At 37.8% G+C, this 116771-nt stretch overlaps 2 protein-coding genes across 2 annotated transcripts in view; one reads left to right on the forward strand and one right to left on the reverse strand.

Annotated features, from left to right (window-relative positions):
- Positions 1–36117: 36117 nt before the first annotated feature.
- On the forward strand, positions 36118–98782 carry WASL (WASP like actin nucleation promoting factor). Its single transcript, XM_058724432.1, has 11 exons — positions 36118–36387; positions 67882–68016; positions 69823–69909; positions 71167–71263; positions 74578–74601; positions 81135–81303; positions 82574–82616; positions 83629–83782; positions 89314–89834; positions 93567–93675; positions 96127–98782. Exons 1-11 carry the CDS (start codon positions 36271–36273, stop codon positions 96186–96188), a joined length of 1518 nt encoding a protein of 505 aa, XP_058580415.1. The 5' UTR covers positions 36118–36270; the 3' UTR covers positions 96189–98782.
- Positions 98783–116250: 17468 nt separating this feature from the next.
- Positions 116251–116771, reverse strand: part of LMOD2 (leiomodin 2) — an 8274-nt gene continuing 7753 nt past the window's right edge. Inside the window, 1 exon segment of the mRNA XM_058724433.1 lies at positions 116251–116614. Within this exon segment, the coding sequence (XP_058580416.1) occupies positions 116588–116614 (27 nt within the window). The 3' untranslated portion in view covers positions 116251–116587.

Consider the following 116771-nt stretch of genomic DNA (forward strand, 5'->3'; position numbering starts at 1 on the left):
CTCCTTTGAACTCCGTTCCTCTTTTAGTATTCATCACACTATGTCCTGAATTATAGTCATTTGTGTTTCTGTTGTTCCCACCTCTAGAAATAACGATCTTCTTGAGGGTCACTAATAAATCATGGTTTTCATCAGAGCCTGCTCTAGATCCTTGCCTAAAGTGTCTTGATAAATACATGCTGCATAAATAAAACTTTGTGGATCATTTTGGTCTCTGGACTTGAAGTTATTCTCTCCAATTTGTGCAATAACAAGTCCTATAAGAAACTTCTATCAGAGTGACTATAATCTTTTATGTATGGTTAGTGGTCTGGTGCTGAGAATTCCCTTGGTAGTAAAGGAATGAGCAGTAGCTGCATGGAGATTTAGGTACAAGCTTGAAAGTTGGCTTAAAATGACATTTTAAATGAGGGAATTTTATGAGCAGAGGTAGTAAAGTCACTCGGGCTTTAAAGGGTACTCCAGTGACTGTACAGTAACCAAGGTACTTCCTTGTTCTCCCATGGCATGTTCCTGTCACTGATATGAACTCCCTGCTAAATATGTAACGAAAGCAAAGTACAAGTGTCTGTGTGCCCATCAAATATTTCACTTTCAAAGATACTTCTGTGCCCTCAGTGAACAGTGTGTACTTTCCATCCAAATTTGGAACACTTTACTAACTTGACACTGTGTCACTACACACAGTGGCACAAAGATACAGTGACTTCTTAGGGGGGAAAAGCAGAGCTGAAATCTGTTTTGACTTATTTATTTAAGTATTTTTTTATTTTTAATTAATCTCTACACCCAACATGAGGCTTGAACTCACAACCCCAACCCCAATTCGCATGCTCCACTGAATGAGCCACCCAGGTGCCCTGAGCTGAAATCAATTTTAGAGCCACAAATTTTAAAATTGCAATTTAGTGTGTTTGACATTCAAAATTCCTTGTACTTCTGGAGGGAAATTCATCAAAATGGTATGACTGGAGGACAGAGCCTTGTTCTTGAGTTCTATTCAACTAGTTTTACATTTTAATGCAGCTAAAAGTTCCTAAAACCAGAATTACTCTAGAAGACAAGAATTCACACACTATTCTCATTTCATTGATTCTCACACTACACGCAGTTCATCGATCCAATATTGACTGATAACATATGGTAGCACTATGTGGAATGCTAGAGACCCATCCATGAAGAAAACATAGCTCCTACCCTCCAAATGACCACTGTTTATTGGGAGGTGATGGAGGTACACACCGAACCTACTGGTTAATCTTGACTGTTGTTTAATATCACTTTTAGTGTACTCTCCTGTCATTTCACCATGGTAAAATAAATGGTCTCCTTTCCTAACTCGCAAAAGGTAAGGTCTATTCTCTCTTTATATGGCACTTGCCCCTCCCCAACCCAATAAACACAAAGAGAACTGTTCAGAAAGTTCAGTTGTTTGGGATTCAAGCCAATTGAAGACGATTATAATGGGTTATCTCAGAAGGGGAGTGGATAGAGGAATTGAATTATTGTTTGGAACTGAATTCCTGAGGTGGGTAGAGACAAGGGTCCTATTCCCATTCAGAATCCCAGTAGGTGTCAGGATCACTGATAAGGAATGCACATAGTGACTGGTGGTTCAGTCTCTACAGCTGTGGCCTTGCAGGCCTTGGGTCTGAGTTGAGCATGGAGAAAGGCTACTACCCAAGCCACAGAGTAGCCTACCTTCAGGTAGGTCACATGGGCTTGAGCAGTGGCCAAGACAACCCGGTAACTAGAATGAACTCAAGTCAAGAATCCTTTCCACCATGGGGCACCTGCGTGGCTCATTTGGTTAAGTGCCCGACTCTTGATGTCAGCTCAGGTCTTGATCTGAGGGTCATGAGCTCAAGCCCCCTGTTGGGCTACACACTGGGTATGAAGCCTACTTAAAAAAAAAAAAAAAAGAAAGAAAGAAAGGAAAAAAATACTTTCTTCTATGATGATGTAGAATGATCTATATAATATCCCCAGGAATCATGAACAATTTCGAAGAAGGGCTCTGTAGTCATTATATAAAAGGAGTTGAGAAGAGACTTCAGAGCAAGATTTATTTTGATTTTTTAAAATAAGGTAATACAACTTTTGTTTTACCCAAGTCTCACGTGGCAAATTTACATCCCTTATAATATATATGGTGTGAGAAGTACTAAAATACTTCTATGTGCTAGAGATACTCGTAGGAATAAGCAACTACTGTATTTTCTAGATGTTAAAATTTGTTTGACCACCTTAGCATTTTTCTGATGGAACATGTCTTTAACTGATGCATATCTTTAATATTCTATTGGTTTTGTTTTGATTTACCCAAAAAAAGTTGATGTCTTAGAATTACGAAAATATCACAATTCCCTCTAGGGAACTAAGGGGGAAAGGAAGGTATCATATAGGAATTGATTTTTTAATTGACTCAAAAGGTGAGTAGTGAACAAAGTGGTATAAAGACAGCATGCACGTAGATGGAAATATGTGGAAAAGTATAGCGAGTGCAAGAAAACCCAAACAATGTTGGCAGGCGAATTGGCACCCCTTTTAACTAATATACAAAAACTTCTTGTTGAGCATCTATTTAGAGAGTATGGAGAGTTATAAAGATTTTACATAGAAACAAATTTCTTCACCAATTGACTTCTACTGGTCAAAGCATAGCCAATATTCTGAAAATAAGTGACAACTTAGTGGGATACATATCCATAGATTAATTTTTTTTTTAAGATGAATTATGTCCCCATTAAGCAGCATTGTGACCTGCATTTTAGTCCTTGGAATTGTAGCTGATTTGTAACTGCTTGTTTGAAAGAAAGCTCAGCATAGATAGCTAATTCTAGCAAGGGGAGTTTTGTATTTTTATTTCTGCTCAAAGGCATGCCTCTTTTGGCAGAAAGGAAACCAGAAATTTACACTTTGCCAAGGATGACAGGTCAAAGCCTGCATTATCTGGCAATATACTTCCAATGTAATCCAGGGCTGTGCAGCAATTTTATAGGTTGGCACTCAGCTTAATCTGTCCATGCCATGCCTTAATCTAACTCTGAGTTCAAGGAACTATGAGAAGTTAAGATGTGTTTATGGGAAGGTGGAGAATTGAGGCAACATAGCAAATTATTGCTTTAATGAGCTACTTTGGGATACATAATCTCTCTTGATCCCCACATCATTATGATATGTCATCATCACCTCCATATTAAAGATGATGAGGCTGGGGCACCAGGGTAGCTCTGTCAGTTAAGCATCCGACTTGGGCTCAAGTCATGATCTCACGATTCGTGAGTTCAAACCTCACATCGGGCTGTCTGCTGTCAGCAGATTGCCAGCCTTGGATCCTCTGTCCCCATCACCCCACCCCACCCCCACCCCTTTCCTGCTCTGTCTCCCAAAAATAAGCATTAAAAATAATAATAATAAACAAATATGATGAAGCTGGTACTGAGGACATTAGCCTTAGACAAGGGTAATCAAATAGTAAATGAGTAGAAAATGGAGCATAGGCCCCCTGAATCTCATCTGATGTACCGCCCACTACCCCACATTACAGGCATCTGGTTATCCAACCCAAGTGAGAGATTCTTTTGTTTGTTCAAAGAAATCATTATATTAAATTTTTCAATAATTATTTATTCCACAAGTATTAAAGCAAAAGATAGGATGAAAATAAACTGTCTAACTGGTGTAGGCTAGAAAAACACCATATTTCCTTTTGTCACACTCATCATAAGGGCCCTCTACACAATTAACAGGGTCCTACTTGCTAATGGTGGGCGCTGGGGCTCATTATCTGACTTCTTCTAAGATATGAACCATAACAAAAGGGACAGCCACCTAATTGGACCCTGTGACTGCCAGGGTCCCTCCCACATCCTGAAAGCCTCTTGGTTTTCAATGGAGTTGGTAGCAGTTGTGAAAGCTAGCAAATTCAGATCCAACCAATTGTGGTTTATAAAGCTCTTTATGGAGTTAAGGTAAGCAAATTTATTTGTAGCAAAATACATGCAATGAAAGTCCTCTGGGATAAACATTCCTAAATAAAGTTGCTGAAACACTGTGGATTTTTAACCACAAAGTAATTCCCTTGTAATCAGTTTTGAATGCTGACAGGCTTGTTTTCTTCCTGGTTTCTTATTTCTGACCTCTTTAGTTTCCTTCTTTAGCAACAGTAAGAATATTCCAAAATAATTCTTTCCATGGACTCTGTCAGCAGCTGTGAAACCTCTAAACTTCTGTTTTTATTTGGCTAGTCATTAAGTGAGGTCAGCGTTGGGTTTATGTCACACTTTCTAGTTGAATTAAGCAGTTTCTCTGTTGGCGAAAAATGTAAGATTCTCAATTACCAACACGCCAAGAGTCTCTAAAACCTCCTATGATATTGCCGTTATGTAGTGCACAACTCTGCTAAGTTTCTGACTAATATGTTGGACTCATGCATCTGGCAACACTTTAATTTTATTTTTTTCATTGTGTGTGTGCTTTCTTTGAGTTTTTCTTTGCTGTCTTGTTTTAAGAAATAGACTGAAATTAAACAATTTGAAAAAAATCAAAACTGGACATACTTTAAAAAAAAACAGCATAATTACATAGTTTATGACAAGTATTTTATTGAAAGATAGTGGCCGAATGTTATTGTGCGCAGTAGTGATTTAGCATATTTTATCTCTTTGGTAGAACTTTAACACACGCATGAAAGTTCCTCTTCAGGATCTTAAAGATTTGGCCTTCTGACACTGAAGTGTCCTCACCCATGTCATAAAGTCATACTTATGAGAATCACAGGTAATTTCCTCAAAATCCTTAAATAATATTTAAAGAGCCTTCGTATTTTGTTCCCAATTATGTTTTTATATTTCTATTTGTTTGCCTGACACCCTTACCTACTCCTATTGGTGTGAAACGTGGACTTTTCTGGCATTACTTCTTTGTACAATTCTCTTTGCCTAGAAATACTTCTGTCTCTTGTGTCTGTCAGCATTTTAATTTTCTCCACTCACGTAACACATCCTCAATAAAATCCTTTTCAGTGACATTGGGTAAAGTTGAGCAGTTACTCTGACTTTTAATGACACTTTATTTATACCTGTTTTGTGAACCAGACTAACACCATCTTGGACAAATCCACTGTGATAATGACTGCTCTATGACCTGAAGCCTTCCGAGCACAGCACCGCCCCCACCCCATTCTTTTCTTCTGTTTAACCACACCCTTAAGTACACACTTAAAGCATAATGTCCTTGATCTACTCTGCAGATATGACTATGACACACATGACTATGACCTATTCTCAAACATTCCCCTCTAAGGTGGTCCCCCCAGTATGTACTCACTAGGGCTATAAAAGTATGTCTTATGGGAGGTGGGGTTGTGGAGATCTCATCTTGTGGCCACGAAAGACACGCTTCTGTCTGTAAGTCTTCTTAATAAACTATTTCTTATCAAGTGGGACTTCTCAGCCTTTGTCTTTGGTCTTACAGCTCCTTCCACCTTTGGAAATCACTTTACATATACCTCCCTTTCGAGGGAGCACCGATGCATTATGTGTTATAGCACCTAATGCAATCATCTGTGCTCTACCACTAGATTAACTCCACTAACATTTATACACTTTTGGAAATGTGGCAAGAACTAACCAAAAATACGAGAGAGAGAGAGAGAGAGAGAGAGAGAGAGAAAGCAGGAGAGGGGCAGAGGGAGAGAATCTTAAGCAGGCTCCACACCTGGCACAGAGCCCGATACAGGGCTCGATCTCACGACCTCTTACCACCGTGAGATGATGACCTGAGCTGAAATCAAGAGTTGGTCGCTCAACCGACTAACCCGCCCAGGCACCCCCAGAAATACTATTTAAAGAAACAACCAATCAAACAACAATAGAGGAACATGCCTGTATAGAGGAGGCAAATCAATCCATATATTTATGTGCAATGTGAAGATAACTATCACGTCCAATTCATCTTCGGATTATCAGCATTAGGCCAGCACTTGATGTATAAAAGACATACAAAAGGGATACCTGGGTGGTTCAGTTGGTTAAGCATCCGACTCTTGGTTTCAGCTCAGATCATGATCTCAAGGTTCATGGGATCGAGCCCCTTGTCTGGCTCAGAGCCTGCCTGGGATTCTCTTTCTCTCTCTCTCTGGCCCTGCCCTGCTCGCACATGTGCACAATCTCTCTCTCTCTATCTCTCTCTCTCAAGGCAAATAAACATTTTTTTTAAAGTTTTAAAAAAAGGACATATGATAAATATTTATTGAATTGAATCAGAATTTCAGAACTGAAACTCAGATTTTCTAATCATGAATAAAAGAAAAATATTTCTTTAACAGGTATCTGCTCATGTCACTTACACTCCAGAAAAAGGCAAATAAGTTTATTACATAAAACTTTTGTGTTTGTTTATTTAAATATGATAAAAATAACTGCAGCAATTAGTCAAAAATCTAGCTTTGAAAAATTCTGCATATAGTTTAATTTTAAGTGTGTTCTGTGGGATGTTAGAATGTGTTACAGGAGCAAAGAAACTCCATAATGAAGTAAACTTAGCAAACATTGAGTTAAACAAAATTAACCAACTTTCTTTCTTACATGACTTCTCAAGTGCTAGTATACATTACAAATTTCTAAGAGGGGGTTAGAGTACAATTGTATGTTATCTGTTTATCTGATGTAATCCTTGTGCCTGTGAGGTAGTTACTATTTGTATGCCTATTTTATAAAAGAGGAAAATAAGGCTGAGGTCAGATAACTTACCCAAGACAGTTAGCTGGTAAGATAGGACAACTTAACGCAGTGGATTGAAGAGATGCTGTTTGGTGCCCTAGCTTCCAATTTTTGCTCTTCTCCTTAGCAAATATGTACTGGCAGGTTATTTGCTAAACAAAAGTAACCTAAAGTGGGGTTCCTGGCTGGCTCAGTCAGAAGAACACGCGACTCTTGGCTCAGGGATGGTGAGTTCGAGCCCCATGTTGTGTGTAGAGATCGCTAAAAAAAAAAAAAAAAAAAAATTTAAAGTAACTTACAGTATTGTTGTAAGGATTCAATGAATAAACTAATGTAAGGATTTAGCACAAAACCAGTCACATATTAAGATCAGTAAATTTTGGCTTTGTTTATATATTATGTCTATTATTGTTAATGTCATGATAACTAGTATAAAGTGGCAGAACCAAGAACCAAACTGAAATCTATCTCATTTTAAGAGGAGAACAATACAATCTTCATGCAAGCAGCATTTATCTTATTGCAGCTAATTCCAGACATACAAAACTACTTATGGAACAACAGTGTTCGATGTGTACTCAACGTGTTTGTTCTTACTTTGCAAACTTCCCTAAGATGTTCAAAATGTCAAAGAAATAGATAATGAGTATTCATGTTTCAAAAACCAGCCAAAGTTAATCAGCTTGAACCCTTCAGAAGAAAGGTATTACATAAATCTATGAAACTATAATTAACATGTTTTAAATAATTATGACATTTCAGGCAATTAAGCTTGATTCTCTCCAAATTCATAGCATTAAAAAGCTTATCCAGAGATGAAACCTTTAAAAACAACTTTTGTTTTGAAAATCTTCAAGCCTGGTCAAAATAAGACTTTATCATGAACCTCCGTGTAGCAATCACACAGCTTCAACAGTTAACAGCACAGTTTCATTTCATCTATACCCTCCTCACCACCGCTGCTGGAACTGTCCACATCACTACGACACCTACCATTATCGTCATGGTATTATTTTCAAGCAAATTTCAGACATCGAATTATTTTACCTCTCAATATTACATTACATACCTCTAAAAGATAAGGATTTTCTGTGAAAAAACTTTGACTGATACTGAAGACACCCTTCCCCAAAAGATAGACTAGATTTGTTCTCAAGGCCCCTTTACACTCTCAGACTTGTAGAGGATCTCCTAGACCTTTGGTTTATGAGGTATATTTATGTTTACTACGTCACAAATTAATAGCAAGAAATTTAGAAATATGTTATTTCTTTTTTTTTAAATCTTTTAAAAAATATTTATTTATTTTTTAGAGAGAGGCAGAGACAGAGTATGAGCAGGGGAGGGGCAGAGAGAGAGGGAAACACAGAATTTGAAGCAGGCTCCGGGCTCCGAGCTCTCAGCACAGAACCCAACACAGGGCTCCAACTCACTAACATGAGATCATGACCTGAGCTGAAGTGGGATGCTTAACTGACTGAGCTACCCAGGTACCCCTTCCAATTCATTTTTATTTTTTATTTTATTTTATTTTTAAAATATAATTTATTGTCAAATTAGCTAACATACAGTGTGTACGCTGTGCTCTTGGTTTTGGAGGTAGATTCCCGTGATTCATTGCTTACATGCAACACCCAGTGCTCATCCCAGCAAGTGAGGGCCCTCCTCAATGCCCATCACCCATTTTCCCCTCTCCCCCTCCCCACCCCTATGTCTATCCTGAGTTTGTTCTCTGTACTTACAAGTCTCTTCTGGTTTGCCTCCCTCCCTCTCTGTTTGTAACTATTTTTCCCCATTCCCTTCCCCCATGGTCTTCTTCTGTTAAGTTTCTCCAGTTCCACATATGAGTGAAAACATATGATATCTGTCTTTCTCTGACTGACTTATTTCACTTAGCATAATACCTTCCAGTTCCATCCACATTGCTGCAAATGGCATGAATCCATTCTTTCTCATTGCCAAGTAGTATTCCATTGTATATATAAACCACATCTTCTTTATCCATTCACCAGTAGGTGGACATTTGGGCTCTTTCCATAATTTGGCTATTGTTGAAAGTGCTTCTGTAAACAGTGGGGTACATGTGCCCCTATGTATCAGCATTCCTGTATCCTTTGTTTCAATCCATTTTTAAATAACAGTAAAGTTTAGTTGAAATGTGGAATCATAAACCCATAACTTGTTAATGTGAATAACATATTTGGATGGAAATAGCCTTATTTTTCTAACCACAAATAAACTAGTGAGAAGGGTGGCATGATTGTACACTTTTACAAATCTCTTAGTGTCTGCTAGATAGAATTCATCTAGATCCTCATTATCTTCTTCTGCATTAAATTAGTCGTGATATGCTGTTTTGGTTGAATTTGAAGTATAGTTAGTTCAGGTAAGAATCATCAATGTAGACTAAAAATTGGGTGACTATTTGAAGAAGAACAAGATATATAGATGAAGTATCTCTGTCTTCATTATTTATGAATTGCAAATTAATTTTAAAAGCTGTAACTTTTTTTACAATTGCATTTGCAATTTTACAGTGGAGAAACCTAGAGGACACCACATTTACCAGACTAATATCACCAAAGTGGGACATTGCCACGTTCTCCTGATGTGGTGCCTGAGAAAATCACAGCATCATTTATGCTGTACTACTGTCCGAAGACTCATATAACCTGCTTCGAATCACTTGGAAACTCACATCGAAGGACACAGTATAAAACAATTGGCTCAGACCCTTAAAAATATCATTGCCTTGAAAGAAGAAAAAAAGACATGGGAACTGTTCCCAATTAAAGGCAACTAAAAAACACATGGCAATTGAATGCAATGCATGTTCTTGAATCAGACCCTAAACTGGGGTGGGGCAGGGAGGAATAACAGAAAGATGACTGGTGAAATTTAAATATGCATTGTATGATAGATAATTGCATTGAATTATGTTAAATTTCATGGCTTTGGTCATTGTGCTATGATTTTATAGGAGAATATTTTTTTTCTTAGGAAATACTAACTGAAGTATTTGGGGGGGGAGGGATAGAGAAATACAATAATATGGGGCGCGTGGGTGGCTCAGTCGATTGAGCATCCCGACTTCGGCTCAGGTCATGATCTCGCAGTTCATGAGTTTGAGCCCCATCGGGCTCTGTGCTGACAGCTCAGAGCCTGGAGCCTGCTTCAGATTCTGTGTCTCACTCTCTCTCTCTGCCCCTCCCCTGCTCATGCTCTGTTTCTCTCTCTCTCTCTGTGTCAAAAATAAATAAACATTAACAAAAAAATTTAAAAAAAAAGAAATACAATAATATAATGTGGCAAATATAAATGATGAGTCTGATGGAAGGGTATGTTCTTACAAGTCTTCTGCAGGAAAATTATTTTCAAATTAGTTAAAAATAAAAATCATAATTTGGAATTTTAGAAATTCAACTAACATTCCTCCCACTTAAACTAAATTATCAAAGCTTATGGAAATAAATACATTAATGAAGAAAATTGTCCTAATTTCTTTTTTGAAATTCCATTTAAAAAATATAAAACAAGAAATGGAAAAATGAGCTCATGATGGAATTAAAATAATTCTGTTATTCATTAGCACATTTTCTGAACTGAATACTTTTTATAATACAGTTCTGTTTATAATCAAAATGCACTTATCTAGGGCACAATCTGAAAGTAGTTCACAGATTTATGGAAATAAACAGTCTTCTTAAATCAATTTAAATCAACAAGTATAAAGTAAAAACTATCACATGCTACCAGTGTTTTAAGTATCTGGAAAAATACAAATTAGAAACTTAGAACCTATCCTCCCAGGACCTTATAATGTTATCAAGCTAAACATTTTTGCATGAATGAATTAAAAAGTGAAATAAATGGCATATGATTTAGTGTCCAAATGTGAATTATTGGGCAGCCTTATCCAATGGAAATATAATGCAAACCATATATGTGATTTTTAATTTTCTAGTAGCTACATTTTAAAAAGTAAAAAGAAACATACTAAGTCTCAGAAATCAGTGTGTATTTTGCATTTATAGCACGTTTCAATTTAGATCAGCCACATTTCAAATACTCAACAGACCATTTTGGCCTGTGGCTACACTTTTGCACAGAGCATGCATAGGAGATGGGAGAATGATGGGTAAGTTTCTTCCATAAAAATAGCACAATAGCAGCGTATGGCTTAGAAACTGCATCCACGTGACCCTTTTGTAAATTTAATCCAAGTTTTCCTTGGTCTCATCATCCTGGGGATACAAAGGAGTTTTTATTAATAACAATTAATCAAATTTAATGAGCTTGTTGTTTTCCTTTGTACGTCATGCGACAATGGTCTGTTGCAAAATTCTTCACCACAGTATTTTTTCAGTCTCTAGGGGTGTCTTGCCCGTGTTCACACCAGTCCCCTTTCCAATCTCCCTTGAGAAGCCCTTTGAAGGGCCATGTTTTCACTGTTAAGAGCTGTATCTCTCAGTGTGTCCTAAATCTTCAGTTTAGGGATCAGAAATGGTACCACATTCCGGTAACAACTCATTGTGCCTGTGTGGCAATGTGTCCCGCCACGAATTGTAGAAAATGTTCTTCTCCCAAACCTTGTCTTCTCTTATGAAAATGCTTCTTCAGCTTCCACCCAAAGCACATCTCCCCCAAGAGGCTCTGATTTAATAAGAGGTCAGGAAAGAGACATGTTGCCCACCATAACATTTATTTCTAGCTCCCAAGCACCCAGGCACAAAACTTCCTCGACTTCTGATAGTGCAAAACAAAAATCCTCATGACAATCTATCCATAAAAATCAGGATCTTCTTACACTTATCCCACTAGCTTTCAAAAATGTCCAATTATGCCTAAATTCCTGCAGTGGATCCAGTCCAGTTTAAAGCAGAGATTCCTGTCATAGAAGGATTTACATGCAACCTAAGGTAATTCAAATGCAGAGGCATATAGAAATATACTTTACTTTATGAAGTCGGTATTTTAGTGCAACTTTTATAGAAGTTGAAAATTTGGAAATTAACTCCTATTTAAAATGTATTATAGAACGCCAAGTGCTAGGTGATCCAACACCTCTAATTTTCTAGATCAATAAAGTGGCTTGACTAGTATGCACCTGAACTTGAGGTAAATGTGGTCCCCTCTATTTTCAGATTCTACACCCCTGGTTTAGTGGCTTTCCATTTATTTCAGTTCCCTAGGGAAGTATGCTATTTTAAAGACTGGTGTGGAGAATGATTTTTAAAAGGGGGGAGAGAGATTGCTTTTGTGGGTCATTTAATGGGGAGAAAAAAGAAAATGAAATCCAGAGATTCGAGTTAAGAAGTCTAAATCTAAGTCCGTGCCGCAAATCGGCTGCACTCGGCATTTTATACATGACACAAAGCATAGTGACTCCGCTCCCACATTTACTTTTTCTCTTATTCCAGATGTGAGAACTAACAACCAAGTCAGTGGTTATTTTCTATTTATTGTCCTAGTATGGAGTATAAAAAATGGGCTCTAATGGCATTTTTAAAAATATTTATAAGTATTTCCTTTTTGTAAAAGATTTAAAAAATTTTTTTAAGTAATCTATACCCAACCTGGAGCTCAGACTCACAAAGCTGAGATTGAGTTGCACGCTCCACTGACTGAGCCAGCCAAATGCCCCTATAAGTATTTTCTTAAAACACTTGAAATATTTGATGGGGTGTCCTCTTGTTCAATCATCCACTCATTCAACAAGCACTTAGCGCATATGATGTAGCAAGCACTTAAGCTAGTTTCCAGGTATGTGGAGTGGTATAGACATTTCCCTGTCTCTTATAAAGACAAGAAGAGACATAAAAACAAGAAGACAGGGGAGCACCTGGGTGGCTCAGTCTGTTAAACATCAGACTTTGGCTTAGGTCATGATCTCAGGGTTTGTGAGTTTGAGCCCCGCATTGGGCTCTGTGCTGACAGAGCAGAGCCTTCGTCAGATCCCCAGTCTCCCTCTTTCTCTGCCACTCCCCTGCTCTCTCTCTCTTTCAAAAATAAATAAACATAAAAAAAAAAAACCCAACAAGATGACAGGGATATAAATGGCAACAGAAAAAGATGAGAAGCAGTTTCAGTGCCATGGCAAAGGTACACATAGAAGAGATACCTAACCCAGAAGTAGGTGATACCAAAGCTGAGACATTAAGTATGTGTTGGAATTAGCCAGGAAAAGGGTGGTGAAGGAAGTGGGGAGATGAAGAATGTCGAGGTGAAGAGTTAGAAGGGAAAGCTCATCAGAAGACCCAAAGGTAGAAGAGCACATGTTCAAGTTACTGCAGAGTTTCAGGGAGGAAGTGCCAAGGGATGAGGCAGGTGCTTGAGCCAGATCCGGAAAAGAACAGTAATGATCTGGACGTCACTGTAAGGGGACTGGAAGCTACTGAAGGGATTTTGAGTAGCTTGTGACAAGATCTGACTTGCATTTCAGGAAGATCTTCTGACTGCAGAGTTGAATATGAATCGGAAGAGAGTTCAAGTAATTAGCAATTGCAGTTATCCCAAAGACAGAATAGACATCTGATCTAAGGTGATGTTAATGGAGACTGGTAGGAGCAGCAAGGAACAGATTTGGCAGGAAAAGTGTCATAATTGGTAGAGTTCGCTCACTGGTTGAAGGGCAAGCCACAGAGTGAGCAAAGCATAGAGGCAAGAATCAGCTTATGCGGCCAAGTCTCATTCACCTTTGATTCTCCTCTGCTTGGCCAACTGCTATACATGGCATGGTCTGAAACAAGTGTCTGATGAATGAACAGATGGATATAGATTTATTGATTGACTGACTAAATGAATTGACTAATAAAGAGCAGAGAACTTGAGGAGAGAGGTTAAAACAAAGAATGAACATTGCTAAAGAAGAAGAAAGCTCAATCTGAACAATTAAAAACTCTCATCTAGACTGAGATTTTGGTGAGCTCTGAATCACAAGCTTGGGAGATTTAAGTAAAGCAAACAGTAAAGATCCGACTCAAACAACGAGTTGGTTGATGTAAAAGAACACACACACAGGTAAAACTGAGTTGCTGAAAGCTAATTGCATGTGAAAAGTACATGCTAAGTAAAAGCATTCTATGTGATGAAATTTACCCCCAGGGCATACAAATCCCACTGTAGTTGTCTTTTTTTTTTTTTTTTGCACTAGTATAATATTGAACTAGTACAACTTAATATGAAATTTACAAACCAATAATGGAATTTCACATAGTAATCATGTTATATTTATCTTAATTTTCCGTTAAAAGAGGGAAAGAATTAAAAAGAATAACAAAGCAAACTTATTATTCTTACAATTTTTTTTTACATTTATTTATTTTAAAAAAATTTTTTTTTCAACGTTTTTTATTTATTTTTGGGACAGAGAGAGACAGAGCATGAACGGGGGAGGGGCAGAGAGAGAGGGAGACACAGAATCGGAAACAGGCTCCAGGCTCCGAGCCATCAGCTCAGAGCCTGACGCGGGGCTCGAACTCACAGACCACGAGATCGTGACCTGGCTGAAGTCGGACGCTTAACCGACTGCGCCACCCAGGCGCCCCTACATTTATTTATTTTTGAGAAACAGAGTGAGACAAAGCGTGAGTGGGGGAGAGGAAGAGAGAGGAGACACAGAATCCGAAGCAGGCTCCAAGTCCAAGCAAACGGTCAGCACAGAGCCTGATGCGGGGCTTGAACCCACAAACTGAGATCATGACCTGAGCCAAAGTCAGACGCTCAACCGACTGAACCACCCAGGTGCCCCACAAACTTATTATTCTTAAATACAATTACTAAGAAACTGAAATAGTAGATACCTAGTCTTTAAAATGTAAAACTAGGGGCGCCTGGGTGGCTGGGTCGGTTAAGCGTTTGACCTCAGCTCAGGTCATGATCTCACGGCCCATGAATTCAAGCTCCGTGTCGGGTTCTGTGCTGACAGCTCAGAGCCTGGATCCTGCTTCAGATTCTGTATCTCCCTCTCTCTCTGCCCCGCCCCCACTCATGCTCTGTCTCTCAAAAATAAATGTTAAAAATTTTTAAAATAAAAAATGAAATGTAAAACCAGACTCAAATCTGATAAAGCACAGTTTGTGTAATTTCTTTCCTGTGCAAGTTAACAAACTGAAATTCATCCAAGGAGAGCACATGGACCATTTGTTCTATTAACAGCAAAAACTTCTTAATTGATTGTACAATCAAGAAAGCAAAGAACAAGTCTGAGCAAGAATCATGAGAAAGACTAAAGACTTCCAGTAGCGTCCGTAATCAAGAATAGACTTAGACCATCATAAAAATATTTTACTGAGAGAATATAGGCTCTAATGACATAGAAAAGAAGAAAGCCAAATCAAGACAACCAATGAATCTGAGGGATGTCATGGCATGTCATCAGTAGTTGGTGTTAATTCTTTTTCACAGATGTTGTATAGCCTGCCATCAAATCTAGTTCTTAAACTGTGACATCGGCTATCAGCTTCCATCAGGCCATCACATGGCAGGTCATCCTCTAGGCCCTTCGATCTGCCCACCCCATGGCACTTCCTTTTGACTGCAGGCAGTAAGTACCCAAGCAGCTTTCATTAGGCAAAGCCTGGTTTTAGGCCAATTTTCTATGATTTTGTTCCAAAGATACCACACCACTGGTTTCATTTACTATTCCGTAAGTCACAATGTTTACACCACATAATTCAAATAATTGGACCTCTGTGTTGTCCTGAATCCTTAGCTTCAGTCCCAATGTTTTGCCTAGTTGCCCATTCCTAACACTCAAGCCTCTGGGTTTGAAATTTTGTCCCAGAAACATCACTGTCATTGTTGGAAGGCCTATGATTTGTGCACCAGCCTCTCAGATGGCAACTGCGTCTAGATGTCAGATATCACATGTCTCATTATGCTCTTGCCACCCACCGATATGCCCCACTTTTACATGTTGGTGCCCACTGTTGCCTTCACTCTGACTGGATGTTGCTGTTACCGTGGCTCCTACCCACTAACCCACTCTGCTTCTGGTCTCAGTGACTTCTCTCTAAATCCAGGTAGTTGGTATTACGTACAAAGTACCCATAACAAAAACGCCAAAATACTATAACAACCAAAAGTTTCCAAACTACAACTACTATACTAATGGAAAGGTGAAACATGATAGCATAACTTTACCTCTGGAATTCATATAGAGGAAAAATACAGCATTACAAACATCTGTGAATGATGAGGCAAACTTAGGTAGACTGAAATCAAATACAGTTTCAAATATAAGTAATGGCTATAGAATTATGTGTGAGGGCAGCAGGTGACAGAGTCCCCTGCTATTCGGCCACTTTGGTTTCTCTCCTTTTTAGAGCAAAGTAACTAGGAATCTATGAGGTAATGACACAGATGCACAAGCAATAAATTCAATACATTTCATCAGTGGTCATGAAACATCAACTGGGCAATTTGCCAATAATCACAACATGGATTAAAAATAAGGAGGCCCAGGGCACCTGGGTGGCTCAGTCGGTTGAGCGTCTCGTTTCCAGCTCCGGTCATGATCTTGCGGTTCGTGAGTTTCAGCTCCACATCGGGCTCACTGCTGTCAGCCTGTCAGTGCAGCACCCGCTTTGGATCCTCTGTCCACTTCTCTCTTTGCCCCTCCCCCGCTTGCACACTCTCAAAAAATAAATAAAACGTTAGAAAAAATAGGGAGGCTCACCTATGTGCAGGGAGCTCTCACTTTGCATGGTACCGTGTTGACGGAGATTCAATCTCAGTGAGCAGTGAGGAAGCAGTTCTGATTTGCACAAGATGCGGTTAACATGCAAAGCAAAGGCTGCTTTCATTTATCGTTGGTTGACACTGAACAATTCACAATATGATAGCATGAAAGAAGAAGCATTTTTTTAGAAATAGACTTTCTCTCCAGCCGTCTCTTAGCCGTCTCTAAACACAGAATATTTAGATTTATGATGCCTGCAACTGATCTTTTTATCTTTTTTCAAAGTCTCTCTCTTGCTCACTCTCTTTCTCTATTAATGAAACTACCACTATCCTTCTCCTCCTTCTCCTTAAGCTCTCATATTCCATACATTGCCAAATCTTGTTGATTCTATTCCTACCGTATTTGCCACATCCATTTCCTCCTTAATATTCTCAAGGCCAAATTCCTAATCTGCTTCTTCCTCTTACTTTTCACAGACTACAACAACAGTCTTGTAACAAGACACAAACTCTCTACCATATGGTCTGCTTTAAGTATATTTCATAAGTAAAGCCTATTTACTAATAAGTTATTTTTCCTAAAGCATAAACCTAATCACGTAAATTCCTAGCTCAAAAACCTCTAATATATCTGACTGCTTACTGAATAATCAAGTCCCAACATACTTCAGTTTCATTGCTCAACCCTATTCTATATGACTAATGTCCCTCCTGAGCAGGATGACTACATTTCATTATGTGATTGCGCCCTACTCTTTGTCTTTGCCCACATTCTTCACTTAACCTGAAACCTCTCCCCTGACTCACCCTGCTACCTGGCTTTCCAGAAGTGTCCAGATTTAATGTGACCTTTCCTACAAAGTTTTCCCGGATGTGCTACCAAGGAACCTCCATAGTAGGTTGTTTGGGTTTGTTTGTTTTTTGTTGGTTTTAATCTCACATATGATAATGATTCCTAAATACCAGTCCACAATCATACAGCTGGTGACATACTTCTCTCCTGTCCATGATGAATTAGATACATAACAATGTAGTGCATTTTTATGAAGGTATATTAATTTAAACATAAGTTGTCCTTTATTCTGATGTTGGTTCCATCCTAACTTTTAGTTTCAAATAACTTATCTCTTTAATGACTGTGTGAAAAAAAAATTCCTACTTGGTAAATATAGAAGGTGGTAAGCTTATGTTTGTCATCTCGATTTTTAAGGACAATTTCATTGGTCTATGAAATCCAAAAATCTGCCTATCACATTTTACCTTATTTTAGTAAATGGTCACTTTTTTTTTTCCTTCAGATCTCTTCCCCTTTTAAGGTTTTGAGGTAACTATAATACTCCATGAGATTCTTTGCAAAAGGACTGTATAAGCTATGAAGTAGATAGATATTTGTATATTTGTATCTTGTGACCTTCTGCATGAGACAGTTAAGTGCGGTGGGGACAGTGGGGACATTGTGACAAGTCACTCAGATCCTCCTCCCAGGAGGACTTGTGACCCCAGCCCCTAGGAGGGCTATTGGCAGACAGCTTTCAGCTGCCAGCCTCTCCAGGGATTGCTCCCACTATAGAGAGCAATCCTACCCAATGGCATGTCCCTTCTGTGGTAGTTTATATCCAGTGACTAATTGATGTCATTGTGGGAATACTCTAAATGGCCATTTTATTTTATTTTATTTTAAGGTTTATTTATTTATTTTGAGAGAGAGAGAGAGCACGTGCAAGCAAGCAGGGGAGGAGCAGAGAGAGAGGGAGAGAAAGAGAATTCCAAGCGGACTCCACACTGTCAGTGCAGAGCCCGACACGGGACTCAAACTCATGAACCGTGAGATCATGACCTGAGCCAAAATCGAGTGTTGGATGCTTAACCAACTGAGCCACCCAGATGCCCCTAAAGAGCCATTTTAACTCCAGAAGTCTTCCTGGGATGAGCCAATACAAACACTGAGTTCATATCAGCTCTTTTACCACACCTCTCTTTTACCTCAGAAACTATCTACCTTTCTATAAGAATATATGGTGTGGGTAGAACTGACCCATCTCCCCTGGGTGCCTGGTCCAAACTTTACCAGTTAGAACACTGCACCCTCCATGCCACAGTGATTGGTTAAGTAATGAGCACATGAACCTGGGGGCAATGAGAGTCAGACTGAAGACTTCTGCTCAGATTGTAGGAACAAAGCAGTTGAGTTTTTCTTGAAATTGCTAAACTGGTAGGTGCTAAGTGTTGGAGCTGCAGGGAGCCAGCTCATGGATAGAACCTGCCTGTGAACTGTAGCTACACAGAATAAAGTTGAACCGTGGATAACAAAGGGCTGGGACCCACTGACGTCAATGAGCCCTAGATCCAGCTAAGCTTTAAGAAGTCTATCTTGGTGCACCTGGGTGGCTCAGTAGGTTAAGTGTCTGACTTCAGCTCAGATCATGATCTCACAGTTCATGAGTTCAAGCCCTGCATCGTGCTGTCTGCTGTCAGTGCAAAGCCTGCTTCGGATCCTCTCTCTTTCTCTCTCTGCCCCTTCTCCATGCGCGCTCTCTCTCTCTCTCTCTCTCAAAAATAAACATTCAGGAAAAAAAAAAAAAGAAGTCCATCTTAGACTTTTCAACTATGAGAACCAAAAACCCAATCCTCCTCCTCCTTCTTCTTCGCCTTCTACTTTGCCTTCTTCTTCTACTTGTCTTGTTTTGTTTTGTTTTGTTTTGCATAAACTTATTGCACTTAGAATTCTACCATCTGTGGTCAAGTCCCTTTTAGCAAGTTACTTTGAGGCAACGAAAGACATCTACAATAAAGTTGTTAAATAGAAAATCAGAACCAAAATAAGTCAATCCTAGAACTTAACACAGTTTGATGTTTTCCAATATATGATAATTATACCACTGATAGCATGTGAGATGATTTGTTAGCATGAGGCATATAATAACTTTTTATCCTAATAGCTTACTATTTATTTGAATATGAATTAAAAATGTACCTACCACACCAAACTCAATCGTTCTTTTAAAATACATTTGTTAAAGCAAAAAAAGATGATCTGATTAAAGTGAGAATATAAATTTTTCTGGGAGGGCGAGGAAGCAAACGGCAAACATCATGAAGGTATCATACACATGTCAGAAATTTTAAAGACATTGATAGTGCATATGACTGAGTACCAAGTTTTCCCCTGAGTATCCTACTAGCCTGCGGTGGGGCAGATGGGGACTTTGAGGGTGGGGTACAAATACATTACAGCTATTATCAGAAAAGAGAAATTGTGTCCACATTTCCCAAGAGCCTATTCCCTGCAACTAAATTCCAAAAGAAATTTCTCAGTAAGCACTTTTATAGAGAGGCTACGAACTCCTATTACTTGAGAAAAATACCCCAAACAACAATTCTATAATCAATATAAAAGTGGATTCATAATATTTTTTCTTATAACAATCTTCTGTTGAAGTCAAGAGTTTTTAAACTGTAACTTAATGCATTTGAAACTGTAACTTAGTGTATTCTGATCTCATAAGAGGTTTAAGTTAATATGGTACAACTATGTAGCCTCCCGGGAATTGAATTTACTGCAAAAAATAAAAGTTAGGTTCCCTAGGGACTTCAATGGGGAGCAGTTCCAGTGAAAACTTTTCTAAATCTCACATGTCTTACTGGGTTTTGAGAGTAGCTGAATATAGCAAAAAATTATGGTTTGTGCTGCCTGAGGTGGTTTTGGAGTACTGATGTTCTATATTTTTAATTGAGGACAGACTCCTATGCTTTGAAAATCAAAAGAACGGAAGGCAAGTATTGTTGATAAGAAAGAGAAAAGTCTTTTTGTAATTCAAAGAGTTCTGCAGCAACTACAATGAGGAACCCTTTCATAATAGGTAAGATATCAACATAACCTCCCTCAGGACAGAATAAAAGTTATTAGTAATCCAAACTATACTTGCAGTCGGGAACTATAGGAACAGAAGCTGGAGAGTGGGAAACTTAATCTGTCGAAGGAAGAATAAGTAATGTCATGGAACCACAGCAACAGGCAAATGAGAGAAATATCAGGAGTTGGCCTTGGAAAGCGTATCTCCGGAAGGAAATGAAAATAGCTAAAGGAAGAGTAGAATGATAAAAAAGAAAAAGAAAGAAAAGAAGAAAAAAAGAAGCCTGACCTTACAGGAGAGAGTGAGAGAGCATGTCCAGAGAATAAACCTCCTTGGGACAATGTTTTGTTACACTAAGGAAACAGGAAGAGAATATTGTTTGTTTCAGTCATAGTCTTGGTTTAAATAAATATGAAGACTAAGATAAAGACCTGCTCTATTTTGGTAGTGAATTAGCTGAAGGAAAGCTGACCACAGAAAGAGGGACTGCAAAAGCAATTGTTCCCTTAAGTCTTAGTTTTTGGTCGTTTAAATATTGAAAAGTTACATTTTCGTCTACTTACATAAATATTTGCTATCTCATGGGCTAATTTTGAAAAGACAAACTATTTCATTAGCAGATACTACTTTTGAGAAATGTGTGAAAACTAGCAAGGGAATTAAGTGCAAAATATTAGAGGAAGAGACTGTGATCTCCTTTCTGACCGTATTTCCCATCGAGTTAACGGATTCCCAGTACTGTCGTATGTTAAGAGCAGTGATTTCTCCACCTAGTGATTACGTTTTAACCCCTTGACTTGCAAAACTGCCTAACACATTGCATCCTTGACAACTGTATACTGTCAATTTCTCTCTTTACCTATACAGACGTGGTCTGTCTTCCCTACCCCTACCCCAACGTGCCAAAGATTGTTTTACATGGGCAACATCACCACTTGGTTATCGTCTCCATTCACCCTCAGAGTGACGACTCACTTTATTTATCACATATAGCTTTGTTAATTCAAAGGAAACAAAATGGGGGGTGTCTGGGTGGCTCAGTCGGTTGAGCGACCGACTTCGGGTCAGGTCATGATCTCGTGGTTTGTGGGTTCAGGCCCCGTGTCGGGCTCTGTGCTGACAGCTCAGAGCCTGGAGTCTGCTTCGGATTCTGTGTCTCCCTCTCTCTCTGCCCCTCCACCGCTCACGCTCTGTGTCTCTGTGTCTCTCAATAATAAATAAACGTTAAAAAAAATTGAAAGGAAACAAAATGCCAAAATTTCCGTGAGAAATCGACAAGTTTTTGTATTAATGTATATTTTGAATGATGAATAAATTGTTCAGAATGGTTAGTTTCTAAGTCTTTGATGTTGTGTTTTTACGCAGTAGAGATATATTCAGACAAATTATTTAAATATAATACATGATTCCTGGTCAGTCTGGTGCTATTACTGAGTCATTGCCACTTTCAAACGAAAACGTTGCTTTCTTTGTTTATGAAATTGTTATGTAATCAGGAGTGTTGAGAAAAAGAAGTAAGATTGGAGAAGAAGCTGGTAGCTGGCAAAAGATCTTCCAAATAAGGAGGAAAATTTAGAAGGAGACTACCTGGCTGTAGAGGGTGGCTTCAGTATTTACATCCAAATGGGTGAGAACAGAAGTCTTAGTCATGATTCAGATACTTAACACTGGGAGGGCCAAAATTATTTAAACTTTTTTTTAAGTGTATTTATTTTTGAGAGAGAGAGAGACAGAGAGAGAGAGAGAGAGTGCTGGTGGAGGAAAGGCAGAGAGAGAGAGAGAGAGAGCGAGAAGGAGAGAGAGAGACACAGAATCTGAAGCAGGCTCCAGGCTCTGTCAGCAAAGAGCCTGACTCAGGGTTCCAACTCAGAAGCCCTGAGATCATGACCTGAGCCAAAGTCAGCAGCTTAACCGACTGAGCCACCCAAACACTCCAGGGCCAAGATTACTTAAAAGGAAAGGCGATAGAGAATTACAAGGAATCTGGAGTCTTTTCTTACAACTCTGAAGGGTCCTCCTTTTGTTTCTCTTTTCCTTCCTTTCTTTCCTCCCTTCCCTTTTATGTTTCTTTAATCATTAATCAACAAATATTTGTTAAGGATCTGTGCCAGGCAATAGGGGATCGTGCATATAAAAAAATCTACATATGCATGTAAAAATACAGGATCCACGTTGTTCGAATCAACTGAGGAAACAAGTACAAGCACATTTAATTCATTGTAGGCTGTACTGGCATTGCATGCAAGTTGCAATGTGGGCACAGAGGAGAAAGGGGCACCTCCCCTTGGGAAATTCAGGAAAGGCTTCACTCGACCTGGTTGTTGAAGGAAAGCTTGCCACGCAGACCAACAAGGAAACAGGAGAGAGGACATTCCAAGCGGAGGGAATAGGGTGTAAGAAACGCGGCCTGTTTAGGCAGCTGTGAGCACTGAGCATGCGGTGTGAGGGGTGGGGGAGGGGGAGCCACCGGAGCATGACGCTGGATAGGTGGGAAGGGAGAGACGCTAAAGGGTCTTTTGTATCTCAGTGAGGGAACTTAAATCTTACCCTGCGAGCGATGAGGAACCCCTGCGGAATTTTAGTAGGGAGGGGAACATGGTCAGCTTCTCTCGCTGGCTTGCTAGCAATACCTTGCAGGACGAATTGGGGGCAGGGCAGAAGACTGAAAAACAGGGATATTCGTAAGGCTGTCAAGAATGGCCTGATGGGGGACCCAGACAGAAGAGGTCGAAAAGGGGTAATGGATAGAGAGCTAAAAGAAGGTAAAATTGACGCGCTACAGTGACTGGAGTGTAGAGGACAGGGACAGGGACAGGGTGAGGGACAGAACAGGGTGGTTTTGAAGTTTCTGACTGGAAGAGTAGATGACAGTTGCTGTTCACTAAGATAGGGAACACCCGAAGAGGAAAGATTTGGAACAAAGATCATGAGTTCAGATTTGCACATGATGACTTGGAGGAGGTTATCAGTTGAAGCTACCGATCTAGGCCTCAGGAGAGAAGTCTGGAGAGATATATGGGAATCACAAAGATGATGTAGTGAAAAGCCGTGGACATGCATAGTGTCACTGTTAAGGGCATAGGCCATCTGTCAAAATAGCCAGCTTTGAGTCAGCTTTTACTCTCACTGACTCATGCAAGTCGTCTAAATGTGAAAAGAGATGTTAAAAATATTTCCCATAAGCCAGGAATGAATTAAATTAAATCAAATGGGAATGTATCTAAAGCACTCAATAAGGTGCCTGGCATGTAATAAATGCTCAATATGTGCCTGCTTATATGATTCAGGTGAATAGGGTTAACAAAATCTATTCACCAGGTCTTGTTTGGATTCCCACAATATTCAAGGCCAAAGAAAAGAAGCAAAATGATAGAATTCTGGGTGGATCAATATATTTATTTTTGAGAGAGAGAGAGAGAGAGAGAGAGAGAGAGAGCAAGCAGGGTAGTGGCAGAGAGAGAGGGGAGAGAGAGAATCCCAAGCAGGCTCTGCACCGTCAGCACAGAACCCGACGCAGGGCTTGAACTCACAAACTGGGAGATCATGACCTGAGCAGAAATCAAGAGTCGGACGCCTAACCGACTGGGCCACCCAGGCATCCCCTGGGTAGATCAATATTTTTAAGACACAGAGCCCATAGAGAATATAGAGTGATTGCACAAATAGGAGAAAGAAATAACATACTAGCTGATGGTAGAGAGCCTGCAAAGCAGAGAAAATGTCAAATTCTACCAACGTGTCACATAACTAAAGAATGTTTGGGGGGATTTAGTAGTTACTAAGATATTGGTGAATTTAGTCACTGGCATGTTAGGGGTGGCAACAAGCTCACATTGCTTGATGAGTGAAGGAGAAAGGAAGAAATGGAGGCAATGAATGTGTATCACTCTTTTTAGAAGGTTGACTGTGAAGAGGAGAGATACAGGTTAGTAACTAAACAATCCAAGTCATCTTAATTTTAATTTGAGAGATGTTTGAGCCTATTTATACATTCATTGGAGAAAGCCAATGGAGAAGAAAATATTTAAAATACAGGAAGGAGGGTAAATCACTGATGGAGTAAGCTTACAGAGAAGTATAGAGTGTGACAAAGCAGAAGGTTTTAGGAAGAAAATGCTGTGCTTCACTGAGCGTACAGATGCCAGACATAATGCGTATTGAGTTACCTCTGTCGTCATTTGAAGGATAGAATTTGAGCTATGTTGTAAAAAAGAAAAAAAAAGGGGGGTAACATCCTAAGTTCAATGATTCTTATAAGAAATGTAGAATAGGGGCGCCTGGGTGGCTCAGTCGGTTAAGCGTCCGACTTCAGCTCAGGTCACGATCTCGCGGTCTGTGAGTTCGAGCCCCGCGTCGGGCTCTGGGCTGATGGCTCAGAGCCTGGAGCTTGCTTCCGATTCTGTGTCTCCCTCTCTCTCTGCCCCTCCCCCGTTCATGCTGTGTCTCTCTCTGTCTCAAAAATAAATAAACGTTAAAAAAAATTTTTTTAAAAGAAAAAAAAAAGAAATGTAGAATAGAATAACCAGTGAGTTTCTTTGTCATAAGTAATTTTAATGGTCATCCCTATCTTAATACAAAGTATTTAAGATAGTCTAATCCATAAGTCAGTTCAGCAACCTGGATGAAATTATGAACTTCACTTCTGCTTAACTCAGTCCTATAATGATCCAAGATAGATTCCCCCCCCCCCCCCCCCAGAATTATCACAGAATGTTCCCAAGTATCAGGCTGTGCTCTGAGGCAGGAATTTATAGACTAGAGTTTGTCATTCTCTTTGGTTAATTTATTCAATGCTATCTCACAGTTATTGAATTCTTCATACCTCTATTATTTGATGGCAAAAAATATACATATTTAATTACCCAGAGCAAGGGTTGACAAACTTTTTTTTTGTCCATGGCCAGATAGTAAATATTTGAGGATTTGTGGGTTATGCAGGTTTCTTTTGCAACTACTCAGCTCTGCTTTTATAGCATGAAAGCAGTCATAGATAATACTTAAAAGAATGAGCATGGTTATGTTCCAATAAAGCCTTATTTGCAAAAACAGGTAGCAGGCCAGATTGAGCCCTGGCCATAGTTTTCTGACCCCTGCTGTAAAGCTTTCTAAAATCACAATAGATTCTAGATTGTAGTAACCATAGGCAATAAGGTAGGGCTGTTTCACTGCTAGTTTCCCAATTTAGAATATGAATGGCAGTCTCTCTGCCTCTTGCCTCATCCTGCGAGTGCTAGTTCACTGCATAAAATAACATGACACTGAAACTGACCTGTAGATTGGGAGTTTTCAAGTATTCCAGGTGCCTCGGTCAGATTAATGAATGTGATGGGGAAATGAATACCACCAAATACAGAAGCCTGATGCCTCCGGGACATCTCAGGAGGACATGTAAAAATATCTCCTTCAGAATAAAGAACACGTTGCCATTCCTAACGCGTCTTTCCAGTAGAAAACGAGGCTTGGTGGACCTCTTTGGATGGTTATGCCAATAGATATAATTGAGCGTCTCGTTTCGATTTATTTATCCAGTGGTTGCAAACTGCTATCTTGGAGTGGAGCCAAGAGTAACAGAAGGCTCACCAGTAAGTTTAGCCTGAGGTGGTCTGCCAATGGTCTCTTCTAACGCAGTACATCCAATGGTGCTTGGAAAGCCTGGGGAAGATGTGGGATGCTGTGTGGACCTTCATTAAAACAGGAAATTATGACAGGGAGGCACACTCTCGTGTGTGTCAGAACATTATAATGTGCATGCATATAGATACCGTCATTATGTAGGAACTGAATCAACACACTGAGTCACTTTTGATGCTTATTAGAGCTTTCCTCTTTCACTGGTTCAAAGCCCCAGTTTAACTGAATATAAATACAATAGCTTCAGTGTGAAGCGTACCAGGTGAAAAAAAAGTACCAGTATTCCATGTGCATATCTTCCTAAGTACCTTAAAGGAGAAGCAAAGGAAACATGAAAAAGAAAAGATGTAACAATTTTTAAACTCCTTGTTTAAATTAGTTAAAATGTTAATTTAGGCCATCTTTTAGTCGCAAGAAATAGAACCCCCCACTCCCTCCCCCTACCCCGCACCCCCGAATAAGGCAAAAAAGAGTTATTTATATAGGATAATGGCCGATCTCTCAGTATCCAAGAGCAGGAAGCCATCCTGGGCCTCAACTAGGAACTGGATGACTAACAGAGAAGCAGGCTACTCTTCCTTGGATCTCCCTCTCTGGGGGTCTTACGAGCTCCCATGTGTGCTTCTTTCTGTAAGTCGGCTTCATTCTGATTTCTCCCTGCAAATTGCTTTCTCTTCTTTCATGTACACAGTAGAAAACGACCTCCCCGCATTCCTTGCATTTATATGCCCTAAGTTGATGCAATCCGCACATACTAACATCTAGAACATATGATTCCCAGATCTCAGGAAACAAATTCGATTGGCCCAGCTGAGATTAGGTGTTCTGCTGTGATCCAATTGTCTATGTTCAGAAGGGTCTTAGACCTTAGACGTGACCTTTTAAGGGCAAGGTCACAAAATATAAAAAATAGCTACCACTACTTAGCAGTATGGACATTAGCTTTTGAAGAAGAACAGTTACCTATTACTGGAAAATATAGAAGAATAAAGATAGTATGTGGAATCTGATTATCAGTAAATTATGTAAAAGCTAGTAACGAGCAGAAACTCTGAGTGAGAAAAGTCCAGTCGGGAGAAAATGAATTTAGAAATATGTATATCGTGCTATCTCTGAAGGAGACCCAGAGACTGGGAACTTAGAAGTCTACATGCAACCTTCTAAGGTTATTTTAGCAAATAACATCATACCTGTTCTTGAGAATTTGCTGTCAAACAATTTCTCAGCCTTCCTCTGTTCTGTTCTGTTCTGTACTGTGAGGGGGTGACTCCTACAAAGGTACAATTCCTGGCTTCCAACCCAGCCGATTTTCAGCTTGGTTTGGCTACTGAAAGGCACTTGCAGGACTGGAGGACTGGAGAAAGAGAGAAGTCAGGAAATTTCTCCCTTCTCTTTCCTGAGAGGGCCTGTCTGACAGTAGAGAGCTTCCACTGAATAGGCCAGCTGAAGAGCCAGCTCCCTCTGGATATCTCTGCTTCTTCCCTCTCCCTTAGTCCCTCCACTCTCAAAATTCTAGTGACTTTTTGTTACTGCTAATCTCTGTGTCTGCTGTCCCCTATTTGGTTTTTCAGTGTTCCTAGCACCTGTGAAAACAATATCCTGGGTAAAATTCATTCTGTCTTAATTACTTAATTTATGATTCCTTAGTTGAACCATGACAGATGTGAGCCCCTCTGTGGGTTTTCGGTTGCCGAAGTTTCCCTGAGGTTTCAGTACTATAGAGTCAGAGCCTAGGGCAAGAGTCGAAACCCAAACAAAATATAAGCCTCCAGATGCTTTAGAGACTAAGAAATGATTGTTTTTTACTTATCCCTGGTAACAAGTGAAATCAAGATGGATTATCAAACAGAGAAAAACAATGATTGGGCTTTGATGAAAGGAAAATTGGTACCCAAGTGTTATTTTTTCTTAAACATTTGTCAGTATTGCCTTCCTTGTCCTGCTGAGCAGTAGTCACCGAGGCCTTTCACTTGCACCTTCTAGGCTGTCACTAGTGCATTCGGTGCTTTTGTGGGAATTAGCAAAAAGCGTCTCCTCTGGGTGTCAGGGCCCATGACATGGCTACAGAGTGTGAACTGGATCTCAGCTCATACAAATCTAGAAATTATTATCTGGCATGCTGTGAGTGCAAAGGAAAAGTCATGGATTTAGAAACTTTCCAGGAAGGAACTATACTGTTGGTGTACCTGCCCGCCCCTCCCCCCCAACCCCCGGCCCGTCCATGCACATAGCTTCCAGTGGTGAAAGCGTTGCCTGCTAATGACTCACTTTTGCTCCCTTCTCCAGAAATTTGGTATTGCCTTTGGCTGGTATATCCACATATTCTCTTATACTTTTTTGCTTTTTACATTTTTGGGCATATATGAATGAGAAGTTTGAATACGTAATTGCTAAGGTCCCCTCCATCTCTAACACAATGATTTGAGCTGCATGATTTCTAAACAGGGAATCAGGAATGTATTCTAATATAACCATTGGCTCTGGCTAAATTAGTGAGTATTCAATGTTTTTCCTGATCTATTAAAAAAAACAACAAAAACAAAAAACTAGTAATATTAACTCCCAGCCATGGGAAATTGAGAAGCATGACTGATTTAGTAATTATCAAGTTTTATGCAATCCAGTTTTGAATATAAATGATACATATTAGAGTGCTATTTCCATGAAACCATAGTCACTAATTAGCTACTCTTTTCTTGCTGAAATAATTAAAAGTAGAATTTTTATGCTCAGGGCATTGAAATTCTTACCAGCCCCTCTTGCAGTAGAGGAGGACTTATAATAGGGCTTCTATATTCATTTTTATACCACCAAAGGGCATTTATAATAATGCAAAAAATTGCTTATATTCTCTCACACACTGCCTTTTTACCCATTACTTTTTTTTTAAAGGGTGGGAGAGTTTTTAAAAAATTTTTTACTATTTATTTATTATGTTTGAAGGAGATAGAGAGAGAGAAAGAGCAGGGGAGGGAAGAGGCAGAGAGAGAGGGAGAATCCAAAGCAGGCTCCAGGCTCAGAGCCTGATGCAGGGCTCAAACTCACAAACAGTGAGATCATGACCTGAGCTGAAGTCAGACACCCAACTGACTGAGCCACCCAGGTGCCCCATCCATTACTTTTAAAAAAGTCTGGGAATGCAAATTGGTGCAGCCACTCTGGAAAACAGTATGGAAGTCCTCAAAAAATTAAAAATAGGACTATCCTATGACCCAGCAATTGCACTACTAGGTATTTATCCAAGGGATACAGGTATGCTGTTTCAAAAGGGCACATGCACCCCAATGTTTACAGCAGCACTATCAACAATAGCCAAAGTATGGAAAGAGCCCAAATGTCCATCGATGGATGAATAGATAAAGAAGATGTGGTATATATATACAATGGAGTATTACTCGGCAATCAAAAAGAATGAAATCTTGCCATTTGCAACTATGTGGATGGAACTGGAGGGTATTATGCTAAGCAAAATTAGTCCGTCAGAGAAAGACAAATATCATATGACTTCACTCATATGAAGACTTTAAGATACAAAACAGATGAACATAAGGGAAGGGAAGCAAAATTAACTTAAAAACAGGGAGGGGAACAAAACATAAGGGCCTCTTAAATATGAAGAGGTTGTGGGGGGGGGGATGGGCGAAATGGGTAAGGGGCATTAAGGAATCTACTTCTGAAATCATTGTTGCACTATATGCTAACTAACTTGGATGTAAATTAAAAAAAAATAAAATAAAATGTTTAAAAATTAAATAAATAAAAAAGCTGGATGCCTTTTCAAACCAAAAATATGAATTTTTTATATGGTTTTAAGCTATAAAGGACCTTAGCAATCATTAATTCATTCCTTTCATTTCATAAATCAGAAATGGAAGCATACAGAAGTCGAGTGACTTTACTAAGATTACATGGCTAGTTAATATCAGAACTCAGATTAGAATAACTAATTCATTTGGCCTAGCAGCTGTTTTGCCAGATGTGAACAATAAAGACATTGTGCCTACAGATACTACACTATCTATGCCTTAAACTGACAAGAATAAACTCCAGTGGTTTTTATAGTTCCCTCCCCAAAAGGAATGGGATTCAGATATGGTGTACAGAATGCTGTATTTCTTATGTGCTGGGGGAGGGGGAGGGAAGTAGTTGTTGATAGAAGTAAATTTAACCCTCTGAATGTCCTCTTGAAGGTCAGTCCATCATAAACACCAGGTGGGCTTTTTAAAATGTAGACTGATGCGCTCTACCCCCATTGTTTCTGGCTCAGTTTCTAACTCAAGAACCGAGCCTGAGAATTTGTATTTCTAACAAGTTCCCAGGTAATTTTATTGCCACTGGTTGAGGGACCCACGTTTTGGGAACTACTGGTCTATCTCACCCAGTCCCTAGGGATGGCCAGTCTACTGACCTTTTGTCCTGGTCCTTGTTTGTATTCTAGTTTTTAGGACACCTGGGTACTCTCCTTGCTTCCAGAGTTGCCTTCCTAGACCAGGTCAGGCCTTGATTTACTTTTCCAGCAATTGATTCATGCTAAAACCTATTATTCTCAGAAATCCCTAACAACAGGCTCCACATTTCTCCTGAACTAGGTAGGTTCCTGGATATTGCTCAGGGGGAAAAAAAATCACTTCATGCTCTGGACTTGAATTAGTTTTCTGGGCCACCTACAATGGGGTCCGCCTCTGTCTATTGCTGTGAGCTATAAGCCCTCTCTCTGCTCCCACTAGGTTATGTGCAGATTTCTGGGTATTGTATTTTCTCTCCAGACACTCTTAGAATGCTACATAATTATTACTGTGTGGAAGAGTTTGGATAAGGCAATGAGTTTTCTCGTCTTGATTTCAGAGCATGTATAACTATCTCTGTACTTATGAGAAGTATTCATATATTGTTCCTTGAATCAGAGGTGATCATTTGATCTAGAAATATACATTTATTACTGTATAGGTTCAGTGCTGAGCATAAGAAGATATCAAAATGAATAAGACATGATCTCAGCTCTCAGAGAGCCTTCAGGCTAATAATGGAGGAGACAGACATTTACAAAGTAATTATATTTTCCAAATAGAAAATTTGTATATCACTGGCATTGACAACATATTATGATATATTAAAATGACATACTACAATTTTAATGGATTGGCAAAGAAGCTATTCATAAATTACATTAATGTCAATTATATCTCCATAAAAAAATAAACAAACCTAGATTTCAACTCTGAAATGGGAAAAGAACTACAAATTACTAAGCCTGAAGTAGAAGAGAGCAATAAAATACAAAAATTATTGAAATAGAAAATCAAATAAACCTGACCAATATAACAACAACAACAACAACAACAACGCGTTACGTGATAGAGAAGACCATATCCTTCACCCTGATACTTTTAGTGAGGTAATAGGGATACATGACATTGTCAAATCATCACAAGTATCCAAGCTGCCTACTAATTCAATCAAAGTAGATTGACATTGAGCACATTATAATAAAGGAGCCAATGTTTTTCCCTTCTCATCTGAAATACTTAAACCGAGGGCCATTGAATATTCATTAACGTCAGAGAACCATGGTGAAAAAGCCAGGAAGCGGCAGCCTGGGAACTATAACATACTTAGCTGTTCAAATAATTTCTGCCATAAAGGTATGTATTAGGTATGTGGAGACTATGCCATGTAGTGGTAGTGACTATCACTGGTAATTTACTAGCATGAATAAGAATGCAATTTTCTACTAACATCAATAAGAAATCAGAATAAATTGTAAATAAGCTATCTATTTCTTAAAAAGTAAGCCCCAGAGAGGCTCGTACTCAAAATGAATGTAAAAGGAAGAGGGAAGGGAAAATCATTTGCTAGCTTACTGTTTTAAGATTTTTTAGTAGATAATTTTAGTTCATGAGAAACAAAACATTCAACATCTAACGAGAGGATGTACTAGGACAAATTCTCTTAAACATTGCTATATGCAACATTTACATGAAAATGTACAGAGACATTTTACAACGTGAACATTTTAAACCGAGCGCACTTGGAGGTTGCATGGTAGAAGTGACATTCATCAGCTCTGCGGTGTTCCGATTTGCTGTTGTTCTGTCTCTATAACCCAGGTCTGCCAACTCAAGCAGGACGTCAGTACTGGTAATTATGGCTATGCTGGCTGCTGAATGCGACTGATCCCAGTATGCAGCTACCTCCACATACCCCTACAATGATGGGTGTCACTACATTTTTAAATTATTAACATTAGCAAGGAGAACAGGGTGTTTCAGAGGACTTGTAACAGCACATAAACAATGATAATTGTAAAGAAGAAAAGTGGATTAACAAAAGACCAGGACAGGAGAAATTTGCAAAGTATAAAGATAATGGCAGGGAATCTATCTGAAAATACGCCTCCATTTCCATACATAAGCTACCCTAATGTTTTCCGCTAAAGTGAGGACTTTACCTTAAAGAATCCTAGCAAAGAAAGATGAAAATAAAAGTAGTAGAATAGATTGAGTCAAGGAAAGTCAAATGGAAGAAATTAAAGAATTGTCTTCTTTTTACTTACATTCATAGTCATTTTAATACAGCATATGCATTTTGTATATATATGAAAATAAAATCCTTACGGTCTTCTTAACCTAGCTGATAAACTTCAAGACACTTAGTGGAAGGGAAATAGAATCCTCCTTATTTCCTGGACCAAATCCAATCTCTCAAACTGGGTAAAAAGAATTTGAGATAAGAAAATAACTTGCCAAAGAAAATAGAAAGAAAGATATCTTGTGTTCTGCCAAATAGAGGATATGCTATCAAGAATGAAAGAAGAAACTTGCTAAGACTTTGAAACAAATCGAGCTGGTGCTGTTTGGTCTCAGGCTGAGCATGGAAAAGTAAAATCCTTGTATGCATGGTCAGAAGGGAAAACCCCAAATATTGCTTGTTCACATGCTCCTAAGAGTAAGGAAGTCATATTTCCAAGGTAATGTTCACACTAGCATTTTCCACATTTTAAGAACAGGGAGTTGGAAAAGGGTCAAAGAAAAGTAAAAAATAACAATGAAGGAGTAGAAAATAAGAACTTAGGTTGCAATTTTGTGGACAAAATAACCACATTTTAAGTGCTGAGACAAAGCTAAAGAAATGATTTGGACTTGGGAAAAAAAAAAAGGTCTACGGTGGTGATAATTTTCTATCATCATTTCTAAACAAAAAAGAACAAGGGCAAATGGAAAATTGCATCTAGAATTAGATAAGACATTTAATATTTTCTGAAGGAAAAAAAAAACAATTAAAACAATAGTCTAGGCTACCAAGAGGTTGTGAAATAATTAGAACCTAGTAGGTCTGAGCGTGGGATAGATACTTCAAGTCATAGCTGCTGTCCTTTCAACTAGCCTCTCATAGTCGTCTGCTTTTTCCCATAGCTCTTTTCCACATCTCTCTCCCCCATCTTCAAAACGGTTTGGTGGTCTATAAGCTTTTAAAATTTGGCATTCTCACATAAAAATTGCTTTCAGCTTTTATTAACTAATAAGATTAATATTAGAAAATGTAATAACATAAAACATTATCTATTGTAAAGAGAATTATAGAAACTAATATGATTCTGTCTCTAGATAGTTTTTAAAAGTTTTGTAAATTTGGCATACTGGCATATATATCATCCATGTGGCATAACCTATCGCCTAATTAGAAATTCTGTGAACAAAGAAATTATGCCCCCAACTCACCACTATGTTTGGAGAACTGCATAGAGTTCTAAATGTAAAGGACAGTTTTGACCTATTAGGCTTAGATGGAACAAAGATAAAAATACACATTTCACCTCAACTCTTGATTGTTAGTTAAGGGAAAGCAAGCAGACCCTAGGCAAAGGGAAAGCAAGGAGACCACAGGCAAGGATGGTCAATGATGAACAAGTAATATTTGAATAACCACTGCGTATCAAGTCTTTCACATACGCTTTGTTGGTAACTTTTACAACTTTGAAGTAGGTTTAATTATCTCTATGCTACACCTTTATTAAATAGAAATTATTTTCATTTTACAAATGAGGAAACCGACTCAGAGCAGCAACTTGTCTAAGGCCCATGAAATTACATATCTGCATGGCAGAACAAGAATTCACAATTAGGCCGATCTGAAGCCTGTATTTGTTACTACCCTTGTTCACGGTTTTGACAATATTAAGATTCTAATTTCTCTTATTTGTCAAGAATATGTAGTGCTTTCTGCTGTCACTGTGGTTTTAATTTATAGGAACCTCATTTTTGATGCCAGAGACAACTGATTTAGTGTCTAGGTTTATTTTGTTGGCTTCGTAATTCTGAGGCAACTCCAGGTTTACATTTCTGCTGCTTCCTAAACCTGATTATTTTATAAAAAGTCAGCTTTTTTTTTTTTTAAGTTGAGAGAGAGAGAGAGAGAGAGAGAGAGAGCGAGCATCATGGGGGAAGAGGGGCAGAGGCAGAGAGAGAGAGAATCTTAAACAGCCTCCATATTCATTGTGGAGCCCAATGCAGGCCTTGATCCCAGGACCCTGGGATTATGAACTGAGCCCAAATCAAAAATCGGACACTCAACCCACTGAGCCACCCAGGCATCCCTACAGTTTGATTTTCTTAAATCACTTTTCCCCTTAACATTATTAATTGAGTTTAATTTTGAAATATTCATATTTTATATGAGGGCTCCCAGGACTACAAGATCTCATTTTCCTTTCTAGATTTTTTCCTATTAGCTAGCTTCATAAGGGCAGCTATACTTTAAAAATTTTATATTTTCAAAGTGCGTTTATAATTGCTTATAAGTCTCATTAGTACATAGATGATTCGTATTGGAAGCTATCAGAGATGTTAAAATTAAATGGTTTTACCAAATTTCATTTGGCATAGCATGGATGTTAAGTTTAACATATGGTAACTTTTTTGTTTATTGAAATTGAATGTAAATTCATTAGAAAACCTGGTGATGGAGATTATACAATAAATGAATAAAGTTTAAAGTGGCAAAGTCAGATGCTTAGTACTGCAGGGGGTATTCTTTATCATTTCCTCAGTCCAAAACTTCATTTTACATTTGTTTAGTACTTAATTTACTTGAACAAAGGGGGTTATCTTAGTTAACTTTCTGAGGCATACACATTTAACAAAAATTCTTGAGGTTTACTTCTAAGGATTAAATCAGACAACGTACTTCCATTTGTGAAATATCCCTGAATGGGCATATTCGTTTTGGATAAAAAGAAAACAAGGTCTTTGGGGTCTGAGAAAAAAACATGAGAAGGGGAAAAAGAATATTTTCGAATTCACAAAACGGGGAAAAATATGTTCAGGGTACTTCAGAGAAAAGAGCTTGAATTTAAATGTTACAAATACATGTATCCCACGCAACACTCTAGGCGAAGGGTAGAAATCTTTTTTCCAAGTGCGTTTGGTTTTTGTAGCATCCATCAGCAAGATCTCTCTTTCACAATACTGGGAGAGGCCTGTTTGTTCCTCCACTTCCACTGCTGAAGTTTGGACAAAGTTTGAGAAACCCCAGGCACCTGCGGCTCTGACCTAAACCACGGAGGAGCACAGGGGAGAGCGTCACTTCTGTCTCCAGATTCCAGACCTTTTTAACCCTCAGTGTAGACGCCCGGCCTCCGCACCCCAGAAATAAGAGCTATTCGGGGAAGGGGGACCTGGGTCTGCACTGACGCTTCGCAAAGGTGTGCGTCCACAGAACAGGGGCGGACAGGGGCGGGCGGCTCTTCTTTTGTGCAGGCAGCTGCCACCGGGCGCAAGCACCGCAGGAAGGAGGCTAGAGCCGTGAGCCGGTACGCGGAACTCCCGCCCGGCGTCTCACCGTGCAGTCCGCGTCTCACGGTGCGGTCCGCGACTCGGCCGGAAGGGGGCGGGGCCTTGGCCCGGCGCGGCGAGGCCGGCCGCGGCGTGGTTGGCGGGGGGAGCTCCTCCGGGGCCCGGCCCGCAGCCGCGCGTTTCCGGCGCGCTCCCCCGCGTCCTGCGTCCTGTGGTCTCGTCCGCCCCCGCTGCCATGTTGGATTGTGCGGCCGCCACCGCCGCCGCCGCTGCCGCCGCTGCCGCCGTAGCCGCCGCCGAAGAAGGGTTGGAGGAGGAGTTGGGAGTTTAGCGCAGTCGCCGGAGTACAAGGACAACGACCATCCGGCCAGAGCCTCGCCGGGCGGGAGCTGGGAGCTTCCCTTTCTCTGTGCGGCCTGCCGTTGGCTCCTCCTTCCCGTGGCCTCCTCCTCCTCCCCGCGCCCGAGGAGCTGCGAGATGCTGCGCCTCTGATTCCCCTCCTCCCGCCCCTGTCACCGAGAGGGGAAAGAGCACTCGCCTACTCTCCGGAGACGGCCCTGGACTCGCAACCCAGCCGGCGAAACCATGAGCTCCGGCCAGCAGCAGCCGCCTCCACCGCGGAGGGTCACCAATGTGGGGTCCTTGCTGCTCACCCCGCAGGAGAACGAGTCTCTCTTCACTTTCCTCGGCAAGAAATGTGTGGTCAGTGGCCGAGACCCGCGTCGCCACCCCTGACGTTACCTCTCGGGCCCGGGCTTGTGGGCCGGGAAGTGGGAGTGGGGAAGAAGGCGGGAGCGGCGCGGGGAGGGTCCGGCTCCCGGCCAGGCCTCCAGCCAGCCCGGCTCCCCGGGTGTTGGGCAGTGCCGGCCGGGGCGGCCGGACACCGCCTCCCGAAGTTGCCCGTGAGCTGGGAAGTGTCACCTCTGCAGGCCTGCCCTGGAACCCTGCCTGGCCGGGCCCAGGTCTGCGCCCTAGCTACTGGTTCAAACTTTGCTCCCAGGCCACAAGGGGATTTTATTCTTGCACGAGCTCCTCGATCTTAAAAACCGGGCCTCTGTACCGGCCCTCGCTTCACCTCCTGCCGCTTGATCTGGGGAGGGGGGGGACCTCCTTTCACAATGGCAGAGGTTTCAGGAGTGAGTAGGTCGAGGAATGAAGCCCAAATATGAATGAAGCGGACCGGAATGAGGTTTTTAATCCCCGTTTAGGATCTCAGGAGGGGGTGAAGTCTAGTGCATCGGTTCAGAATGAGAGCAGGAAATGCTACTGCTCCCCATTGCAGAGAAACAGCGTTTATTTCTCCAGCAATCTCGACCAGGCCTGGTTTCTGCTCTCCTCCCCACTGATTTTTTTTTTTTTTTTTTTTTTTTTTTTGCATTGGTGGGAGGAGGTGCTGTTCTCCCCACAACCATGCGCAGGGGAACCGCAATCTCTAGTAGTTCTTGGCCTTTTGGGGCCTGAGAGTGATTCTTAGGTTGGTGCTGTGCGGCCTGTTCCAACCCCAGATGGCTGGTTGGGAGCAAGCAGTTCTGCTGTGGGAAGGGGAATGTGTGTTGTTGACGGAAGCATTCATTACATTGGCTGCTGGCACTTCTGGGGGTGGGGAGGTTCTGCTCTGTGGTGTAGGCCTTGTCAGGCTGCATCTGACTGCGGTGGCTGGGTTGGACCCTGGCTGATTTTGTTGAAACGCTGTTGGGGTTCCTTTCTCCCCTCTTTGCGTGTTAGCACCTGCACAGCATGTGCCACAGGAACCCGGGGAGCGCCGACTGAAATGTCAGCAGAGCAGTGCAAAGTCACAACTGTTGTTAGCAGTGTGAAATCTGCCCAACTGGGCTACACCTGCTTGTTTAAGAGGTTAGGATTGGACAGTTTCTGGAAAGTTACCCTATGAGTTAATTGTTAACTTTATAGGAATCAACCTTTTGTATCCTGTTGGAGATTGAATTATTACATTTAATTCAAATGTGTTTTACATTTTACTGATAAGAATGAAATAAGACGACTGGCTTAATATCAGTATTTTGAGAAACAACTTTAAAGATAACCAAGCCCCCTCCCCCCCCCCTTTTAAACAAATGAGAAAACGGAGCCAGTGAACCCTAAGTCACACAGCAATTTAGGAATGTAACCAAAACTAGAAACCAGGACTCCTGATGCCTAGTCTCTTGTGCTTTCCACTACATCATGTTGTTTCAGAATGGTTTCTTCCCTCGTTACTGATTTGTTTCAAAAAGTGGTGCTAAAGGAATTATCACTTTTTTTCCCCACCAAAACCTGATAAAATTAGAGTGTAAGATTCTTAAAGCAGCACCAATTTTTGTATATTTTTGATTTATGAGAATCTCCAGGTCTTCAAATGTTACATTATTTGCAAATGAAAAATTTTTAATTTTGCCAGTTTATTTACATTTGCTATGAAATCTGTGTCAGAAAGGAAGTAGTTGTATTGTTTGACATACCAGACACATTAACTTTAGGCAGGAAGGACATTACATTTAAACGTGAGTACACCGACTGATTGCTTTATGCTTACCTGTAATGTTTCCTCGTTTCAAAATGAAAGATCTGAAAGAATACTGTGATTGAGAAAGAGAGCTTTCTTTCTGGTTAGCTTAAGTGGATTGCTGAATACGCTGTCCGTATTCAGTGTCCAATATCTTTATGTTGTCTCTTACTAGTCACCTTTACCTTTTGAATTTCTGTCATTTAAAATCACACTCTTTAGTGGCCTGCTCTTGTGGTATGACATTTTTTGTGAAGATTAATATTCGAAGTCTCCAGTTCTTTGAGAGTAAAGTAAGAAAGATTGTTTTTTAAAAAAAATTTTTTTTTAACGTTTATTTATTTTTTGAGAGACAGAGAGCACAAACATGGGAGGGAGGGGCAGAGAGAGTGGGAGACACAGAATCCGAAACAGGCTCCAGGCTCTGAGCTGTCAGCACAGAGCCCGATGTGGGGCTTGAACTCATGAAACAGGAGATCATGACCTGAGCCGAAGTCGGGCGCTTAACCGACTGAGCCACCCAGGTGCCCCAGAACGATTGTTTTTTGAACAGTCCTTTTTTCCCTCTTTGCCCACTGTGTGGCTTTTTGTAGTTTAAAATAATAGTGAAATACATTGTCTTATAAAAAGAAAAAGTCAAAAGTCAGACCAAATTTGTTAGGGAAGAAGTGTATTTAGAGCTCTAACTAAGAATTCAAGAAATGAAACAGTAGTTATAGTCCCAGTTCTGGAGGAGCTGCATTCCTTCTGTGACTCAACACATATATATTGAGTAACTAAATGTTGAGGTCAAAATCAGGGTTGATGCCTGCCCTCAAGGAGCTTACTGTGTCTAAAAAGGGAAACAAATGTGTAAGCTGATGAGTAAGGCAATACTTCAGAGTGATGTATAGGAGGCTGCATGTCTCAATGGAAAATGTCTTCGCTTTGTAGTCAGCACACCAGAGTTCAAACTCAGATGGTCACTTACAACAAGTTTTTGTTTTTTTTTTTTTAATTCTTGTTTTTAACTCCCTGTGGTAGAATTGGTTTTCTTATTTCTAAAATAGGGATTCTGTCTTACGGAGTAGTTTTGTGGATTGGAAGGACCATACGTAAATATATGGATGTTATTTTTTGTAAAAGTTTAGGAGATTAAAAGAGAATAGTGGGAGAGCGGATGAGTGAAAGTTTTTTAGAATGGGTGATACCTGAATATTTAAGATTGGTAGGTAACTCCCAGGTGGATGAGAGGAATGAAACAGCTTGGAAAGTTGGGACCTACTAATAGTTTGTTATGGAGCAAGGAGAGTTTCTGCCTAGGTTCTCAAACTTAGGTATGCATTAGAAATATTGTGGAGATTACAAATACTGCTAGGTCGAATCTCTAGATAATATTCAGTAGGCCTGAGGTGGAACTCAGGCATTTCTATTTTTAGTAAGGTCAACAGGAGACTTTAACATATATCACAGTTTGAGACTCACTGCTGAAGTTTACTGTTTTCTGATAGGGTATTCCTGAAACACATTTGACATGTTAATATGTTTCCCTTCAATCTTGGATGTATATTTTGTGAGTTAAGATTAAATTAAAATGAAGTTGGGTTTTTTTGTTGTTGTTTTACTACAGATTTTCTCTAACCTGTTAAGATATCAATGTGTATTTCATAGATGTCAGAGAGATACAGTTGAGGAAGTATTGCACTAGTTAGTGGGGGACCACAAGATCAGATACGACTTTTAGAAAGTTTGGGAGAAAGGTGAAAGCACTATAGAAGGCAGATTGAAGGTAGTAACAGTGGAGACAAAGGAGATCAGGTAGGTATTTACGGCAGTCCACATAAGATATGATGAGGGCCTGAATTAAGGCATTGCTGGTGGGAATTCCAGGACATTTAAAAAGTCTCTAGTAGGATTTCATTCCCCTTGCATATAGCAGGTGAGGGATGAGAATTGGGTTAAAGACAGGTGTAACCGCCAGCAGAAAAAGGATGCAGAAACATACATACTTCACTAAATGGAAATATGTCTGTATATTAAACTCTAGATTGGCGATTGGTTTCATGGAAGAAGTGAATCTTAAGTAAATCTATTTTGCCACAGTTTAAAAAATAGATTTTGTGAAAGTTGAGGTTTCATTTGAGTTATATGTGATATGTCAATATATGTTATATACTTTTACCTAAATAGTGCTGATGCAATTCATTAGTTGGTAGTATTTTCTTAGAACAGTTAAGAAGAGTTAAAAACAAGATCAGGTCTTGTTTTGTAGTTAGTTTTGTTGTTTTTCATGTACTGTGATTTAGCTTACTTTCTCTAGAGTATATGCCATCTTGCCAAGTGGAGTTTAATATATATAGTGCTGAATAAGTAAGAAATTAAGGATTGGGAAAAATAAAACCTCATACTACCTCTCTACAACCATCTGTGGTCCAAATGGATTAAGTTGGTAATGTTGACTGATGCTTTTCTCTGACACATTCAACTAGTTTGTTTATTTCAAGATTTAGTGGTGCATAAAAAACCATTTTTATTAACCATCTTTAATCTTTATTTCTTTTGATTCCTGAGCACTTGTTTTAACCTACTTATATTCTTTCATTAGATTTTTTATTTTCTCACCCTATATATAATTATGGAAGATTAGATCTTATACCTACGTAGTCTTCTATGATTTTTATAATATCTAGCATACAGATCACTGAATACTTATTAATTATAGTTGCTAACTCATTTATTCCCTACGAGCTCATTCAGCATTTCTCATTGCTTGATCACGTTGTTAAAATCTTCAATTTCTGATGCAAGTTTTATCTGGACTTAAATCTTCCTTTATAAGAACAATGTGGTTTAAGTCAGCTGCTGAACTAATATAGGTGGTAAGAGTAGCTGTCCAACTGTTACTTTGTTTCTGTTCTAAATTCTTAAATAGGTTTACAGGGAGAGGTGCCTAGATGGATCATTGTTTTGATGAAGGCCTGAGTTAAGACAGCATTGCTGGGAAGTTAGGGCCGAGAATGTATTTCACCTTGAGTATGGAAAGAGAAAAAAGGTTAACATTTGGGATTTGGAATATGCAAAACTGAAAGGGCAACCTTGTATAGAGGAAAAAGGTGAGTATAAAAGTGTCTTGTCTGGTAGACTATAAATAGGAGATTTAGAAGAATACAGCAGATCTGGGCTATAAATCCCCTATTTCTTGTTATTCTTAGCTTATAATATAGGGAAATTTCTCAACCAGTAAGAGCCTTAGTGTTTAGATTTGTAAGATGGGCTTGCTTAAGGGTTTCAGAGAATAATGCTATAATGTATGTAGAGTGTTCTGGCTGTTTGGAGAAGCATGTGAAAAAATGGTATAAAGATTTTTAAAACGTTTTTAGTTTAAGTGTTAGATTTAACAGTTATAGTGAACTAACTTTGTTATTTTACAGACTGATTCAAAGTTGAGGTTTAAAAGAGTAGATAGAGTTGGGCTTCATTATAAATTAGTCTCTTTAGGACTTTATAGAACCCAGCATTAGTATAGAGGTCACTTTCACTGTAAAGGTGGGAAGCAAAACAAGTTCATACATTCTTGTCCACAGTAATATATATCGTTAATTGTAAATATAACTCTTAATCGGTGTGTGACTGAACAATCTAATATTTTTAAGTGGTTAAGTATTGTTTAGTAATTAGGAAACGTTTAGTATACTTAACTCTGTTCGTATATATAGTATAACAGAAATATATCCTGTTTCTATCTATTGTATCTGTCAGTATTATAAAATTAGTGGAGGATTAGTAACTATAATATCAGTATAGGAGAGTGAGATTATTTAGACAATATTAATTTCACTTTGGAGTTTATGTGTTATGTCGGAATTGTGACCCTTTTTTATTTATTTATTTTTTAATTTATTAATTTTTTTTAAATTTTTTTTTAACATTTATTTATTTTTGAGACAGAGAGAGACAGAGCATGAACGGGGGAGGGGCAGAGAGAGATTGACACAGAATCGGAAGCAGGCTCCAGCCCAGAGCCTGACGCGGGGCTCGAACTCACGGACCGCAAGATCGTGACCTGAGCTGGTCGGACACTCAACCGACTGAGCCACCCAGGCGCCCCAATTGTGACCCTTTTTTAAAGAGACCAAATAATTGGGTGTAGAGTAATGTTGAAGAGGCATATTTAGAAAAAAACCCTTTAGAAAATAGAAGCAATTGAAAGATGTGTAGTAACTTCATAGTTCAATTACTATGGCTTTCTGATAGTTTACTTAGTTTCTCAGTATCCTTGACTCCAGGGTTCCTCTGCTATAGTGATTTTTTAAACTTATTTTTAACTTGACCTGAAGATTTACTATAGAAATATGTCTTTGTAAAAGGAGAACTCATTAAATACCAGATAAATTGAAACAAAATGGAAATATGAAAGACATCTAGGAATATAAACTGCTGTTAAAAATGATATGAGTTCAGAAATTATCATAAGCCAAGCACACAGTAATCTTTGGACAATGAAATGTTTTTCAAGTTTCATTTTATAGTTAAACCCTTATATTAGATTTGGAGAAGCTAAAACTATGTAGTATTTTTAAGTATTAAAATAGAGGTGAAATTGTGTATTTGTCATGTCTTTGGTTCCAAAATAAAAAAATTTAAGTGAAATTCTCCCTCCACTATGGTGAATTTATGTTGCCATAAAATATCAGAGGATACCTAAATACTTGAGAAATTTTCATTATAGTAAAGGAGCTAATTGATTTGTATGCAACATATAAAGCTAATCAGAAATCCAAATTTCCACTGTTTGTATTAATGAAATATCATCGTCAAGTATTGAGGATTTATTGAAATGCTAACACTCCCCCAGTATCTTCAAATACATGGAGGGAGTAGGAAGATTCAGTTCTTACAACTATGTTGTTTACTAAGTAGCTGGGGAGGACAAAAATCTTGCATAAAAAGATATGTTTCACTAGCCAGCATGTAATAAAAAATTAAATAATAGGAAAGATAGATATATTACTGTGGCATTTGCTGCATCATTGTGGGCCTTGAACATGAGGACCTTAAATGGTATACAATTTGTCAGGAGCAAGGAACCACCTGAGTTCAAGTAGAGGGAAACGTGTAAGTTTAGAGTAGAAAATTGGCATGGAGTGTTAGGAAATATTGAATAGACTGGCTTGGCTAGAAATGAGAATAGTATTTGTTTCAGAACATAATGATAAGTTTGAAGGGTAAATTGAGGCCAGATTTTGGAAGAACTTGAACTTCAGACTTAGAGGTTAAACTTTAGTCCTTAAGTTACTAGTAAAGAGGCAAAAAAAGCTTTTTCATTAAAAAGTATCAAGATAGGAAGGATCTAGAGATGGGGAAAGTTAGAAATTACATTCATAATGGGAATAATTAAGTAACAGTTTAAAGTTTACTAAACATCTTATTCATTCTCTCAGCTGACCTGGCCTGGCTAAGGAACCGGAATTGTAGCAGCATCTAGAACAAAAAAAGGGTTATGAGGGATAGTAACATGGTCTTTGTGCACATGGTGGACACTACCTGTTGCTGATAGCACTTTTTCTGCTGTGTCCAGATGTGGTCTCTGAATACTCAGTGTGTCATACAGGTAGCCACTACCAGTCAGTCCAGGTTCACATAGATGAATGACATCTGGTTGCCATCCCAAGGTTATATAATGGCAATGTTGTGAAGGAAAGAATGGCAATATTCAGTTGGCTGTGTGAATTCCAGATGACAACAGAACCTCCTGATGGTAATAGCAAGATAGTAGAGATTGTAGGAGTAGAGCTTTTGGAATCCTTTGCAGAGTGTTGATTATTGAGGCCTTGGGAGTGAATTCAGTCTGTGAAGGTGTCAGCGCAGGTCAAGATTGCAGAGGGAAGTAGTCTAACCCATACTTGCCTTGGCCGGCATGTGAGAAGGATGGGTTTCATTGAGGAGTTGGAGGCAGGGAGGTATGTTTTCTTTATCATAAAATTCGTATTGTACATGCTGTTCTGAAACTTAACTTTTTCACGTATATTAATATATCATATGTTTCCATGTCCATTTGTATCTGTTGCATACTTTTTATTACTGCATCCTCTATTTTGTGAGTTTCTTGTAACTTACTAATCTCTGTTGGTGGGTGTATTAGTTTTCTGGGGCTGCCATAACAAAGTATCACAAACTGCATGGCTTATAAAAAGCAAAATTTATTCTTGCTCACTTAGGAGGTTAGCATTCTGAAATCAAGGTGTCAGCAGAGTTGGTTCCTCCTGGAGGCACTGAGAGACTTCATCCCATGCCTCTGTCCTAGCTTCTGGCATTGCTGGCAATCCTTGATGTTTCTTGGCTTTACTCACGACTCTAATCTCTACATATGTAATCACATGGTGTTCTTTACCTGTGTCTTCTCTTATAAAGAATGCCAGCCATTGGATTAATGTCAACCCTAATGACCTCATCTTAACTTGGTTACATTTGTAAAGATCCTCTTTTCAAGTAAGGTCATATTCATAGATACAGGTGTTAAAATATATAAATAAATAAATATATATATATATATATTTTAATGTTTGTTTATTTTTGAGAGAGAGAAAGTGGAGGGAGAGGCAGACAAAGAGGGAGACACAGAATCTGAAGCAGGCTGCAGGCTCTGAGCTGTCAGTACAGAGCCCAACATGGGGCTGGAACCGCTAACTGTGAGATCATGACCTGAGCCGAAGTCAGATGCTTAACCAACTGTGCCACCCAGGAACTCCTCAACATATCTTTTAGGTAGACATAATTCAGCCCAGAGCAATAGGTATTTTTTTTCTCTCCAAGTTTTTGCCTTTAGAAACATATGTGTTTCTAAACATACAATGAACATTCAAATACATATTTTTATGTATCCTTTTGAAGTAATTCTATTGAATAAATTCTTAAGAAATGATGCCAGAGGGCATGAGCATTAAGAATGTTAATATATACTGCTGAATTGTTTTCCAAAGCAGTTGTTTCTAAACTCCATATATTCTCATCAACACTAGGATTTAAAACTCATTTTCATTTTGACAGATTCACGGGTCCAAAAATATATATATATATCTGTTTGGTTTGTAGTTTTTGGTGAAGTTAAACATCTTTTTATGTCTGTTTATAGATATTTCTTCTGTGAATTGTTTGTTCTTTGTTTTTAGACAGTCTTTTTCTATTGGGTTTTTTCTTAGTGATTTGAAGAATTCTTTAGAGATGGTAATTGTATATTACAGTATTTTTTTTTTTTTTGCAGTTTGTCATTTATCTTTTGACAAAGCATATTTGGTATTCCTGGTCATTGCAGGGGTTTTAAAGTTTTGTAAAGTTAAATGTAATAGTCTTTCTGTTATATCAAGTTTTTATTTAATAATGTGCTAGCTTAGAATTACAAAAATATTTACTCAGTTTTCTTAGTACTTTTATGTTTAAAAGTTGAAGCCTCCAGCTTAAATAGTGGGATTCATCTATGTCTCCTTGCAGTTTTATCAGCTTTGGCCTCACATATTTTCATGCTCTGTTATTGAATGCAACATATTAAGTATTGTTATATCTCCCTATAGACATGGTCTCCTTATCATTATATAATGTCCCTCTTATAGCTGATAATTTTCCTTGCTCTGAAACACACTTTGCCCAATATTAATATAGCTTTCTTTTATTTAGGGTTAGCATAGTATATTTTTCTCTATCCCTTTACTTTTAATTGCCTGTGTCTTTATAATTAAAAAAAAAATTTTTTTTTGTAAACAGCATGTACTTGGCTCTTTTTTTTAAATCCATTCTGATAGTCTCTGTCTTTTAATTGGCGTATTTAGACCATTTACATTTAAAGTAATTATTGATATAATTAGGTTAATATCTACTATATTGTTAATTTTCTATTTGTTGCCCTTGTTCTTTGTTCCTTTTTTTCTCCTTTCTTCATCTGTCTTTTTTCTTTTTTTAATGTGTATCTTTGAGAGGGGAGAGCAGTGAAAGAGGGAGATACAAAATCCAAAGCAGTCTTCAGGCTCTGAGCTGTCAGCACAGAGCCCGATGTGGGGCTCGACCCATGAACCATGAGATCATGACCAGAGCCGAAATTGGACACTTGACCGACTGAGCCATCCAGGCACACCTGGTTTTAATTGAGCATTTTATATGATTCTATTTTCTCTCCTCTCAACATAATCGTTTTTACTTCTTAAAAAATTTTTTAGTGGTTTTCCTCCATTGTGCAATATATATTTATAATCAATCAAAGTTCAGTTTCCAGTAACACTATATTGCCTTGTGGGTGGTAGAAGTACTTTATAACATAAAACTCCCAGTTCTTCTATGTCATTCCTTATAATATTGCTGTCATTCATTTCACTGATCTATAAGCCATAATCACTGAATACATTGTTGCTGTTACCTATTAAAGCATTTATAAAGAAGAAAAATAGGGGCACTGTGGTGGCTCAGTTGGTTGAACGTCTACCTTTGGCTCAGGTCATGATCTCGCTATTTGTGGGCTCGAGCCCTGCATTGGACTCCATGCTGACAGCTCAGAACCTGGAGCCTGTTTTGGATTCTGCGTCCCCCGCTCTCTCTGCCCCTCTCCCACTCATGCTCTGTCTGTCTGTCTGTCTCTCTTCTCTCTCACACACACACACAAATAAATAAACATTAAAAAAAGAAGAAAAATAAAAGATTTTATTTAACCTTCATTTATTCCTTCTCTAAAACTTTTTTCTTTCAAGTATATTCAAATGACCTATATCATTTGCTTCACCGTGAGGAACTTTTAGCACTTCTTGCAAGTAGACTACTTGTCTAGTAGGAACAAATTCTCTCAATTGCTGTTTGTCTTAAAAAATACTTTTCCACTTTCGAGGATAATTATGCTGGATACAGAATTGTAGATTGGTGCATTTCTCTTTTAGCACTTTAAATGTTTTACACCATTCTCTTCTTGTTTGTGTGGTTTTTTGAAGAGAAATTTGATGCAATTCTTACCTCCAGTAGAGGGAGGAAATTCCTCCAATAAGAATTCTTAGGTTTATTTGAAGTCATCCTGAATGAATCCTTAATTTTTCAAGCCTAAGTTTGATGCATCTAGTGATTATGGTCTTTTTATTATTTTTGAGGAGAACTTAGAGAAGTTTGAGAAGCATAAGTTATTTTAATTCTTTATTTGATTAAACATACTCAGAATGATCTTAATTTCACATTGAAAGACCTGAAAATAATGCTGATAGTATATAGCTAATCAGTTAATATTTATTCAATTTCACCATCAGGAATTCACTATTAGAAAATATGAAAATCAGGGAATTGGCTTTATGCATACATACACCCACCTATATCCTGGAAGGCTCTGTTAGTGCTACATTTTTATTTAATTCTTACATTGTTGTATCTCTTCCTTGAGCTCAGACCAACCTGTTTATTTCTAAAAACAATTTTTCCACAGAATGCGAGGAAACAGTTTGAATAACTCAAAATATTATGTAATATTCAGGTGTTAGATTTTGGAAAAAGATCTCTGATAGCAGTCAAGTGACTTATTATTTAAAAAATGACTTTTCTTTCCCATTAAAAATACAGTGCATTGTCCCATAATGGAGCCTGGTGACCATTAGCCACGTGTCTGTTGAGCACTTGAAGTGTCATTAGTTCAAATTGAGATGTGCAGTAAATGTGAGATGCACACTCTATTTCTAAGACTTGGTACAAAAAAAAAATAAAATATTTCATTAGGATTTTAATATTGAGGGGCTCCTGGGTGGCTCATTCGGTTAAGGGTCTGACTTTAGCTCAGGTCATGGTCATGATCTCATGGTTCATGGGTTTCGCCTTGCATAGGGCTCTGTGCTGTTAGCAAGCAGGCTGCCTTCAATCCTCTGTCTCCTCTCTCTCCCTTTCTCCCGCCCTCTCTCTTTCTCTCTCTCTCTCTTTCTCAAAAATAAATATTTAAAAACAAAGATTTTGATGTGGGGGCACGTGGCTGGCTCAGTCAGAAGAACATGTGACTCTTGGTCTCAGGATTGTGAGTTCGAGCCCATGTTGGGTGTAGAGTTTGCTTAAATAAATAAACTTAAAAAAAAAGATTTTAATATTGATTATATGCTGAAATTACAAATTAAGAAATATATTCAGTTAAATATGTTAAAATTAATTTCATTACATTAAAAAAAATTTTTTTTAATGTTTTATTTACTTTTGAGAGAGAGAGAGAGACAGAGTACTAGTGGGGAAAGGGCAGAGGGAGAGGGAGACAGAATCCGAAGCAGGCTCCAGGCTCCGAACTGACAGCACAGATCCTGATGTGGGGCTCGAACTCATGAACCATGAGATCATTACCTGAGCTGAAGTCAGACGCTTAACTGACTGAGCTACCCAGGCACCCCTCTACACATTTTTAATTTATATATTGGCTAGTAGAAAATTTGAAATTGCTTATGTGATTCACATTATATTTCTAAGTGCAGACTCAGGCAGTTTTCAAAATAATGTTGATAAAAATGGAAATCATCTATGAACCCCATCATCCAGAACTAATTCTTATTAATGTTTTTGTGTATATCCTTCTAGCTTTTGGTTTTCATGAATTATTGAATGGTAAATGAACATGTGTACTTATTCTCAACAAACACCCCCTGACAAACACAGATGTTTATTTTTTTATTGACATTGTTTCATGTCAGTAAGTATACTGTTTTCAGTGGGCACATCCTAGAAGCTTGGCCAATTCCCTAGAAATAGACAGTTATTTTTCTTTTCTTTCTTTTTATTCTAACATTCCCCCTAACATTTGTATGTGTATACATATATTCCATCTATCTTCACACACTCGATCTGTTATTTTACTTTGATAATTTCCAAGAAATAGAATTGCTTAAAGGGATAAGTGCATTTAAAAAAAAATTTTTTTAATGTTTATTTTTGAGAGAGACGGAGCACGAATGGGGGTATGGGGGGCAGAGAGAGAGGGAGACACAGAATTCGAAGCAGGCTGCAGGTTCTGAGCTTCAATGCAGAGCCTGATGCAGGGCTTCAACTCAGTGAGCTGTGAGATCATGACCTGAACTGAAGTCAGAAGCTTAACCGACTGAGCCACCCAGGTGCCCTGGCATAAGTGCATTTAAAATTGGATTTTATCTTGTCAGATCGCACTGACCAATAATTTGTGCCTTTTATTATGACAATCTAGTATATTCTTTGTAGTCCTAAGTAACATTAAACAAATACAAACAGCAATAATTATTAATTTAATTCCATAAAAAATGTTGTGATTTCTTAAGTTTGATTTTCCTGAATCTCGGGTATTATTTTTCCAAGTTTAGAGATTTCTCAATTTTAAAATGAAAGTTAATGAATGAGAAGATAAATGCAACAAGGTACTTTACAATCAGAGTTTATGTATCTCCCTTATAAAGTGGGATATTATGGGTTTGTTTTTTCAAATAAAGCAAGTAAGAAGGTTGCATTAATATTTGTTAGTAGCAACTTTCCCTTTATTTAGCCACCTTGCAAACAAGATTGTATCAAACATAGAAGTAATTAGCTTGGTGGTTTGTTTTAAAAACTCATCACAATAAGGTATTTTTTTCACTTTTAAAACAGTTGAGGTAGAGGTGCCTGACTCAGTTGGTTAAGCATCTGACTCTTGATTTCAGCTCAGGTCATGATCTCATGGTTTGTGGGACTGAGCTCTGCGTTGGGCTCTGCGCTCATAGCCACAGCATGGAACCTGTTTGGGATTCTCTCTCTCCCTTTCTGCCCCTTCCCCATTCTTGCTCTCTCATGCGTGCTCTCTCTCTAAATAAATAAATAAACATTAGAAGATTGAAGTATAGGGGCACCTGGGTGGCTCAGTTGGTAAGCCTCTGACCTTGGCTCAGGTCATGATCTCACAGTGTGGGAGTTCAAGCCCTGCGTCAGGCTCTGTGCTGACAGTGCAGAGCCTGCTTGGAATTCGTCTCCCTCTCTGTCTGTCTGTCTCTCTCTCTCTCCCTCCCTCCCTCTCTCTCCCTCTCCCTCTCCCTCTCTCCCTCCCCCCCCCAAAAAAAGTATAAATAAACATTTAAAAATTTAATAAATAAATAGATAACATTTAGATGGAAATTGAGAGGAGCTAGATAGAATAGCCACAAAAGAAAAATGTTGGTCCATCATACCTGATTTTTAAGGTTTATAATAAAGCTATAATAATCAGATCAGTGTTATATTGGTATTATGAAAAAGGTTCCAGGTCAATTCAGTGATGGAGGATAAGGAAGGCTTGCCTCCCTCTTCTGTGGATGGTGGTTGAGGTGGAAGCAAATTCCTGTGATTGGTGGCTTTAAAATATTAGTAATGGGGATGCATTAACTTGGGGTTTTCACCATGTCATATAGATGTTTATGATTAATTGAAGTGCCAAGAAGAGAACTGTTGGCATTCTTCTAAAAATACTGTAACAATAATTAATATGATTCTAAGAAAGACACTCCTTTCAATTTAGTTGAGCTAATGAATGAATGCAAAATGCATATAAATACTGTGCTGGGACTAAGTGTACATAATTGGAGAATACATGGCCCTTGTTTTCAGAGGATGAATGGTGCATTGGCGAAACACCCTATGTAGGGACCTGTCACAAGTCAGTCAATGATATGTCCTTCATTGGATGTGTAAATGAAACGTTATGGGATTATGCAGAGGGAGAAGTGTTTGAGGATAGTGGAAAAACTTGATTAAGAGTGTGCTATTTGAACTAGGTATATGGAGTTTGACAAGTTTCAAACATAATATTCCAGCAGAGTGAACATAATGAGTTAAGATGAGAAATATAGTAGTTTGGGCATTTGTAGATTATTTGGCTGCCATCTGTTATATCTTGGGTTAATAGCAGGAGGCAAAGGTGAAGTTGTTAATTGCCGCAGGTTAAGAAAGAGTTTGAATCCTTGCCAAAAAGTTGCCCTTCATTCTTACCAAAGAGAAACCTGTTCCGTTTTGAGCATGAATCTATATATTAAAAGATAATTGTCAAGAATTTATGGAGAATAGTGTCCTCTCAGGCTATTAAAATACATCAGGCCAAAGGAAGTACTGTATGAATTCAGCTCCACATTTATATGATTGCATATAATAGCATATATGTATAGTGAATAAAGTGTCTTTTCTCATTGATTTCCATTAAGAACTTGGAGGTATGAGAATTACTTAATATTTACTTTAAGAAACCAATTGTTAGTTAAAGCTCTTTGGCACAAATAACAGAAACTGGTTCTGGCTGGTTTAAGCAAAAAGGAATTTATTGGCTATCAGAGGATCCCATGGAATCCGGGACAGAATTGAACAATAAAACTTCAGGAGCAGCAGGAGGCTGGGAAGTTCTGAGAACAACAGCAGGAGTTGGTGGAACTTCTCTCAACTCCAGTCATCTCTTCCCTCAACCCGTTAGTCCTGTGACTCAGTTTGGAATTCTAAATTTTAGGGAGAGAATCTTAATTGAGCATAAGCACAGGTCCTTGTCCCTGGAGAAAGGAACTGAGTCTTTAATACCAGAAGTATTAGGGTTGGGGGGACAGGCAGTACCTGCTTATGTTCTGTTTATCATGTGTATAAAAGTTAGTGAAAATTCTATTAAGAATAGTACATGATTATTTATTTGGTCTGTCACTCACCTAAACCTGCTTTAGATGCCATTGTAAAAAATATTTACTGTACTAAGGTGTTGTTTTTAGTTACAATTCTGATCCCAGATTTGCAGACTGTAGAGGTGTGAGGGTTTCTTTCATGTTTTCGCAGGCTTGGGTTTTTTTTCTGGTTCTCCTTATTTTTTAATTGACCAACTTGCTGAAGACAGGAAATGTTAGTTCTCTAATTACTAGTTTCTGTAAGCTAGTAGTAGAGCTTTAAAATGATCTGATTGGAAATATAGCAACTGATAATGTGAGTATCATAATAGTTAACATTCAAGAAGTACATACAATGACAAGCAGTTTTCTGAGTACTTTCTGTATTTCATTTAAATTTAATCACCCTATGATGAAGAAATTGTTCAGAACACTTTACATGTATTAACTAATTTACTCTATAACACAAAATTAAGTTAGTAATTGTATCCCCATTTTGCAGATCAGGAAATGGATTGGAAAGATGAGTATATAATTACCTAAAATCGCTTAGCAAGTGAGTGGTGGAATCCACCCCAGAATCTGTGCTTTAGTCCTCACGTTATTCTTCCCTGGGATATCTGTGATTCTCTACCCTTACTTTGTCCCCTGTCAGAATTCAGCATTTGCTTCTCAGCCTTTCTGGAGCACTTTATTTTCATTTTGGTACATTTCATTTGGTACATTTTCATTTTGTAGCATAGTTTGTTATTCATTTAAAACATATCTCCCTAATTAGGTCACTGGAGACAGAGACTAGCCCTTAATTATTTTTCTGTTTTCAGTATATAATAAATATGTTAAATTGAATTTAATACTGTATTCAAATTGAGTCTCTAGTTAGCCAGACATTTTGGAATAAATATGATTTTATTCTTTTTATTATGAATATTCCTTTGTCTAATGATTCCAACTCTGTTCCACTCCTGACCTTATAAATTCTATGTCTTATTCTAATAAAGTATTTATATAAAATCTCTCCCTTGGATTTTCCAGAGCAGTACTATCCAATGGAACTTTTCATGATGGTGGACGTATTCTGCATTTGTACCATTTAATAAGTAGTCATCCATGGCTATTGGGCATTGGAAATGTGGCGAGTAAGACAAAGGGACTGAGTTTTCAGTTTTAAATACCTGTGTGTGGCTAGTGAGCTCCTTATTAGACAGTGCAGCTCCAAAGAGCAGAAGGAAAAGGAGTCTAGTAGCATCTTTTCACCTCCTGCCTTAGGCACCTCCTGCCTAAGTCACTCACCTTGGCTCAAAATTAACTCTTCTCAAATAATTTATGCATTAAAAACATAGAACATTTAAGTATCCAAATATGTACATGGGATCCAGTCACCCATTCCATTTAGAGAGAAAATTATTAGCTTGCTGTTTTTGCCTTTATAGTGCTTAGTGTAACATTATAGAGTAGAATTAAATTATATAAAATCCTAACATTTAACCCTGCCCCCCAAGTTTATGGTTTATTAATGATAAAAATCTTTTAAAAGAAAAAAAACATGATCTACCATTTATTTTAATACGGTCTGCTTCCTCCTCCTTTGTAGTGGTTGCAATCGAACATCTAGTTAGGCATGTTCATTCAGTTTCAGTAATGATAACTGGAGTTAGAAATATTGGTTCATGCATTTTGAATAAAAAATGCCTTTTGAAACTAGCAACATTAAGCTTTCTGAGGAAGTATATAAAATTTGGTTTATTAAATGATTTCAAATTATTGAGTAGATCATTACTGACGTTTAACACTATAATTTTAAGTCTGAAGTTGTTAACAAGGGATAAAATTTTTAATTGAAACATAATTGAAATACAGCATCATATTTTAGGTATACAGCATCGTGATTCAACATTTATATGCATGGCAAAAGGATCACCATAATAGATCTGGTTACTGTAAAGTGTAAACCTTAAAAACAACCTTAGAAAGGTCCTTGGGGCACCTGGCCAGCTTAGTCAGTAGAACATGTGTCTCTTGATCTCAGGGTTGTAAATTCAAGCCCCAGGCTGGGTGTAGAGATTACTTAAAAATAAAATCTTTGAAAAAATAAGAAAGATTCTTGCCTCTCTTTTTTTTTTCTTTTCTAATAATTCTTATACATCATGTAGGAGTCTCAAATTTTGAATCTAAAGTCTTTAGGTTGTATGTTGAATTTAAATTCCATTTACTCTCAGATTAATTTCTTTGCATGTTCTTCCCCCACCTTGATTGTACATATGAAAGTCAAGCAAATTAAATGTGTGTATATGTATATGTGTATATATAATATATGATATATGTGTACAAAAGAAATGTGTATGCATATTACACATAATTTATATACTTCTATTTATATTATATAATACATGTAATATGTATACACATCCTTATTACTGTCTTTAAAAGCTTGGATAATTATGAATTGCTGCATATAGAATAACAAATATGGAAGACAAAACCGACTGAATTTTATTTAAACTTGCTTGTCTTTTTTTTTTTTCAACGTTTTTTTTTTTTTATTTTTTATTTTTGGGACAGAGAGAGACAGAGCATGAACGGGGGAGGGGCAGAGAGAGAGGGAGACACAGAATCGGAAACAGGCTCCAGGCTCCGAGCCATCAGCCCAGAGCCTGACGCGGGGCTCGAACTCACGGACCGTGAGATCGTGACCTGGCTGAAGTCGGACGCTTAACCGACTGCGCCACCCAGGCGCCCCTAAACTTGCTTGTCTTGATTAATCATGTTAAGAGTTCAAAAGACTCAAAGGGAAAGTTTATGAAAGAAGCCATAGACTTTGGCCTTCATTACAGACATAGGCTATCTTTTTATAATAGCCAAAGTTTGCCTTTTTATTACTTTATGCCTTTAGATATTATAGTATGTTATTTTCAGCAATGTTCACTTAATTTTTAAGGGAAGGCTTTTTGGGGTGCCTGGGTGGCTCAGTCGGTTAAGTATCTGACTTTGGCTTAGGTCATGATCTCACAGTGTGTGAGTTCAAGCCCCATGTGGGACTTTCCGCTTTCAGCACAGAGCCTGCTTTGGATCCTCTGTCTGCCTCTCTCTTTGCTCCTCCCCACCTCACACACATGTGCTCTCTCGCTCTCTCAAAAATGACTTTTTTGGGGCGCCTGGGTGGCTCAGTCGGTTAAGTGTCCGACTTCGGCTCAGGTCATGATCTCACAGTCCGTGAGTTCAAGCCCCGCATCGGGCTCTGTGCTGATCGCTCAGAGCCTGGAGCCTGTTTCAGATTCTGTGTCTCCCTCTCTCTCTGATCCTCCCCTGTTCATGCTCTGTCTCTCTCTGTCTCAAAAATAAATAAACGTTAAAAAAAAAAATTAAAAAAAAAAAATGACTTTTTTTTTTTTTTTTTAAAGGAAGGCTTCTTAAAAGCTGCGAGAAATTCTTCCTGGGTTACAGTTTTTAGATCACAAAGATCTTTTTTTCACCCAGACTTCTACCATGATATGATTTGAGTAGGTCTTTTTCTTTTTTGTGTGTATTTTCACATCAATATTTAATTTTTTGAAAAACTCACTCACATGGTATAAAATCAAAATATATGAAAGTGAAAAGTTTCTCTTCCATGCTATCTTACATTTGCCTCGTCCTTCCTTCCCTCACAAAAAACCTTTGCATATACAAAATAGGTAGCAACTGTGTCCATTTTGAGTTTTACGCATACTAGGCAAATATTGATTCTTGCTATTGTGCACAAATGTTAACATACTACACCTTTCATTTTACATCTTGCTTTTTTCTCACATAACAATGTATCTTGAGGATTTTTCCTTATTATTTAGAACCTCTTCATTTTATTTTTTTAGCAGCTGTATTGTATCTCATTGTATAACTAAATTGTAGTTTATTTAATGAGTTGTGTGGGTATTTTTCTTGATGACCTAGAAAGTTCGAGTTGCCTGAGTAATTTTGGATAATATTAAGGTTCTGAAGATCTGAATTAATAAATGTAAGATTTGAAATATTTTGTTGATTTTGATGGAAGTCTTTCTAAAATGTGTTAGTGCTTTACCATGGTTTAGTACAACAGAACAAACACATTACTGAACTTATTTTAACTCCTATGTGATAAAGTAGGTCCCTATGTGAATATTTGAGGTACCATATATTTTACTCTGCTATATTTTCTTGCTCCAAAAGAAATACATCATTATTACAGGATGCAAATTGCCTATCATGCTTCATCTGATGAACTTACCCATTTTGATTATGGTTAACACTTAACTTTTTTGGGGTTATTGTGAATCAGTTATAGCTCTTCTTTCATACTGTATGTCACGCTATCTTTGCTTATGTAATATTTCTCATTCCTGCTAATTATTAGATCCTTTCATCTCAGTATTTTTTAGATATTTTGCCTGTAGTTTTTTGAGTATGTGGGCTCTACTGCAGCGAATTTATGGCAGATCTGTCCAGGAAACGCTCACATGGGCTTCCTTTCAGAGAATTTTTGTTAGTACCAATGCGATGTGTACTAGTGGGGAAACTCTGGTGCTAGTTACGTCAGAGATCGTAACTTTTCCTGTTCCAAGTATTCATTTATGTTGAGTAGAGTTGACACATAGCATTACGTTAGTTTCAAGTGTACAACATATCTCACCACCAAAAGTGTAGTCACCATCTGTCACCATACAGTGTTGTTATAATAGTATTGACTATGTTCCCTGTGTTTTGTTTTTAGTGTTTATTTGTTTTTGAGAGAGAGAGCGCGCGAGAGAGAGCGAGAGAGCGCACACGAGCAGGGGAGGGCAGAGAGAGAGGGAGACAGAATTTGAAGCAGGCTCCAGGCTCCGAGCTGTCAGCACAGAGCCCAACTCAGGGTTTGAACTCACGAGCTGTGAAATCATGACCTGAGCCAAAGTGGAACACTGAAGGGACTGAGCCACCCAGGTGCCCCTGTGTTCTCTGTGCTTTTTTTTTTTTTTAATGAACTTTGAACTTCTCAGCATATTTGATTCCTATAGACTTTAAAAAATGTTTTTTTAATGTTTATTTTTGAGAGAGATAGAGACAGAGTGCAAGCCGGGGTGGGCCACAGAGAGACAGACAGACAGACAGACAGACAGACAGACAAAGAAGTCTTAAGAGGCTCCAGGCTCTGAGCTGTCAGCACAGAGCCCGACACGGGGCACAAGCTCATGAACTGCGAGATCATGACCTGAGCCGAAGTCAGATGCTTAACCGACTGAGCCACCCAGGCCCCCCTCCTGTAGACTTTTTAATTCTAGATTTCATTTTATTCTTTAGCATTTCTTGTCCACTAAAAAATATTTAACCTAACCATTGGTGTAGTTTGAGAGGGTCTAATTACCTAACCAGTCCACTGACTTTTGAAGATAATCTTCTTGGTAAGGCCTAGTGAAAAGAGGAACTGCTTCCTCCTGAAATGGACTAAAGTGCCTTGTTAGGCAAGCTCATGTTGCTTATTCTCATAAATAGTAGGATATTAACTGTAGGTTAAGTTATAACACTTTTTGAGGGAGTCAGGGAAGGGATATGATAGATGACATCTGAACTGAGGTTTGAAAGGTGAACAGAATTAGCCAGGTAAAGGGAGGGTGAGAGAGGGTGTTTTGCCTTTGGGAGCAAAGAACTGAAATGGAAAATCAGGACATGAGAGAGGATAATGATTAGTGAAAGATGGTGCCCTGTGTCTTCAGTATACAGTGTGAGAGGTGAGAATGAGGTGGCACATGCATTTCTTTCTGTGATTGGGAACAAATTATCACCTCCATCATTTCGCTAATATTCTGCACTGGTCAGACCACATGTAACTATAGACTGATAAGGGCAACCAGACTGATAAGGTATCCATAAATCAGGTCGGATGAGAAATGACCAAAATAAATTCTTGCTGAAAAAGAGATGACCTGAGAAGTAGGGTTGTTGGGGCACATCTTTATGAAAATGAAAATGTTATTGCCACTACACATATATGATATGCTGTGATTAGTGGGGGAATAGTTTACATCTCCAGTTTTGTAGCATTGTAGCCATAGTAACTAGCACTGCGCCTGTCACATAGCAAATGTTCAACAGATATTTAAATGAACGATTAAAGATTAAATACCTGTGGGTGGGAATTGCCAGGAAAACAGGTTTAGGTTCAGAATCTATTTTCTGAGTTGCTCAAGAATAAGAGTTTTTCCTTTCAAGTTGTGAATTCTCCATTGGAGCAAGCATTCAAGCAAATGTTATTTAATTGTCTGTTAACAATATCACGTGAAGAATTCTTACTTTGGGTAGAAAGTTAACTATAAAGACTCTTGCAACCCATCCACATTAGACCCACACATTCCCAGTGACCTTTCAAACCTTTTTTTTATTGAGTGGTTTTTTGAAGTTGCTCAGCCGCAGTTTTTTTCTGTTGATAAAGTCACTGCATGTTAAAAAGTTACTACATTAAGTTTGGTTTGGCAAAAGGAACATATTGAGTTAGCTCTTTTTTTTTTTTTTTAGATACAAAATCCTGTTGCTGCAATTGGTGCATTATATTGTTACTCCAAATAAGGCTGATCCACGTTTTGTGGCCTGAAACTTACATAATTTGAAAGGGTTCTCTCTAAAAAAAGAATCCAAAATTAAATATAAAAATGGTGATTTAATATGAGAAAAGATAACAAAAAAAATACCATAAATATCACAAAATCCAGAAAAATGGCTTATTACTTATTATAACTTATTTCTATTACTATTAATTGATACACTTTCTTGATTTTTTTTTTTCCTACTTATTTTGGCTATCTATTCATTGAGCACCTCTTTACATGACAACAATTTTGTATTTTCTATAGAGAGATCCTTTCTTCTTGCACATGGCTTAGCAAACTGTAGCCTGCTTGTGTTGGTAAATGAAGTTTTATTGGAACATAGTCATCTCCAAATTATCTATGGCTGCTTTTGCGCATGCTATAGCAGCAGAGATAAAAGAAGCCAAAGGGCCCACAAGCCTAAAATATTAACTATCTGGTATTTTATAGAAAAGACTCCTGCTCTAGTATGTTTGATCAAAATATTGATAGTTGTGAAGCTCAAAGAAGTTTCCTTAAACTAGTTACTGGTACATCTTTAATTTCCTTCACTTTGTTTAGAGGATGCTTCTTGCCTGGGGAAAAAACTCCAGCTCTTGATCATAGGTGGCTGGACCACTCTCCTTTCCCCAGAAGTGTTCAAAGTTTGGTCTTAGTGTGCCACCCCCAGCAGGGTGCTAAATAGCAGTCATTCATACCTTTTCCTTGGGGTTAAAGATTGGGTCTGGGAGCATTTTGTGTTCCAAGAGGGACAGGTTATTTGCTGGGGCTGGACGGATGTCGAGGTAGTGCATCCTTGATGGAAGTACCAGGATGACCTCCAAGAATAGCTACAGAGGAGCCCTTAAGCATGCAGCTGGGGTTGCTGCTCCTTCATGTGCTCCCCAAAGGAGAACAAACCAAATTTTGTAAGGGACACTTCCAAGTAAAAGATTCTGAAACTTAAATGAATTGGCTTCTTGGTAAATCTGCTTATGTCCCCAGGTCGTATAACTTACATCTGTTTGAAGTTTTTCTTTCCATAAAGATCCTTTTTTCTCATGCACTAGTAGTCCTCTATTTGCTACCGCCACTAACTTTCCCCTGCCCTCCTCCAAAATAAGGTAAACCAAATGAGATCAATAGAGGGATAAAATTATATTAAGGATATATAGTTCTTTGAAAATCATTTAGATGTGATAGGTCAAAAATCTAACAAATTAGTAACTGGGATAAATCAATGAGTAGTGTGTGGTGAATATAAAATGAGCATCTGATTGTGAAATTCATCCAGAGCTGACCAATATGAACTTTGAGAAATAAATTGACCTCTTCTGTAAAATGAAGGGATTGGATTATACTCTGGATAAATTTATGGTGAAATGATACTGGGTTCAGGAACACTGAAATCCTATCAGTGACCAAAGTAACAACCTTCCACCTTCTCTTCCCAAACTGTTACTTGCGCAGGAAAGTGGTAGCAGAATAAAAAATATATATTTAATAATATATAAATAAATATATTTTATAATAAAAATGTATAATATACTTAGGTCTTAAAATATAACATACTTTATATTATAGCATAATATACTTTGTATATTTTATAATGTATTTTGTACACACACACGCGCGCGCGCGCCCGCATTTTCTTGTTGCCAGAGCTTGGGGCGCAGCCGGTAAATGTTAAACTTTGGTCAGCTGAGGTGGTAATCCTTGGGACCGTCCTTCCCATCTGCACCTTCATTCCCTAAAAATTGAAACCCACAGAAGAGGAAAGAAGAAAAGCTCCCTAAAGCATGTCTACTTAAGCTACAGAGAAGGGAAAGGCAGAAGAGAGCAAGCTGCACCTATTTGCTGCCCGTCTACTACAGTGTCCTATTTGCAAACATAACCCAGTCTATATTGAGATCACTATTCCTCTCACCTTTATATGATTATCCTTCAAGTAGAAAACTAAGAGGATGGTAAACTTTGCCATTTGTGGTTTTAGCATCTATAATTTTGATTGCAGGTAATGCTAAAGATCTTTGCCACATAATTTACAGCTTTTTGATGTATGAATTTAAATCACAGACACCATATGAGATTGATGTGTGGCCATGACTGGTTTAGTGAGTGAGCTTAGTCTCTTGTCCAGTACATATCTTTTAGTAAGGCTTTTGGATGTAAAATGCATTTAAACAATGATTCCAAAAAAGAAAGTGCATTGATAGTGAGAGTGAGCTCTAAAACTTTTATGATTTATAGGTCAAAATTTCTGGGGTGCCTGGGTGGCTCAGTTGGTTGAGCGTCCAACTTCGGCTCAGGTCATGATCTTGCAGCTTGTGGGTTCAAGCCCCGCGTTGGGCTCTGTGCTGACAGCTCAGAGCCTGGAGCCTGCTTCAGATTCTGTCTGTGTCTCTCTCTGCCTCTTCCCCACTCACATTCTGTCTCTCCTTCAAAAATAAATAAACATTAAAATTTTTCTGAAAACTTTACTGGTAATTTTAAACACATGTCCAGTATAAATGAAATGGAGGAAGGAACTAGAACCATCTATACTATGTTATTATTATATTCAAATAATCTCCTACATGTTGCTGCAAACAAACCACCTGAAAACTTTGTGACTTAAAAGCAGTATTGATTTATATTTTATGATTCTGTGGATTGGTGGGGTGTCTAGTTTGTCACCTATGTTCACTCATGCCGTGGCATAGTGGGCAGTCCAGTGGGAACGAGGCTTGGCAAGGACAGGTAATATGATGGGGCCGGCTCTCCATATGGTCTTTCACCCCAAGATTTTAGGGCAGCAGTTCCAGGAGGGCAAGCCACTACGTACAAGTAGTTTTCAAGCTTCTGCTTATATTTGTTGAGGCTCTGTTGTTCAAAGCAAATCATATGGACAAACCCAGGGTCCTTGGGCGGGGTGTGGGGGTGGGGAAGAAGAGTATACCAGAACTGAGATACTAAGAGACATCAAAAGCCATTATAGGAATGATAAACCACTCTACTACATCTCTAGACAAAGTCTCCAAACTGCACATGGCTGTTTATCTCTCTAAACCACAGAGGTGAGCCATGTTTGATGATATTTTAATATGAAGTCTGTGACTTCATTCCATGCCACTCTTCTCTTTCTTACCTACTCAGATTAGCACTTTCCCATGGTAGGGTCTTTGTTGATCTGTCTGCAGTGGAATGCTATTTCCTCTCCTCTTCCCTCCACCCCTTTGCTCGCCTGACTCATTCAGTTTCATCCTTCAGGTAAATTGTTACTCTCGGGCAGCCTTCCCATGCTGGATAGGTTTTACATTTTTCCTGTATGATGCATTTTTCCTTTATAGCATTTGTAATCATTAACAATGTCTTTGTGCCCATTAGAACACATTTCATGAGGACCATGTCTGTAATAAATTTTTGTGCTTGACCTCACTTTCATTCACCCCAACCCCCATTTATCACAGTTCCGTGTACATAGTAGGTGCTCAGTAAACATTTGGTAAATGAATATGCCTAGCATGGTCGTTTTCTTAAGTAGCTACTAAGGCCTAAAACACCATTTCTGCTTGATCCATAAGACAGCAGCTGTTTTCTTGTGGCTTTTATACACACACACACACACACACACACACACACACACACACACTTGAGATTCTGTTACTTACTGCTTTTGTCCACTTTCTCTTTTAATCCTCCAACTTTGCTTTTTAAAAAATTACGGTTTCTTGTGGAGTCTTCTGTCTTTGATGTATTCTTTTTTAATCTCTACCTCTTTCTATTTTCCTTTCTCTTTCTGGTTATTTCTCATTGTGGAAATTACCAGGTGATAAAATCTGCCCTTTCCAGAGTAAATTATTGGTGTTTTCTTTTCCTGGGTAATTTTTACTGATACTTTGCAATCAGGAGTCTTGTTTCTATTTTTTTTTAAATTGCTGGTTTCTGTGTTGGGTTTTTTAGGTGGCTGTGTAACTAAAGCATTGTTATACTTTAATTATTTAGAAAATTGCTCCTTGAAATCACTGCACAATTAAATAATTATAAGAATTCAATCAAATTCCTCGTTTACATGATTTTTAATTTCTTAATTGAAGTATAACCAAATTTTTTCTTTTTCTTTACTTTTATAATTCCTTTTATGTTTCATATTAAAATTTCATATTTATGATACTAATGGGTCATTTCATGTGAATATATCGTCAGAGTATTTAGGAACATTTAAAGCAGTTTTATATAATAAGAAAACTTAGGATGGATTTTCCTGGATTAGATTTTAGGAATTTGGATACACACACACACATACACACACACACACACACATAAAAGCTGGAGTGTTTTGGCTATTAATCTAGACTATCATGTCCATAGGAAAGACTTATGTTTTCAATCCTGTGATTTTTTTTCCCCCCATACTCTGTTTATCTTGGATATTAATTGAAAATATATCTTTAAAAATGATTTCCTTCAACAACATTGTATATTTATTGGATTATTAAAATAATATTTGTAGACAGTTGTTCATTATTAAGTCATCTTAGTACTAAGTAGGCAGTTGGTCAGGCAAGGATCTACAAGACCTAGTATCTTCCAGTCTTTTCCCTGTCATTAGCTGATCCTGTAGTAAAAGAAACGTCTGTTTTCCTAGTCTAAAATTCTTATTTTGACCTGTTATATAACATGATCGTTCTGATAATGTGAAAAGAATGTAAACTATAGAAGTGGTGAATCTTTGTGATTTAAGTCTTTCTTACTCAGGATGAAGCTCCCTGTATCAACGTTGGTATGAGTATAGAAGGAATTGGAAGAAGTAGTGATTTTCTTAGTTTTGAGTCAGTGTGGTAGTAGCTAGTATACGTACAGGTAGAACCACCGTCCCAAGACTCATGGCTGTGGAAGGAGGCTGAGAGTCTTCCACTTTTATGAATCATTTGGGCTTTAGAATTTTTTAATCTCATACTTACAGAAAAGTTGCAAATATAGTACAAAGAATTCCTGCATATCCTTCATCCAGATTTGTCAAGCATTTATGACATTTCGTTAGGGTTTCTTCTGTCTTATGTATGTATATATATATACGTATATATATACAGTTATTTTCAGAACCAGTTGAAAGTAATTGCCGGTATCATACCCCTTTATAATGCTTCATATGTGTATCCTAAAATCAAAGACATTATCATAGTATTAGTATCAAAATCAGAATATGTAATTTTTAATTTAACAAATGTTTGCTTACTTGGAGCAAAGTGTAGGTGAAGTGAAAATATATATATTCTTGCAAAACCGTTCAGGTGCTTAAGGGAATTACAGTCCACTAAAATGAATAATCAATACAGCAAATTAGTCTACTTTAGAATAAGTTGTGGTACAATAAGATTTACACAAGATATTCAGAAAGAAGGTACTCTAGAAAAGTGAAGGAAAAAACCAGTCATTTAACCTAGGGAATTGGGGAAATAGTTCTTGACTGGTGCAGAGTCTGCCTGAGAGGTAGAGGTGCACCATTGAAGGACAGTGGGAGAGATCCACATCCCAGAGTTCATCCTTTATCTTCTGTCTGCTCTTGACAATGAAAGTTCTGAGGATGAGTGTGTTATTTCAGTAACTTAGTACTGAAATATCAGGACTGTGTATGATAGGACAGGTTCTGTTTCTACAAAAGCTGATATATTACTTGTTTCCTTTTAATTAACAAATTTTAACCCTAATATTATTGGGCTAATAAGAAATAGATTTCTTTTCCTAAGCACTTGTCCTTAGGTTGTTTTTCAATAATACCTCTCAGTTATGAGAGACCAGATGTAACGGAGTTGAGTAGCTGTAATTTCTTTAAAGGAATGGAAGGAATGTTTTCAAAAGCTTAATTAAGTCACTGTCAATCTAGGGCTTAAGGGATAGTCACTGTTTTAATGTTTCTAGCATTTATATATTAAATTTTATATGTGTAAGCTATTCTTGCATTTACTATAATTTTCCTGAATTAATCAGAAAGGGCTTTATATAATTTTCAGACTTTGCTAGTTTAAGATAAAAAGGGCTGAAAGAGGCATATACTGAAAGTATGATTGTAGTAGAAATTTGAAAATCCAGTTATTGAAAATAGCTTCTGATTACAGGTGGGTTCTTCAGTATTAAAATTCTATAAATTGTTTTAGAATACGGTTTATTCTGCTAACCACGCTTATGTGGAATGCTATTAAACTGTTTCACAGGTCTTTATTTCTCAAGCAGATGTTTTAAGAATTTGTTTTACATTTATATAAATGTTTAAATGTAGATTTTTAGTTTTTGTTACTTTTTTTTAGGTTCACATATACATTTTACATGTTAACGTTTGGTCATTTGGCAAGGGGATTTCCATAATGGAATTTCAGACTCTATTTGATAATCCGTTTTTTTCTTTTCTGAGCTGTTACTTCTTGTTTTTTGGTTAAAAAGAAAAGTAAAAGGATTTTTTTATTTTTTTCTTGGTATCTAGTTTCCTAATTTCTTTTTAGAAATGAATGCCTTTTGACAGCATCATACTAAAAGGACAGTAATTTATATGAATTTGCCTTAGAAAACAAATTTATTTATCTGATTTTTGAATCCTTCAGTCTGTTCTTTAATACCTTTGGGTCATATATGCAGAATCCATTTGTTTTTGGTTGAAGCTTTCAGTGTTAGGAGTTTGAGGTCGGGGAGCCCAAGCAGAAAATGATACGTGTTATACTTGGAGAAGAACAAAGTATGCTTTGAGCAAGCCAAAGGCATAGTGTCCTTTTTTAAGCCCAGCATCCTAGTATATACATTTGATATGTTTCAAACTATCTTTATAATTTTTTTAATGGCTCTTGTGGAAATTTTCTTGCTGCTTTGTGTGCTGTCAATGACTATCAGAAATTCAAAGAGGAGTTTGTGGTCTACAAAAGTTAAAAACATAACATGGAGCACTGTTAGTTAGGGAAGTCTTTATACAATTTTGATTCCCCAAAAGTACACTCATCTTACATTTCTGACTTTATTATTATAACTAATATATATAAACTCTGTGTATATGAGTCTGAAAGTTCCCCAGCCATAGTTAGGTAACCCAAAACAACTTTATTTCTAAATCTAATAGTCTATTTCCTTTTACAATGACCAGTATTCATTGAACTGATATACTATAATTACTTAAATCATCTCTTACTTCTGGTTTTTAAATTCCTTTTATTTAAAAAACTGTAACTAATATATTCGTATAAACATTTTGTTTCATATTTATATAAAAATAACAAATTTTTGAGGTATTTTAAATTATTTCCTTGATTTCCCATTTAGGAGTGCAGTCACTAGATTTAAATGTTTATTTATTTTGCGAGAGAGAGAGACACTCATGCAGGTGAGGGGCAGAGGGGGAGAGAGAGAGAGAGAGAGAGGGAGAGAGAGTGTCACAAGCAGGTTCTGCTCTGTTAGCACAGAGCCCAGTGGCGGGGCTCAATCTCACAAGCCGTGAGATCATGACCTGAGCCGAAATCAGGAGTTGGATGCTTAATTGACTGAGCCACCAGGTGCCCCAGAAATCAGTAGATTTAGACCCAAAAACATGATTATTACTTTCAGAGGATTTGTAAGTGTGGTGTATCATTCTGACAGAAACTAAAATTGAATAGTTACTTCCTAGATTATACTATAAAAGAAACTTTATTTATTTATTTATTTATTTATTTAAAAGCTTAAAGGAGATTTTTTTTAAGTGTATTTATTTTGAGGGAGGGAGGGAGAGAGAGAGGGAGAGGGAGGGAGAGAGAGAGAGAGACTGAACCAGTGAGGGAGAGCCAGAGAGAGAGGGAGACGGAGGAAACTAAGCAGGCTCTGTGCAGACAGCAGAGAGCCCAACGCAGGGCTCAAACTCACGAACCGTGAGATCATGGCCTGAGCCAAAGTCGATGGATGCTTAACTGACTGAGCCACCCAAGTGCCCCTAAAAAAAAACTTAATTTAGAATTAAACTAAAGTTGGGGCGCCTGGGTGGCTCAGTCGGTTGAGTGTCTGACTTCGGCTCAGGTCATGATCTCATAGCTCATGAGTTCGAGCCCCGCATCCGGCTCTGCTGACAGCCCAGAGCCTGGAGCCTGCTTCGGATTCTGTGTCTCACTGTCTCTCTGCCCCTAACCCACTTGCATTCTGTCTCGTCTCTCTCAAAAATAAATAAACATTAAAAAAATTAAAAAAAAAAAAAGAATTAAACTAAAGTTTCCATTATTTTATGTTACTGTCATGAGTGAGGTGGCAACGTGGTAGAAGTTAATGTGCTGTGTTCCTTGCATGTAACAATTAGCTTCTTTCTTACATGTCTGAAAGGGTACTAGTTAGCTATATCCTTGGAAAAATTGGTACAACGATCACTCAAATAACTCTTCATGTTTTCAGTATAGCTTGCAAGCTAAGTGGCCATGTTTAAGTCACTTAATATCTTTTTTCCCTCAGTTTTACCATCTTTAAAAAAGGTGATATTAGAATCTGTCTTCCAGGATGGTATGATCAAAGTGTCCAGCATTATAATTTAGTAACCACAAATTTTGCTTTCGTTTGATTTAGTACCATACTGAAGTAGTTAACTGCTATACAGACATCAACCTTTACTAACACTACTACTTCATTACTTAAATGTTCATTTTATTGGAAAACGGTGTAGTAGTCCTCCTTTGCCCATGGTTTTGCTTTCCATGGTTTCAGTTACCCAAGGTCAATTGCAGGTTAGAAGTGGATGATCCTCCTTCTGACATATTGTCAGAAGGTCAGTAGTAGCCTAATGCTACATCATAATGCCTATGCCTTTACCCCACTTCATTTCCTCACATAGGCATTTTATCATCTCACATCACAAGAAGGATGAGTATAGTACAATAAGATAATTTTGAGTAAGAGACCACATTTACATAACGTGCATTACAGTATATAGTTGTAATTGTTCTATTGTGTTATTAGTTGTTAATCTCTCAGTGCCTAATTTATAAATTAAACTTTATCATAGCTATGTATCCACAGGGGAAAAAAACATAGTATATATGGGATTTGGTACTGTCGGCAGTTTCAGGCTATCCACTGGAGGGTTTTGGAATGTATTCCCCATGGATAAAGGGGGATTGGGGATTACTGTATTTTGCAAGGAGTAAGTACAGGATCCGAAGTCACAACTTGCCTGGATTGGAATTTCAACTCTGCCGGTTAGCTGTGTGATTTGGAGTAAATTATGTATCCCTTTAATTCTGAGGTTCTCAAGCATAAAATGAAATTATAATAGTAATAAAATTTAAATGGAGGTGTATTTAAAAGTGCTTAACACGGTTTCTGATACATTCTAAGCAGCAATAAATGTTTCTTTCCATAGTTATTTTTAGCATAGTTATTGTGTTATTACTGAGTAAGTAATTTCTTCAAAAAGTAACAATAAATGTTTATTATCCCCTTGTTCCTATGAGTCACAAATTCAGAAGCAACATAGCTGGGTGGTTCTGGTTCCATGTCTCTCATGAGGTTGCAATCAGGATGTCAGCAGGGGCTGAGGTCATCTGAGTGTAATTTTGAACCTAATGGCCATAAATTTTACATTTTCCAGACTATGTCTTCAGCGGTGGTACAGTTATATGCAGCAGATCGTAACTGTATGTGGTCAAAGAAGTGCAGCGGTGTTGCTTGTCTTGTTAAGGACAATCCACAGAGATCTTATTTTTTAAGAATATTTGATATTAAGGTGAGTTTTGTTTTGCTTCCACTTTAAACTGTAGGTGCTTAGGTTTTTTATTTCAGTTATGATTTTTACATATATTTATGTATGTTACGTATGTAATTTTTGTTTATCCTGTATGTATGGTTTAATACTTTTTACATCTTGGGCTTTCCTACATGCTCTCTTTCTAATGATACTCTTCTATTTCATCTTGTCCCACACAGAGTAGTATAAAGTCCTTTCGAGGAACTATAAAAGCGTATTTTAGTTTAGTATGTACTGTTAGTTACTTCAGCCTAGGCTTAAAGCATAATACAGTATCTATAATAATGTATTTGCTACCCATTTTTCCTTATGTTGTTTCTCAACATAGGTATGTTTACGTTTTCACAGCTTTGTATCTCTCACATTCAAACACAAATCCACATTGTTCTAGATTGGATGCCCATTCTCAGGTATTCATTTCTTGTAGTTACCATAGAAGTAATTACCTTTTTGCAGAGATGAAGTCTCCATTTATCTTTTAAAACCTTTTCTATAAGTAGGCTTTTGTAATATTTATATGTGACAATAAATATAACCAAAAAACCCCAAAAGACATTGACTTTGAACTCTCCTGGATGATACTTACGGATAGATTGTATGTCAGCCTCTGTATGTTTAATTTCTCTGGGCCTTGGCTTATTTATTTATAAAATGCGAGAGCCATCTGCGTCTATTGCAAAGTGTTTCCCTGAGATTAAGTAAGATTTAAGTTACTGTACTTCGTAACTTAGTGCTTCTTAGCATCCACTTCTCCATACTCCAAGACAGCTGAGAGATGTGGGGTACTCCTGTTATCAGTGGCTTAACTATGGCAGTGATTCTAGGGGATGGGGAAACATTCAGTAGTTTGAAAGAAACCCATAGTTGTTTTGACATACTTCTCATCACCAATGAGAAGCACTATTTAGAAGTAAAGTGCACATATAACTCCACAAAGAGAAAAGGAATGGGTGGTCCTGTGTGTATAGTGAATTCTGAATATTTTTAAGTCATGGTCTAGGTAGAACTTTGCTTTCAGAATAGGGCAATACTTATCTTCCTCTAACTACTGATTTCTAATTGTAGATAACCGTTGCTGAATGCTTGGCAATTAGCCACCTTTGGTATTAAGGTTAATTCTGTGTCTTCTACTATAGCCATACATATGACAATCCAGTCACCCATGGCTCTCCTAACCAGAGTTTACCCTTGGTGCACCTTAATCATCAGTCTTTTTCTGCACATGATTGACACTACTTTTACTGGTAGTATTAGGGAGCCACTGTATAAAATTTAGGAGTTCAAAGACTGTTAGTGAACAGTACAGAGAAGGTATATTTGACACTCCCAGCATCTTACAGAATTGAGGAAAAGAGCATGAAATGTTCCTATAATGTTTGATAGCACACGGTCTATTGCCAGTGGAACTAGGCATTGATCATCAGTGCATGTACAGCAGTATTCTATTCCTTCTGTCTGACATTGATGACCTAGTAACTGTTCTAGTTATGTATTTGACCAGGTAACTGTATTTGGGAATACAGGCTAAGGAGATTGTATCTTGGCATACTGAATTAAGCTCACTCGATACATAGTTTTTATGGAAGAAATACCCAGAATTTACTATTTTCTTATTAAGAAAACACCAATTAAATTATGTTATATATATTTTATGCATATCTGTGTTTTCTGTGCATGTAAAAGCTATTATTAATAAAAACAATTTGCTTAATAGGAGTCATCTATTTTGGTTTATTCCTAGAGATTATCATTTTGTTAACTCTTATTTTAACTGTTGTTTTCTAGGATGGGAAACTATTGTGGGAACAAGAGCTATACAATAACTTTGTATATAATAGTCCTAGAGGATATTTTCATACCTTCGCTGGAGATGTAAGTCATATTTTTTTTTTATTGCCCTGTTTAATGTAATTGTTTTTACATTTGTCTGTGGAAAGCATCTATGAGCTTTCCATGTAAACACTGTATAAAATAAAAAGAATTATTTTACTTTTAAAAGCATCTTCATAGATAGTAAAGAGGAAATGGCTACGATTTTAAAGGGCCAAAAAAACAAAAAGGATTTCAAAGAGTACTGTGAATATAACTTGCTACGTGAAAAGAAATTTGGTTTTCATCATCTTTTTGTCTTTGGGCAGATAGCTTAATCTTTCTGGGATTTAGTTTTCTGTAAAAATGAAGTCTGAATTGCCCACTAATCCATGATATCTTTTAAACATCGAATATTATATTGCCATTCAAGTTATTTTGTAAAAGAATAGTTCGTGACTTAGGAGAGTACTAAAATAAAGTAAATGTGTGTAGGGGGGAGAACAGAATTTCAAAAATTTATCGCATATACTTGGGGAAATTGTTAGAAGGATTTCCATACCATATGCTCCCAGGGATTGTCTGAGTGTCTAGATTATAGGTGATTTTAATTTTCTTTATTTTCATATTTGTATTTCCTAAATTTTTCTATAATAAGAAAAAAGATGGTTGGATTAGATGATCTATCTTTTCAAAAAATATTTTCTTCTCTAGCTATTGTTTTCCACATTTTTCTTAATAAAATATAAATATATGTAAATATATAAAAGTATGCATTAAGTACCATAATCAATAATGTCACTGTGTTTCCACGTTTTTAAATAATTTACCTGAATTAAAGTTATAATTTAAATAATACCTACAGTTAAGCTGTAAAATAAAAACATTGCCTAGTAAAGATAGAGCTGGCCTGCATTTGACCAACTTTTCTGGTATTTGCTTTTTCTAAAATCCAAATTATTTTATAGAGCTCTGTTGAAGGATCAAATTTTTTTGTTTCTTTTCTTGTTGTTGTTGAAGTATTCAATTTAATTTTGAGTGTCCACTGTGATAGGCAGCTTTTCTAAGTGTAGTCTTTTACTTTGCTTTTTCTGTGCTTTTAGCATTCTTAGGTTTTTCAGGTAAAATTAAAACTTTAAGGTAAACTGAATCTTTGTTAGTAAAGTCAGCTTTCCTTCTTCAGAAATGTACTTTGTTAGCTATCAACATTTTCATTAAATAAAGCTAAATTCATGTTTTTTGCTGTTTACCTTTTTTGCTAAAATATATATGTGTATATATATATATATATATATATATATATATATATATATATTTCAGACTTGTCAAGTTGCTCTTAATTTTGCCAATGAAGAAGAAGCAAAAAAATTCCGAAAAGCAGTTACAGACTTGTTGGGCCGGCGACAAAGGAAATCTGGTAAACCTTTTTTTTTTTTTTTAATTCTTTGAAACAGGAGCTGGCAAACTAAGGCTCATGGGACAGATCTGGCCCACCACCTGAAGTTTTAGTGAGACACAGCTATGTTTATTGGCTTACATACTGTCTGTATAGTATGTCTGTGGCTGCCTGTTTGCCACAACAATAGTTGGATAGTTACAACAAAGACTGTATGACACACAAAATCTAAAATGTTTATTCTCTGCCCCTCTACAAAAAAATAAAAATAAAAAAGGTGATGATCCTTACTTAAGAGGCATATTAAGAACTAGTTTTTTTCAGTTTACTGAAGAACTCATTCTGATAACCTTTTTTTGTTGGTAATATTCCGTATATACTGACTCTTAAATTTGCGTTTTTATGGCATTGTTCTTACATTCTTAGAATATTTAATACTTTGTGAACAAAGACTTTTTAGGCAAGCCTAGAAGCAAATAAGCCACGTTGCAAATATAATCTGTAAACACTGTTTTGTCTCTATTTTGTCCCTAATGTTATCTATTATAAAACCATGAGAAACGCAGTGTAATTCATGAGACTTTAATATATGTAAGATAATTAGAGAATGATGCAAGATAGTGTAGAACTTTAAATTTATTGGTATAGAAATATTTGTTAACAGTCTACTGTTCCTGTTAGGAAGTGGGAGAAGGGTGATTAGGAAAGGTGAACCTCTCCAAAATCATCGTTTTAAGCAAATCAGTATTAGGAGAAATAACATATGGGTATCGAGATCAGCAAATAGATATCCTTAAAACTATGCCATATGCTCCTTGAAAGTTTTCTGTATATCTGGGGGTACATGTTACCACTGTGTTCAGGGATGTGCTTTACCAATAAGAGGGACTAAGCCATGAAAAAAATAAGACATTGAATCTGGAAAACTGGAGTGTAAAATCGTGTATTCCATTTTATACTTCTCCATTAGTATTTTAATGTATTTCCAAGAGGGAAGTGAGGTAAAAATGAGAATAAAATGAATTAAGCTGTTGCTCACTATTGCCTTCTTATTATATCTTAACTGTAATGAGCAAATAGGAGAATTGTTAGGGACCTATTTTTTGTTACTTCTTTTTGGGATCAAGGACATTTACCACTTGATTCCATGCTAGGGAAGAATTTAAAGCTATGGAATAATTTATGGTTTAGTACCTTATTTCAGGGACATGTGGTGCTCGGCCAGGGGCTTTCTGGGGTTCCTTTTAGCCAAAATACGTGGCGTTTCCAAATCAAAGCGAGTAAAAAATGTTTCTTAAAATATAGACTAATTGACTTTGAAATAGGAAGGTCACTTAAAGGTGTCTTCAGCTGGTATAGGAATTTCTTTTTACGCAGTTCCTAAGCATTTAAGCATGGTGTTTCACAAGCAGAAAGACCACAACATTAGGGAGTCAGCTGATTCATCTTTGGGTAGTCCTTCATGCTAAGTCAAACCCCAGCTTCACCTCTCTTTAACTTAGATGCGTGGAGTCTGACTTTTGGAGCGACAAAAAATTAGTCTGTTTTCTTTTCCTCCCAGTAGCCATTTAATAGTGGAAGCCATCTATCGTGTTCTTACTCCTTCACTTCTTTAGTTTAACCAGTTCCAGTTTTTTACTCATCACATGATGTAGTTTATAGACTCATCCTGAGTACTGAGCTCTGAATCCACTGTAGATTTTTATGTCTTCTTCAGATGGTTCAGATTTGAACAGAGTACTCCAAAAGTAGTTTCACTGGTTCCATGATACTAAAACACATCTCTTGATTTGATTAAACACTGTCCTGCTAATGTTTTAGCAAATACCTCACATTAGTACCTCCCATTCATTGTTCAACCAAGCCATCGTTTTTTTCATATGTATGGCTTTCAAGCCAGGATACCGTCTTATTTTTAAGTTACTTTTTAGAATTTACACTCTGAACTTTATATTTATCTCAGTATATTTCCATATCTGTTGTCATCACTTTAAGAAGTATTTCCTCTGGTTGCAGAGGTGACATCACCTGGGAAATGGGAGGTTGACATTCATTGATATAGACATAATTTGATTACGTCAAATGTTTCAAAAAGTTACTTCATCAGACCACCAGATGGAGTAATACATTTATGTTTCCCATTGCCAGGATTTTCTCACTTGTCCTCCAGTTAAATCCTATTAATTTTAGTTTATGGCTATTTATAAACTAATTATTTTTATTATATCATCATTTATGGGTATTTTGCTTATAATTTTGGACAACTTTATATTAGAAAATCTCTGGAAATTCTATTTGTTTAAAATTCTTCAGCCACTTTTGAATTTCTTAAATCTAAAATGCTATCAGACCTTGTATGTAAGAGTATGAATACAAAGGATTGGTAGTTCTCCTGGTTTTACTCCTTCCTAATCTGCTGTAGTTCTTTGTTATTATTTTGGTCTGCCCCGGTGCTCAGTTATCTCTGTGTATTTTCATTACCCTTATGCTTTCACTCAGTCCTGCAGCTTGAAAACTGTCCGTATGCTGAAACCTTCCAAAGTTTTATCTGTATTACTGACCCCTTCCCCCAACCTTCAGACTAATTTACTTCAGTTGGACATCAGAATAGCTTTCAAACATAACATATCTGAGTAGAGCATTTGATCCATGTTCCCTGACCCCAATTAGACCCATTCCGACTCCTCTCCTAGTCTTCTTCAACTGGGTAAAATGTTCCACTCTGGCTTACCATGGTCCCTTGTAAATCCTATCCATGAGTCCATTGTCTCTTCCTTCAAACACAGAATCTGGATCTGTTTCTCACCACCTCTGCTGCTGCCTCCCTAATCTAAGCCACCACCTTCTGTCATCTAGACTACCCTGACTCCCTCACTGGCCTTTCTACAACCACCCAGTGTCCCTTATGATCTCTTTTCCACGTAGTAGCCAAAGTTAACTTAAAAACATAGATTAGGTTATGTTACTTGCCCTACTGGAAACCCTATAAGAGCTTTCTATCATATCTAAAATACAATCTATATTCCTTCCTTGACCTGTGGGACCCTACATGATCCAGTCCCTCCGTCTCCTTTTGACTTCTCTCCTTTTACTCTTCTCTTGGCTCATTCCAGTCCAGGCTTCATGATGTTCCTTCATGCTATTCTTTCCTTAGGGCCTTTAAATATGTTGTTCCCTCTCTTAGTTTATTCAGATGTCAGTTCCTCAGAGAAATCTTTCTTAACTACCTGTACGTTGACTTAGGAATTAAGACAGAGTTTAGGTGAATTAATATTTTATGTTGATTTTTATATTACATATGCCTAATAATGTTATTTTAATTTATTTTCTAACAGAGAAAAGACGAGATCCCCCAAATGGTAAGCTCTTTGATACAAATTATTGATGAAGAAGATTTTAGGTTAAAGTTTAATCTTTTTAGAAACATATCATACATTAATACTTAATGTTTAGTATCTGTGATCAACTGTAGTTTATTGTGTTATTTTAAAACAACAAAGATGAGTCTTAGAAATGTACTATTCTTTGACTTTTTTGTAGCATGAAGGAAGTCTCCATAGGGTGACAGTCAATATTATATTTTCATTCTGTATTCACAACTGATTAAGTTGAGAAACTATAATCTTGACTTAGTATCTTCTTTGAAGAGAAGGAAGATAAATTCAGTCTGCGTGCTTTAAGATGTGTCTTTTCTTTTTTTTAATTTCAAAATATAATTTCACACTTGTAATGCAAAATTAGCCCCTGGGAGAATGAACACTGACTTTAATGGTATGTTTAGAGCTAATAGTAGCTGTATCTAACCCTCCTTAATTTGATAAGGAACACTTGAAGTGTTGTGGATTTCATTTAAAAAACAAACAAAACATGTATACCAGAAAGTAAAAGCAGAATACTAAAATAAAAAGGACAAAGTCCCAGATCTTTAGGGCAGAGATTCTCATCCTTGACTCCATAAAGCATCTCTGAAATAGTGTGTTAAATTTTTAAGTGTATATATTTTCTCTGGGGAAAGAGGATGCAGGGCTTTCATCACCTTTAAATGGGGTCCCCGATCCTGTGAAGGTAAAGAACCATTGCTCCAGGAACCTTCACTATAATGGAGAATACTACTTTTTCCTTTTAAAAGCATCTCACATCCTCTCATCAGAGTTTAGATAGATTATTCAGGGAAACAAATAATACAGAGTTCTTAATATATGACAACTACTGGTGATTGTTAGGGTTTGTTTCTTTTAAACACATATATTGCTTTCTGAATTTATCCTTAAATTTGTTTTCCTGATATAAAAACATGAATCAAATACTGCTGTATGACCGTTTGGATTATTTACCTTATTGTAATAAAAAAAAAATGGCTGCCTTAGGTAGCCTTAGGGCTTATCTTGTGCCAAATATTATATACTTTGTCTTTTAAATGGAAATCTTAATTTATAGGACTTCTTTGGAGATTAAATGAAGTAATCAAAGTACTTAGCATAGTATTTAGTAAATATTAGTTATCACGGTAAAGACAATAACAACAATAATCATACCAGCTCCTATTACTGACTACTTACTCCCATCCAGGCGCTGTCAGCAATCTTACAAAGTAGCTGCTGTTATCTCCATTTTATAGGAGAGCAGCAGGGGCACAGGTGAGTAACTTTCTCAAGGGCACAGAACTAGTTAAGTGGTAGGGCAGGATTCAGTCTCAAGCAGTCTAACTCCACAGCCCACCCCCTGAACCACTGTGCCATGTCCAGAAGATTTTGAAAGAGAAACTGAGACTTAGCCCGAGTAAATCAGTACCCCAGGTCCTGGGGCTAATATGTGGCAGAGGCAAAGGGAGGCAGAAGCTGCCGTGTCAGAAGTCCTTCATCCGTGAACTTTTATGTCAGTGTTGGAATTCTCTCCCTTGTTGGTGTCCTCAGTATTTTAATCTTTTTGCATTTATTATTCTGCATTCTGTGATTCTGCATTCTGCATTCTGCTTGTATGAATACAGGGGGAAGGCTTCCTAACAGTGGCATCTTTGGGGAAAGTAACCTGAGATTTTAAAGTGTAGACGTTGTACAAATAATATAAGTTAAGGGTGTAAATACCTTACGGGGTTTTAAAAATTTTAATCTTTTCAGTACATTTAAAAATACTTCCGAAAAGGCACCTAATCCATGAATACAAAGAATTTGGATATTCCTTATGTGACAGTGGTATCTCACCATTTTCTTACTTCTAGTTAGGATACTCATAATTAAATATAGTTTCTTTCTCTGCAGTTGCTCTTGCTTTGAAATCTTCAGACCTGTAGTTTTTACCCTTAGGTGCAGTGATCCCAAACTTGTTTTCATTAAATGACAGTTATAAAAATAGTACCATTAAAAGGCAAAATTGCACTAACCAATATTTGTATATTTCTTTATAAAATGTACATATAATATGGTATTAATATATTACATAATAAAGGATGAAATAAAAATTAATAGAAGTTTTAATGTTTTTTCCTGATGTGCAGTCCTTGTCTTGCTCTCCCCACTGTGGAGACCGCTGTTTTGGAGGAAGCATATTACTTTTCTGCATTTGGTGCCCGACCAGCAGATGCAGTGGACACCGTTACCACCTTGCGATGTCCATGCTGGTGTTTTGACTTCCACCCTCGTTTAGATTATCAGTTTAGCAGGCTTTTCTCGAATTGTAACTATTAAAAAGACACTTTATGTACAAGTAGCATATATTCCTGAAATGCAATTCAGTGTCTTCTTCACTAACTCCTAATCCGTGCATCTTTCTTTTTTCTTTATTGGTCAGTCTCACCTTTTAGCTTAGACGCTTTCCAATGATTTGTTCTCAGCTTCATGACTGCTTGACATCAGAGGCCTCTGGGCCACGTGTTTCTCAACTATTTTACCTTGGTGAGAGTTCTCTGCTTTTTATGAAATTAAGGGGAGGACTTTAGTTTATTCTTTTAGTTTTAAAATTAACTAGAAATGCTGTTCAGTGAGAATATTAAGAAGCCTTTTCTGTGACAGTTGTCTTTAATCAGAAGAAGGTAATTTATCATTTGACTGTTTTTTGAAAAAAAGAACGGAAACAGCCTCCTCCATTATATATTTGCTTAGTATATGTTCTTAGGATGAGTATAATTTCGTAAGTGGAAGAATTAAATTACTTTTTACTAGAAGTGATTTAAGAGTATCTCTGTAATCTCTTACCAAATCTCCCATAAACCTTCCTTTATTAAAAAATGACTCTGTGCCTTGTACAGGTTTTTACTTTTTTTAGTCTGTCACTTTTGAAACAAATATTTAATTGGGCTTTAGAATGCCATTTTAAACTTATTTCTGAACACCTTCTAACTCTAAATGACTATTATCAACAGAAAGAACCAAGTACCCATTCCCTTGAATAGTAGGAAACTTTTTTCTAAATTTTGAAAGTTACTAGTGAGTATTTATTAAATAATAAACTGTTTATAAACTAAGAGAACTAATAAATTGGTAAGGAAATTGTATACGGTGACATTTGTAAAGTTAGCATTATCAATCACCTTATGGTTTGACATTAGTGTAGGAAGTACAATAGTAGTTAATAGAAAGGGTAGTGGACCAGGAACCAAGATTGCAGAGTTCACCTTTGCCTTTGTCACAGTTGTGTGACTTTTGATAGGTCACCTGACTCTTCACCTTAATTTTCCATCTATAAGAGGAAAAGTTTAGGAAAACAGTCTAATTTCCTAGCTAATACTAATTTTCTATACATTGCTATAATTCAGATTTTCCTGTGTAGACTTAACTAAATAATATTTTAACTGGTACTAATCAGATTCACGTATAATGATTCTAAATAGCTAATTCGAAGGCTTTATAAACTGCTTGGCAGACATATAACAGTATATCCGCATCTCATTTTGGGGTAGAGAGAGGAGGGGAAACACAGTCTGACTACAGTAGGAGTTAAACTTTTTCATTCTACATACCACTTATATTTTTTTCCTGTCTTTATCCTTGAACTTTCTTCAGAGATGGCTGAATTATTTTCTCTAGCGACTTACAAATCAGGCTTAAAAGAATCTTAACTTTTTAAAAATTCCCAGAGAAGAATTTATTAGCTGGGATAATTTAAGCTATTAAACTTCCCTTTAGCCAGCTCTACTTACTGTTTAGAATATCCACAAAATAATAATAACTTTTATATAACCCAAAGCAGCATAAAAATATTTTTATTTTTGTTTTTTTCTAAAAACTAATAATAGTTTTGTTGTTTTTTAATGGTGAATCTGGCTGTTCCTTTATAGTTACTATTTGAACACCTATTTCAGGAGGGGTGGTATTAAAAAAATTTTTTTTTAAACATTTATTTTATTTTCGAGAGACAGAGTGTGAGCAGGGGAGGGGCAGAGAGAAGGAGATGCAGAATCTGAAGCAGGCTCCAGGCTCTGAGCAAGCTGTCAGCACAGAGCCCGATGCGGGGCTCGAACCCACAAACTATGAGATCCTGACCTGAGCCGAAGTCAGATGCTCAACTGACTGAGCTACCCAGGTGCCCCAGGGAGGGGTGGTATTTTTAAAGAGAGTGCCTCACTCTGATACTCCTAAATCTGTCTTAAGTCATGTCTTGAATTGTATTAAGTATAAAGATAGAATAAATAGTGCTTTGCCACAGCTTATCATGGATGGTACTGCTGATACTGACTTGTAAAGACAAATTATAAGAGGGAAGGCAGAAAGAGAAGGATGAGAAATAAAAACAGATCATTAGATAAGCCTTTGTGTATGACACCAATTTAACCTCTACTACTTAAATTCTGGTTATTCTCGATTAGTCCCTTTGTGAAACTACTTGTGAAACTTTGTGAAATCTGCTATCTGAACAAATTTGAAAACCTAAGTCTTTATCTATTTACTAAGCCTAATTGCTTAACTAACCTTTAATGTTTGATCCAGCTATTTTAGATTATTCCTTGACACTGAATCAGCTTATTTTAATGGTTTTATCCATTTTACTCACTAGCTTTTATTTTTTTCAAATAAGAAGTTCTTTATTTCTTGCCACTATGGGCATCTTCCCATGGAATTTTATATGAAAATATAAGTAGAACTTTTAGACACCTAAATGTAAGTAGGCCTTGAATATGAAGGGAAAATAGCTGAATTTTGGTGACGTTAAAAATACGCATCTTTCCAGATTGTCAGCTTGTCTGATAAGGTGGCAGATGGCTTTCATAAATTTATTTTAACTGTATTTTATCTTTAATAGTAGAGTTGAAAGAAAATGGGTTATATATAATTTACCCACTTAGATAAACGTTGTTCTTTCAGGTAACTTTAATGAATAGGATACATTTGAGCTGTTTACTGCAAGTGAAGAATTAGAGTCAAATTGGCAATTAGTTGTTACCTAATATACATTAGCCTGTAATTTCTTGGGATTTCCAGTTGCTATTCTATGATTGTGTTGGGGATCCTCAAGATCAAAGCCTAGCTGATTTACTAGAAGGACTCAGCGGGACCAAGCACACAGTGAAAGGATATAAAACAAAATCGGCAAAGACAAAGACACATGGGGTTAGGTCTGAGGGAAAGCACACCCAACTTTGTGATCGTCTTCTCCCACTGGAGTCACAGGGGATGCACATCATTCCTCCAGTGAAAATTGTTACAGCACATGTGAAATGTTGACTAAAGGAGAAACTGATTAGGGATCAGTGCCTGGGGTTTATCTGGCGCTGCTCACGTAGTCATTCTCTGTCTAGCACATACCGAGATTCTGGACTCCCAGGAGGAAAGCAGGTGTTTAGCATTAAGCACATTGTCAGCACAAATAGTTGAGGCACAAGGAGCCCATCCTATCAGGAAATGGTGAGAACCCTCTTGGAATCCCAGTTTCCAGACGCCAGCTCAGCATCAACCTTGCAAGCAGGTCACTCTAAGAATGGCAGGCTCAGGCCTTCTGTGTTAACTCTTTCTCTGCACAGTAGTGGTTACATTGTAGACAACATTTTGAAAGTTGTCATTACTCATCTCAAAGGAATTAAGTCTGATAAGTGGTTTTGTCAGAGAATCATATATTAAAATGGACTCTCTAAGGAACATGTGAAGCTCTTTAGTTAAATTTATAAGGAATTTTAAAATTGAATACATTTTCATTTAGACTATTGTGCTTTTAAGGCCACGAATATTTTCGTGAATTTTCAGACAGGTTTTGTATGGTATATTTAGTGTCACTCCTAAAGATGCTATTAATAGTATCTGAAGGTGCCCGAGGTATTTTTACTATTGATTCTTGTGGAAGATGAGTGTTTTGCGAATGTTCCCATTTTGTTTTTGAGCCCTGTACTTCTGGTAATCAAAGTGTATGTATGATAGGGAAAATATTACAGGATTTAAATATGGTAGTTTTGGAAAAAATACTAATAATTGTAAAACTACTTTGTTCCCTCATGGGCTAATAAAGTTGAAACAAAGAAGTAAGACTAGATTTCTTTGTCAGATTTAAAGTGAAGTATGTACTTTTTTTTTTTTTTTTTTACTTTTGTTATCCTTGTTATGTGATATATGCCATTTTACCAAGGAGTGATGTGATGTGTATCAGGCTATTGTAGTCCAAATTCAAGGGATTAGATCAATTAAATATAAATTCTTACTGAAAATATGTGTTTCCCGAGGGATTTAATATTATAAAAATACAAGTTTGCTTTCAAATAACATCTATGCTAATGTGTTTAAGAATTTATTATAGGCTTTTGAAATTTAGGAAGTACTTTATGCTTTATTTACAAAAAACTAACATGCAAGTTTAAATTTTAAATTTATATTAATGAAGCGGTCCTACTTCAGAGAAAGATATTCAAATTATAAACTAGGATTGTAATAATTGTTATCTCAAGTTATATTCCTTTCATATTGTTTTGCAGGTCCTAATCTACCCATGGCAACAGTTGACATAAAAAATCCAGAAATCACAACCAATAGATTTTATGGTCCACAAGTCAACAACATCTCCCATACCAAAGAAAAGAAAAAAGGAAAAACAAAAAAGAAGAGATTAACCAAGGCAGATATTGGAACACCAAGCAATTTCCAGTAAGAGAGTTCTTTTGTTTTTCTTATCTTTTGATTTACTCATTACTGCTTTTGATTTTTAACTTGTTAGAAAATTTAGTTTTCTTATTGGTGGGGGGGAGGGGACCCTTACATTTATCATTTGCGTACCTTTTTAGCTATAGATTTTATTGGGAGGTGTTTGTTTTTTAAGGCTCAGTAGACTTTCTCTGTATCTTAACTGTTTATTTACTTTTCTACCCATCAGTAAAGAAAAATTAGATGAAGTTGTTTCTTTAAATAATTGTTGGACATAGTGATTTCTCACTTTTTCTCTATAAATGGTATTTGAAATTGCCTGAAGGCACTGTCTCAGTCCATTTGGGCTGCTGTAAAAGAATACTATAGACTGAGTAGCTGATAAGTAACAGAAATTTATTTCTCACAGCTCTGGAGACTGGGAAGAGGCAGGCGAAATGTAGTGTCTGGTGAGATTCTTCTTCCTGGTTCATAGACCGTGCGTGGTCTTCTAGCTGTCTTCCTCACATTTTGGAAGAGGGCAAGGAAGCCTTCTTGGGCCTTTTATCTAAGGGTGCTAATCCCATTCTTGAGGGATCTACCCTCAAAATATAATCACCTCCTAAAATCCTCACGTCCACATATCATCACATTAGGAATTAGGTTTCAACAAAGGAATTTTTAGGGGACACAAACATGTAGTCTATAGTAGGCATCAAACCTTTGCTATTTCTTTGATGTATTTTAAGCATTTTCATATACATCATTTCATTAGGTCGTGACAAAACTCTTATATTCTCATATATATAATTCTTGGGTTTTTTTTGTTGTTTTGTTTTTGTTTTTGTTTGTTTTTCTTTTTTTGAGAGAGCTCCAGCTAGGGAGAGAGGCAGAAGAAAAGAGAGAGCGAATGCTAAGCAGGCTCCACGCTCATTACAGAGCCCAATGATGCGGGGCTCGGTCCCACAACCCTGGGATCATGACCTGAGCCAAAATGAACAGTTGGATGCTCAACTGACTGACCCACCCAGGCGCCCCATAAAATGCCCGTATTCTTAATGACAGTTTGACAGTTGAGGAAATGGATGCTCAGAAAGATTGTGCAAAGGTGTTAAGACTCAGTAGCATAGCCAGGGCTGGAATCATACAGTTTTCCCCTGAATATGGTTATGTCTGTGAGAACTATTAGTTCAGGGCCAAAATTTATTGGGTGGTTTGGATTTGATGTACGTTATGTTTTAAATGCTCTTTATGCATTTTCTATTTTTTATTTTATTTTTGTCTACTTCTTCAGGCACATTGGACATGTTGGTTGGGATCCAAATACTGGCTTTGATGTAAGTATCTTTGCAAGTCATAAACATTATTGCTCTAAATAAGTGGGAATGCTATGGCCTGTGTGTAGATTTTTATTATTCATTTTTGTGAATTCTGGTGTTCATTTGAATGTGTTTATGTACATATACTACTGAGGTTTGAAACCTTCGTATTCTTCAGTCATTTATGGCTATGTCTCTAAAGACAAAGGTTTTATACTCCTTGGATTTATATACTGTAATGTGAAATTCTTGTGTGTTGCCAGCAAGAGAAAGAAACTATTTCTGCTAGCTGATCGTTTTTGGGGAATGTATGCCAAATTAGTGGAGAATAATCAATTTCTGAATTATCCAGTTGTTAAATTGTCTAGGTCTTTTCATTCTATTCTTCTTGGCAATTTCATCATTATTTAATTTACAGCACTGAGCAAGGTAGGTTAAACTGCTGGCAAAAATAAGTGTTCTTAACATTTTACCTGTATTTTTGGTTGCTTAAGTATTAATACGTATTTCACAGTTGACCAAATGATCAGGATTTGGAAAAATTATTTTGAAGAGAAATACTTGTGATTGGGGTCAAAAATCCTTCTGGTTATTTTTGTTATAACTACATTGTTAACTCTACAACATTTATTGAATGCTTCTTTGTGTTGGGCACTGTACAGGGTGCTGAGGTTATAAGGAGGTCCTTGTCCTCAGATTTTCAAATTGATTTGCTTCTTTTGTTTATTTGTGATGTATCTAAATCTTATTTAGGAATAGGTGAACATTGGAAATGTTTGAATCATAAATGGGTTAGTAAAACTCTAAATGAGATGCCCTTTTTGAAGGAAGGGAACAAAACAAAATAAAAATGTATTCTTTGTTCTTACCTTTTCTGTTTTATTTAAATAAGAAAGTTTAGTTGGAATATAAATAACCATATTTCAACTTAAAATAATATCATAAAGGGCAAAGATGAGGATCAGATTTGATCATGCTTATTTTTAAAAATTGGGATCGATTTTACAGTTAGTTACTTTTTTTGTTGTAGCTGAATAATTTGGATCCAGAATTGAAGAATCTTTTTGATATGTGTGGAATCTCAGAGGCACAACTTAAAGACCGAGAAACATCGAAAGTTATATATGACTTCATTGAAAAAACAGGAGGTGTGGAAGCTGTTAAAAATGAACTACGAAGGCAAGGTAATTTATTTTTTCATTTAAGCATTGTAATCCTTTTTTTTTTCTTTTGACTATTTTGAGGTCAGTTTCATGGAAGACAGCTATACACATTCCTATGAACCTTCCGTAAGCAGAATATTTGAATTTATAGATAACTAACTCGACCTGGTATTGTTTTACATTATTTTGATGTAACTAAAAGATTTGGTGGGGCACCTGGGTGGCTCAGTCGGTTAAGCATCCGACTTCGGCTCAGGTCATGATCTCACAGTTTGTGAGTTCGAGCTTCACATCGGGCTCTGTGCTGACAGCTCAGAGCCTGGAGCCTGCTTCGGATTCTGTGTCTCCTTCTATCTCTGCCCCTCCGCCACTTGTGCTTTGTCTCTCTCTCTCTCAAAAGTAAATAAACATTAAAAAAAAAATTAGAAAAAAAAATAAAACATTTGGCAAGGTTTTTCTTACTAAAAAGTCTTATATTAAATTCATGAATATCCATACAAAATCTTCTGGCTATTCTATTTTAGAATAAAAATTTATAGTTGCCTAATATCTTATTTAACAAATCTTAGAAACCACCATTAAAGTTGTTTTTATTACAACTCAGAAGTAGTAATTTAAAAATAATCATTGTTTAATCAGTAATATATAAGCATTTTCAAGGATATAAATAATGAAAATTATTTATTTTGAAATACAAACATTTTTTCTTGGTAAAGAATAAAATTTATCATTTAGTACTTTAAGTATACTAATTTGCATCCTTTTAAGATCGGATATTTAAAGCACCTTGTGTTTTAGTTGTATGTTAATTGAACAATAAAGTGTAAATTCAATAACTGAATTTTCCAATATGACAGTCATCTCTTTGCCACCTTATTCATTTGAGATTGCTTTTCTTCTATCTAGCTTTTGTGTACGGAGCAAAAGTTCCATTTTATCAAAGTATTCTGAGGAATTTCACTGTCATTTTAAATTAGGTATTTGACTTGTATCTTTTTCAGTACTGATGTTCATTCAGTCTTTCATTCATTCATATATTCAGTAAACATTATGCCAATACTCCTTTCCACTCAGGATACTTAGTCTAGTGTGGAAATAGATATTTAAACAAGTATATAGTCAGAAATTGCTATTGTAGAAACACAATGTTAGTTTCATTGAAATTAGTATGATGCTAATTTGTTTTAGTTTTTGAAAAAATTACATTTCCAGGCTCTATGGATTTTTAATAAAAACATCTTGGGCGTAGCACCATTATTGTTTTTAAATGCTCCCAGAGTAAGTCACGTTTATTGGTAGTGTGTTTCCCAACTCTCTTTTTCCATGGTTATCACATACCCTCACATTACCAAATTTTGCTTGGCATCTCTCTGAGCTCTCTGAATTTATAAATTTATAAATGACTCTTGACCTTTACTGGGCTACCCATATACGTGCCCTCACACCTGAATACCTGTGACTGACGGTTGTCTAGATTAACTTGATTGGATTTGTTTTGTTTTTTTTTAAGTTACAAATATCAATGTTTGTTTATTTTAAATAATTTATTTTCAAGTTAGCTAACATACAGTGTATACAGTGTAGTCTTTGCTTCGGGAGTAGATGCCCATGATTCATCACTTACATACAACACCCCAGTGCTCATCCCAAGTGCCTTCCTCAATGCCCATTTCCCATTTTCCCCACCCCCCAACCCCTGATTTGGTTTTTAAACTTTATTATGACTGCTTATTATTCTAGCTGCTTTTAAAGCATCAAATTAGGCAAGATCTTTCCTTAATTGAATTACTTAAAACCAAAGAAATACACAGACATTAAAAAACATGCTTTGGGTGGGCCGCCTGGGTGGCTGAGTCAATAAGCATCCAACTTCAGCTCAGGTCATGATCTTCCGGTTTGTGGGTTTGAGCCCCATGTCGTGCTCTGTGCTGACAGCTTGGAGCCTGGAGCCTGCTTCAGATTCTGTGTCTCCCTCGCTCTCTGCCCCTCCCCTGCTCATGCTTGCACGAGCTCACTCTCTCTCTCTCTCAAAAATAAAAATAAACAAAACAAAACAAAAAAAACAAAACATGCTTTGGGAACAAAGTTAAATTCTTGTCATACTTAAGAACCTAACTCCCAATGGGGAACCTTTTAGACACCAAAGAATGATTTTATGGAAGACAAATTTTTCAAAGAAAGAATAAAAAATAAATAAAAAATAATAAAAAAATAAAAATTAATGATTTGTTAGGGAAATGTTTTCAGGCAGAACATATAATGTGTTCAGAAGTATAAAAAATTAGAGGAGAAATTTATGAAGTTGTCTTAAAAATATATTTTGTAAAACCTACTGAATCAAATCTCTTGAAACTTATTTTATAAAATTATGTAATCAGGTTTATAAAAAGTAGTAGACTTGTGATTTCCAATCTATTTTGTGTGTATCTGTGCAATTCTTTGAAGGCCATTAACTCATAATAATCTGCTGTGTAGGTCCACCACAATGCAGTGGTATATATGTGGGATGTTATTTGACCCAGTGCTCTAAATTATGCATGCTTTGATATGTTTATTTTCAGAGAAGCTAGAGTTCATTTATCCTGCTTCCAAATCTAAACATACAATGAGGTTTTTTTGCCCTTCACTCAAACTAATGTTTTGGGCACATAGATGGTAAAATTAAAAAAATATATTTCTGTATGAGTCAGAGCTCATATTTCATCTATAGTTTAGACAATTCTAATGAAATTCTGTGGATTTTTAAAAAACACCTCTTAACCACAGCACCATTGTTGTTTTTATTGTCGCTTATTATACTCATTCCTAGTGGTTGCCTTTCACACTTAGCATCATTTCAGTAACCTATGTGAAATGTACTTAGATTTTTACATTAATTTGAGTCAAGGAGGGGGTGCTAAACATAAACACACACAGTTAGTTCTATACGTGCCTAGTCAGAGTTGTTTAAATTTGTGTTGAATAGATAGCAGTTTTCTATTTGCTTTACTTTGGGGAGGGTGCATGAGAGAAGTTCTTGAATGTTTCCTGAATTTTATATAATACTATATTTCTTTTAAACCTTAGTTATATTTATATTTTATAATTTCTGCTTCCCAATCCTATAAATATCACATATCTAGAAAATTAGTTAACCTATTATTCTTAATATTGATCTGCAATAATAATTATTTTTAAGTATAGGAGCTTTTTTTTGTAGTATACCATCAAGACAAGATTTTTTTCCGTGTCTTTCTTCCTTTTTAACTAAACTCTGATAGTAAGAACAGTTTTATTTGTTGTAACTTTTGTTTCATACGTTTCACTTCATTTATTTTTTAGAAATCTAAGTACTGTTGGGGCGCCTGGGTGGCGCAGTCGGTTAAGCGTCCGACTTCAGCCAGGTCACGATCTCGCGGTCCGTGAGTTCGAGCCCCGCGTCAGGCTCTGGGCTGATGGCTCGGAGCCTGGAGCCTGTTTCCGATTCTGTGTCTCCCTCTCTCTCTGCCCCTCCCCCGTTCATGCTCTGTCTCTCTCTGTCCCAAAAATAAATAAAAAACGTTGAAAAAAAAAAAAAAGAAAAAAAAGAAATCTAAGTACTGTTATCATTCTGATTCTGGTGTTTGTGGTGACTTTTCAGAGTTTTGCAAGTCTGTAGGCCATCCGATTTTCTCTTGATGGTGCGTGATGTCTGCTTAGACATTTTTGTGCATCTGAACCTAACTCCTATTGTGCCATCCGTACTTCCCTCTTTTAATTCTTTCATATTCTTACATCAGGTATGGCATGTCTTTTGCGTACTTACCTTTTTATGTAAAAATAATACAGACTATAAAAAAACAAAGTTGGTAATAGATGTTTCCCTCACAAAAATATAGAGACATTTTCCATCACTTTTCAAGACAGTAGAGATGCTGAACTTGTGCTATACTCAGGTAATAATTTACTCCCAATCAATTCACGCTTCCTTTTCCTAGGCAGTGATTTAATGTCTGTTTAAATGAGTAATAGCTGGACTCCAAATTATTCCAATAAATGTACTTACTGCAAGTTTGAAAGAACTTTTATTCTCTCTACTGAAGAAATACATCATTTTACATATAAAAGATTGTGGATCCAGAGTCCTCAAAGAGACTATGAGAAATGATTTACTAATACTTTTTAAAGTAGAATAGGGTGGGTATTTTCCTCTTGATTAACAAACAAGTAAATCATACCTATTTGAAATAGAAACCTTAGCCTGATTAAAATTGCTTGAAGGATTTGAGGTACTGTCTTATTCAGAGAGTACACAGATTACATATATGTCATATCCTCCTGGTTTTGTTCTTTTATTACAAAATATGTTAGAAAAAGACTTTGCTTTTAGCAAGGTTAGTGTAAGTGTCCTCACTTTGGATCCAATGAGAAAATTGGATGAACCTGCAACACTCAGACCTCCAGGGTGCTTGATATAAATCATAGGAACTTCCCTCTGTGGTGGCCGACATCTGAGTAGGGTAACTCTCCTGTTTGCAGCTATATATTATTTCACTTGTAAAAGTTTGTATACAAGGAGACATCAGTAAACACAAAGAGTTTTTATGAATTCTAGGATTTCTCTACTCCTAAAAATAGTCAATTTGCCTCTTCAGTCTTTGAATGGAGAAATAATGAAGTTCATTATTATGTAAATTTGTACATACTGTTAGTAAAATCATACTTCCAAAAATAATAAATGTGTACTTTGAATTTCTTTCCTTATTTTTATTAAAGTAGAATAAGAATGGGAAAATCATTAATACTAGAAGAATATTAATATTTTATCAATAACTTAGTCCAGTTTTTCAATGTAGAAATTCTCCGTTAATTTATTAATAGTTGGTTGCATCTCCTGAATAAGTAGTTGAACATTTCACTTGAGCAACCAGCCTCCCTTTACTGCCATCACTAGAGTTAATGACCATCTTCTAGAAATATAGAATATTATATATATTATTACATATTATAGTATATTTCATTATAACATATACTATATTTTTAGAAAATATAGACCATATAATATAAATGTAAGGTGACAAAGTTTTAAATTTTAAAAGAAAAAGTATTCAATTTGGGTTTAACTCAGATTAACTGGAATAAATTCTGATAGGTTATGCAACACCAGCTATTTTATTCCGAATGTAAATTAATTTTATAAATTAAATAAACTCAATTCTTTAAAGAGGGAAGGTATCCATTAATTTTTATTGAAATGCTAAATAATGCTAATTGACCAAAGTATTTGATATTGTGATGTTTTTATTATATAAGGAAGTGTTTATTCCCATACCTTCAGAAGTGGTGCTGATTCCTCAAAACTAGATTCTACAGTTTCAGCTAATATTTTTCAAGAAAAACAGGAAAAGTGGTCTTTAGAGGAGTATTCCCAAATAGAATTCTATCATCCGTGCTCACATGTCCTTGTAAAATAAAATACAAAGACGAGGCCTTTTTTCCCCCTCGTGTGTCTTTTCACACATGTTGAAGTTTTTCTTCAGTGTGATGTTTGGGGCGGAGAAAAGCACGCTTTCTTTTTTCTGTTTTTATTTCAGCGCCACCGCCGCCACCGCCGTCTAGGGGAGGGCCCCCTCCTCCCCCCCCACCCCCGCACAGCTCAGGCCCCCCGCCCCCTCCCGCCAGGGGGAGAGGCGCTCCTCCTCCACCACCTTCTAGAGCTCCCACCGCCGCGCCTCCGCCACCGCCTCCGTCCAGGCCAGGTGTGGGAGCCCCTCCACCGCCACCAAATAGGATGTACCCTCCTCCGCCTCCAGCCCTTCCCTCCTCAGCACCGTCGGGGCCTCCACCGCCGCCTCCACCTCTGTCGTTGGCCGGCTCAGCGGCACCGCCCCCGCCACCTCCGCCCCCGCCTCCCCCGGGGCCGCCACCTCCGCCTGGCCTCCCTTCTGACGGTGACCATCAGGTTCCACCTCCTGCGGGAAGCAAAGCAGCTCTTTTGGATCAAATTAGAGAGGGTGCTCAGCTAAAAAAGGTGGAACAGAACAGTCGACCTGTGTCCTGCTCCGGAAGGGATGCACTTTTAGACCAGATACGACAGGGTATTCAGCTGAAATCTGTAAGTAATCTGTTCGTTTCAGTTTAGACGCTCTGTCCTAACGAATTTTAAAGTAATTTATGAGACAACTTGGAAAATCTTTATTTTTTGCTCTTTCCCTTGGTATGCAGGTGTTTAACCCATTGAATTTCTGATGTTTTTACAAACTAGAACCACACACATTTATACCCTATACCTGCGTAGCCCATACTTCTATAATTAGAATATCACCCCAGAAAAAGTTCCCTCACACCTCTTTCCATTTGTCTCCCTCTCAAAAAAAAAAAAAAAAAATCACTAATCTGATTTTTAATCACTGTAGATTAGTGTTGCCTGTTCTTAGAACTTCATGTAAGTGGAGTATTATATATAGTATGTTTGCTGTGTTCTAGACTTCACTTCTGAATAAAATTTATTTGAATTTAAAGATAAATCTTTAAACTGTGGAGAAGTAAAAGCCCTGCTTGTAACCAATTATAATCATCTTGGTAAGTTCATACCATTAACTTTATGAAAAGTAAACAATATTGTAAAGTTTCTGTGTTCTGAAATTTAGATTCGTAGACAATCCGACTCTGCAGAAACTTGAAAGAGTTCTAATAGAATTTTGGATAATGTTGGTAGAGAATTTTGGATCCTGTGTATTGGAAGACGTGATCATATAGTCTTCTAGAGCAGAGGTTGGCAAACTGGTTTTTTTTAAAGGACTGACCAAATGGTAAATATTTTAGACTTGCAGGCTGTATGGTCTCTGTCACAACTACTCAGCTTTGCCCTTATATTACAAATGCAGCAGCGTACATGATGCAAAATTGGGCGTGATTGTGTTCTGTAAAGCTTTATTTATGGACACTGAAATTTGAATTTCATGTAATTTTCACATGTCACAAATATTCTTTTTATTTTCTTCCAACCGTTTAAAAATGTAAAAATCGTTTTTCACTTTAAAAGTTCTACAAAAACAGGATGAGCTAGATTTGACCCATGGGCAATAGTTTGCTGACCCCTTTTCTAGAATCTAAATTGCCTACATCACATACTCCTGAGCTTTTACTTATGGTCTCTCAGTTCCAAGAGGAACATTTGCTCTCCAGGGCTTCGGGTTGGTGAGGGTGGTGGATTTTTCTGTGCAGTAAATGAAGGTGAAAGGAGATTCTAATTGAAAATGATTTTGTGATGTAGGGAATTATGGTAACTAAATCTCTGACGCTTGGCTAGGAGGAGAACGATGGATAGGGAACACAGCTGACTGGATGGAAACGCTTGAACATTGGCATAGCACAGATTTTAAAAACTCTGATCTTTAAAATGTATCTAGGTCTTTTCTTGCCATGTGATCAACCTGTGAGCAGTTGTCTCTGCTCCCTTTCCCCATTTAGTTTAGACTAAAGGGTTCTCAGGAACAGTTGAAGAATTTCGAGTAGTTGTTAGTGGGAGGAATTAGTGGCAAAATTAAAGGGGTGCCTGGGTAGCTCACAGTCAGTTAAGCATCAAACTTCGGCTCAGGTCATGATCTCACAGTTCAGGAGTTCAAGCCCTGCATGGAGTTCTCTGCTGTCAGCACAGAGCCGCCCACTTTGGATTCTCGGTCTCCCTTTCTCTCTGCCACTTCCCACTCGCGTTCTCTCACGCACTTTTTCTCTCTCTCTCTCTTTCTCAAAAATAAATAAACATTTATGTAAAAAAAAAAAAAAAAAATGACCACAGCCCAGGTGAGTAGCAGGCTTTAATGGACTTTACCTCAGACTCAGGGTCACTCATTCCTGCATCTGCCACTCATAACTTCTCTTTTTGTTTCTCTTGTCTATTTCCTCTTTCTTGCACAATCAACTTTTATTGCTTTCTCTCATTTGCTGTTACTAATAAGGGGTTATTTTTAATAAATTAAATTGTGTTCTCATTTTTTTAATCCCACTCCTTGTCTGTCCTCTTTTCTTAATTAAAAAAATTACTGAGTTAAGTTCCCTATTTTCCCCATCATCATTTCTTTCCCGTCCCATCCCAACTCTTCATTCTCTACATTTCTTTTAGAGAGAAAAGTATGTTTTATTCTAAATGTAGGTCATTCTTCCCCTAAATAATCACTTTTTAAAATTAATTTTAGAGTAATATCCTAAAGGAATAAATCAGTGAATTATTGGCATGTTGTATGTGATCTGAGTCCATAGCTTTACCTCGTTTTTTAAGAAAACCGTTCTGTGGTTGAAATTTCTCCAGCTATGTTTCTTTAAACAGTCTATGTAAATCACTTATTCACAGATGAATATGACTAACATAAGATCACAGTTGGCAGGAAGGGTGTAACTATTCACTTACACAGATTTTGAGTTCCATGTTCATAGTACCTTGGATAGCACCATCCAAGTAAGTACCTTCAAAAACGTGTTTGTGTCAGTGTTGTGCTCCTGTGGTCTCTGCCGTGTAATCTCACATTGCTTCAAGGGTGTCTTAAGTGTTTCTTCGTACTGCTGCTACAGTTCTTTGAGAGCCTCATGCTGACCTTCAAACCTCAGAAACTGTTTCTGTTGTCTTTTTCATTTGTGGCACTTCCATACTAGTAGTAGTTAATACCCAGCCTCCCCAAACCTAAATAGTAATGAATGAATCAGTATCTTATGGGGGAATTGCTTTGAATATTTTTAAAAGAAAAAGACCTGTTAAGTCTCCAGAAAGACAGGTAGTATTAGAAGAGCTGTAAAGACCAAAATAAAAAGTTTGTCCTAAAAAAGTAGTTTTTCTTTGGGAAATGATAAGAATCCAAGTAAAACAGCTGTACAATTTCCTTTTTAAGTATACTAATATTCTACCTTTACATGGGTCACGTAAGTCCAGAGACAAAATTAACAAAATGAGTTATTTTGGATAAATGACTGCTCATTTTAGTCAAAGTACACTTAGAGCAGTAATTTCCAAATTATGTATTTTTTTTCCTGAATCTCTACAGATTTCCTGTATTTTCTCTTTTTTAATGAGAGTTGGAATTGGAGTATTTTGTATAGGTACTCGACTTTAATGAGACCCCTTGATATTGTTTCCCCCACCCCAAAAGTAGTTGATACTAGATAGAAGTACTTTAGTTAGGGATAGTGGTTGCCTTGTGAGGTAGGTACATTTTGAAAGTTACCTGGCCGAGCTCCTTGAAGAGACGTTATATGCTATGAGAAGGAAAGTTCATTTTGAGTTATAATAATATATCTACATATATTACACATATTTGTAAGTTTGTACCATATGAACTATAAATATAGTATACAAAGTTATAAAGCTTATTGGTGAAGCTGAGTTTTTCTAGGAGATTAGAAGTTTCTTCGGTTGCTCTTAGATATCTTAAGTGTCCTTCTCACCTAACAACTCTAAGAATCTGACTATACCTTAATTTTTTATAAAATGCTGATCCTTGATAATAGTTTTAAAGTTTCATCAGCTAAGGTTTTATGTTCTAGAATGAACAGAAGTAATCCAACTGCAAAGGCAAGTATTATTTAGGAAAAGGTTTGTTATTTTAAATTTGGAAATGTGTTGATGGCTTTATACATTAAGGAGAGGATGTATATTTTGAATAATTATTTTAAGGCACAATTTATTTCTTCTTAAATTAGTTAATCCTGTCCTGGGCTTGTTTGCTCTTTCTTTCCCCCCCCCCCCCCTTTCTTTTTTTAAATAGGAAGTGATTCTAAAAAAGTAAGACTTTCTGGAGACAAAAAGTGTTTGCTAAGGATTTAGTTCTAAATTTTGCTCACTTTCCTTTCCAAGGTATCTGATGGCCAAGAGTCTACACCACCAACACCTGCACCCACTTCAGGAATTGTGGGTGCATTAATGGAAGTGATGCAGAAAAGGAGCAAAGCCATTCATTCTTCAGGTATATTTATTTATATGAGTACATTTATATTTAATTTTAATATTTGAAGTTCTGTTTTCTTTTTATTTTATGGTAGACTTTGCTCGCTTTCCCCCTGCTATTGAATAACACTGATGTGGATATTAGGGCAAATTTTTAAAAGTTTTTGCCACCATGATTAGTCTATCTGATGCTGAATGGATTCTAGTACACCATAGCCATAAGCATAAATTGGAAGAACAACTTCAGAAAAGTAGCAGTTTCATTTCCTATGCTGGGAATACTAATAGAATGCCTGTCAAACCTCTAAACAAAGCATGACATTCTGTATCCCATTCCTGTGACATTCTTGTGACATGAGAAATTCAGGTTTCCCTGATTTGTAAGAATTTGGGCTGAGAAATTAGGTTTTCTGGGGTTTGCTAAAGAATCCTGAAGTGTTTTGTGTCCTCTTTTTCGTCATTTTCTAAAAGGTTTATTTGAATAAACTAGTTCTCCCTATTTTGAGGCCATTATTAAGCATATGTACACCACCATATAAATGGATGTTACTTTCAAAAGAGAAAGCAATTGGTCTAGCTGATGTAGTGCTTGAGGTTTACTAAAGAGCTTCCCCAGCATGCTGTACTAGAATCTGATCTTTGTTCTTACTGAATTATTATTTATTCACTGTGGACCTCAATTTTTATATTTGTTTTATGGAGAGAATTCATGAGTCATATCTAAGATCTATTACTAATATTTATTTTCTTTAAATAGACCTATTTATTCCAACACTGTTACAGAGATAGAATAGGCTAGTTCATTCTGTAGGTATTTATTGTAGGATAATAATTAAAAAACAATAAAAATCCCTGCCTCCATGGAGCATGCATTTCAGTGAGAGACAACAATAAAGTAAATTAGAAAAACAGATATTAAACGGTGATATGTGCTAAGGGCAAAAATAAATCAGAAAAGGAAGATATAGGGACTTGTAGCTGTAGGAGGGAAGTTCATTTTGAAATAGGATGAGCCTAACTGAAGTGACATTGGAGAAAAGACCAAAAGGAGTTCAAGGAGTAAACCATGTAGAAAATTGGGGAAAGTGTGTTCATTCCGGTAGAAAGAACAGCAAGTGCAAAGTTCCTGAGGTTGACGAATAATGATGAGGTCAGTATGGCTGAGTAAGGAAAAGGGGGAAAGAATAGTAAGGCATTGAAGTACAAGAGGTACAGGAGGCCAGTAGTAAGGCTTTGGAGGCCACGAATGTGATGGGAAGTCATTGGAAGGTCCTTAGCAGAGGGATGGCAATGATCCAAGCAAGAGATAGTAGAGGTTTGAATGAGATTGGTAGCCCCAGTGAGCAGGGATTTGATACTAGGTATATTGTGAATGAGGAAATAATTGGGTTTGCTGATGGATTGGAAGTGAAGTTTAGAAAAAAGAAAGTGAAGGATGACTCCCAAGATTTTTGACTTGAGTATGAAAGGGGTGAAATTTTCATTAATGGAGTGGGATAAGATTTAGGAGGAGCAGGTTTGAGAGGAAAGATCGGGAGTTTGGTTTTTGTAAATACTAAATTTGAGATACTTACTAAAAATTCAAATGTAGATGTTGTGCAGGCATTTGATTATGAGCCTGAAGTTGAGGGAGGAGGTCTGGACTGGTAATAGAAATTTGCATGTCATTGAGACAGGCATGGTATTTAAAGTTACAGAACTGGCTGGGATCCTTAAAGAAGTGCATGTAAATAGAGAAGAAGAGATTATAGTAGGCTCTGAAGGCTGGAGAGTGCAGGATCTTAGAAGCCACATGAAGTGTTTGAAGGAGGATGGAGTCAGGATGTGGGTCAAAAGTATGATCGGTCAAGAAAATGAGAACAGGAAGTCAAGCTTTAGTTTTAGCAATGGTCGGTCATTGGTGATCTGGAAAAAGCAATGTCACTGAGTTCAGGAGAGAATAGGAGGGTAGAAAGGGACGCTGAGTATTTGGACCGCCTGCTCTGTTTCCTTAGTGGCTCAGTGTCAGTGAGTTTCCTGCCTATCACTGGAGTTATAAGTGGAATTGCTAGCCGAACAATCTGTTCAGTCAGGTGGGTTTTTTTTGTTTGTTTGTTTGTTTGTTTGTTTTACAACTTTTCTTTAAAGGTAGTCAATTAAATGGGTCTTTCTTAGATTTGAGATCTGTGAAAATTCAGAGAGGCCAACCCAAATGAGGGTTTACACATAAAGAAGCACTAGTTGAAATTCCTTACATAGATACTAAGGGACTTACTTCTTAACCCCTGTTCTCATCTTCAACTGACCATCATACCCTTTATATGTATTCTATTTGATTCCTCTTAAATTACCCTGGTCACTCGATTGGTTTGTGTGTCAATGGAATGGTTTGTGTGTCAGAAGTTAAATGATTGGAGAAATCACCCAAGAATTCTGTAATGTTATTTTATTTATACATATATTTTGATTGTTGGACTTGATTTTCTTTTAGATGAAGATGAGGATGAAGATGATGAAGAAGATTTTGAAGACGATGATGAATGGGAAGACTGATCTATATATTATATATATATTTTTAAGGTGAAATACTAAACACTACTTTCTGTCTATGGATTCTGTAAAATTATCATGTAAATGTTCTACCAATTTGCTGTATATTTTTGTTGCCTTTTTTGCTTTTTTTTTTTATTAATCTGTGCAATACCTCATTTAATCTGTAAAGGTTTGTCAAAATCCTCTACAAAGCTACTCCCTGTCATTGTGTGCAAGTTTACACCAGGATGCTCACTTAAATTTGTGAATATTTGTCATTCCATCAACAAGGGAGTTTAAATATTATATGTGAGACTGACAAAAACCTTAATGTAATTTAGTTATAATGCCAGAAGGAAAACACTATTTTCATACCCTACTTTTTCTGTACCTAAATTTTCTTATTAAAATCTAGTATAGCACTACATTCTTTTTTAAGTGATGCAGACCTTAGTTTATTTAGCCCCTCCATTTTGAACACCATGCTACATGAATGTTGAAGCAGACACATTGCACGGTTCTCTAGACATCACTACACCGATGCAGGTTCTCAAATTGTAGCAGGATGCTCTACAGAAGACCACTACAGAGGCCCTAGTCGGGAAAACCCGTAACACTCCTCTTCCGGCAATATTGCCTGTTCCTGTACAGAGGGGTATGTGGAGGCTGGGATCCTAAGGAGACCTTGCTTACCTGTACTTGACTGAGATTATTTTTATGCTATAGCAAATGTGGCAGGCTCTTTTTGGCAAAAATTTAAAAATATTTTTGGTATCAATCTTCGATGGTTATTTAAGTTTTTGCAGTTTGGGGATTTTTAGGGGTAATATTCTCCATGAACTGAAGGAGGCAATACATAATGGTTACTTCAGTTTTGGTTAAGTACGCTATAAAATCAGAACATTATGGAAATGATGTGGAATTATCGGGTAGTCTGTATGGGTTGAGGTATTCAGAAATACCAACCATACAAATGTAATTGAGCTGGCCAAGGTAAACACTGTAATGCTGAACTTAGTACATACACTATTTAAAATTTTTCTCTTTTTTATAATTTCTCAAGGTTTTTGTCAACTGTCAGGTGAACAGTTGCATTTTTCTTAAAAGATTGGTGGTCCCAACGTCAAATTTCTTGAGAGACATAACTGAATGCTAGATTTAAAATAAATAAATAAATAAAACTTTACAACCTGCACATTTGTTATGTATACTAAATGATGTCTTAAAATTAGGGTTTCCTTGCCTCTCTGCAATACACTAATCTGCCTAAAGGTGTTGTTTTTTTCATATTTATAGTGCTAATTATCATACCTACCTATTTTAAATTTTAGGTAGAAAAATGATCTGATTTAAATACAGACACGTATTTTTCTCACATTGAGTCATATGCAGAATGTAGTTCCAAATGTATTTCATTACTATAATCACAATATCCAACTAAAAATTAAGCTCTCTAGAATTGTACCGACCAAAATCTAGTATTGGCATGATCTTGACAGGCTGGACCTGCAAGATATGGCTTGAATTTTAACCAGTTATCACATCATCTCTAGTGATCATGCATCTAGTTATCGTAAGAAATAATTTAAAAGGTTTTGTTGCTGAAAGCAGTAAGTGGTGCAGTAAAATAGTTAAGTTATTCAAAGAATGTTACCTTTCTTGCAAGAGTAATTTAAACCCGGGAAAGACTCTAGACTTTTTTGTTTCTTGCAAAAACAGTGCCCTCTGCTGCTGGAAACCTTTTTCTGCTTACTCTCATTTTTACTGTGGCTTGAGCTCAGTGACGCCGAGTCTGCTGTGGATGAGGCTGGACAGCTACTAACCAATAGAATTAGGAATTTGTGCAAATGGTAAATAGAGCATTATAATTATTTTAAGTAATATTCAACATTTTTCATTTTTTTTTCTTTGTGACATTATTGAAAAAAACATTTTAAACATCCTGGAAATGTCTTTAAGGTAATGCCAATTTAAGATCTCTCTTAACTTTTGGCCCAGGAATTCAGGGTTTTCCGGCAAACTTTGGTGTGATCTATATTTATCAGGAGCTGCTCTGAGTAAAGGATATCAGTTCCTTGAGTTGGAAACACAACTTTTAACGTGTAAGATGGGTATAAAATTTGCCAAAGGTAATCAGGTTCATTCTTCTTAAAGAAAAAAAAAAGCCTTTCTGTTGTTGTTGCCCAAAGTCTAAATTCCCACTGGCTGAAACACAGCAGCTGTGGGGTTCAGTCCCGGCATGAAGACTGAACCCACTGCGGGTGTGCAGGCCGCATGTTCCAGCCACCAGCTTGTTCACCAGCTTCTCTGTGGGCGGCACCACACCTGTGCTTTGTCTGAGAGCCTCCCACGGTCACCGCAGCTAAACGATTGTCTGACAGCCTTCGCATTTAACAGACTAGCATGAGGCTTTTTATATCTAAGTGCTATGTGATAGACAATTTCAGCTAGCCACATATTGTATGTGTGAGATTCATAAAGACTTTTCAATCATTCGTTTCCATTTATCAACTGAAATTTTGTTTAGTATGTGAATTTTTTCGAAATGTATAGTGATAGGATATTGCACTGGTGGCAATTCATCATGGAGCATAATAAAATTAATTTGACCCAAATAGGCGAGAAAAGCGTTTTTCTTTATTTATGTTAAGAGATTAATAAAATGGGTAAAAGGAAATTTTAACCGTAGATTAGAGTAAGGGTACGGCGCAGTGAGTGATGACGGTCGAAGTGTTCAGCAGACCGCACGCCCTGAAGAGAGTGTGCCGTGAAGTAAACACCAGTGAGCAAAAGAATGTTCCTCCCTGTTCTGCCGGGAAACGTGCCAGCTGCTCAGCAGCTCCCGGGAAGCCACCGCCATGTGGCACAGAGCAGTCACATCGCAAAGTCACACCGCAGCTCTTTCGCACACCAAAAATGTTGAGGTTCCCTAAAATCAGAATGATGCTGAAGCTTACCGGTAATTTCAGTGGAAGCCAGATGTAGCAGTTCACATGGGACTTCAATGGTTCTTCATAAATGGATGAAAGATGGTACTTTAAACAGGAACCTCAGTTGTGAGAAATAGAATTTGCTGTTCTGACTCTGGCACAAGTGGGTGTCTGAAGATTAAACTGAGCTATGGAATCTAGTGTGTAGGATGCTACAAAACGCCTTCTAAGAGCTTTAGCCAAATTTATATGTTCTATTAAAAATTCCTTTCTGTCGTACAATGTGAATACTTAGGAAAGTATTAACCAAACTTTAAAACAGATTTTTAAGAGACAAATGCCTCAGAATTGGGCTTGTCACATTATATTTATCTAATCAAAGGAGAAATTCCTGAAATAACTTACTGCCCTTTAGAAATGGAGTTCTTAAAGGACAAGTATAGAGATAAAGTCTATTTATAGTACAATAGAAAACTCTATGGAAAAGAAAAATTTTACTTGGCACACTTATTTTATTGACATTGTTAAATCTTACCTCCTAAACACAGCATTCTCATAATCTCTTGGGCCTTCATTGATGATTTTTTTTTTAAATATTTATTTTTGAAAGAGAGCTCACTAGCAGGGGAGAGGCAGAGAGAGAGGGGGAGAGAGGGAGAATCCAAAGCAGGTGCTGTGCTGACAACAGATAGCCCCGACGTGGGGCTTGAACCCACGAACCGTGAGATCATGACTGAGCCACCCAGGTGCCCCTCATTGGTGGATATTTTTTAACCTTTGCTTTGTAGTGAAACCACTGGGAAAAGGTGTAATAAAGTGGCTCTTATGAAAATTTGGGGACATACTTTGCTGTTAATGCTAAGACTGCCTTTGCTTCTACATATAACATGGTATCCTCCATTGCGTGAAGGAGACCACTAAAAATGTTGGCTTTATTACAAAACATGTCTACATAAATCAGCCGTTCCTGCTTTTTTTTTTTTTTTTTTAACATACATCAGTGGTCATCCTAACTACTGAGGCAGTATTTAATTTCACACACATCCAGTGTAAGTCTTAACTGGTCATATGTACCACCATCAAGATTGACTAATCAGGATATGGATAACACACAATCATTTCGTGTATTGGGGTATTTCCAGTAAATTTGAAGTCCCTTAATTTTGTAACAACCACAAAAATTTCTTACACTTTAGTAAGGATTTCAAAAAATTTTTCTACTCAAGAGGAAGTTAATCTTAATAGTATCAGATTGCATTATGGAACTGGAAGTTCCAGGCGTCATATTGACATGACTTTCTATCTTGGCCTGGATGGCATGTCTCGACCTAAATTCAGTTGTATCTTGGTTATGGCTACATGTGTGAAGATTTTCATCAAAGCCTAAGTCTAAGAATTCGTAAGCATCAATATCACCATATTTAAGCAATTGTTTAAGACTAAACAGGTGATGGACATTAAAATATGATTGCGGTGAAGTAGATCCCCTCCCTCCTTCAATCTAAACCACTTATTTCACAACTGAAAGACAGCTGGAGACCGTTGGGTTCCATGAAGCCAAGTCTTATCAAGGTGGGGGCTCGCCTGAGGTCTGTTAGAAGGAGCTAATAGAGTTCAGATCAGGCTACCGGTTCAGTTGCTCTTTTCCATGCGCCTTAATGCTGTTTTATTCTTCTGTATTTTTCTTAAATTATGAATAAATTGCAGATTTACTTTGTTTCTGAAAGATTTATGGCTACAGATTTTACCCTTTCTCACATGTCATCTGGGTGTTGATAGAAGCTACCAGCATCCTGTTCCCGTCTCTGCCTGGGAAAGCTGGCTTGCTTTGAGGAGCCGGCCTCTGACTCTGAAGCATGTGATCATATTTTGGCTCAATGATGGTGGCCACCCTACATTGTCCAAGCATTCGGTCATCACAGGACACTCCTGTCGTTTCGTACTGGGTTAAAAAAAAAAAAAAAAAAGAGCTTTTTATTCTATATCCAACTTATTTTTGTTAGTTTCTTATGGGTGTAAAAGCTATTGACTATCTAGACTTAAGTATTTTGTAAACCCTTAACGCTGAACTTGCCTGACAAAAAATTAGCTTGAGAATGTATTAATCTTTCTGTATAATTTTCAGTCAACAGCTGCACTGTCAATTTAAAGACCGGGAGTTCTTCCAAGAGGACAAGGACAAACTGGACACTTTAAATCCACCTTCCTGGTTTTCTTATTAGTGAGACAGGGGAGATTCGAATTTAGTGGCATATACTTCACCCTTCCCGGAAAAGAGGCAGGGAAGTAAAGCTTGTATTCCGGTGTTTGTGGTGTTGAAGGAGACAAGTGAAAGGAAAAGGCATCACCAGGTCCAGTTAACTATAGGGAAACAAAGGTATTCACAATGTCTCAGTTCTGTAGTGATCTGTGAAGAACTCTAATTAGCTCCTTAACTCCACTTCTGAACCTAAAAAGAGGCAACTTTTATTTATTTTATTTTATCATTTTAGGGCGGGAGTCTAAGGAGACAGAAAATAGAAAGAGTATGTATTTGCAAGCAGATTTTTGTTTCAAGATTGGGATTGCGTAAACATTCAGCAAGTAAAATTAAATGTGTTAAAATCTCCATTTTGAAGAGAGATACCCAGTTAAAAAGAAGTTGATAAAATAGGATATTTGGTTTTGTTTATTAAGCAAAGGTATAAATGTAGAAGGGCCAGCTTTTTCTGAGTTGTATATTCAGCTACAAATCTATACCAGCCTTTTCAAATGGAAAATTCAATTGCTTTTTTTTCTTTTTTAAAAGACTTTTCTGAACTTTGCTGTGGATATTTGACAAAAGTTGTGATGTAGTTAACATTAACAGGTGATTACGAGAGAGTCTGATTTAATAAGCATAGTCCTAGATTGCAGCCATTTTCTTACCAAGCCACCGGTAAATGGAGCACATTATGCTTCCATTTAGGTGGCCTTGTTTGCCCCTGGTTGAATGGCTGGACGCTACAGAACGTGTTAGGACCTGCTACCTAAAAACGTTTAGGAAATTTGAGTTGATTCTGAGCCGGATGATAGCTTCAGGCCAGCACCAGAGCCCTAAAGTGTACAACCACTATCCCTGGGTCAGCCTGATGTGGTTTGTGCCACGAGACCATGCACAGAGCTCTGTGCACCACTGAGCCCTCCCAGCATCCTCCTCTCACTTTCCACTTCCATCACTTGGTTTTCCAGAATAACAAAAAACCTGGTTTGGTTGGGAGCCGCTATGTTTTTCATAGATGTTTCTTCATTTCCCAACTATCTAAATAGAGCCAAACATCATGTCGCTGAGAAGGGTAGGGAGACACAAGTACATTTTGCGTTTGAGTTTAGTTTTGACTCTGTAAAGCTTACTTGTAATCGTTAATGGACATTTAAACACAGATGGGATTTGGTGGGTCATTAGAGAAGCTAGGGTAACTTGTAGGGGGGAAATGTGGTTGTATTCTGTCCACTGCATGGCTGGTTAACACTGAGATGTAGCAGTGCCTTCGTATCTTGGTCTTAGCTTGTGATGTGTGTTGTTAGAATTGCAGTAATGACCCCCCACACACAAACCGGTTGACATAATAAAGCAAGTATCTTTCCACACTTGGAAACCATTGCTGTATCTTCACGTTGATAAGATACACCATAAAATTGAAGATAGGGATGGGCAGTATAAAAACTAAAGGAATTTTTTGAGAGTTTTTCCCAGAAAGCTTTCAAATACACAAGTTTTAAAAATATGAATATTAAATTAAAACATTAATCTAAAATATTAATTGGTGAATAAAGCAAGTAGGAACAGGAACAGAAAGAAATGTTCTCCTGTCTCAAGTTCCTGGCTCCAAAAATCCCCAGGCATCATATTTTTGGAACGACTAGGTGAGTGCACTTGAATGCAAGCATCATTATCCTAATACTTAGCCAAACTACTTAAAATGATTATTGTTACTGTAAGTTGAGGATGCCTGGGTGGCTCAGTCGGTTAAGCGTCCGACTTCAGCTCAGGTCATGATCTCACGGTTTGTGAGTTCAAGCCCCATGTCGGGCTCTGTGCTGACAGCTTGGAGCTTGGAGCCTGCTTTGGATTTTGTGTCTCCCTCTCTGCCCTTCCCCCATTTGCACTCTTCTCTCTCTCTCTCCCTCTCTCTCTCTCTCTCTCAAAAATAAACATTTAAAAAAAAAACCTGTTACTGTAAGTTGGAAGTAGACCCCAGAATAAAACAAATCTGTTGTTCTGTACTAATATATCTCTAGATTAAGATAATAAAAGTTCATGTGGCCACATAATGCTAAGACCCATTGAGAAATCAGGCTCTCCACCTTCCCTGCCGGCTTTGAACAGGTTTTTGTAGTTTATTAAGTTACCTTGACACTTAGGAACAGCTTAGGAATAGAAGGTATGCTCATGACTGATAACAAAAGAGTGGCCAAAAGTCACACATTGGTGAAACAGGAACGGAGACTGGAAAAACCTTGACATTAAATGTTGGAGACGCACATGTGTGGCTACCAATGGTTGAGGCCATGTGAGCCACTTCCAGACCTGTCTAAAAATACAAGGTCTGTTCTAGCAGGTCACTGGAGATGCAGCCTTGAAGCCACATTATTAATGTCATTTAAGAAATTGTCTTTAGGGGCGCCTGGGTGGCTCAGTTGGTTAAGCGTCTGACTTCGACTCAGATCATGAACTCGTGGTTCCTGAGTTCAAGCCCTGCGTTGGGCTCTGTGCTGACAGTTGGGAGTCTGAAGCCTGCTTCGGATTCTGTCTCCCTCTCTCTCTGTTCCTCCCCTACTTTCTCTCTCTCTCTCTCTCTCTCAAAAATAAAGATTAAAAAAAAAAGAAATTGTCTTTGTATGGGTGTGCATGAGCAGGAACGTTTACGTATATTGATGTATACAAATATTTATGGAACCACCCTGACCTGTGGAAATTAGAAACAACCTGCCCAGGTACAAAGAGGAGACATTAGTGCACAAGTACTTGGCTGGCTCCATTTAGGTGGAGAAATAGCATTTTAGCCATCGTGAAGCCATCATGATTCTTAGAAAGTTTACATTAATGCACTCAGCATCTAATGAGAAAATTTGGGAGAAACAAAAAGATAAGGAAAAGATTTATGTTTATAATCATTATCCACAAGACTGGCAATGGGTCGAATGGTTTCAAGATTCGACTGGGCTGGTTTCAAGATTTAGGCTGGTTTCAAGATTTGGTGACTACAGGGTGATGAAAGCAGGGTTTTTAATTTGGGCTACTGTATAATTTATAAATATGGCAAGAGTTTGAATAAATCACTGACCCTTCAAGAGTTGTCAGTGCTAAGTTAAGATTTCTCCATGGCTGTTTTTCCCCTTACAGTTGGGAAAAAGAACCAGCCCTTAGGCATGGAATTTTGGGCATGTAGACTCAATATCCAACATACTATTCAGTGATGTGTAGGTGCTAGCAATACTAAAGACTATTATCTGTTTCTTCAAAAATAACTGGCCTGAATTAATGTGACCTTGACAGTGGTATTAATTGACTTACCAGAGCTGTTCTGGCAAGTCTTCTGGAGGAACAAAAATAATATGTCCAGTTCAAAATATAGAAAATCTGTTCTCAAGTTATTTGGTTTCCAGACTTAAATTCCCATTGGCAATTTTTCACAACATCTACCTCAAAGATAGAAACCACTGCACCATGTTGAACAGGGCGGCAGAAGAAACAATTTTCAGAAAATTATGGAGATTGTTTCCCCATCTGAGGTACTGTTTCTCTTGAAAGCATCGTCCCCTTCAATCACTCTCCAGCTTTCCTCTTTCCCTTAATATTGTGGCAACAATCTCCCTTGGGCTTACCCCTCCTAGAAATTACCCAATACAATTTTTTGTTCTATGGTTTCTGTCATTCCCTGCTACTTTCCTCCCCGGAAACTGAAATGAACAGTAATTGACAGGTAATTAAGAGATCTGGGAGTATACAATGCACAGAAGAGGACTGGGTTTGCATGTTTGTGTTCTTGAAACTTGTGAGTTGATATTGGGAAATAGGGAGTCCAGCAAAGATCCAATGAACTTCATGGAAGTAATAGCAAGAACACCTTCAAATATCGGCAATACATTTACCAGCCCATACAAGTGTTTTTGTTTTTGTTTTTGTTTTATTTTCACTTTTTAAAATTAAGTTTTAATTTTAATTCCAGTATCGTTACGAACGCTTTTCTCATAAGCACTTTTCCCAGAGGGCACAGCAAACACCTGACCACTTAGTTTGCATTTCCCGGTGTCCAGAGTTCTCTGACTTCCTCAGGGATTCACGCCCAGCCCTGTCCCCTTCTGCAAAGGGAACTGTAATGTGGGCACTCATCCAGTTGCAGACTGGGCTACTTTTTGATGATAAAGAAGCCATCTAAGGGATCTTCCAAAAGCCTCATGGCCATGCTTACTCCATCCCCAGATATTTTTCTTTTGAGATGTTTTTCCTTTGAGAATAGTCATGTTTAAAAGCATCCATTTTAATACTAACCAGTATTTATTAGGACACTTACTAAGTGTTGGACACTGCATGAAATATTTTGCTTCAGGAAGTTGTCCCAATTTTTCAACTAAGGCAAATGAGACACGTTAAACAGTTTGCACAAAGTTAAAAAGCTGTTATCTGTCAGAGCTGAGCCACAGACTTAAGTCTGTTTTAATACAGAGGCTGTGTCTTTAACCACTAGAGTTCCCTGCCTCCCACGTGCATTAAGTCACCAGTGATAGTCTGGGTAAAAAATAAAAATATTCCAATAGCTTTATTTCAAAAGTAGAAGGCTTGGGATTGTTCTCCTTATGCACATGCAAAAGTCCAAAGGGAACTGTTTCATTCTGTTTTCCAGGAAAACACACACACACACACACACACACACACAAAACTCAACAGAAGGAAAATATGTTATAATCATGCAGCTCAACCAGCAGCCACTAAAGCAAGCCAAGGCACGTTGTGAGATCAGTGCAGTTTCATATTTTGGGAGTATTCAATGGATAGAATATAGTATTTTATCATTCATCTTTGGTTTGCTCATCCCCAACCCCCATTTCCCCCCTTCCACCGGCACTAAAATATTTTTTTTCCATTTGAAATATTAGATTAGGTAACTAACACGTTTGAGTAATCCCAAATGCTTAATAAGTGATGACACAAGGATTTATTTGGAATTACCTCAGAGTCCTCTCTCTGAACTTGAAGTGACCTGTGCCAGTGCGTCTCCTTTCCTTACGCATTTTCCATGTATTTCATATTTTTACCACCCCAACGGTGACTTCCCACTTAGGAATATCGTATGTGGAGGCAAAACTGGTTTTGTTTTGTCTTTTTTTTTTTTTTTGGCTTATGTTAAAAAAATTTGCATGCCGTTAAAAACAACGTTCACCACTGATAGCTTCTGAGTATAAGCATAGCTTTCCATCCTAACAAATCAAGATTCCCGTTAAACGTCCTACGAGTGTCTCTGAAAAGAGTCACCAGAAATTCTTGGCAGCATTTAGAGAAAAATAAGTGAGGGGGTTGGTATGTATTACCTTGCTCCTCCTGAATGTGGTGTTTCCAGCTTTGTGCTGGTCCTGGGTAGGAGCCACAACCCCCACTGCTGTCATGTGGATGAACCAAAAGCTGCAGAAAACCAGGGTAAACCTTCTAAAAAGACCATCATGAATATGTATAAATACATGCAGTTCCCCCCCCCCCCGACTCTTCCTTCAAAAAAAACCCCCCAAGTGTCCAAAAAATGTCGTTTAACGTTCCCAATTTTGCTGAAGGGTTTGCAAAGGGTTCCTCTGAGCAGCCACTCGTCGGTTTATTCGCTCACATGGATTCACGGGTTTTTAATCTGCGTGCCGCCACCACCCAGCCCCGGGCTCGAAGAGGAGTTAATCCCAGATAAATTCAGGGAGGGCAGTTTGCAGAGTGCAACCTGAGACTGACTTTTGATCATCTGTTTTTGTGTTTATATAACAGTGATCACTCAGATGGATCATCTGAGATTTCATTCAGGAGGAGAGGAAATTTAGCGGTTTGTGCTCGTGACAGCAGTATTTGGACCACAGCTTGTATGTTTGTCAATGACACGTTTAATTTTTAAAAATCCAAAATATATAACCCCATGACAGCTGTGTTGCTAAGAAACTGTTTAGTTTATAATAAAGGTTATATAGCTAATTGCACAATGTTTCCATCCGGAACACGTGGTTAGTCGTCTGAAAATTACTGCAGAATAGCTAATATGCAAACAGAGAATGTATCAGAGTAAAACCCTCCACTTTAGACTGCAAATTTGTCTTTAGGGTTTTAAAGATTATACTAATTTTACCACAAGATGGTTCTTTTAGAGAGCAGGACTTTTCATTTTCCAGTGTCAGTCCCTGGCTGGCCCCAATGCTCTCCTGACAATAGCTTGCACGGCCACTCGTGACCATAGCCTGACCTCTGCTCCCAGATCACACAGAGAAAAGGGATGGGGGCTTTGAGGGAGGAGGGGCATCAAGAGAGGATGCTAATATTCTTAGAACTCTGGCCTTACAATATTCACAAAGGAAATGGTATCATCGGGTGCTCCTTGGAGCCCTTAAGCCTCCATGTGTAGGTCCTGACTTGTCTTAAAACCTGGGACCAATCTTCCTCTAGAACTTCATTTCCCAACCATGTTCCTTTTTGATCCCATCCCACTGTTGGCCACTCCGGGAGGAAAGATGGGAAGACACTGTCACGTTGCTTCCTCATTGTCACTGAGTAGCTGATATCTCCATCTATTCAAATACATGTATTGAGTGCTTGCTGTTTATTAGGCATGAAGATAAGATATAGTCTCTGGTCTCCAGGATATATAGTCCAGGAGGACAGTGGGAAGATTAAGACATGGACACAAATAGTACGCAGCGCAAAGCAAAATATATTGTGAGACTGTGGAAAATGAAATATAACAGGAGTGGGTATTGAAGGAGGAAGATGAGTTCAGTTTTAAATACATCATGTCTGAATGTGAATGTGTGGGCTCAGAATCACGGGGGTGGGGGGCGTTTATTTGTGCTGGCAGTAAGGATTTGGAGGTCATGTGATATGAGTGGTATTTAAAGATAGCAGCTTGGATGAGGTCACCCAGGGAGACTGTGGAGAACAAGGCTCTTCTGCAGGATGCCCTTTTTCCCATCTCCTTGGGTCAATAAGCTACTTGTCTTTCAAGGTCTCTTGCAGGATGAATTAGGTGCTGTCCAGATTTAAAGAGTGGGAGGGGAATTCCAGGCAGGTAAGAAGTATGCGAAAAGGGGTGTGTCAAGAGGGGCCACGGCCTGTTCAGGGAGCTGCAGGTTGCTCAGGACGGCGTTAGCACATGTGGACAAGCGGTGGAAATGAGGCAGGGAGATCATCAGGGCCATGTCTGCCAGGCAAAGGGATTTGAATTTTATTCTGTAGAATATGAGCTACCCCTGAAGAATTTCAAACAGGTGGCTGCTGTGATCAGAACTGCATTTGGGACAAATATCAATCACTCTAGCATGTTAAAGACAAGTTGGGGTGAGTGGGAATGGAAGCGGAGCAACCAGTCAGGAAGAAACCAGTTCAGAAGCGACAGTCCAGATAATAGATTGTGAGTGACTATATGAGGGTTTTTGTGTTGTTCTGGGAGAACATATAGCATCTTCCAGGGGGGAGAAATTCTATTCACAGCCATAACTTTAGGGTGGCTCCTGTTAGATAAAGGGCTCATGGGATCTGCATCACACTAATTAGCTTGGAGGTGCAAAGGTAGACCCGAACTTCTCGTTGGGATGGGACCAGAGAGAGCTGAATTTGCTGTGCGTAACAGAGTGAAACAAATCTTGAATTCCCGAAAGTAATGTAGGGGGGACAGCAGTGATGCAGAAGCATGACAGAAGAGGAAGGAAGTGATACGCTAGCAAGAAAACACAGACTATTAAGTGGGATGAAATAGCCAGGGGCATGCGGGGGGAGGGAATCTCTGATGGTAAGTTAGAGGACTTCTCACAACAGTAAGGTCTCATGTTTGGTTTGAAGTCGTTTGTGTTGCTCTAATATCAATCTTCCTTGGTTTCCCCAATTTTCATGCAATGTCGGGGCTTTGGAAATCAAGAAGGAGGGCTGATTGCCATGGGTCAGTCGCCACATTAGGTCAGTATAATTTGCACCAGGGCCATTAAATCATAGGTTTGGTAGATGCAGGCTCGGAGCAGGGACCCAGAGACAACTATGAGGAGGAATTCTCCTCCATCCCAGGAATTCTCTGAAATCTTGCAGAAGACCATGGCCTGTCACAGAGATGGAATGAGATTTCCAACTGACTTTATCTAGAACATACATGCAGTTTCCCCCTAAAGTTATCCTAGAGTGTTCCTATAAAAAATTCCATAAGCAGAAATGGCATAAAGCAAAGAAGCAATGACTTAATTTGTATGGAAAAATTTGTGAGTATTCCCAGATCCAAAAAATAACCTCTCCTAGTTTTTTCTGGCACACAACTTCCTAACAAATGCATGAAATAAATTGAGATAAAGCACAGATGCTCACAGACGTGGTTCAAAGCTATGGAGGCTTGGTGCTGAGATGCTGAACACAGGTCCTGGTGAGGGGTCTTGGCTGGGCCCTCTCGCAGCCTGAGGTGTGCTTTACCCCTTAACTAGCTCACTGCAAAAAAAAAACCACTGAATGCTAGTCTCGGTTTTGGGTTTTTGGGGTTTTTTTCAAAGATGAAAATCCTCTTCGGATTCCTTTTGGTCGATGGAAATGGGTACTAACATAGGTCTTTCATAAAAGTGAAGAGGTATAATGCAAACTTTCAAAAATCAGGGTGTATATATATATATATATATATCTAAACATACACGTCATTTTTACTTGACATATATCTATAAATTTATATATAAGTATATAAATAATATAAATATTTTTTTCATATCAAGTAAAAATGATTACGTGTGTGTATGTGTGTGTGTCTAAAATATAATTTTAATTTCTCATGTCAAGTGAAAATGACATACCAGGAGGATGTGCCTTTTCTCTTCTGAGGTCTGGGGACCCTCTGGCCGTCCACCAGCAGTAGACCCTTTAGTGAAACACTGAACTACACTCATCTTGGAGAATGTCCCACCCTAGCCCTATAATCGATTTCCATCTCCACTGCTCCCATGAATTTGCTCTCATCAAGACCACCAGTTCAAGTGACCCCCTTCAGGCTGAGACAAAACTTGCTGAGACATTTTACGGCACTGACAGCACCTTCCTTGGGGCAACTCTGCTCTGCCACACAATTCTCCTCTCCTTCTGACCGGTTACACTCAGAATGCTTCTGCATTCTCCACACTCGCTGACCGTCCTCACCCAAACCGCCATCTCTAAATGCCACTCATACCATGTGACCCCCCAAGCCCCCATTTCCAGTAGGAATCTCATCCCCATCATTCTAGACCTGCCCACACAGTCAAAAGGACAGGCACTTCAGTCACAATGTATTTAAAACTGAAGTCATTTTCTTCCTCCAGCACCTGTTCGGCTGCATTCCTGTCCCACTCTGTGGCACTGCTATCCACCCAAATGGCCCGGCCAGGAACACAAGTGTCAACACAGACTCCTCTCTTTTGTTGCCCCCTGCCCCCTACGTTTAGCCCGTTACTAAATTCTGTGGAATATGTGCTTCCTTAGTCTCTGCTCTGTTTTGATTCCTTTACACTTACACAGAGTTCATAGTTCAAATTTGTGTCGTTTCATTCTTTTTTTTTTTTTTTGGTTTATTTATTTGTTTTGAAAGAGAGAGAGAGAAGGGCAGAGAGAGGTGGAGAGAGAGAGAGAGAGAGAGAGAGAGAGAGAGAGAGAGAATTCTAAGCAGGCTCTGCACTGTCAGCACAGAGCCTGACATGGGGCTCGAACTCACGGACTGTGAGATCATGACCTGAGACAAAGTCAAGAGTCAGTCAAGAGTTGGACGCTTAACCAACTGGACCACCCAGGCGCCCCTGTATCATTTTGTTCTTAAATGATAGCAATGGTCTCCCAACTGGTCTTCCTACCACAAGCCTGGACCTCACGGAAACCATCCTTCTCTTGGTTACACAGGTCATATTTTCAAAACCTTTATAAACATCATGTCATTCCTCCTCTTGAAATTCTTTGATGCTCCCAAGACTTTCATAATTAAGTGCACATTCCTTAGCTTGCACTAAGTCACTCAGATTGGGCTTCTGTAACTCTCAGTTCATCCCAGCTTTTTTTATTCATAAGTAGAAAATAGTATGAAGTTTTTGAAAGACATCTTACTAATGCATGCCTCTGCGGTTCAGATAGGCATATAATTTGGCCACGAAAAAGTTGGTAAACATGATAATTTGGTTGAAACCTAATTTCCAGTTTTGGTGTACCACAATGATGGGTCACAACCCCAATCTGGGAGATGGCTTTTTAGCTGCCATTCAGTCAATTAGTTCTTGTAAGGGCTTTTTGGAAGAGCTGCAAGTCAGAATAACTCAAAGGGATGGGTTAAAACAAACTATATATCCAACATCAGAGGACTAAGCAAAATAACCTAATTATCTAACCTAATTATCCAACAGTCACTGAACTTTCTCACATAAAATATGGTGGGTTATACAAAGGTATGTATGCTATCTTCCCCTTTTTGTAGAAAACAAAGTAATATGTATATTTAAGTATGCTTCAAGGAGAATCTAAAAGCATATACACTAACGGGTCATCAGTGGTTGTTCTGTGTGGGCAGGATTATGGGGATTCTTTAGGTTCTTTTGCTTATCTGTATACTCTGATTTTTCTTAATGATCACAGACTATTTTTGTAAAAACGTAGGCCATGCAAAAACTATACAATAGTTATATTTTCAATTCACCAAAATCATCAATACTATAAAAAAAGACTGAAATATTAACTCTTGACCAAATCCTTGTTTTTACAGAATTACATTAAACCCTATGATTTTCAACTATTTTCTAGATTGCTCTGTTTCCACAAACTTAAATATCCTTCCTTGTTCCCTGACTTCATCATGTGACCCTTTTTTTAGCCTGGCATCTTCTCTCTTTTATATATATAATATGTATAATATATATATGTATCTACATAATACGTATTAATATCTATAATATGTATAATATATATATGTATGTATATATATTTAGCATTTATTCATTTTTGAAAGGCAGAGAGAAACAGAGCACGAATGGGGGAGAGGCAGAGAGAGAGAGACGGAGACACAGAAACAGAAGCAGGCTCCAGGCTCCGAGCTGTCAGCACAGAGCCCGACGCACGGCTCGAACTCACGGACCACGAGATCATGACCTGAGCCGAAGTCGGCCGCTCAACCGACTGAGCCACTCAGGCGCCCCCTTCTCTCTTCTTTAAAAGTCCAATTCATGTGTCACCTTCCTTAAGAAGCCCTTCTTGACCCCTTCGCTGCTTTTGGTCAAGGGTCTATGGTGAACTGTGGCTTACAAGTTAAATCCACCTAACGTCTATTTTTGTACAGCCTGTGACCTAAGAAGAGTGTTTTCATTTTTCAATGGTTGAAAAAATCAAAAGAGGAAAGTTCACAACTCATGAATGTTATCTGAAATTTAAATGTGAGTGTCTATAAACAAAGTCCTATTAGAAGACAGACCTGCTCTGCTCACTTCTGTATTGCCTGTGGCTGTTTTTGCCCCGCAGGGCAGGGTTGAATAGCTTTGGCAGATACCTAATGGCCCAGAAAGTCTAAAATATTTACTCCTTAGTTCTTTACAGAAAAAGTTCGCTGACACTGACTTTAGATGATTAGGCTTCCTCAGTGCCCGCCCAGGACCCTACACCTGCCTCTGACTCTGTTCTTGCCGCAGATTCGGGAAGGGATGGTTTTCTCAGCATTCCCATTGCTTTGAGGTGGAGGACACTTTCTAATTGAACCTGGTCTCCCCAGCATTGAGCACAGGGTCTTAAACACAGGAAGCATCTGGTAAGGAAATGCATGATGCTTGCAGGAACGGCGTTAAACTAAACTCCCTCGATTGGAAGGTAAGGTACATGATGGGCGGCTCAGTTGGTTAAGCATCTGACTTACACTCAGGTCATGATCTCGCGGTTCACAAGTTTGAGCCCCGCGTCCATCTCTGTGCTGACAGCTCAGAGCCTGGAGCCTGTTTCAGATTCTGTGTCTCCCTCTGCTCCTCTTCTGCTTGTACTTTGTCTCTCTTCCTCAAAACTAAATTAAAAACATTTAAAAAAATTTTTTTTAAAGGAACGTAAGGTACATGAGGACAGGGATTTTATCTCTGGGTATCCTCAGCATCCAGAAAAGTATCCGGAACGTGGTAGGCACGTGGAAAATATTTGTGGAAGTCGTTAAGTACAGTAATGTTGGCACCATATTTCTGAGTTTTCTAGTTCTTAGATCAATTCTTAGCCTTTCAGACCATGCTATTTGATCATTAATGAGAATAAAACTCCACTTCCCAACCCTCAGAGAAACAGAGAAGCGAGTGTTAAGGTTGTCCCGGAAGGAAGCGGCTAAGAGGCCTTCTCAAGAACCAGTGGATCTACCCTACTCCTCGGTGCGTCTCAATATAGGCTTTTTGCAGCCTGGTACCTCCTCCTTTCACTCAGAGCAACTACGTCAGGGCAGGTATTAAATCAACATCCTGCTGACACTGAGTTATTAAATACCTGTGGCAGCACGGCTCTCGGAGCAGAGTGAGACGCAGCATCCTGGCTCTGTTTCAAATCGGGATGATGTGTACCTCAGGAGATTAACGTGCAAATATAAATCACAGCCTAAACACTTCATCTGGCCTTGGACGCTCTTCTCCCAGTGAGCTGAAAGCTCTTGTTAGAGGATGAACTAATTAGTGTTCATTCAAACTGTATGAGTTTGCAGGAAGGATAGACTAAGAATCCCTCTCCTGTGCTGAATGGAGAGAGTCCTAACACCGCAAATGTTCACAGTACTGTATTCCGAAACAACATTCTAGAAAGGGTTTTCCTGAATGCTAAATATACCCACTCAGTTTCTGATCCTGTCACACCTGTGTTGTGATGGGCTTTATAACATTTTGTTTTGTAGATTGAGTCTGAGGGTCCATGTCTTTGTTTACATTTTGTGAAGTTCCCGGGAAGTGCATGCCGCTCTCTCCTCGGGCCCAGACATTTCCAGCAAGGTAGATTTTATTTGTTTGTTTGATTGTTTGTTTATTATTTATTTGTTTTTAAATGTTTATTTATTTGAGAGAGAGAGAACACAAGTGGGAGAGGGGCAGAAAGAGAGAGAATCTCAAGCAGACTCCATGCTATCAACACAAAGTCCAATGCAGGGCTTGAACGCACGGAACCGTGAGATCGTGACCTGAGCTGAAGTCGGATGCTCAGCTGACTGAGCCGCCCAGGCATCCCTAGCAACGTAGACTTTTAAATGCAAAGGTCAGAATATCTGTTTGCCAATCACTCACTTCTGGTGAGAAGGCCTGGCCCGTGTCCCCAGCCATATGGCTCTTGGCCGCCCAGATCACTAACCTCTTCTCCTCACTCCAGAGAATTTCTCCACACCGGCTTTCTGGGATTCATGTGTGGTTTTATCAACCCTGATTTATCAGCAACCGTTTGCCCCTTGGCCTCATCATGATGAAGTCAGAAGTATTTCCAATTTAGAGGAGCCCTGTTCTCATGCACATACAAAGGGGATGGGAAAAGACGTTTGGCCTTGGATTACTGTTCTAAATAAACACACATGTACGTGCGCACTCACACAGACACGCGTCTTTTAAGAACCTGCGTTTTAGCTTTCTGTTTGTTTGCATATTAATAATGGGCATGATTGTGAACACTAATGAAAACAGTAAAGTCACTGAAAGTAGAAACTGAAATCTCCACCACTGTTGTGAGAACAGGGACCCTTTAGGAGGTTTGAGTCTGGAGAGAAGCAGGGAGGTGATGTCACGTACAAAGGGACCAGGCTGTACAGTCAGAGATACGCATGGTCACGTGCAAACTTGACTTCTTTGAGCCCGCTGCCTCCCGGAATTGTTTCCTCATCTCTAAAATGGGGACAGCCCCTTTTGACGTTTTCGTGAAATATATTCATGAGACAATGTAGATAGTTCAGAAGATGTCAGCCGCTCCCCACGTGGAGCCAGCTAGCTCGGAGGTCGCTGGCACCCACCTTCAGAGGTTATATAGGCCGTTCTCTCTGAGTAAGACAATGGCAGAACAATAGAAACAGACCCAAGAACTATTGGAGAAATATTCTAGTGAAACAAAATCCGCTTGATTGAAGATAATCCAAAGCTTTGTATGTAGAGCAAACAATTATTGAATGAGTGGCCCAGAGAGTTTTGCCAGGACCACTGTTAGACTCTGTAGGACACAAAGGAAACACTGCTAATCATAGTTAAGACAAAGGACTTTAGAAGAGATTTATAGCTTTCATAAGTTGGAGTGGAGCACTGGAGCCAGATGAAGGAAATCTCGGATATGTCTTTCTCTAATTTGATTTCAGGTCTTCCTTGAGTGACGGGGAGGTGATATTTGGGGATTAGAAATACATGTGCCTTTGTCCCCGGATGTGTGTCGAGGACGTCAACGTCACCGTTTGTGGAGGGCACACAAAGGCTGAGGTCCACTGGACTAAGGCTCATCTAAGGAAAGTTCAAAGGGAGTTTTGAGAGGTGAATCTTCAGTGTCGGCTACAAGATAACTGCATTCAGGGCTTATTTTCCAGGAATTCCCCTAACACGATTTCCTCTATCAAGAAGCTTTCCTTCACTTTTTTTCTTTCCTCCGGAAATAGTTGACTTTAATTGTAAATAATTGAATTGACTCCTGGGTACCTATCAGCCTTTTGGGAATGGGTCTAACATCAGTGCGTCCAGGATGGTGATGGCCACTTCAGGAAGTTTCCTACAGCTTTTATCTCACTACCAAGAAGACTCTGAAGAAAATTTTTGATTTCAGACATTTTAGAAAGAGCTCTGATCGAATTTTCTTGGATGTGAAAAAACAAAGAAAGGAAAATGCTAAGGACCCAAGCCCTTTTTGGGTAAGAATGTCATATTTTTAATATTTAGCAATGTTACATACACACCTCACATATGCATCAACTCAAACACACAAAAATTAGTTTGTTTTAAAAAAACCCAAAAACTTCAATCCAAATTTATTGGGATTACAAAAATAACAGCACATTTCATTAACTCACAACAGCTCGGAGTTACCAACACATCCAGGGATGTAAGAGCATCTTTAAATAAACTGCTTCTTGCCAATACAAATCTCATAACATAAAAAAGTAGTTTATTTTCATATTTACAGAAGAAACATGCTGGTTGTTTCTTAAAATTCTTTTTGGAATTAATGGGTGAGGCTATTTTTAAAGTCAGGAAACATTTCAAACTGAAGAAGGTACTTTAGAAACAGGTCACAATGCATTCGATTTAATACCGCTGAATGATTCTGCATCCTCTCTTCTCAAGATCATGTTTTTATCGCAGAGCTTCTGGAACTTCCACCTAGAAGAATGGGGAATTCTCTTTCAATAAAACAACACAAATGATAAAACGAAAACTATCTGTAGGGCACGTCTCGAGCAGTGTTCTCTGAAACTACCTCAGATATAGATTGATTATTGCTGTGTGATATTCAAATTTTATATGATACATTAGGCTT

The sequence above is a fragment of the Neofelis nebulosa genome, chromosome 4 (assembly GCF_028018385.1).
Source record: "Neofelis nebulosa isolate mNeoNeb1 chromosome 4, mNeoNeb1.pri, whole genome shotgun sequence".
Taxonomy (NCBI): domain Eukaryota; kingdom Metazoa; phylum Chordata; class Mammalia; order Carnivora; family Felidae; genus Neofelis; species Neofelis nebulosa.

What these genes read in the sequence shown, in the direction of transcription:
- WASL (XM_058724432.1), top strand. Translation starts at nt 36,271, where the DNA reads ATGAGCTCCGGCCAGCAGCAGCCGCCTCCACCGCGGAGGGTCACCAAT. An exon ending in TAAGAATATTTGATATTAAG is followed by an intron (nt 68,017 to 69,822) that starts GTGAGTTTTGTT and finishes GTTGTTTTCTAG; the next exon opens with GATGGGAAACTATTGTGGGA. An exon ending in AAATGAACTACGAAGGCAAG is followed by an intron (nt 83,783 to 89,313) that starts GTAATTTATTTT and finishes TTTTTATTTCAG; the next exon opens with CGCCACCGCCGCCACCGCCG.